At 40.7% G+C, this 141908-nt stretch overlaps 10 protein-coding genes and 1 long non-coding RNA gene across 28 annotated transcripts in view; 4 read left to right on the top strand and 7 right to left on the bottom strand.

Moving 5' to 3' along the window:
* The window catches only part of gpm6bb (glycoprotein M6Bb), a 51385-nt gene extending 24088 nt beyond the window's left edge, over positions 1-27297 (top strand). The window contains exons 2-9 of one of the 3 annotated variants that reach the window (XR_009791031.1): positions 1864-2050; positions 3124-3280; positions 6035-6203; positions 6423-6496; positions 7785-7850; positions 26436-26546; positions 26658-26990; positions 27070-27297. Coding sequence is in view for 2 of the 3 variants with exons in the window: in XM_061791604.1 (XP_061647588.1) it covers positions 1864-2050; positions 3124-3280; positions 6035-6203; positions 6423-6496; positions 7785-7850; positions 12737-12886 (803 nt within the window). In the remaining variant the exon portion in view is untranslated. Of the gene's footprint in view, positions 1-1863; positions 2051-3123; positions 3281-6034; positions 6204-6422; positions 6497-7784; positions 7851-9285; positions 11301-12736; positions 15239-26435; positions 26547-26657; positions 26991-27069 lie in introns of those variants that run through there. The other 2 variants (XM_061791604.1, XM_061791605.1) reach the window with 2 other exon arrangements.
* Positions 15305-25959, bottom strand: ofd1 (OFD1 centriole and centriolar satellite protein). 4 transcript variants are annotated; one of them, XM_061791600.1, is made up of 23 exons: positions 25803-25957; positions 25615-25727; positions 25347-25535; positions 25196-25264; positions 25091-25112; positions 24886-24993; positions 24647-24783; positions 24393-24566; positions 24211-24317; positions 24014-24133; positions 22981-23054; positions 22810-22901; positions 22534-22723; positions 21163-21293; positions 20970-21081; positions 19686-20336; positions 19356-19506; positions 19153-19244; positions 17672-17812; positions 17428-17588; positions 17171-17341; positions 15673-15740; positions 15305-15515 (listed from the first exon to the last, which is right to left on the bottom strand). In XM_061791600.1, the coding sequence occupies exons 2-23, from the start codon at positions 25705-25707 to the stop codon at positions 15464-15466; spliced, it is 3105 nt and encodes a 1034-aa protein (XP_061647584.1). In that variant the 5' UTR covers positions 25708-25727; positions 25803-25957; the 3' UTR covers positions 15305-15463. The 4 variants fall into 4 exon arrangements, with proteins under 4 accessions (XP_061647584.1, XP_061647583.1, XP_061647586.1 ...); XM_061791599.1 differs by having other exon boundaries at positions 19356-19509; positions 25803-25956; XM_061791602.1 differs by having other exon boundaries at positions 19356-19509; positions 24235-24317; positions 25803-25956.
* On the top strand, positions 26173-27297 carry trappc2 (trafficking protein particle complex subunit 2). Of its 2 annotated transcripts, none has more exons than XM_061791606.1 (5): positions 26173-26200; positions 26436-26546; positions 26658-26806; positions 26909-26990; positions 27070-27297. In XM_061791606.1, exons 2-5 carry the CDS (start codon positions 26454-26456, stop codon positions 27166-27168), a joined length of 423 nt encoding a protein of 140 aa, XP_061647590.1. In that variant the 5' UTR covers positions 26173-26200; positions 26436-26453; the 3' UTR covers positions 27169-27297. The 2 variants fall into 2 exon arrangements, with proteins under 2 accessions (XP_061647590.1, XP_061647591.1); XM_061791607.1 differs by lacking the exon at positions 26173-26200 and adding an exon at positions 26238-26266.
* A 1563-nt stretch (positions 27298-28860) lies between these two features.
* rab9a (RAB9A, member RAS oncogene family) lies at positions 28861-31910 on the bottom strand. 2 transcript variants are annotated; one of them, XM_061792524.1, is made up of 3 exons: positions 31780-31910; positions 31261-31382; positions 28861-30191 (listed from the first exon to the last, which is right to left on the bottom strand). In XM_061792524.1, the coding sequence occupies exon 3, from the start codon at positions 30152-30154 to the stop codon at positions 29546-29548; it is 609 nt and encodes a 202-aa protein (XP_061648508.1). In that variant the 5' UTR covers positions 30155-30191; positions 31261-31382; positions 31780-31910; the 3' UTR covers positions 28861-29545. The 2 variants fall into 2 exon arrangements, with proteins under 2 accessions (XP_061648508.1, XP_061648507.1); XM_061792523.1 differs by having other exon boundaries at positions 31261-31900.
* A 695-nt stretch (positions 31911-32605) lies between these two features.
* On the bottom strand, positions 32606-41208 carry egfl6 (EGF-like-domain, multiple 6). 3 transcript variants are annotated; one of them, XM_061792520.1, is made up of 13 exons: positions 40887-41208; positions 39055-39161; positions 38170-38262; positions 37957-38076; positions 37727-37846; positions 36385-36519; positions 36175-36297; positions 35723-35785; positions 35077-35334; positions 34190-34264; positions 33682-33777; positions 33275-33537; positions 32606-33146 (listed from the first exon to the last, which is right to left on the bottom strand). In XM_061792520.1, the coding sequence occupies exons 1-13, from the start codon at positions 41069-41071 to the stop codon at positions 33039-33041; spliced, it is 1746 nt and encodes a 581-aa protein (XP_061648504.1). In that variant the 5' UTR covers positions 41072-41208; the 3' UTR covers positions 32606-33038. The 3 variants fall into 3 exon arrangements, with proteins under 3 accessions (XP_061648504.1, XP_061648505.1, XP_061648506.1); XM_061792521.1 differs by lacking the exon at positions 35723-35785 and having other exon boundaries at positions 40887-41207; XM_061792522.1 differs by lacking the exons at positions 35723-35785; positions 36175-36297 and having other exon boundaries at positions 40887-41206.
* LOC133486820 (uncharacterized) lies at positions 33022-42735 on the top strand. 2 transcript variants are annotated; one of them, XR_009791135.1, is made up of 7 exons: positions 33022-33148; positions 33300-33361; positions 36730-36806; positions 37736-37836; positions 37935-38085; positions 39087-39188; positions 42257-42735. It is a non-coding gene; the product is annotated as an uncharacterized LOC133486820 (long non-coding RNA). The 2 variants fall into 2 exon arrangements; XR_009791134.1 differs by lacking the exons at positions 36730-36806; positions 37736-37836; positions 37935-38085.
* A 13350-nt stretch (positions 42736-56085) lies between these two features.
* Positions 56086-57143, bottom strand: tmsb4x (thymosin beta 4 X-linked). The gene is made up of 4 exons (XM_061792525.1): positions 57090-57143; positions 56938-56985; positions 56486-56596; positions 56086-56415 (listed from the first exon to the last, which is right to left on the bottom strand). Exons 3-4 carry the CDS (start codon positions 56583-56585, stop codon positions 56390-56392), a joined length of 126 nt encoding a protein of 41 aa, XP_061648509.1. The 5' UTR covers positions 56586-56596; positions 56938-56985; positions 57090-57143; the 3' UTR covers positions 56086-56389.
* A 572-nt stretch (positions 57144-57715) lies between these two features.
* LOC133486813 (toll-like receptor 8) lies at positions 57716-62541 on the bottom strand. Its single transcript, XM_061792502.1, has 2 exons — positions 62405-62541; positions 57716-61324 (listed from the first exon to the last, which is right to left on the bottom strand). Exons 1-2 carry the CDS (start codon positions 62405-62407, stop codon positions 58271-58273), a joined length of 3057 nt encoding a protein of 1018 aa, XP_061648486.1. The 5' UTR covers positions 62408-62541; the 3' UTR covers positions 57716-58270.
* On the top strand, positions 58675-137453 carry LOC133486815 (rho GTPase-activating protein 6-like). 4 transcript variants are annotated; one of them, XM_061792504.1, is made up of 17 exons: positions 58675-58738; positions 92626-92724; positions 92816-94587; positions 94656-94748; positions 118832-118925; positions 128790-128949; positions 129039-129110; positions 131471-131733; positions 132161-132359; positions 132741-132796; positions 132882-133032; positions 133117-133265; positions 133941-134120; positions 135090-135187; positions 135271-135467; positions 135775-135852; positions 136428-137453. In XM_061792504.1, the coding sequence occupies exons 4-17, from the start codon at positions 94687-94689 to the stop codon at positions 136907-136909; spliced, it is 2241 nt and encodes a 746-aa protein (XP_061648488.1). In that variant the 5' UTR covers positions 58675-58738; positions 92626-92724; positions 92816-94587; positions 94656-94686; the 3' UTR covers positions 136910-137453. The 4 variants fall into 4 exon arrangements, with proteins under 4 accessions (XP_061648488.1, XP_061648491.1, XP_061648489.1 ...); XM_061792507.1 differs by lacking the exons at positions 58675-58738; positions 92626-92724; positions 92816-94587; positions 94656-94748 and adding an exon at positions 113433-113497; XM_061792505.1 differs by lacking the exons at positions 58675-58738; positions 92626-92724; positions 92816-94587; positions 94656-94748 and having other exon boundaries at positions 118480-118925.
* tlr7 (toll-like receptor 7) lies at positions 63251-67695 on the bottom strand. The gene is made up of 2 exons (XM_061792501.1): positions 66942-67695; positions 63251-66391 (listed from the first exon to the last, which is right to left on the bottom strand). Exons 1-2 carry the CDS (start codon positions 66954-66956, stop codon positions 63254-63256), a joined length of 3153 nt encoding a protein of 1050 aa, XP_061648485.1. The 5' UTR covers positions 66957-67695; the 3' UTR covers positions 63251-63253.
* Positions 68616-107385, bottom strand: frmpd4 (FERM and PDZ domain containing 4). 5 transcript variants are annotated; one of them, XM_061792495.1, is made up of 17 exons: positions 107253-107385; positions 85952-86068; positions 81153-81313; positions 80837-80939; positions 79926-79971; positions 78968-79072; positions 77797-77904; positions 77464-77595; positions 76828-76947; positions 76546-76682; positions 75689-75815; positions 75383-75472; positions 75088-75270; positions 73973-74105; positions 72943-73896; positions 71121-72287; positions 68616-70467 (listed from the first exon to the last, which is right to left on the bottom strand). In XM_061792495.1, exons 1-17 carry the CDS (start codon positions 107294-107296, stop codon positions 69302-69304), a joined length of 4893 nt encoding a protein of 1630 aa, XP_061648479.1. In that variant the 5' UTR covers positions 107297-107385; the 3' UTR covers positions 68616-69301. The 5 variants fall into 5 exon arrangements, with proteins under 5 accessions (XP_061648479.1, XP_061648480.1, XP_061648481.1 ...); XM_061792496.1 differs by lacking the exon at positions 107253-107385 and adding an exon at positions 100189-100803 and having other exon boundaries at positions 68617-70467; XM_061792497.1 differs by lacking the exon at positions 107253-107385 and adding an exon at positions 90313-90645 and having other exon boundaries at positions 68618-70467.
* Positions 137454-141908: the final 4455 nt, after the last annotated feature.

The raw sequence follows: 141908 nt of genomic DNA, 5'->3' as shown, positions 1-141908 counted from the left end.
AAGTGGCTGCCGTGGCACAGCCCAGGAAGTTGCATCAGGATACAATTTGTATGCATTCATTCCTTCCAGCCTCAAACTGTCGAAAATGATTTAACATGTATTACCTCTACAGATGATATTTTAAACTTATTATAAACACAAAGAGTTGTTCAACACGGTAAAGTAAAAGGAAGTCCAACTAAAACAGAGTAAAACAACTTGCTCTTTGAAGACGGAAAGGAATGCATTTGCAGAGTGATACTGCCACCTTAATGGCATCTTATAAATCTTACATTAGCTTGGAAAATGAATTACTATATGTAAGTCATTGGGGGGCAGCGCGGTGAATTCGTTATCCTTTTCACCAAACTGAGGCCTCACAAATGATGATTTTTGAACTTTTTTTTGGTATTGTTGGTTAAAATCCAAATTTATGCCATTCTACTTTGGAGTTTGAATTGTATCTGATTTGTTACTCTGACTCCATATATGCCAGTACTTCCATTTCCTGATAAATAATCTTACTAGCTGGCAAATTTAATGAAAAATCCCCCCCCCCCCCCCCCCCCCCCCAAAAAAAAAAAAAATCCTCAACCAAAGAAAGCAAATATTTACCCCTGCTAGTATTTCCTGTCAGATAGTTTGCTCCAGCGAAACAGAAAAGCCCGGAACACTTTGTCCCACATCTTTTCAGACCTCCAAGACGCCTCCGATTCCCAGCCTGGGACAAATATTTTAGTATCACCCCGAACTACACAAACAGTCCGGATGAGCGGTCAAATTGAAGTACCAATGGTTGTATATGCGCTTAAACATACTCAGCCGACGAACTTCCAACCATCAAAGCCTCACGGAAAAAGCAGGAATAAAATTGGGGAATTAATAGCAGAAGGAAGCAGGAACGTGCACGCTCGAACTCTAAAAGTTGTTGTTGTTGCACTGCACATCAATGATGTCATCTTTAAGCATCTTTGTTGCACGCATGTTTTCAAACATAAGCAGGACGTCCTGGACGACAACATCCTGTCACACGCACACACACGTGCAAGAGATGGAAAACACACCGTGGTCGGTCGGTCGGGTTGCGTGCGATTGCGGCTTCACCTGAGAGGAGGGCGGCCCGTGTCGGCCGCTTCATCCTCTCCATTGACTTCCACGACACTCGTGTTTCTCAAATTGCAAGGCCATTCGTGCCCTTGTTCAAACACATAGCCAAAAGTACATTTGTACATGTTACTAGACCCAGAATCATTTTTACCAGACACATCTGATAGAAAAAGTATCCAGCTATCCTTTTGTTGTAAAAAATAATTAATGAATTGGTTTTAATTTGAAGGATTTAAAATCTTTGATTCACTTATTTTATTCATTTTATGTGAACTTTGCACACTAGGGTTTTGCTGCAATATTTCCATCATTATTTGGGGAAATGAATACTTCTCACGTTTTTTTTGTAATTTACTAAATTAAGCAAAAATTCGTCATTCCAATTAAACAATTCGAAATGATCAATCTGAACATTACACACTTTACATAACTTACATTTTAAGCAAGTGTGGTAATAAAAAAAAATACAAGACAGGAGCTCACAGGATATAATTGATCCAAGTTTAAATACTGTAATATAAATTAAAATAAACAGCAGAAATAGTCTAATAATTAGATTTTAATTGATGTATTATTTGTAACTATAATTATTGTTCATTATGTTTTATGTTCGCTCTTTATTATGAACGTTTTTTTTTTTTTTTTTTTTTTTTTTTTTAGCGCTCTAGAAATAAAGTTGAGTTGAGTTGAATTGAGTTTATGACCTATGATACAGTTTATGGTGTCATTGACACTTTTTACCGACAGCTATACTTTTGGTTTTTGCTTTGTGTTCAGGTTGCTTCGAGTGCTGCATTAAATGTTTAGGCGGCGTGCCGTACGCGTCGTTGGTGGCGACCATCTTGTGCTTCTCCGGCGTGGCCCTCTTCTGCGGCTGCGGTCACGTGGCGCTGACGGGCACCGTCAGTATCCTAGAAAGTCACTTCTCCAAGGTCGCCAGTGATCACGCCATGCTCACCGACGTGTAAGTGGAATAATGCATGCGCTTTGAGTCTGAGTACAGGTGCATCTTAATTCGAAGATTGCAGAAAATTTGATCGGCAAATTGGTGAAGTATGTAAATCCATCTTTTTTCACCTCAGGCAGATGACAAAGGTGAAACGTTCGAAACAGTCCAGATTACTGTCATGCACTTTATTTTGGAGTCAGCCAGCCTTACCTCAGATGTCTCCAGTTGTTTCAAAATGCTGCCGCTCACCTCTTAACTGGAACGTGCAAGAGGGAAGACATAACTGTACTTATCCGTATTGGTCATAATTCATCACAACAGTGGCCTAGTGATGAGCAAATCTGCCTCACAGTTCTGAGTTTCACGTTTGAATCTCGACTCGACTGTGACCTTCATGAGGACAAGCCCTGTAGAAAACAGATGCATGGAATTATAGCGCGACAGTATAGTCCGTTACATGAAATTAAGATGTAAGAAAAACAAATTAAGTCTACTGTCAGCCATCTTTTGTTGTTTATGTGCAACTTGGTCCCCCGACACGCTTAAATGTCAGGCCTTGGGTCGGATGTTTCAGATTTTCCAGTTTTCTTGAAAGCAGCATTTTCACACTGGACCAGGAAAGGGCCTTCCCCGAACTGTTTCCGCAAAGTTTGGAAGCGTACATTTCCCCAAAATGTCTCACTAACAGCAGGGCAGGAATTAAGATTCATGGGTCTTGCTCAACTCCTGATTGGTTAATTCATGGATTTAGAAGTGCGTGTCAATATTTGAATCCACAGTATGTGATGTAATCTTCCTCAGATGGGATGACAGGAGACCAAATGTACGAAAAGAAACTTCTCTAATGACTTCATGTTGGCTATTTTTAGTCGGCTGTGTTTTCCAAATGCTGGAGCATAGCAGCCCTAATATGGACCTTGTTACAAAGCGCCCATTAGCCTCGGTAATAAAAAAGCAATGACAGGGACTGTGCATGTTTGGTGTAAGCGTCAATTTAGAGGCCTCTGTTGTTTTGAAAAAGTCATCCGTCTCCTCCAGAGACATCATCATCAAGTGAGCAGCCGTTTTGTGTTATGGTCTCGTTTCAGAATACAGCTGATGCAGTACGTCATCTACGGCATCGCCTCCTTCTTCTTCCTGTACGGCATCATCCTGCTGGCGGAGGGCTTCTACACCACCAGCGCCGTCAAGGAGCTGCACAGCGAGTTCAAGACCACCATCTGCGGACGCTGCATCAGCGGAATGGTATTTTTGTAAACAGCCCGTCGGCATGTCGCAGCTGATTGTTGAGTGCGGGGGCAGAAGATGAACTGTGGGATTTAAAGGAAACGACGGCACGCAAAGTCTAACACACCTCATAGTTGGTTACGATCGAGGATTGTAATCATTTCTTTGCAGCTATAAAAAGAAATGATTACGATCTTCGGCACAAAATGTAGCAAAATCCCCTATTATACTGTAATTACAACCTGATCTGATGAAATATGATATGATGTCATATCCGGAGCAAAGCTTGTTTTAGAGCTTCTGAGCCTGCAGATATGTAAATATTTTGGCATTATTATGACATATTATCACCAATTTATGTATGTATGTATGTATGTATGCATGCATGTATGTATGTGTGAGTGTATGCATGTATGAATGTATGTACTGTATGCACAACCCCAATTCCAATGAAGTTGGGACGTTATGTTAAACATAAATAAAAACAGAATGCAATGTTTTGCAAATCATGTTGAACCTATATTTAATTGAATACACTACAAAGACAAGATATTTAATGTTCAAACTGATAAACTTGATTGTTTTTAGCAAAAAAAAACATTCACTTAGAATTTTATGGCTGCAACACGTTCCAAAAAAGCTGGGACAGGTGGCAAAAAAGACAAAGAAAGAAAGTTGAGGAATGCTCATCAAACACCTGTTTGGAACATCCCACAGGTGAACAGGCTAATTGGGAACAGGTGGGTGCCATGATTGGTTATAAAAGGAGCTTCCCTGAATTGCTCAGTCATTCACAAGCAAAGATGGGGCGAGGTTCACCTCTTTGTGAACAAGTGCGTGAGAAAATAGTCGAACAGTTTAAGGACAATGTACCTCAACGATGCAGCCCTATGGGGGGCACAAGCCAGTGCAAACTGTAGGCCGGTCCCAAGCCCGGATAAATGCAGAGGGTTGCGTCAGGAAGTGCATCCGGCTTAAAACTTTGCCAAACAAATATGAGCGTTCATCCAAAGAATTCCATACCGGATCGGTCGTGGCCCGGGTTAATAATGTCCGCCACCGGCGCCGTCAACCTGCAGGGCGCCGGTGGAAAGTCAGCTACTGTGGGTTGGAGTCGAAGAGGAAGAAGAGGTGGAAAGCGGGATCTTCGGCAGAAAGAGAAGAGGAAAGCACAGAGCCTAGAACTGAATGTGGAGACTTTGAATGTTGGGACTATGACAGGAAAATCACGGTAGTTGGTTGATATGATGATTAGGAGAAAGGTTGATATATTGTGTGTCCAGGAGACCAGGTGGAAAGGCAGTAAGGCTAGAAGTTTAGGGGCAGGGTTTAAAATATTTTACCATGGTGTAGATGGGAAGAGTAATGGAGTCGGGGTTATTTCAAAAGAAGAGTTGGCTAAGAATGTCTTGGAGGTGAACAGAGTATCAGATCGAGTGACGAGGCTGAAACTTGAAATTGAGGGTGTTATGTATCATGTGATTAGTGTCTATGCCCCACAGGTAGGATGTGACCTAGAGGTGAAAGAGAAATTCTGGAAGGAGCTAGACGAAGTAGTTCTGAGCATCCCAGACAGAGAGAGAGTTGTGATTGCTGCAGAATGTAATGGACATGTTGGTAAAGGAAATAGGAGTGATGAAGAAGTGATGGGTAAGTACGGCATCCAGGAAAGGAACTTGGAGGGACAGATGGTGGGAGACTTTGCAAAAAGGATGAAAATGGCTGTAGTGAATGCTTTTTTCCAGAAGAGGCAGGAACATAGAGTGACCTACAAGAGCGGAGGTAGAAGCACGCAGGTGGATTACATCTTGTGCAGACGATGTAATCTGAAGGAGGTTACCGACTGTAAAGTAGTGTTAGGGGAGATTGTGGCTAGGCAGCATAGGATGGTGGTGTGTAAGATGACTCTGGTGGTGGGGAGGAAGATTAAGAAGACAAAGGCAGAGCAGAGAACCATGTGGTGGAAGCTGAGACAGGACGAGTGTTGTGCGGCTTTTCAGGAAGAAGTGAGATAGGCTCTGGGTGGAAAGGAGGAGCTTCTAGAAGACTGGACCACTGCAGCTAAGGTGATCAGAGAGGCAGGCAGGAGAGTACTTGGTGTATCTTCTGGCAGGAAAGGAGAGAAGGAGACTTGGTGGTGGAACCTCACAGTACAGGAAATCATACAAGGAAAAAGGTTAGCTAAGAACAAGTGGGACACTGAGAGGACCAAGGAGAGGCGAAAGGAATACATTGAGATGCGATATAGGGCAAAGGTAGAGGTGGCAAAGGCCAAACAAGAGGCATATGATGACATGTATGCCAGGTTGGACACTAAAAAAGGCGAAAATGATCTATTCAGGTTGGCCAGACAGAGGGATGGAGATGGGAAGGATGTGCAGCAGGTTAGGGTGATTAAGGATAGAGATGGAAATATGTTGACTGGTGCCAGTAATGTGCTACATAGATGGAAAGAATACTTCGACGAGTTGATGAATGAGGAAAATAAGAGAGAAGGGAGAGTAGAAGAGGCAAGTGTGGTGGACCAGGAAGTGGCAATGATTAGTAAGGGGGAAGTTAGAAAGGCATTTAAGAGGGTGAAAGATGGAAAGGCAGTTGGTCCTGATGACATTCCTGTGGAGGTATGGAAGCATCTTGGAGAGGTGGCTGTGGAGTTTACACAATACAAATGCAAAATAAAACCCAAGACAATTAAACAACATAATTTCAAAACAAAAACATGAATAAATGGATGTGATTGATGGATTACTGATTGTATATGTGTGTCCTCAGTTTGTGTTCCTCACCTACATTCTGGGCGTGGCCTGGCTGGGCGTGTTTGGCTTCTCCGCCGTGCCCGTCTTCCTCTTCTACAACATGTGGTCCACCTGCGCCAGCATGAAGTCGTCCATCTCCAACCTCACCGACATCGACTCCATCTGCGTGGACGTGCGTCAGTACGGTAAGACGCGGCGGACATTTTGGTAACTTGGGAAGAAGAGTTGTAGCCGAAAGACCTCCGCGGTGAATCATGTTTGTCGGTCAGTTCGTTGGCAGGCTAGTTCTTTGTTCAGGAAAAATGGCGTAAGATGTTAGAAACAGTTGTACAGGACTACGCCATTTTATATTCTTGGGTGGGGGTGGGTGCAGTTTCCAAAAAACCTGTAACTTGTGGTTTCAGGAATCATCCCATGGAACGCAACACCGGGGAAGGCCTGTGGATCCACGCTAGGTGACATCTGCAACACAAGCGAGGTGAGACGCAGGCTACATCTTTCATGTATATTCATTCTAGGCTTCACATGATCTGGATTTTTGGGGCCGATCAGCGAGTTTAAAAAAACGATAACCGATCACCGATCCGATCACAAGATGGAGCAATGTGTCTATTTAAATGACTTCTTCTGTATATACTTGTGTACTGTATACTGAGTATCTTCAAAAGTATTTTCTAGTCAGGTCATGTATTCTAATCAGGTCAAACTAACATTAAAACAGATGACAGAAATAATGGGTGCTAACTTACTGTAATTAAATTACTTTATTGTAAATAAATTACTTCACGCATAACGAACTTTAGAGCATGATTCGACAGAACGCCCGCATATTTACGTACAACCGTTAGTGCTCGCACAAGCTTGCTAGGCTACATAAAGTTTTGTTGCTTGCTTGCGAGCCGTATCGTATTAAAAGTACACGAACATACCTTAAGCAATCCTTAAAATGAACGTCCTCACCCGGACACCGGTGACCACCACCACACGTTTTTCCCCATTTATATTCTTATAAATTCAATATTTATATATATTTGTATTCTTATAATACACGCGGCGCGATCCATTGTTGTTGTCGTCGCCATGGTAACAAGTGTATCCGGTCGCGTTTGACTTGACAAGATGGTGCCCGGTGATCGGAAAAGATGGCATGCGGTGGCATCGGAATACAAGATTTTGCAATCGTGAAGGACCAAATTTGTCTATTTGAGGATTTCAGGAACTAGTTTACACCAGTGAAATGGTGGGCGACTGGCTAGAGCGTCTGCCTCACAGTTCTGAGGACCGGGGTTCAATCCCCCGGCCCCGCCTGTGTGGCGTTTGCATGCTCTCCCCGCGCCTGCGTGGTTTTTCTCCGGGCACTCCTGTTTCCTCCCACATCCCAAAAACATGCGTGGTAGGTTAATTGAAGACTCCAAATTGCCCGTAGGTGTGAATGTGAGTGCGACTGGTTGTTTGTTTGTATGTGCCCTGCGATTGGCTGACAACCAGTTCAGGGTGTACCCCGCCTCCTGCCCCATGATAGCTGGGATAGGCTCCAGCAGTCCCGCGACCCTCGTGAGGAGAAGCGGCTCAGAAAATGGATGGATGGATAGTTTACACCAAGCATAAAACTCTTAGCGACTGGTCAAGTGCTTGCAGGTAGGCGCGTCGGTGTCTGTTAGAGTCAAGTTCACTATTTGAGGAAAAACTTGAATCATGTCCTGTTTTCATTCCATATAACATGTTTGATACTAAAACAATGTTTTCTACATTATTTTTTTTTTCAGTTCTACCTGTCATATCACTTGTACATTGTTGCCTGTGCTGGAGCCGGAGCCACTGTGATCGCTCTGGTGAGAAAACCTTTCCACACGACACGTTATTGTGTAAATGTTGTGGTTACTCCTCATTCCGTTTTAGCAACCCATCTCCAAGTATAGAAGCAATGTGTTCTCATGAGAATTCAGGAGCTAAAGTTGAGGAACGCGACTACAATTAGAGTTCGGATTTGGAACAAGATACGTTTCAAGGAAATAAAAACAGGAATCTAGAACCTGAGACAAGTTTTTGAATCAACAGATCTCTTTTAAATTTTTCTTGGCTTTTTGTGTACGCGTTTATCCATAAACAATACAATCAGGGATTTTAAGCCAAAAAGGAAAATGGCACCGATAGTTATAAAAGTAAAATGGGTTTACGGTAGAAATCGGTAGTACTTGCGAATGGTAAGGTTTTCTATGCATTGCATTGTATGATTAAGTTTTACCTTTAACAGTAACTAGTCTAACTTCTTATCGCACGTAGATGACTATATACTTACTGATTATGCTGAAATGTTACCAAATGGTTTAATGATAGCACAAAATTGTATTTTGTCACAAATATACCATTTGTTTTATCATAAAATCCCGGTAGCGTATTTTGTTTTATATAGCGTTGATGATCAAAATACGATGACTTTTTCAGGTATCAAAAAAAAAATAATACAAAAAATGTCACTGTTCCACTGCAGTGGAACCTCTAAAGTACAGATAATGTTTCAAATAATAATTTAACATTCTTAACTGTCCAGTATAAAAAAAGACATTTACTACTGTTCGTATTGAACAATGTATAATAATAAAGCAAAAATGCAAGTATAAAAAGGAAAACAACAACAAAATACTCTCCTTTAACATTAACCCAAGAATAGATTATTTCTCTTTTCCATTATTTTCCGGGGGGAAAAACATGATATGATAACAAATTCAGTTACAGTTTTTTTTATTGGGAGCCATTGTAACATCATTCACAGTTTGAATTATAGGAACATAAAAAAAAAAAAAAAAAAAACATCACTTAAATCATTTATCATTTAAAAAGTATTGTAAGCAAACGTTCAATAGAAATTGTGCCTAAATAAAAGTATAAAAACAGACCATTTTTAAAGATTAAATGAAAATGTATTAAAAAAGTTAAATACAACTGAACTTGGGCAATGATTCTTTCATGTACCAATAGAGGGAGCCCATGTACCGCTAGTCATACCAAACTTTGACAATCACTGCCTCAGAGGTTCCACTGTAATAACAACTTAATCAAATTTTTCAAAGTAATCCCACTAAATTCTCATGAGAACAGGCCAAACTAAATACAATGAAATGTGCTTCACATCCAAAAGGTCTTGTGCATATAGAATCCTGTGTAATCCATTTGTTCTTTGTATTGCGAGGTGACTTCATTTTTTACTAAGTGGTCCGAGTACGCCGGCATCTTCTCTCACCACCTTCTCTTGTTCTCTTCCACCAGCTGATCTACATGATGGCTACCACTTATAACTTTGCCGTTTTGAAGTTTAAGAGTCGAGAAGACTGCTGCACTAAGTTTTAACCTCGTTTTTTGTTGTTGTTGTTGTTGTTTTTAACAGCGCGGCGCAGCGCTCGCCGCAAAACCAACTAAAAACAATAGACAGGAACCCTCTCTTAGACCGAAGTGTAAATAGCTGACTGTGCGCTTTCTTTAGCGAGGACGCCTAATGACACCTGTCCTTATGAATGGAGTGTTTAGATGACTAGTTTGGACCACTCACTGATGATGTCACCTGATTTTCTTGCAATATGCACGCCGACGAGACCACACCAGTGTTATTTATATTTTTCAATTCACATGCTCAAAGACAAGACAGTATTTAGTCATCAGTATTCACTTTACGTCACTGGAGCTACTCAAATGCATCACAGTATACAAGTGCAAGTAGATTTGAATGGTTTACATATTAGACATGATTGATTACCAGGTCATGTGACCTTCTCATGGCTTGTCATGTCACCACTCGTGTCTTGTATAATATACATTGAGCACACTACGAAAAGGCTCATATCACGTTTCCAGTCGCGTTTTTCATGTTGTATTAGGGCCACACTGACAATGAAATAAAAGGTAAAAATAATACAAGAATTAAGTTGTGATATTACAAGAAAAATATATATATATTTTTTTTTTTTTCCGAAAAGTCATATTTTGTGGGAAGAAAAGTCATAGTATAAACTTTTTCATGAAACGTAACATTACACGAAAAAAGTCATATCGTCTCTCGAAGAAAAAAAAAAGTTTTAATATTCAAAAAATTAAGTCCTGATTTTGTGTTAAAATGCCTCATATTTATAAGATGTAATTTTAACAAGTGAATCTCAAAATATTGACCTATTACAACTTTAATTTTGTTAAAGGACATATTTGTTCCCATAAAATTACTTCTTTATTCTCAGACACAAACGGCGTAATATTCTGACTTTTTCCTCATAAAATTGCTACTTTTACTGATATTATAGGAATATATTTTTTCTTGGAATATTGCAACTTTATTCTCAAAAATGTGTTCTTTATTTTATAAAACTGACTTCTTTTACTCTCTTAGATTTCCAATGATTTTCTTGTGATATTCCAACTGTATTATTGTAAAATGCAGACTTTATTCTCATAAATATGACTTTATTTTCGTAAAATGACTACTTTACTCTTGTAAGATTGACTTTTTTCTTATCGGAAAAGGCCTAATATTATTATAAGCTTTTAAACATTACGTGTCAAAATGGGCCAAAAAATGGGACTTATTACAACTTTATTTTTTGTAAAATTACTTTTTTGTTTGCATGAAATAACTCTTTTAGAAATGTACAGTGTAGAATTACAATTTTCCTCACTAACTGATGCAATGTTACAATTTCATTTCATATCATGGAATAAATAGTACAACATTGTTCCCATAAATTAGTTCTTTATTTTCATGAAATTATTTTTTATTCTTTCAGATTTTGAATTATTTTATCGTAATAGTACAACCTCAATCTTATATATATATATATATATATATAAAAAAAAAAAAATCTACTTCTTTGTTCTCAAAAGATAATGACTTTTTTTCTCATAACATTTCCCAGAGAAGAATACCTTCTCTAAAGATTATGGCTTCTTTTCTAAAACGTTACAACTCTTTTCCCGTAGTATTTCTTTATTTGTTTCAGTGTGGCCCTAAAACCCAATATTATTTTTATTAAATAAATGTCTTTTTTTTTTTTTCTACATAAGAGCAGATGCTGGTTTTGGCTCCACTATACATTTTTGTCCTTCATTTCCTCTCCAAGTGCCATTAAAGAGCCATTTTTTTTTTTTTTTATCTTAACACTGAGCCTTGCATGCTTAAAAGTCTGTTTATAGTCACTTACATTTTTCATATATTTAATTACGTCCAATGTTTTTTTTTTTCCTTTGAAGACTGTAGCCTTTACATTCTATATAAAATAAACAGTCTTTGTTTAAAAACATGTTACCTTGTTTATTTCTTTTAAGTCCTGATGAAAAAGTGTTGAAACCACACAAATTTAGATAAATGTGCTCGCTCTTTGCACTAACCTTCAAAAGCTTGCAACCTCTGGCTTTCTTTTTCTACTCACCCACATGTTCTTAAGGTGTCATTTCTATAGTTTTAATAATTAATATGAAGCGCCACCTTACAATAATACAGTAGATCCTTTTGACGTCAGACCACTTCTGAACTTGTATTTGGTAAAGGTAAGGCGCAAACAAATGATGACAAATAAAGTGTAATTAATAAGTGGCGGTGATTGGCGACATTTTAAAGCTAAAAAAAAACAACTGGTTTTGGTCAATGTGTCAACCTATGAAAGTATATTGACAATATGATTACCGATCTGAAAAGGGCTCATCAAAAGCTTTTGTTTGACGTATGACTCAATGTGCTTTGTTGCAAACTGATTTTCAACCCTATTGTGTGAAAATACACTAACAAAAAAAAGTTACATTATGTAAAACCTCCCCTTCCAATAGTAAATTCGATTACCACGAATTTTGGTGGACATTTTCAACATTATAGGACGCATGAAAAAGTCTCAAGAACTCGTGCTGTAAAACATACCGGAAGTCGGCCATTTTGGTTTGAATTGGCAATTTTTCTGGTCACTTTGGCCATTTTTATGGGTCCTTCAGAACAAACTTGAACAGCGTACAACAGACATTTGCGTGACAGTAAATTTCAAAGCTTTTTTTTGACGACACTATCTAAATAAAACTTTGAGGATCATGTCGGGAAATTTCTAAAAAATTTACCCATGACACCAGATTCACTGATCGACATGAAATTTGGTGTACACTTCTATTATGACAGGACACACGAAAAAGTCTCATGGACCTATGTATTTGATTTTTTATTTTTGTTTACATTTTGTCATGTTACAGCCGTATTCCAAAATAAATTAAATGTATTTATTCTTTTGCTCCAAATGAAATTTGCCCCATAACGACAACATCAAAATGTTTTTTTGTCGTGGAAATTTTTGCAAATTTATCAAAAATACAAAACTAAGAAGCCCCCCCCACCCACCCAAATTATTTGCTAGTATGTGTTTATGGCGAAGTTTTTTTGTTTGTTTTAGCCCCCGTAAAAGCGATCTTCAGACCCCCTGGAAAAATATTGCTCTCCACAAAATAAATCTCACGTTACCTTTTTATATTTGTTCATGTCTCACCACATTGGCAAATACCGTACAAGTAGCAGAACGCTCTGAAGTGGTTTGACGTCACTGAGAAAAGGGGTCTATCGTCTTCCCTTTTTAAAGACCCGTGTGTGTGTGTGTGTGTTTGTGTAATGTACTGTAGTTTGGGACTCCTTTTTACTAGCTTTTTGCTTTGCCTCTTCTCTTTGACCTGCTCACCGGCCACCCACCTCACCCTTCTCTTCCAGATCCACTTCCTCATGATTCTCTCCGCAAACTGGGCCTACCTTAAGGACGCCAGTCAAATGCATGCCTACCAAGACATCAAAATGAAAGAGGAGCAGGAGCTGCAGGACATCACGTCACGCTCCAAGGAATGCCTTCATTCCTACACATAAGGGCATCGCACACGCACACGCGCGCACACGCATTCATGCAAAGGGCACGCAAGGGCAACCGTTCTGGCCCGTCGGGACAAGGCTGAGCTACAATAACCACCTGTGCCGCACTAACAGACTAACACACTGCATCCTCTGCGCTAACTCACCATCTAGTAATTTGCTTCTTATTTTTTCTTTCTTACGTGCCCATTTGGTTGTCTTGATTGTCTATGGCTGTCATTTGGTAACCACTCTTTGCAAGGTGAAGCTCGAGACATGATTGCATTATAATTATTGTTACACGTAACCACATGTGACAGTAGAAGCATTGAATTATTCCCCCGTGCCCACCCGGTTTATTTAGTCTGCATAATCCATCTACGACATGCACAAAAACATTGCTGTGAATACACTCAAACCGGATAAAAAAAGTAGATAATAGTATATCAAAAATGTGCATGGAGGCAGTTCTATGTGCTTTTGTGTGCAAATGTGTTAACTTCATGGCCTACATTAACTCTACCTCAGGGGTCTGCTGGAGCCGGATGAACATGGAAAATGTCAAGCATGTACTGTACAACTATAGTTTGGTATTTTCATTGTAATGCTCATTAAGCCACAACATTAGGTATACCTGCAAACTCAAATACTACAGACTATGTACGGGTGCATTTGAGTACATTAGATTATTGCAGAAACTTTCATTTATTTCAGTGGTTCAAATGAAAACACAGTAAAATATTTCAATATTTTAAAGATTGAAACCCCAAATTCCCTGTCTCGAGAAATTTGAATATTAGATAAGAAACAATCCAAAGTAATTTTTAGTAGGGAAATTAGGTAGGCGTTGGCCAGCTGAAAATTATTTTCCCGTGTTTAATTCATTTGTATATCATGAGTTTCACTACTGAAATAAATTGATTTTTCTATGATATTCTAATTTATTAAGTGTATGTAGAACAGTCCAAATGTAATAGTGTGGCTTTAGTTTTCTCCACTTTAGCATTAAAAAAACACTTCATATGCACACTTTTAGAGGCAGTGATGGGACTACAAAAAATATTGTGAAATGAGCTTACCTTTAGAAGTCGTTGTAAGATGTTTTTAAAGGTGATTTCATGAAAAAAAATACATCCTCAATTTTTCTTTACCATGTCTTTTCCCTCCAAAATGTAGCGTAAACTAGTATCTAAACAAGTTTTTCTTTATTTTTCTGATGTTGCTGCGCATCCCCTAAAGCCCTCAAAGTTTGAAAATTACAACTCTAATGTGATTCTCGTTCTAATATTTTAGTAACCAATATATATGAAACATCTATTTGTGACACTAGTCAGGGTATCCTTGTCAAGGGTTTGTTTAATGCTTTATAAAGATTGCAGAGTCCAAAACTTTGCTAGCCATGAATGGAAGTACAGTACCTAATTGTTTAATCGTCTTAAACTAGTTTAAATTCACAAAATTGTGAGTAGCCTATATTATATTTAATAAGGATTTATAACGCATAAGAACGGAAGTCTTAGCATGGCTATATGTAAAGACTGCAAATTACAAAAAATAAATCAAACATAAAATCATTCATTATTGACAGAGCATGATTATGTTAGGACAGGACTTTTCCCCACAGGTCTTTAGACAGTGCAGGTGTACCTAATATTGTGGAAAGTGAGTACAGTTTAAGTTAGCTTAGTCACACTCTGCATCACAGCATGCGGCTGTATGCCATAACAACAACATGCTTGCTAAATATATAATTACAAATAAGAATTTGATCGCTCATATTTGCCATTTCAGCTCATTATTGTGAATTGTAGTTACTCTACAGTGTTATCAAACATGACGTGTGTGTGCTTTGGTGCCAGTGGAAGCAAGTTTGGATTATCTAAAGAGCTTGAAGGTGTGACCTGTGTACAATTATTTTTTTAATCCTTTTTCTATAATTGCATCGGAATTTGAAGTGTTATAATTACTGTTGTGTAATCTTTTTATGATGTTAGTTGCTGCGCTAACGTTTTTGTTGCATGAAGATCAAATGCAGAGTTGATACACGATCACGTATATTGACTTTGTGGTAGTAGGCAGTGTTTGCCTGTTCCTGTTTTGTTTAATACAAATGATTAGCTCAGTAATTCTTTATGCTTATAGGTTACTTTATCCTACTGTATGTAAATCTTATTAGTACACATTTTCTACGTCTTTTCTATGAATGTTAAAGGGCTTCCCCCCACTGAACCCCAAGTCATTTTAAGACTTTTAAACAAGCAACGACATTTATGGAATGGGATTTAGCCAAAGTGTGGACGGCAAGTGTCTCCTTTTGAATCAACCAAAAACACGAAGAAGAAAAAAAAAAAAATGCTACCTATCAATCAATCAATCACCAGGAGGACAAACAAACCAACATCTTGTTTTGTCGGAGAAATAAAACACACACACAACTGGCTTGTTAATTTTTTTAATGAAAATAAAAAAAAGTGAAACAAAATCTCTCCTAATTTTTCATCTGATGTTCCAACAAATACAAAGCAATGTGTTCATTCATGTATTCATCCACACTATATAAAGGCGTAAAAAGAAATTCACCAGCAAACTAGTGGTTCACCAGAAATCATCGTCGGCATCTTCATCCTTGTGCGAATATGCCGCAATGCTGTGGAAACAGAGACGAGCTCATTAAGTGGGACTTTTCATGGGCAAAGGGGGGGGGGGAGCTAAAAACAAAAAAGGAAATGAGAAAGTACAAAATAAATTAAATGGATTGTGGGGGATTATATGCGTATTATTAAAATGGATAAATCAAGCCCTACCTATTATCTTTCTCCTCAGAAAAACTCTTGACCTCTGGGCTCACGTGTTCTTCTTCACCTCCAGAGCTCTGATGAAAAAAAAAATACAAATTATTTTCGGTTCAAAAGTAGAGGTGAGTACAGTGGAACCGCCATAATTGAACACACCTCTCGATTTTTCCTATTAAAAGCATTTTAAGTGAAAAAATAAGTCAACTTGCAGTATTATTATTATTTGGAATCATATGTTTTTTTTATATGTAATATTCACGTTTCTTGAGGTGGTGAATTTTGGGTATTCGCTGGCCGTAAACTGTAATCATCCAAATTATATAAAAATTACAAACAAATTGTGAAATATTTCACACCATATCTAGCAAACATATAAAATGGGATCGCTGTTTTAACTTTCTTAACTGTCATACAAGTATAAAAAGACGTTAACCACAGTACAACAAAATTACCATAAAGTGCACAGTACAGCATGAGTCGCCACTTTTTTTTTCTCTCTCCACAGTTGTGACATAAGTCCACTATCTTAATGCTAACATACAAAAACGGAAAACACCATATCCAAGCTAATAGAAATGAGCATTTCTATTGTGGTCATTTTAAACCATCAAACAATTGCTACTTTAACATAAACAGGACAGCAACACATGCAACAATACTCACATGCATATAATGTCTCTTTGCTCAGTGGAAACAACTACAAGTGCTGGAGTTTAGTTTGCTGACTATTACTTCTTTACACAATTTGTGAAGAGTCAAGATTAGGCACTGCACTTTTTTTTTTTTTTTAACATTCTTAGCTGTCATCCAAGAGAAAAGAGCAATTCATAATTTATTTTTAAATGATAAATCAACCAGTAAAGTGACGCATGTATCGCTTTTCTATGTCACACAATTTACATTTCCTGTTCTATGTTGGTTATCACACTTTTCAAAAAAATCTAAACAAATAAAGAAAGCCAATTTAAAAACTATATCACATTTGGAGTTAACCTGTTAGATTCTCTGAGAGGAGGATATATTGAGCTCGTCATCTGCTCCCAATGATTCCTATCGAACCTGCCGAGATGACCATCACTGGCAAAAATGAATGCAAGCTTCGCTATTTCATCCATCACTGTTACATCATAAATTATGAAAATACAGTAGTTAAGTACCGTTGTAAAACATAAAATATGTATTTTTTATGGCTCTCTCACGTAGAATCCAGAAATGCCGCGTTGCCCTCCAGCTGAGTTGAGTAGGTGGGTAACAAACACAAAGTGGGCAGGTATTTGAATATTAATTGACAAAAGTACGTCACAATGTCAGCGATTTGAAATTCACCAGTTTTGCAAGCCTAATGAGTTTATTGACTTTTGCATTCAATCGACAAACCGGATAGATTCAGAAATTAAACCATGTCACAGATTCATTTCGACTTATGTTATGCATAGAACAGTAGACAAAAAATAGATTCTAATGGGAGGGGACTTTTAAGAAAAAAACCCAAAAAACAAAGATTTACCTTGTCTTGTTTCTTCTCTCTGGCTTCCAAGACCATCTTCATGTATTTCTCTAAAGGGTTTTCACTCGGGACTTCTGCTTGCTGCCTCTCAAACTCATCTCTTCCCTCTTTTTTCTCCTCTTCCTCATCCTCCTCCTTCTCCTCCTCCTTTCGTTGTTGCTGTTGCAAGAGCTACGCAGGCATACATGCAGTCAGTCAATGACACAAGTGGCTTAGACAGGAATAAATAGAAATAGAGGGCTCGTCAGTTTAGTTACAGTTTCTTTCTCCAGTCTTTCCGCCTTCTGTTGTTCTCTTTCTCTGGCCTCCTCTTGCTCCCGTCGCCTCACTTCTTGCCTTTCTTTCCTCTCTCTTTCCCAACGCTGCTCCTCATCCAATTTATCCTCATCCTCCGAGGCTGTTGAAATTCGGGAGGGTTCTGCAAAAACAAACAAACAAACAAACAAAACAAATCCCATCGTTTGCACCTTACAGTACTTGTCAGCTGTTCCTGTCACTCACCCGCTCGACCCCGTGGGTCAGTGGCGGGTTCCGGGAGGTCCCGCGGGGCCTGTGGGCGGGGGACAGAGGGGCCGCCGGGGGCCTCGGAGGAGGAGAGAGGGACGGCAGTGTCCAGGACAAGCTCTGGAATGTGGCCGGGTTCTAGAGGGAGACACGCACAAAGGGATCTTTTATGCTTTGCCCACTGCCCCTCCTAAACAGGGCCAGAGAAGCAGCAAAGAATACATAATCAGCGGCCCTTCATCTTGGCCATTGTATGAGGACCTGGTCTCACACACACGCAAACAAACACACACACAATTAGAATGGCCAGTACATCCATACAGGATGTTTTGCAATCTTAAGGAAAATCACAAAATACAAGCTACACTTAATCATTCTCAATTCAACCCCAAAAGTTGTGATAATCTATAAGTAAAAAAAAAACATTGAAAAAACTCATGAATCCAATCCATAACGCAATTACTTCAATAGTGCATACAAAACATGAAAAGCATTTTTTTTAAATTTTTTTTTTAACAAAAATAAAAATGTGTTTTTTTCATTTTAGGGCTACAAAACAAAAATGTTTTAAATGTGTTTTTAGTTTTTAAAAATTCTTAACATATTGGTTTTAAAAATATGTATCTCCAAATTTTGAGGCTTTTTATTTATCTGGCAAACAAAACAAAATTTCAGTTTTCTCTCTATTTTGGATAAAATAAAACAAAAAGATGCCTATCTCCAAATTTTGTGAGCTTTCATTTGATTTGAAAAGTAGAAAAAAGTTTTTTTTGTATAAACCAATTATATAAATTACAACTTGAGGCTTAAAAAATTGTTGAAACAAAAAAAAAAAAAAATGTTTCTTCATTAAAATACTTAAAAAAAACAAAAAAAAACGGTGAAGTCATTTTGTTAATCATATATAATAGTCAAAAGTTTGTATCTTATTATATGGCAAAAATTAAAAATGTTCAATGATTTTACTAGATTGTGAAAAGTGAATTTCATTTCAAATTTGGTGGCTGCAACAAGTCTAAAACAAAGTCGGGTTGGGTGCAACAAAAGGCAAAATTAAAAAAAGAACATTTTGCAAGTAACCAAAGCAAAAAGTCAGTAACATGATTAAAAAAAAAAAAAAAAAAGCCTCTTACACAGTGTACCAACTTTTTGGTGTTGAACATTTTTCGTGCATATCAAATACAGTAGAAGACAACTGCATCCACTGCAGTCTTAAATGTCCTATGAGTAGTATGTTGAATCATCATCTGTGGCAAAGGTAAATAGCTTTGTGTGACTTTCCTGGTATTGATCACGAGTTTGGAAGTATAAAACAGGATACATTTACAAACTGTGTCAGCTCTACTCCAAACTACCGACAGGAGACGAGTCGAAGTGCTTTTTGACTTCAATACAAAACACTTTTGTGCTGTTTGTTGAAAGCAAAACGAACACAAATGCAGTAAGTGCTGAGAAGAAGAAGCACTAATTTAGGCTACCTGGTGAAATGCCAGTGAGATCCTCAACGTTAATCCTCTCAGGCTGCGGGGAGGAATGCGAGCTGGAGGAGACACGTTGTTGACTTGGAGAACTGAAAGGAAAATAATTCACTGCCAGGTTGCACAAAGTCACATACACATACGCATGGATTTCACTGTGCTGTCAAAAAAAAAAAAAAAAAGCAAGCAGTGCCAAATGGTACCTGTGTTGGTCTCGCACAGTGCTCTGGAGCCGGGGGCTGCGAGGGGGGCTCAGCTCGGGAGAGAATTCCCCTGAACTGGACGCCTCATTGCGGTGGGCTGAGGGCAGATGGCTGTCGTGTGACATGTCCCGGAACAACGGCGATGAAGTGACTTCTGGCAAAGGGCGAAGAATTAAATGCTGAAAGCATTACATTGCTCAAAAGGGTTGGAATTGAATCGGATGTTAAAATGCAATACTGAAATTCCTGCAATGTAGGAATTCCAAGCACATTTTGACTTGTGTTGAATCTGGTTAGATTGATTGGGTGAACCTAATGAAGTGGCACTACCTTCTGCTGCATCTCGACGGAGCGTCCTCCTGGTGGGGAAGGATCGATGTGTGAATGAGTGTTGCCCCTGAGAGAGGTCATCATTTCTTGCTGACTGACGTTCAGCCGACGAAAGGCTGCTCGTGCCATAAGACTTTTGAAGTTGCTCTTGATAGAAGGTCACTCTGTGTTGAACAGCTGGGAAGGCGTTTCCGGCGTCATGTGCGGTTGGGGAGGGGGTTCCAGCTTTTTCAGGAGACACTGGTCTGATGAAGGTGTTTGACAGGTGGGCGGTGTAAGGGTGGGAGAGGTCAGAAGTTAGGGTCAGCAGAGGAGAGTCCGCCCGACTTGAAGGCGTCGCGGGACGCCTCCGTGAGATGCTGGAGCGCGCTGCCCTCTGCTGGTACTTCAAACATTTTTCCTCCAAGCTTTCAGCCTCCCTCTCCAGCTGCCGCATGCGAGCGTTACATTCAGCCAGCATCTCCAAGTCGGAGTTGGAATCGCCCCGCACGAGCCGGCCTACGTCGGCGACGTGCTCGTAGGCCGCCAGGGGCATCAGCGCCTCTCGGTCCACGTAGATGTCGGGGGGGACCAGCTTGTCGCCGGTGAAGTCCAACACAGAGCGGTCGACCAGCGAGGGTTTGGGGTTGAACAGCACTTCGTTTTCAAGAGCTGTGGAAGAAGAATGAATTACAGAAGCCATCAGCATTAGGACATCACATATACACGTTAGGTAGGCTTACACAATCCACGGACCATCAGGCCAGGTTTGAGAATTTTCCTCCCTTACGATCAAAGTCAGCAAAGGCCCGATTCCCGGATGTCTCTAAAAAAATTATCCTGAGTGATTATCATGTGGTGTGAGGTGTGTTAATAGGGGGGTTTCCTCTCAATCAGCTCAGTAAAAAAATCGTAAATGTTAAAATCATTTAATATTTTCGATCAACATAATTGGGGGGTCACCAAGACCAAGTTCGGCCGAGCCACGGAGTGTGCGATTGTGACGTGAAACTGAGCCAATTTGCATACTCATTGATTTTACTTTTAACCTCTCCTCCATTATTTAATGAAAAGCTCAGCTATTTGCTGTTTTTGTGCTTTCGTTTGACTCATGAAACACGACAAGTGGTTGTCTTATGAAGAAGTACTGTTGAACAATGGGCCTTAGCCTGAAGTGTTGACAAGCAGTGTAGTAAATACACTTTAAAAAAAACCAAAAACATCCTTTTCAGAAGTTTTCATACTTTTATCCAGTTTTGTATCGTAAACTTGAAAGCCGAAGTTAGCTTCCTTTGTAGAAGATACCTTGTTGGGTTTGATGAAGCTGCATTTTGAGGTCCTCAACGTGAGTGGTCGTCCACTGCAGCTTCTCCTCAACCTCCATCAGCTGCACATTCAGCTGACCACATCGTTCCACCTACCACAATGCAGCACGGGCAGAAATGTTGAGCACTAAAACACAAAAGATATCAAAGCATGAGCCTAAAACTTGGGTTACCTCCAACTGCAGCTGTTTCTGCAGCATGTGCTTCTGGTTCGCAAACTCCTCCTTATCAATTTTGCAAGCGCTCTGAAGCTTGCGGAGCTCCACCTGCAAGGCCAGCTGCTCGTCGGAGGGTTTGCCCAAGTCTGAAAGAGGGATGACATTCAGTGCTCAACATAAATGAGAACACTCCAACAGGTTTGTTTAGAAAATCTAGACCTTCCTTTCAGAATCAAGATTTTCTATGGCATACTACAAAATACTCCCACAGATGTTGGCGATTGATTTCAAATGAGATTTGTCAGTATCCACAAAATGTCATTTAAGGTTGCAATTTTACTAAATGAAAGTCCAGCAAAGCTCAATTTTGGACTCTTCATGGCATGATTTATGTAATGAAACAGAGAAGTTGAGTGCTGAGCAAATACAGGTGCATCTCAATAAATTACTGTCAATGGAGGTAACCAAAATGTTAGACACAGCTCTCATTATGATGCAGTTCAGCTCTATACTACTCCAAATTACAACCACAGTAATAAACATACAGTAGTGGACCCCATAGGTCCGGTACCGACATCAAGACAATCGGCCTGGTTTTGTGCCGATTTTGCCCCTTCGCGACCAAGCACGTCAAACAATCTTAAGTCTTCTAAGAATATCCTATAAGACTGTCCTTAGGTCTGATGTGTGTTAAGAGTGGATTCATTTAATTTCATCATCATCCGATTTTAGGGTCCGACAATTTCAAACAATGAACGCGTTCAATATTTACGATCAAAGCTCTTCATATGTGTGGGGAATGCCGACTTCTCCCGAGTCATGATGTTGAGAACAGAATGTAGCCAATCAAAGAAGCACCTGACAAATACCGTTAATGTCTTAACCGATGTCGTTTTATGGATAAAAGTGGGTTCCCCAGACGGCATGAAGTTGCATTTTTGAGAACATCGCTATTTTACAAGGCTCTCCTTCAACCTACGGGAACACTAGTGTGACATCGGCGCGTATCAGGAAGTGTTGCTTCTTCTTCGGTTTTGTGAGATCACCTGTGACCGCGCGAGACTTCGAGAACAGCGGTAGAACAGAATCTTTATGTGTGTGGTGTGCTGTGTTGAGATTCTCAGAACACACCGCATACATGCTGACCAAAACTGCTGAATGCCCGTTTTGTTTTGTTTTTTATCTTCATGTTTAGGGTCTGTAGCTAAAGATAAACAATCTTTTAAGAGTGGAAAACTCTTTATGTGTGTACCAGGCCTTAGAGTGGCAATTACAAAATAACCTTATTATTTTTGTAAAGGACATTTCATATAGCTCTTGTACTGGAAGCCATTTTTTATGGAAGTGGTCATAATGTCGCTGTTGCTCGGTTTCTCCGCTGCTTACCTGCACTGAGACGCCGGTTCTCCTCCTGGGCCTCCTCTAGCTGTTTCTTTAGAAGCTTCACTTGCCCCTGCAAGCGTGCGTTGTCTTCTTTCAAATTGGGGAAGTCGCTCATATTCTCCAGTCTTTCCCGCAGCAGTTCATTCTGCTGACGGAGCAGACTGGTCTGCTGCTGTGCTGCATCCAGCTCCACCTGGCAGACATCAGATATCGTTGAGATTATTTTTGGGTGGGTATCATGCAAATCATGATGAAAATTGAACATCCCATTTCCTTTACCTGCAGCCGCTTCATCTCTGAACAGGCTTTATTGTACTTCTCTAATTTGGCTTTAACTGCAGCCGAATCTTGTTGAATGCGAATGCTTTCCTCTATGAAAGGAAAGAAACATAAACATGATCTTAATGCTGAAAAGGATAGCGAACAACAATGGATGCATTCAAGATTCACCTTTGTTTTGCTTCTCACTTGCTGTTAGTTGCTCTGCTCTCTTGTTGTAATCCTCCTTTAGTTCCAGCTGATAACTACGGTCAGAAGCACAATATATTGCAGTAATGGACCCAAGCCGGTTAGAACACGTCATGTCTTTTGGTGCAACAAAAACCTGTTTCTATCGTATGAACAAAGCAAAAATTCCAAAGGTGCCATACAAAACCACAGAAATCATTACACACTGGAACGTCTAAAGTTAAATGCCTTCCAAAAGTTGTCAAAGGTATGCCTCAAAAGTGTCTTAAAACCTTCAAACCATCATATGTGATTTCAGGGAATCTCACGAGATTTTACTTTTTTTTTGTGATACGATAACAAAGAGTGTGATAACCAATTTAATTTGATTAAATGTGACAAGGCTTTATTTCCAGAAATACCGAAACAAAACAAGGTGAAAGCAAACCCGTTCCCGTTCCCTCGTTATTATCTTCAAAGGGTGAGTAGTTTTAGTTTGCTTTTATTCTGCAGTGGTTAACTTCGCCATACACTTGTATGACAATGACGTTTAAGATGATTAAAATATTACTTAGAATTTTGCTGTGCAGTTAACAAACGTTGTATGATGGCAACTGTATGACGCTAAAACAGATGAGTTCACTTAACACAATTACCTACTGTGAACACTGTTTTGAAATTAGAACTTTTGAGGTTCCACTGTATACTACCAGACAAAAGTTTTAGAACACCCCAATTTTGTATTATTATTGTTTTTTTTAATTGAAAGTCAAGCAGTTCAAGTCCAATTAAAAGCTTGAAATGGCAAAAACTAAGACAACCTCGAGAGGTTAATATACATTTCAGAACGAAAAAACAAAGACAAAAGGGCACAGATGCCTGACTTAAAACACCATTGAGCTTGTTTGGGATGAATTGGACAGAAGACAAAACTGTAAAACATTGAGGCAACACATGGGACATAACCAGGAAGAAAAACAAAACAAAGCAACAATTAATAGACAACTGAGAGAATCATTGTTCAACAATAAAGTACCTTGAAAGTTCATTCTTCAGCCTTTGGTCATGCATCTCCTCCATGGTCTTCACTGCTAGTTCTCGCCTCCTCAGCAGCTCTTCGCCTGTCTTAACCTTCTCTTCGTGTATTTGACAAGTCCTACATTCAGAATTTTTGTCAATGTAATTTACTAGACAGTCATCAACAAGAAATTTATAAATTTAAATAATACAAACTCTTCAAAAGACTCCATTCGCAACCTCAGCTCATTTTCTCTGTTCCGCAGTGTGTCGATTTCCTTCAGCACCATTTGCCTCTGCATGTAGACATTTCTTTCCTCGATCTGAGGCGACGAAAATTTTCAATAATTGCATCAGCTATACTAATTCGCATAAAAATTGCTGTCATGGTTCTTCACCTCTTGTTGCTTTTGAAGCCGCTCAATGGCGTGTTTCTCCCTGGTGTTCAATGCCGTCGTCTTCATCTCATAGGTTCTCTCCAGTTCTTGTTTCAGCTTGTCAAACTCCTTCTGAAACTGCACTCTTTCCTCCATCTTAACCTTGGCGAGTTCAACCTCTTTAAAATGCTGCATCTTAAGGGAATAAGGACAACATTAAGGCCAAGGTTGGTGACCAAGATATTTGAGGTTGTTGTTTTTTTTCCCCCCAGTACCTTGGTGTTCATTTCAATCTGCATCTGGGATTCTAATTCTCTCTTATAGGAAGCCAGTTTAGACTGGAATGAAAACCACTTTTCCCCACTGTAGTTCACATTCTCATATTCCTTGTCGATCAATTTCATCTTCTCAACTGGGAACATAAAAAAAAGAAAGGGCACATTAAACATTATGCATGTGTATTGAATATTCTTTAAAAAAAAATAAATAAATAAAATTAAAAAAAAGATCATACCAAGAGATTCTTCATAACTTGCTGAGCTTGTTGTCTGAGTGTCGGCGTCCCGGTGCCGACACGCAGTCTGATGGTCAGCGACGTGTGACACGAGGTTGATTAAAAACCCTGATAGGAAAATATGAAAAATATCAAAAACATGACATTGAGCTATTTCTATTGAAGGCCACAATAGGAAATATGGTACATTACAAACATATAGCACCTGTATCATTGATGCTCAAATACTGTAAAAGAACAAAAACACATTAAAACTCATATTTAATGTACATACATCAACAAAAACATTTCAGCCGGTACTGTTTATTACCAAGGATTTGTAAAACGGTGACTGAGGGCTGATTTTAAGAAGCTGAAGGAGGTCTCCTTTCTTGAACACCTGCCATACGCAAACATTATTATACAAAAATAATATGACTCCCAGTCTGGGCTGCTAAGGGTTATAATAAATTAATTGTAACCTTCTCTTTGCACAGGCCACTCTCAGGGCAGAATACAGATAAGGAGTACTCATAGCCTGAGCTGTGAAGATAGTCAGCCACGATGTTGTTGCAGACTGACACCAAAAGGGAATCTGATCTCAGAGATGGTTCTGCTCCGCTTAATCGTCCAGGTTTTAACTCGTGGATGAGTTGGTTTCGCAGCTGAGTCTTAATCAGACCAACAACAACAAAAAAGAATTAAGACAAATGCAAGGCAGTCATTGGCTACACAACACTGAAGACTTACCTTTAGCGTGTCCAGCACGCCCCTGTCTCTCAGAGTTTTATAAAGTCGCTTCCTCAACTCGTCTGGGGATAACGCATCTTCCTTGGTTGACATTATTTCTGTTATTTAAGCTCCTGAAAGGCGAGGAATTAAAAAGTAAATCGACAGAATTGACATGACAACTTCCGGTAACTCTAGCGTATTCTTACCCGATGTCAACGGTCCCCAATCTTACTGTCCGATGTTATGACATTGTGAGGAATATCTTCAGGTTTGTTGTTGTTGTTTTTCAGTTGTTTATGTTGCGCTTGGAGACAGAATAGCGTCGTGACGACGCAGGAGGTGTGCCCTGAAATTTAAATCTTTCAACGGATATTTTTGTTCGAGCGTCGCCCGTCCAACAGTTATGACGTTTAAATATCTTTGTAATTTTTTTTCATTAAAAAGTTATTCATGGCACACACGGTGCATTTTTTTCCTTACAGTATTAGTATAAATATTATTATGGTTCCCCACGAAAATAATTAACATTTAAAAAAATAAAGAAACACTATGTCGTCATCTCCATGAGACAGCCGTCACCGCTTAGCGGAAGTAACAGCAGCAGGTAAACAAACGTTTGGTATATTCAATAATCGGCGAGTTTGTGAATTTTATGATATTGTCTTTCCATGTAAGTCTTACTATGTTGGTGCTGACTTTGATATCCCTATATTTACTAACCAGCAATGCAAAGCACATTTACGAAGTTGTGCCTATCGTTAATGTGCTCGAAATGATGCTAATACTGTATTTCGGGCTATCGTTTCATTGTTATTTCGCATGGTGTGATTCCACTGCAGAGACAAGCAGAGTAAATCATGTCTGGAAGTTTTTACTTTGTCATGGTTGGTCATCATGACAACCCGGTGTTTGAGATGGAGTTCTTACCATCGGGGAAGCCTGAATCCAAGGTAAGGTGTACCTAACAAAGTCAATTTGTCTCAACTGTGTAATTGGAAGCGAAAATGCTTGTAATTTCACTTGTTGATATGGTTTGTTTGTTGTTTTTTTTTTAATCACAGGACGACCACCGTCACTTAAACCAGTTTATTGCACACGCAGCCCTGGATTTGGTGGATGAAAACATGTGGCTGTCAAACAACATGTACTTAAAAACTGTGGACAAGTTCAACGAGTGGTTTGTTTCCGCCTTTGTCACTGCAGGACATATCCTTTTCTGTGTTATTGTGTTTCACTTCCCCCACTGCATGTCGATTGATTACTGATATTATCGAGTAGGGTCTTATTTTCTTTAATTTCTTTCCATACATATAAGATTCATCATGCTTCATGACGTGCGGCAAGAAGATGGAATCAAGAACTTTTTTAATGATGTGTATGATTTATACATTAAGGTAAGCCACCTGTCATATAAACTCAATATAGAGTTTGTTTATGAGTATTTAATGTTTTTTTTTTCTTCCTGTCTTCCAGTTTGCAATGAATCCATTCTATGAGACCAACGCACCAATCCGCTCCACAGCTTTTGAGAGGAAAGTGCAGTTCCTTGGAAAGAAACATCTGCTTAGTTAACATGTTTCTTAATGCAATTTTGCTGTCTTGGTCGTGTTTTTTTTTTTTTTATATAAATAGTGTTTTGTGAATTGTCAAATGCACTGTACACACAATTTGTCTATAAAGCATTTTTTTCTTCATAATCTACATTCTGTAATGTGTTTTTTTTTCTTTAAAAAGGTTTGTGTTATTTTAAGTTCTACATTAGCCTCTTTGGTACTGCCTGTAAAAGTAGTAATTTTTCCACAATGCTGTTCCATATAAGCAGAACTGACATGGAATAGGGAAGAAGTTGGCCTGGCTTTTATCCTTCATAGTATTGAAGGCAGGATGGAGCTTGTGTGTAAAGGAATGTCAGCAAAGGTGAGACGGAGGTGTGACACCTGTAATGCATTTCTTCCGCCCTATTTTGTTGAAAATAATTTGCTGTCTGAGAAGTAAGGATAGGAATCAAAAACCGGTTCTTATGAGAACCAGTTTCCCAGTAATTTAATTCCTAATTTCTTCAGTTGCTTTCCTGATGCTTCCGCCTATCGATTCCTCTTGTGTTGCAAATGAATGATCATGTCACACACAAGAAGCGTATTTTGGTTCTGAACTTTTTCAACATGTCAACAAGGCAGAAGCGCTCTAAGCTGTATTTCACATGAAAAGATGATACTCGGGCTATTTGCAACTTTTGCAAATTTGCTTTTAATTCTATCAAAGGGGTGGGAAATACTAATAATGTGCGGCAGAAACATCTTTTGCATTATATATTTTAATGACATCAACAATATATCTCATTTATATTATTTCATTCCCTCACCCAATGTGAATCGATAAAGAATCGGATCAATATTGTTAATATGAATGGTTAAAATGTTATTAATTCCCATCTATTATACATCACACCAGATGCTGAGTCACCACGCATTTAATTATCTGATTGTGGGACGCAATGTAAATATGGAGTAATATTCTGCTTTGTAAAAAGGAAACTGTTGCTAAAAGCGCGTGGGTCTTCGGTTACAGCTCTGATGTGACAATTTTACGGGATCTCTGCTTAAGAGGCTTTATATTGTCTACTATGGCAGTTTGAATCATGGCTAGTACCACTACCATTAGGCAAATTGTATTTTTGAGGATTACTGTTATTGAGCAACTACAATGTTTGCAGTCAATCTGAAAATGTTATTAAACCTTATATTACCTAAAATAACCTGTATTATTGGCTGCCCACGCTAAAATTGAGTACTTTGATGCATGCCGTGGAGCATTGTCTTACATAAAAATCAGTCTTTTTGCAGGCAGTACCACTGCTTGTAGAAAATAGATTAAATTCTGGCAGTAGTCTTGCGTCTAGATTTTGTCCGACACTCTTCTTTGATAGCTGCCCAAACCATCACCCCACACTTCCACCATGGTGGCGCCTCATTCAAAGTAGAGCTCCATGCCAGTTACTCATTGGTCCAGCAATAGTCACTCTTATCTCATGATTTGATAAAACCTTTTAAAAATCTGTCCAGATATTTCTTGGCCCTATCTCGACACTGCAACTCAAGTCTCTTCAGTGGTGGTCAGATTTCAAAACTTTATCTTGGTCATACCTACAAGCACTTAAAAACCTAGAACTGGAAAAAAATGCAGGAAAAAAGTATTGCGATTATATACACAGTATATAAGACATCAGTTCCTATTTAGGATGATGACCAAACACATAAAAGTAAACAGAGTCCTCGACACTTTATTGGTTGGTTGGCATATGAATATCAAACAGGAGATGCAAATGAGTATTTCATTTCATTTTGAAAAACAAAAGACCTTCAACTGTAAAGTAAAAAATGTTAACATCAGACTCGATGTTTAAGACAACCCCCCCAAAACCAACCAAACCAAACCCCTGGTGTTTTGTCAATCGCCAAAATGTCACCACTAATTCCCTCCTCTCTTCATTTCTGGTATGCGTGATTAAATAAAGTGAAACAAGTTTCCAGTTTTGTTTATCTCAATTAGGGAGCATCTGGGCTAAAACATGTGCAAACGGTGTCAAAAAGCAATTGATTTGTTAGTATGCCTAAACAATAGGAAAATGCAAATTGATAAATATTAACATGATCATCACATAATTGCACTCATCTACAGATTGGCATGTTTTTAGGTACCCACACAAAGCTCATATGAAATGCACTTAAATCATTCTTAAAATGTGACCTTTGAACTGAGTGAAGAATTCAGTGCTTTCATGTTTATTTATGGTAAGACACAATTAGTGCTTCCCCTATTAAACTGACCCCATCTGTAAGCAAACCCTGATAGCACAAATCAAATATTTTATAAGTTTCAATAAGGTGTTAATGCAGCCTCGTTGTTTAAACAGCGTTATTTATGAACATTGCGGACAACCACTTAGACGTTATGAGCAGCAGGTGGCGGCAGAACGAGGCTTTCTGTGGAGCTTGACCGTGTCCGTGGGGAGGAAGTGGTCCGTTCGCTCGTCCGTCGCCAAAACCCTGCGGACCGCCTCCTCGAAGGCCACCGCTACGTTTGTGGCGTCCTTGGCGCTGGTCTCGAAATACGGATGGTCGCCGTTCTCCTGGCACCATTGCCGGGCCTCCTCGGAGGACACCTGTCTCTCGCTCACATCCAGTTTGTTGCCCAGCACCACAAAAGGGAACTTCTCCGGCTCCTTGACATCCGCGTAGTAGATGAACTCCTTCTTCCAGTTCCCCAAGTTGAGGAAGCTCTGGTTGTCATCGACGCTGAAGGTGAGCAAACAGCAGTCGGAGCCTCGGTAGAAAGGAGTCCTCAGGCTGCGAAAGCGTTCCTGGCCGGCAGTGTCCCAGATTTGCAAGGTGACCTGGTGGCCGTCCACCTCCAGGTCCTTGTTGAGGAACTCCACACCGATGGTGTGGAAAAGGTGCGCGTCGAACTTGTTAGTGACGTAGCGGTTCATGATGGAGCTCTTTCCCACGCCGCCGTCGCCCAGGAGGATAACTTTCAGCAGGGACGTTTTGGTTGACATGGCTGCTCGCGGCTAATCACTGCGATGAAGGGATGTCCTGTTTGAAACATGTAACATGTTAGTTAAGCAAAAATAACACAGTATTTCTTCCAATACTAGCCTCTATTCTAATAGATGCTTCTTTAAAAAACCTAGTGTGTTGTCCACTTGAAACAAATAAGAGCTGAGACACCTTTTCTTCCTACAGATTTAAACAGTTTATTTAAATTTCAAACCCTCTGGAAAAAAAAATTATAATGTTAAACTCATTCAATATTTATGATTGCAAATCCTTGTGTGTGTGTGTGGTCAACACGATGTCGATTGAGTCAATCCGTGATTGGAACGTGAAATGGAACGATAGCCAATTAGGAATCAACCTTGCGCTGTTGCTGGAGATAAACAATAAAAATTAGGAGACAGTCAATGAAGTATAGTCACAAGATAAGCTAACAGTGAGGAAAGTCGACACAAACATGCTGATTTTTCCTCATCATGTGAGGAGTCTCTTACGTTTTAAAGATCGATACGCGTTTGTAGTGTAACCTGCTTCAGACGAGAGACAACACACAATATGTCAAAGGGGGAAAACCATGTTCACTTTGTTTGAATAAACCAAGTGACGACGTCAGATAATAAACAATCATGTGTTGACGATTACGTAATCAAGTTTTATCTCCAGTGGATTGTGTCTGATTGAAGTGCAGGTCAACATTATGCTGCGATAAATGACTAAGTCCGCTTCAAAACATGTACACGCTTTATCTATATACATCATCCATCAAGCTATCTATTTTCTATACTGCTTATCCTTGCTGAGGGTTGCTGATGAATTCGAAACTATCTTTGCTGACTTAAGGAAAAAGGCGGACTACACTCTGGCCTGCAGTTGCCAGTCAATCACATTGCACATAGTGAGACAGAAAACCATTCACACGGTCACTGAGTGGAAAATTAATACACGCTGCCTACAGCAAAGTCATGCGAGTACCAGTATGCCATCAGTGACTCACACATCCATTCCATTAACCCATATTAATAACTAATTTTGATAGAAGACTATCACAAGCATATGAAATTTCTACTAAAACACAATCACGAGATGTGATGGCTGGTTGGATACTCACCACTGATTGATTTAGGCTTCCTCCACTAGTCCAGATCATGTGGTGCAGACCCTGGTACTCAAGTCACATGCTCGTTTGTTCAGTGTTGGTATGGACGGCCATGTAAGGTCCACTTGCTCTGGCTGCAACACAGCGGTTTGCTTGTAAATGCTTGGCAGGAGACAGCTACTTCAGCTGGGCAGCTAGCAAAGGACCTGCAAAAACGTACTACATAGAAACGCTCCCAACAACATTACTTTGATATAAATATTCAGGTTGTAGAACAAATAGCGAAGGCATATACCGGTGCAGGGTAATGTTAAAACAGCTAGCTGGATATGACAAATAATAAACAAAATAGGATAGCAAGGCATCAGCACAGCTGGAATTAAGAAGCAGGCAACAGCATTATTAGCTGTGTAACGTTAGTTCACTTCAGAGCAAAAAACGCTTAATTCCGGTTCGCTCTACGAAGCGACCACGTCCACGCCGGCTAGCACGCGAAAGGAACGACAGATTTATTGTGTATGTGTTTGACACCTTCTTGCCTTTTGTCGCGGGCCGAGATCAACAATTGTCACGTCGTTTTCTGGACACTCCGAAGGCTCGATGCTAGCTAGCTAGCTGCGCACCGCTAGCCCGTTGGGATGCTAACGATAGCTAAGGACTGCCCAGGTCACGTGACGGAATAGACCAATCAGCGACTCGCTTTGGATCACCGCCAAGTGGCGACATTTTGGGGCGATTCAGGTTCAGAAAGGTTTTGGAGTGCTGACCTTCCAGGCAAGATAACTTTTTGTTGTTTGTTTTGTAACCGTTTTGTACATTTAACGCAATTTTTATGACGGAAATTGAAAAATTAAACCGAGTAGATGGAGTCTAAAGCAGTGTTTCCTAACCTTTATTGAGCCAAGGAACATATCTCACCAAATTAAAATGTCACAAAAAGTATGTTTACTGAAATAATGATGCTCTTGTCTCAATTTACTCACACAATTTACCTGGTCAATGTAAAATTTAGTTGAACTCAAAGCTATTACAGTATTCTATTGTTTGAATGGCAACAGGTTAATACATGGTTACTAGCTGTATCATTCTGCCATCTAGTGGAAGAAGGGCATTCAATTGTTCTGCAAATCATTATACGTCGTTGACATTGATAGATGCACAAAGATACATTATTTGTAGTAAATAAAAACTGAATTATTTTCGGACCAATTAGGTGAAATTGCTTTAGGCTATTAGCGGCGGCATGGGTGTAATAGTGGTTAAAATGGCTGCCCCACAGTTCTGAGGCTTGAGGTTCAAATCGCTGATAAACAACAAGGACAAAATGTAGAGGAGACAAACTAATGACAGACCGAGATAGAAAATAAGAGATTTACTGTATGAAAAAGCACAGAGTAAGGTGAAAGCAACATTTACAGCAGTAATGCACAGATTGTTTTGTTAAAATCATGTAAACTAGCCTGTCTTAAAAAAACAAACAAAAAAACATTCATGTCACATTGAGTTTCAAATTACACAACAACTTAAAAACTCCACTGTGACACAGTAAAACTGTTCCAACATAAAAGGGATACAGAGCTTCCATTCTGCTTGACCTAACAGCCGAACAGGACAGAAAAAATAATTACACAAGACTTTTCATTTCATGCTATCTATTATACATACGTACTGACTAAACATTTTTGTTATAAAAATCAGGCCATGACATTTCAGCTAATCTGCAATCACTGACTCCTCGAATTTCTTCACTTTTTGAAACATTGTTGATTTGACTTTGAAACAGTTGATTTTTAGAAGATCAGAGAGTCATCTTCTTGACACGGACCTGAGGTCAGCACAACATTGTCCAGCCCGATCTCCCCTCCGACTCCTCTCCCGCGCTGCGCTTCAAAGATGATCTGTAAGACATTCAATGGTATCATCTGCAGTGTTATGTTCCATGTTATTATTATTTTTTTGTTCCACTCTCCTGCTTGCCAATTGTTTTGATTATTGAAATGATTTACACCGACACCAAATGACTCACTGATTGCGGTGCTTCTTCTTTCCAGGCCACAGTGAGGAGCTCTGTCTGCCATTCCTGATTCCTGCTGTGGCTCTGTTCCCACACCGGGTAAGCGTTGTTATCCAGCAGCACCCTGAGCGAGCCCACGTCATGACCCACCACACGATAGTTGAATGTCAGGCAGAAGCTGCCCTGCTGGGTTCGGTCACTGAGTAGCAACTTGAGCTTGGAAACGTCCTCTGGCTCCCCTTGCAGACCACTCATGGACATGTAGTACTCAGCACCTGAAGAAAGAGCTCAGGATTAATAGTTCCGCAACCATTAGCCAATCAACAACATAAGTGTGGTGTCTTATTGTATGATGCAAATGAGTCTGGTGTATTCTCCAACCACTATTTGCGGAAATACGGTACTCATCATTTTGTTACCTTTGCCATGGTAAGCTACGCTCCAGTCCATGTCATCAGCCTTGTCTTGGACCCACTCGCATGCTCCCTGATCAAAGTTGCAATCCATGATAAACTCTTGTGTAAAGAAAGAAAAGTTGCAATATTATCCAAATTGTCGGATAGAGTCATTATGCCGTGACATAATTCAGTACAACCTCGAAGGATGGTTTGTTGAACAACACGGATTTGGACCCACATTTTTGAGAAAAGTCAAAAAATGGGAATATTTTAGTCTTTTATATATCTCTTATTGTTTTTACATTTTATCTTCAACAGTAGTTGTTTCCACATTTGTACAACAGTGAGGCGAAGGTTACTTAACATTCTGTTTAACTTAAAGTCAAGGTGGTCCTCGTGGCTAAAGTTCACACTATGGAACAAAATATTTATATTTCCATTATTTCCTATTGGAAAAATACATTTTTAAACGAAAAGTGCACTAATTTTGTTAAACTAAACTTGTGAAACAAAAATGTCATTTTGATACCTTCCTGAAGTGGCGCTGTTTCAAGCTGTTGGACCTCTCTGGCTGGACCAAAAACTGATGCAAAATCCTCTGATGCTATATTAAGAGATCAAATAAGTATTAGTGACAATGTATTGTGGTACCAATAGTAGGTAGTAGGAAAGATGTATACATGCAGAATGGGTCAATGACTTTATCACAACAAAAATGAATTTATGATGCAAAGGCCATACACGGTCTTTCAACCAGCAGGTTTTGACCTGCCCTGCTGTCACTCATTTCTTGAGGGGGGAGGAACTACAAGTTTAGGTTTCAGCGCTCAAGCGTTTAAGGGCTCTTGTAGCAAACCACCCCCAAGGCAGGCCGCTTTAGACATTCACACAAGTGACAGCTGGGCTTATTGAACCTGAACACCTTAAGTGGTCTAGTGCAGTGAAAAATCTCCATTGCTGATGACAGAGCTTCCTTATGAGAAGTCAGTCTGTTTGCACAACAGCTGTTTTGGGGAAAGCGTAATAAAAGGCTTCGTAACCTTCTCCCAGGTTATGGGAAGCTGATCCAGGATGAGTTATATCCCTCAGCTCTCACATGCCAAAAGTGAAAAATTCCTCTCCACTATGTGATGAATGTTTCGAGGCCTGTCTTCTCCTGCTGTGTAAAGTCTCTCACAGACTCTGGTGTTCCCCAAAAGATTGGGGGTGAAATCTGGTCTGACACAAACCTTCCGAAGAAGAATTAAGGTGTTACTGGAGGAGTTGAAGACTTTACGCATGGATTTTGTAATTGTATATGGATGATGTACATATATGAGAACCATCCATCCATCCATCCATCCATTTTCTACCGCTTATCCGGCACTATACAAGTGAAAGTCCAGTTAGAGTTTACGCAGAACAGAAGCCACTTACTGAAAACATCTCCTCTTGGATTGAGCTGGTTGTCTTCCTCCTCCTCTTCTTCTTCTTCTTCGTCTTCTTCCTCAAGAAACTCGTCCACTGGGGTCTCCACAGTTGGTTCGCCGATGTAGACCTCTCCGTCGTAGTCAAAAGGCTGCTGGTGGCTCCTCGGAGGTGGGGTCACAACTGATTCAGGGATAATGTTTTTGATGTCCTCATTCTCAAGTTTTCCTCCCAGAATTCCAGGCCTTACTTGGGAGTCTGGGATGGCTACAGGCAGGAACAGGAACCAAATTATACATGTCAGAGACCTACAGTATTTTACCAGGTGTTATGCATCAGTGCATCTTCGGAGTACCTTACACAGTACTATTAACAGCAAAAAGGCAACACCGCATATATCAACAACCTTTAACATGCAGGTGAAACATCACAACAATGTAATTTCCATTTGTTACCTAGTTACAAAAGCATTCAATCATACATGTACAGTATATGTATAAAGGGCATGCGGTAGTTTCCAGGCTTGATATCAAATGTCATGAGCAAAGTCAAGAAGATAACTTCTCGGAAGGAGTTGAGAAAACAAGCGATTAATGGAGTTGCCGGCCAGGGAGTTAGCAGTGAAAGCAGCGTCTCGGATTCCACACAGTCTCACCATTGAGAACATGATCAGCACTGCCTTTGTTTCCATCCCATAACCTCTGATAAAATGGCTTGACTATAAGAAATAAAAACACCTTCATTCACATTAAGATCCTCTGTCTGACGGTCAATGTCACTCATACATAAAGGCTGGTGAGTATTCCCATTTCTCTTCAGATGCCAAGCAGTAAAATATTTACTCGTGTGCTGACAATCTTTGGCTCTCTCCTTTCAACATCTGTGAAACTTTACTCGCTCTAAGTGCAGGAAATCAGTCTTCGAACGACTGGTGATGTATTCATACTCAAACTAAAAATATGCAGCTGTAAAACGTCTGTCGGTCCAGCAGAGTGACCGGGAAAGAAAGGCATCTGTCGTTGGACACCCTGCTTGAAGATTTAGGACATCAAATGGAACCCGTGAGACTAGTTGGTCTGTAATTCTGTAGCATATCTGGGATCTCACCGGAGCATTCAAAGCCATTGCCTCGGAAGCCTGACTTGCACCTGCACTTGTACGATCCTTGAGTGTTCAGACAGACAGCTTGATGGCTGCACTTGTCGGTGCTGGACGCACACTCATCCAGGTCTGGAAATTGGAAGAAGGCCTTTTTGTACCTTTAGGACCATACGTGACCACAGACGTTACCCCTGAATGACATCAGTTATTCCTTACCTACACAGTCGTATTTGCCGTTGACATATTTCAGATCATATCCGTCTTGACACTTGCAGAAGTAGCTGCCAAATGTGTTCACACATTGCCTGTTGTATGGACAAAGGTTGCTTCCAGTAACACATTCATCAATATCTGCGGGGAAGTCAAACACAAAATGCCACATTGATGACGTCAATAGAGCGATCATAACATTTACATCACCAGAGTATCAACTGTGGTTAAAACTTGTTTCCTCCTCTTGATGTTTATATGGATGCAGTGCAACCTATATATAGCATCAAATCAGCTAGCCGTACTATATAATAATGCTGTTGAACTCATATTTCTCACAATTTCTGCCAGATTTTATGATTGCTGCCTGCCAGAAAACTGGAAACTCAGAAATGTTTGACCTCCAACCGGGACTTCACTGAGATGCAGTAGGCCTTATCTGATGTCACACAACATTTGATCACAATAGAGACAGACTACTACTTTATCTGTATTTACTGGTTATACAACACTTTGGCATTAAACAAAATGTTCTGTAAATATATCGCTATTCTTTTCCCTGCATTAAGTTATTAGGTCAAATTCATTTTTCCAAATTGTCAAAGCTGCCCCAAAAAGCATCGTGTTAAAAAACACAGAAAATACTTTTGCTAGCTTATTGAAGTCATCATACATTTTTTAAATGTGTATGTTTCACTAGAACATTTTAGTGTTGCATGCTCCAAGTAATGATATTTCAGAAAACTGCATGTAGCATTAGGGTGCATGTTTTCATAAATAAAGCCAGCAAATGCATGTTTGTCAGACCAACTAAATTCAGTGAGACAGCTGTTTTGCCTTCAGATGAGGCTCAATTAGTCCAGATGCACACCCGTCATGAGTGCATATGTCTACAAGAGTTTATGCCTTGTAAATGCCTGCAATGATAACTAGGCTGAAATTCAAACATGGACAACATTTTTGTTAAAATTCGTGGGCTCGGCGAAGGTTCTGAAATGTCTCCAACTCCTTTGTCTTGATCGCCTTGTTTTATTAGTAACTATGCCAAATTGGCTCTGTTACAATCCAGGAAGCGTTGTGGAACTACAAACCTAATTGCTTCTCTCTGATTTACCAACCAAGCATGCAAAAGCCACATAATAGAATCTTTATAGAGTTTTCCACTATGCATAAACCCCCAAACCCCAATGCATTGGACTCAAGCCAAAGTCAATTTCTTCCCCTCTTTGTATCCTGAACTTCCTCTTCTTTTCTTACATCTTACTTTGGACTGTCTTTGATTATACCATATGTAAGACAAATGTTTTTTTGTACAACTGTTTCTTTGAAAGTGCCTTTTTTTCCTCACCTACGCAAGTCCTCTGATCTGGAGCCAGCTGCAGCCCCACAGAGGGGCAGAGGCAGCGAATCTCCCCCTGAACCTCCTCACAGCCGTACTGACAATGAGCGAGCGAGCAGGTCCTGGAATCTAACATGCACGTTCAGCAACACAAACACACACACAAAAAAAAAAAAAAGACCTCATGAAAATCTTACATTTTTATGTGCAAAGACAGTAGGTAGTTGGATGAGACTCACTGGCACAAGATCCATCAGGCATCAGCGTGTATCCGTTGAGGCAGTAACACTTGTAACTGCCATGGGTGTTCATGCAGCGATGTTCACACGGACGAGGGATCAAACCGCATTCGTTCAAATCTTGAAATAGTAAGATAATTTTTTTTTTTTCATATCTTCAACTGTAAGACCCAATTTTCCATCTAAAACTCATGACCGTGCACACATATTCACCCTGATTGCACGTTTTTCCGGTGTATCCCAGGAAGCACTTGCATTTGTTTGGGCCAACGCATTCGCCGTGCTTGCAGCCTGGCTCACACTGAGCTGGTAAAACATTTATTATGAAGAAGTAGACATATTAGTGGTTGGACGGTGAGGGATGGATGGATTATAGTCAAACCACATACAATATTTCCATGGTTTCAGGCAAGATTTCACAAACTAAACTGAACATTTTGTGTAATTGGACAACAATTACAGTCCAGGAAGACTCTCAGACTTTAGAGTCTATGGATTTAAAAAAATATATATATTTTTTTTTACTTGAGAAATTACCTGGCTATCACACAATATTTAACCTCTTTTATGCAGAGATGCTGAAAATTGCAGCATTAGAGTTGTAAAATAAAATAGTGCATTTATCCGACTTTACCTTTAATAGAGAAGACAGCGAAGCGAGGTATTGCCAGACTGTGTTTTTTTTTAAACAATGACAAGGCACTCAAAGAAAAAAAAATGTGATAAGGATGGCTTTTACAGGTTGTGGTTTGATGCAGTTGAGGTTAAGTTCTTTCACACCAAATACTTTATACACCTTGCTTGTACACTGAGGCACAGTCCAGCTGTTTTCAGAGGACGGTCTTTTCCAGATGGTCCGACAAAGTTGGAAGCATACAAGTGTCCAAAATGCCTCGATGAAATGAAGAATTTAGATTTAGAAAGAACAAAGCCTAAACCCTAATTGATTAAGATTAGATCAGTCTTCATAAATGTATCTCAAGTATCTCTTATAAAGAGAAGACATCATGAAAGTTTGGTACCATCGTAGTGACCCCCCTTTTGTTGTTTTTAAAAAAAAAATGAATGAATGGATTAATCAACCTTGACCTTTCTTACCCTCACACTGGCCTCTGCGATTTTTCTTCCAGCCAAAGCAACACTCCAGCCTCCTGCCATAGCGACACACACCTGGTTGGTTTCCAGTAGAAACTTGTCTGTGCTGCCTTTGTAGAGGAGCAGAGAGGTTCAAGGTAAGATGTGTAATTTTATTGTCAGACCAATATTTATAGCCCACATGGAGAGTGCGATAGCATTTGTTGCTTGGAGCAAAATGTTCTCTTCACTTTGAAACACGTGTAGCTTTGTGATCCATTTTGAGGTGAACAGAAAGGACGATGCCGAAATCCACTGGCTAACTAATTTGCAGTTTTTTTTCAGGCTAATTATAGCAGTTGTGTGAAAACACAGTTAAACCAAGGCATCTTACATGTTTCCTGTAGTGATAAAAGTAGGATAACCCATGGAGCAACAATCAGTTGAAAGGATGCTGGTTATAGAGGGTGAAAAGCACCCTAATCAGACTCTTTCCTGCTTCCTGCACCTTGACACCTCACATACCATCTCATTACTTCTGCCTAGCACAAAGCACATGGTTGTGTTTGTGTATTCGTACGTTACGAGCATAACTAGATTTTGGTGCGGAGCCAGGGATTTGCTTAAATATCATCATTGTTAAAACTGTTCTGCAGAAAATGGTGGCCATTACTGCCACCGGTTGGACATACAGGTTCAGCCTGGGTGAAGGTCTGCATGCACTCTACTGAGTGCCATTCTGGTATTGATGTTTCGTTGTTGTTCAGGTTTTGACTTCAGTTTGTTGGTTTCCTTGCTGGATTACACATAAACTAAAAAAATAAAACAAATTCCATGGAACTGTGCGCAAATGAAGAACCATAAAATATTGTTGAGGATCTGAGTAAAGGTGTATATATTTATTTTCACTTTGCCATATTGGTCCTCTACGTCCAGTCGCATTTTCCAGGGAACTGGTACATAGCACCAGTTAAGCAATGGCCCTGTACTATTACAAAACTTCACATAAGGCCAAGGCAAGCCAATGGGACTATTCATGGCACTCCGAATACAAAATATCCTGTCCATCCGTTTGTGGCATCTTACGTCATCCTCCGTGGACTAAAAAGTTGGCTGCTAATTTATGAACAGATGGACAAACAAACGCGAGTTAGGTGTTCCATGATTTTATGGCCTTGGTGGAGGTCTGCGTTCCACTGAGTGATATTCTAATATGTTCTGTTTTTGTCAGCCGGCATCTTCCTCCACTTTCACTTGCTAACATTGGCATGTCAGGCACTGCATTTAGAATAATGTACAGTGCACAGAGGTTATGTTACACGTGTATATTTATAACCTGTATAGAGTAAATAGAGTCTTTACACAGAGAATAAATATCTTGGGAATGCACAGCAGGATGAGCCGCTGTCACGTTTTGACACCCATTAGGCTCGATGCCAAACGTTTAACACCGCCCATGTTTCGGGGTATCGGCAGCAACCTTTTAAAAGTAGTTTCGGCTCCGGCGGGACTTGAGGAATCCGAGACAGGAGCTAAATCAACCAAAATAGCCCACGGGAGAGTGACAGGTGCTCCTCAGTTATTAACCTCCTTTACCCAGTTGGTACACTATAAACATGCCATTATAATAACAAAAAAATGTAAAGCCGCTGTAAAGATTTTAAACTCTGGGTAGGATGGATCCTACGGGCGGTGGGCCATATTCGGATCTGTCTCTGATCTGGCCCACGGTGGTGTTCTCAAACCAAATATATGGTTAGAGTTATACGTAATGCTGTGTCTTTAAAAACAAACAAACAAACAAACAAACAAAAAACATTTAATCCACAAACGCTCATAATTCTTTATCAACTCACCTATATGCTTCTGCACATTGAGAAGAGATATGGAGAAGAAGCAAAAGAGCACTGATGACAGTGATTGGCTTCATCGCTGAGATTTCTTTTCTTCCGGACTGACTTTTGTGCTGCTGTTTGGATTGCTCCTGTGCAAAAGCGAGTCTCACGCGTCGTCTTTTTGTACAATGTATGCTGTGTTGCATTTACTTCCACAACAAAGGCTCCTCCAAGGAAGAAAAGAAAATGTCTCTCTTGAAAGCTGCAGCTCTACTCAGTGTCCCATTATTTGCTCTTTCCTCTCTGGAAATATAGAAGTGAGGAGGACTAGGTTGGTTGTGAAGTAGGGGTGGGTTTGTAAGCGGGGAGGGGATTATGTCTCCTCACTGAAACCCAATACACAGACCACATGGAGTCCCTACTACAAGTCTGCAAACGGGGTGAAAAAAACATAAATTGATCCAGTTTTTGTCTTACCTTTGAGAATGTTTGCATGCATTTTCCTGACCTGTGTTTATGCTTGATATTGTGATGAGCTGTATCAGTTAATTGAAGAAGTACACGCGCACACACACACACACGCGTGCACTCACGCACGCATGCACGCACACAAACTCTCACAAGTCAACATCTGGTCCTCTCTGTACTCAAAGATGGATGGCTTTATGTTTTTATGGTAACCTGCTTCAGTGATCATAGTAGTTATAAACCGCACGATCATGTTAAGTAGGTTGCTGTAATTGTTTCAAAACCATCAACATCTGTTTAACTTGGTCCCCCCCCCCGGTGACTGTGCAACATCTTTTCATACAGTAATCTTTATTTAAACATTATTGTATGTATGTATGTTTAACCAGACCTGTCACCAAATATGAATTTGTACATCCTTGTAAGAACAAAAGAATGAATGTGAATTACACATAAACCAACAAATCCAGGCAAATGAAAACGTGATTTGTGGTGTTTTTGTTTTTCATTCCAAATGATGAGAACATGGACTAGAATACACCTCTGTGACTATAAATCGTGGGACGGTGGTGGATATTTGGTTGCAAGGAAGCAGTTCTTACCAGTTATTAATCTAGGGTCATGTGAAAAGTCTCCTGTGTTGCTTAAGCGGCCATGTGGGTTTTTATGGCTTGGCCCACAATACCTCAAGTTTGGCTCAAGTGTAATCTAAAGACTGCTAAAAGACATCTGGGCACCTAATTTCATGTTGGCAAAGTTCACTACAAGGGCAGCCCGGACTGGTAAAGCTGTCAAAACCATCAAAAAGTGAGCGACATTTCACTTAGTTTTAATTGGAAACATTGAAATCTGCCTTGACACTTTGACTATGTGCACCATAAAATGTCCATCCATCCATTTTTTGTACCTCTTATCCGCAACAGGGTCCCGGGCGTGCTGGAGCCTATCCCAGCTATCTTCAGGCGAGAGGCGGGTTACACCCTGAACTGGTCGCCAGCCAATCGCAGGGCACAGAAATAAACAGCCATCTGCACGCACATTCATTTTAATATGTACTGTACATACTGTCTTTCCTTATTCAAATATCAGAAGTGTGAGTAGAACCATTTTCAAACTTATCTGTTGAAGCAAAAAAAAAAAAAAGTTCCCATTTCTGGGTGTGTAACCTGTCACGTTTGCTGATTACAGTACTGTTGCTTTGAGCAAGGTTATTGCACAGCAAACTGTTAACCAGCAGGGGGAGACCTGTGCCAACATGCAACAAGACACCAGTCGTTAGCTAGATGAAATGTTGCAGTTAATGAGTGGCAAACATGATTTGACTGTGGCTTATTTAAACTGATCGCTGTTTTGCTTCTGTATTGATTTTGGATTACAATAAATTGTCTTTGTAAATACTTCATATGGCTGTGATAATCATATGATAAGATCGAGGACATAATACTTAATATGTTGTTGTAATTGTGTATCTTGAGAGGGAACCTGTGGTTTGTCTAGCTTCAATTTGTCTGGATATCATCGCTGTCCAATGAAACGCAAGTATCTCCATAACAAAAAGAAATGCTATGCTTTTCATTGGACAGCATCGATTTGGTTCATTCATTGATCGGCTGTTGTTTCCTGAACGTATTTAAAAGTGTTCGATACAAAGACCTCTAATGCATCTGCTATAGCTCACATTTATCTGTGTCTGGGAAAATGCAGATTGCAAATAATGTTGTAGGCGTTGCATAATGGGCACCCCCACCCGTACGCTAGACCTCACTCAGACAATTGCAGTGACTTAAATAGGCCCCAAGCTTTCAAACAATAAGTTATAATTTGATAACGTGAAAGGCATTATCGGACTCCCCCACCCCCAGTCAACATGGAGATGCACACTCATCCGCTCACAGTGATCAAGAGCAAGGCTTTTACTATAAAAGGAGACGCATGACAGTTGATGGGTGACTTTGTTATGTGCGTACGCAACCACATCCTGCCCTCAGCGGGAGATGACAGACTGCAATAAGAGTGTGCTAATAAAATATACGCAGAAGTTAGGTACTTTCAGCGTAATGGAGGCTGGAGGCTTATAATATGTGTTTATCTTTTAACTCTCTCCCAAGTGTCAAAAGATACATTTTGATCACAGTTATTTAGTTAGGTACTTAGCAGGATTACACAAAAAAACTACAAAACTCATTTCCATTTGCAATTTTTGCTGTCACAGGATTGGGGCTAGCCAGTGAGCTACCAGATCCAGCAGATGGTAAAAAAAAAAAGGCTTTCTGTGTGTTAATGTTTTTTTTAATCAAGCAAGTAAGAGGGGCAGGTTTAGGATTGTTCTGTCTGAGCAGAGCTCTTCTGAGTGGCTTCTTGTTTACTTGAATGACTCTGTTGTGCAATATTGACCTTGACTCATCGATCATGCTCACCTTACTAGAGGACTGTCAAGTGATGAGGGATTAAACCACAAAAATTCCGCGCTTGTGTGGGTTTTCTCCAGATACTGTACTCTGGCTACCTCCTACATTTCAAAACATGCATGTTAGGTTCATTGAAGGCTCAAAGTTGTCCACAGGTGTGAATGTAAAAGGTTGTTGGTCTGTACACTGTATGTGCCCTGCTTTTGGCTGTTGACTATTCCAGGGCGTACCCCACCTCTCAACCCAAAACCCAAATGAGGACAAGCGCATGGAGAAGATGGATAGATGCAAAAATTCTAAGAGCCCCTCTTACTTTGTTGTTTTAATGAGTCTTTCACAGAAGCCATTTTGACATAGTCAAACACTAAACATTAAGACAGATAGATACAGGTCTATGCCCGAAAATTACAAAACTGATTTCCATTAAACCTTGTAGAGGGGGTGGCGCGTGGGCCAAAGATGAACCCAGGACATTTTGGTGAGCATCTTGATAAAGGTGCAAAAACAGGAAATTATTTTCACTTGTTGAGTCAAACAGGAAGTAGTACCCAAATATACTGTGAGAAACAGACGGACAAACAAACACAAATATGACACTCCACATTCCTGTTCCTCACTTTTGTTAACAGTTTGGCATTGGTGGAGCTCTGCTATCTAATGAGTGGCATTCTAGTCTGTGGCCTACCGTGGGTTGCTAGTGCTCTGGATGAGTTGAACAAATTAAGTCAAACAATGACTTTTCGATTGGTGTTGTGTCCAATCTCTCTTTTGTCGTCATTTCTAACAGCCCTGTAACCTCGCTTCCTGTTAGTCAGGTAGTTCTTGTGTGAATCTCCCTCTGCTGCATACAATGACAGAGTACCTTTAATTGGCTTTCAACCCCCAGCCCACCTTTAGGCGATAGTGGTCGCACCCTCCTCTTAAATGACTCCTTTGGTGGTGTAAGTGCATTCTTACTTTTTGCCCTCAGCTGGATGCCTTCTGCATCTCCTCCTTGCATTAAGAATACAGCAGTAGGCAAAGTGCACTGCAGGGGGGAGGAAGGCTTGGTGATGAAGTCCTCCATTCCTCCTGGGGCTTGATGAGTGACTCACTGTTATTTTTTCATCAGCTTTCCTGGTCCGAAACATGATGCCGGAAAATGCCAAGCGGTAACACTTAAACTCGGATCGCTGCCTTTCGAGTTCCGAGTTTAAGTGTAATTCTGACCTTTACCGTCTCACCACAAAACAACAGCACATGTATTTTGGTGAAATGACTTTCACTTCCCCGTTTGTTGTTCCTGCAACATCATGACACGGAAAAACCTCAAAATCTGAACACCCCAATGTATCATCGTACGATATTGAAAATGAACAAAAATATGCCACAGAAGTCGCGCAGTACGTACGTCTCGTGAGATCTCACTAGAGCTCAGTTCGGCAATATCAAAGGAGTCACTGCGTGTGTTTTGCTTTTTCTTTGGTGACACTTGTTCAAGCCATGCATCATCATTAGCACTTGCCCTCTGATTATTCATTTCCTTTCATTTTTTTTCACACAAATGTATTTTGTTACCTAAATGCAAAGAAGTGCAAAGAACTTTAAAGCACATACTCTGTTCGCAGCACGACATACAGTAGATAAATAGACGTGTGGCACACCCTTCTTGCCTTTAGCTATAATATTAACCTTTTATCAGAATGCATGTGTATTATGCAAATTTGGGTTGCTCAAGGATGACTTTACTGTGAGGATCAGTGTGTCTGTGAAGCAACATTTAGCCTGTTAAAGTCAACCTAAAAAGTCAACTAGTCAAACTAGTCCTGGTTGGATAAATTACAAGACAATCTTCCCTGAAGCGACCCTGCTCATGGAACACACATGCCCTACACGATAAGACATGCTCCAGCATCAACTTAATGCCTCTATTATTGTCAGAATCATCCGCTCCTCGGTGTGGCTACAATGTTTGGATTTAAGTATCTGTTCATCAACAAAGCCTTGTGAAAATGAAAAAAAGTTTAATTTCCTGTTTCTAGCTAGGGCTGAGTTTGTTGTTATTGCTAAACTGAGCAGTATTATTTTTGTAAAGTCTGACTTTTTGATGAAGCTCTCCATTTCATTCCATTGTGCAAATGCAACTAGTATTGCAGTGTATTTATTGTTGTTATATTGATAACACATAGTTACTAGGAAGGCAGACATCACATACTCTTCTATTAAACAAGAACAGCCTTGTCCATTTTTATCCATCCATCCATTTTCTGTACTGCTTATCCTTATTACATGGGCGAGCTGGAGCCTATCCAGCCTATTTGGGGTGAGGTGGGGTATACCCTGGACTGGTCACCAGCCAATCACGGGACATGTAAACCAACAACCATTCACATTCTCATTCCCAACTATGGCCTATTTAGAGTCTTCAATGAATCTAACATGCATCTTTTTGGAATGTGAGATGAAGCCGGAGTACCTGGAGAAATCTCATGGGGAGAACATGCAAACTTCAAACAGGAAGGCCAGAGCTGAGCTTCGAATGCCGAACCGCTGCACTGTGAGGCAAACGTACATGTCCATCGTTAAATAAACTAAATTCAACAATAAAATAAATCAGTTCAAATAGTATTCCAAAGTATTAGTTAAACAATACACACATATTAAACCAAGTTAATAAAATATATAAATAAATAAATACATGCATAAAAAATGAAAAAATATTAATACATGACTCAAATTTTAAAATATGTTCAAATATAAATGCATGGATTAAATAAAAATCAAATAACGTAAATAATAATAATTTTTAATGCATTATGTTCACCCTTGTTGGAGATATGTACTTGAAATAGCCTGTAAAAAGAGGGACGCCATGAAGACGGAAGTTGGGAAACTTTGAACCCAACTACAATATACCGTGTCTTGATGCCTTACTCCAACCCCACATGTGCGCGCACACAGAAAAAGGGAAGCATTTCTTCAAGTATTTGCAAAGCATTGTAAAACGCTGTCAACACATGCCTGTACCAATTATCTGCTCGTCTAGTTCAGGCATGTTAAATGCAGACGGGCACATTTTTCAGGTGGTCGGCTTGTGCACACAAAAATATGGTAGCCTTAACTGACATTACTGAAACTTAGATGCACATTCTGACATAATTTGGAAAATATTTAACTGAAATCCAAGCTTTCACAGCAATGTCAATTGGAAACTCGTCGCATCAGTATAATATTTGCAAATTCACCCATGCTGTTTCATTCACCAGCTGTGCTTTACATTTTGTATACAGCTTTAAAAGCCACTTCCTGTTACGCAGCAAGGCTGTGTGCAACAGGCGGATGACTGAGTTGTATCTACTTCTAAAACAAGCTTGCACCTTGACAGGGCTGCCCCTATAAAAAGATGAAAGAAATATAAACTAAACGTGACATTTTGTTTCTAAACATGGTCCATTGCAGTTAACCGTGGAGTGTTACCGTTCATAAAATTGACATTCTGTAAAAAAAAGTCTTCTGCCTGGTTTTACAAAAACAATACACATGATTTTGAAATATATATGATTTTGCTATATAACGAAGCCCTGGAAAGTGCAGGTGATTTTGCTACTAGGATGATTCTGGAAAGTGTCACGGTTCCAAATGTGTCTGGTAAGTTCTTGCTAGTTGGGCTGGGCGCAAATGCCCGGCAAGGAGCGGATGGGCACTAGCATCTCGCCATGCTGCTGGGCCCTGCTGGCCGTCTGGACCAGGTGTCTGGGCCGGCTGCGCTTGAAGGAGATTTGGTTCTCAGGCTGCAAAGGATTCATTCCATTTAAATTAATTTTAACGGGGGAAAAATGCTTTGGTTCACAAACATTTCGGTTTGCAAACAGTCGAATTAAGTTTGTAAAATGATGTTCCACTGTATACTCTATGAGTCCATCACCTGCAGCCAAAAGTCAAAGCTCATGATTTAAGTGCTCACACAGTATGGACCAAAATGAAAGTCACGATTTGACTGTTCACACTGTACACTTGGGTCATGACTGTAGGTCGCTGAAAGCAAAGCAACCTGCACCTTTGCCAAAAACTGAAGCAAATACTGGAAGAACATTTACAAATTGGAGCAACTAGATTAGCTATAAAATCTCTTACATTTTCATAAATCTTCCCTTTATGTGATGTTAGGTCAAGGGTGCTCATTACAATACGCTTATATTACTCAGTGTTTTTCATATTGGTAATTGACCAGACGCAGTACTGATAAATCAGTTAAAGGCTGCTCAGGCACGATAAATCACTTGGCTGCAGAGGTCAAACATTTACCTCAAGCAGCCTGTCAAATACACCATTTTATACAAAGCCCTTTCTTCCCTAAGGAGGAATCACATGATTAAGACTGTCACGCAATCTCTGTCTTCCCCCTTTTTGCGCACAGGGGCGTGCCTCACTTCCTCCTGTATTTCTGTCATGCGCACTCAGCTCAAGTTTGAAATACTTGCTCCTGTCCTAACATGCACTGTGCAAACTATACGTGCATGGAGACATTCGGGAGGGTTTGGGTTAGGTTCACAGCTGGAGAGGTACTGTGCACACCAGACTGATGCCTCTCTCTCTCTCTCTCTCTCTCTCTCTCTCTCTCTTTCTCTTTCTCTCTCTCGCTCTCTCTCTTGCTCTGTCTCTCTCTCTCTCTCTCTCTCTCTGCTGAGAGCTTGCATGCACACGTCACTTTGCATCACACTACACCGCATCGCCGCCAGGACACATCTGCCTAATTTATACTTGGATTGCAAAAAACCTAGAGCAACAACAACAAAAAAACGGAGCTTTTTAGCTTCTTACTAACACAGCTATGTGTTTTAAAAAATAATATATTCTTACTATATATTGATATATTTACAGTTGACTGGATTTCTAACTATAAGAGTACAATTGTGGTCCATTTAACCGTAAGTTCATGTTTACTTGTGAAGAACCATGGAAAGGCAGCAGAGGTAGTGGTTAGCACTTCTGCCCCATAGTTCTGAGGTTCGGGGTTTGAATCTCGGCTTCGGCCTTGCTCTGTGGAGTTTGCATGCTCTTTCCGTGCTTGCGTAGGTTTTCTCCAGGTATATCAGCTTCCTCCCACATTCCAAAAACATTCATGTTCGGTTAATTGTTGACTCTAGTTTGAATGGTTGTTTTTCTCCACTATACGTGCCCTGTGATTGGCTGGCGACTAGTCCAGGGTTTAACCTCTCCACCCTCAGCCCCCACCCCCAAAACGTATAGCAGCTACTCTGTCACTGGCAAAATTACCAAAAAAGTCAGAGAAAAAGCAAAACAGATGTGCCAAATCGTTTGATGCCTGCTAAACTGAGCTCTACTTATGGGGTTTGCTGAGGTCCCATGTGATGCAGTTTCCACTTTAGAGAATGGGTTTCTTTTGTATTTCTTTGCTCAGTGAATCAGTTCTCCATTAACTAGACAATGTGTGGCCCTGCCGAAGCAGTTGAGTTCAGCTTCAGTTTGTTCCTCTTTTAACATATACGTTGTCTGTGTTTGCTACTTTCCACAAGCTTCCTTTTTTTCCCTACCACCACTGTAGCTGTTTTGTCAAAAAAAAATTCAATTGTGCTTTTGACTCTCAAAAAGCATCATTATTGTGCTTGAGATACAGTTAGGTCCAGATGTATTTGGACAGTGACAGAGTTATGATTATCCTTTAGATGTGAATGACATGTACACTTTCAACTTTAATTGAAGAGGTATGTCAGTTGTATCATTTTGTCCAAATACTTTGAAATGGAAGCATGCATAAATTGGTTGTAATTCCTAAAAGGTAAATGCCATATTTTGGGAAACCTCTTAAATGAAAGCTGAAAGTCTACACTTAAATTTAATCAAAATTGTTTTAGCTCAAAAACATGGTGGTGTAGTATAAAGTGTTACATTTTAAAAACCAACACTATATGTCAATTTACAGCACTTTGAAAAAGATAAAATACAACCCCAATTCCAATGAAGTTGGGACGTTGTGTTAAACATGAATAAAAACAGAATGCAATGATTTGCAAATCACATTCGACCTATATTTAATTGAGTACACTACAAAGTTACACAACGTTGTCGTATTTTAGCAGTTTGGACATTAAATATCTTGTCTTTGTAGCGTATTCAATTAAATATAGGTTGAACATGATTTTCAAATCATTGTATTCTTTTTTTTAATTTATGTTTAACACAACGTCCCAACTTCATTGGAATTGGAGTTGTATATATAAGTCATCTTGACTGTTTCCATGATAATGGGATTTTGCAGCCTGAAAACATTTGGTGAAAAGAATATTACAATGATTGCATGAAGGTTTATGGGAACAAGGATGCTTTTAATAATGCTGTCATCTGTTCAGACCCGTTTTGCTCAATGTTGTCCTCTATCCATACCCTTGGGGCTATGATTCCCAGCCAAAGTACTGTCGCACCCTAGTGTGCCGTGAGAGATTCATTATCCAGTTTCACTTAATTCATATGAAAATAATTATTTATTACAAATACATCTTGTTACTCTATCAATGCCAACAACGGATAGTCAAAGGCAGAATAGTTAAATGCTCTTCCATCAGATGGCAGAAAGTACAATAAACATGCATACAACAGTATGTGTCAAGACTTCCTATGAGTATATCATTTTTGTGTTCAATTAAATAAGCCCAGATTTCACACTGAGTAAGCCCATTTGTCAGTAAATTGAGACGAGATCATCATTTCAGTCTCAAGCTCTGTACACTTCCCCCCTTTTGGCACGCTTAGAAGAGGTGGGCCCTTGGCCCAACACGATCAGTCATGCACAAGTACGTGTGCGAGCGCAGCACAGATATTACAGAAAACTACTGTAATGCCAGCTATTCATAATAAGTGCCACGTGGCATAAAGCAAATAAATACAACAACTCTCAATAATCCACATAGTCAAAAAAGTCCACTGTGAGTTTTGTCACAACCAGGCACATATGCATGTGTCATATGATTAAAGGACCTACGGTATAGCATCCAGATGGCCTATATTTCACGAGCAAGTTCTCTTTATGTAATTTTTGCTCAGGTAAATGAAAATGGCGGTCATTTCCAATTTTATTAATCCATTTTGGAGCAATCTGTAAATAACTAATTGCCCGGTGAACGACACCTTTGACCGCCAAAATTGATACGCCGCCATGTCTCGGGGTAATGTCAGCGACTGAACTGGAAACCAAATTTGTTGTATATCCGGTGTGGACAAAGGAATGTACTATACTATAAAGTGGCAGTATTTACTCCTATTTTGCATGTCGTTGCTCTCGGACGCAATCCTCGTGCCTCCAAATTTAATAATAATTTCAGGAAATTAGAAAGAAAACAACTTCTTGCTTGAGTTTCCAAACACCGCTTTGTTCAAGTATATATATATATATATATATTGCTATCACATACTGTTGCACACTCACATCAACACAACAGCACCCCAAAATTGTGTTCAATTTCAAATTTAATATGCCACAAGAAAAATGCAATTCATTACACTGTCATGAATTAAAATGATACAATCATGGCACCGGGCACCAGCCGTGTCCATAAAGGTCTGCCACGGTCACATGACACCGCCGACCATACAAAAAGCCCTTAACTTCACAAAAGCAAAGGCCTGTGTTATGTCATCTTCCTAATCTTTTTCAAAGGCCTTTGACCCATGAGTGATGCAATCAGTACAACAAAGAGGTGACTAAACACATGTAGACAGAAATTTAATCTGCACTCACTTACCTCCACACGACTCATGCGGCTTTCTTCCCTCTGCCACGAAGCATTACAGCAATCAATTTGAACAAAACAAGCCTACTCAAATGATCTAATCTCATTGTTTTAACTCGTTATTGTCTAAAAAAAAAAAAAATCTTGACTTTCAATATGGGCAACAATTACACCGCAGGCATCTGCCCAACATGGAAATAAGCGGAGTTTTACAACACTTAAGACATTTTGAGGGTTCAAGAGCATTCATATACTCTGTCATGCGCACACAAAGTATGTGTCATATGAATATACCTTAATTGCGGCGCTCGCATATTATTCATTATAGCCACCATTTTGCACAAAAGATAATAATCAACAAAGTCAGGGAAGTAGCAGTAATGCAGCAAGTAAATGCCGGTATTTAACTTGACATACCAAATGGAGGGAGGCCTGTGGAAAAATGTCTTGGACCTCCATTTGTATACAAAGCCAGCTTTTTGCTGGACGCACAGTTTAGTTGGTTTCCATTTACTTCAAAGAAAAGCAGCTTCTAAGCTGTTTAGAGACATTTTATTTTTACAAGTTGATATGATTCAGGGTTTCGGAATGTCCCGTTTCTCCACTATCTCTTCCTCCCTTATTTAGTGAGTTCTTATGTTTCACATAACAAGCCAGAAAGCCCCTTGGCTGTTCGCCTTGCTATGCACTTCTGTACTACAAAAGCCACCAAGGCAAGATGTAGGAGTTTATCGTCCATAATGTTGAACAATCTGTAGATAGGAACAAACTGGTTAGGCAATGACAGTTGTTTTGACTTTTATTGAGGTAAAACCTTTAAGGTAGCCTATTTCTTATTAAACTCAGTACCAAGTTAATTATTCGACACGCTCTAGCTATATATCTTAATGGAGCTTATTTAAATGGAAACCTGAAATAAAGGAATGGGAATGTTTCGGTCACAAAAAGGCATTGTAGTGACTGGATTGGAGAGCTCACACCCTCAACTTTTGTGTCCACCTATCACACAATAGCAGCACAGATTTTTTTCCCACCGTGAGTATGATAATGAAGACAAAGAGGAATTGTTCTTTTCTTGGTGCACCGTTAAAGACCGGCAGAAGGTCTTAGTTTCTGATTTTAATCACACCTTCGCATTACGCTGCAAATGCGGTTCGTCTTTCACGTATAAATGAATTGCACAGCATTACTGCAATGCCGCAAAACACTTTGATTTAGCTGTAGTCTTGGTGTTCAGTTTAACTCTTACTGTTTGTAACCATTTGTTAAAAAGTATTCCTCTGGATGTGTCTATTTGTACAGCGTTGGAAGTTTTTCTTTCTTTCCAATATGTAATTTAATACAGAACAGTGACACCATTGTGAAATTAATGTGTATCAATACCATTGTCTTGTGTTCCTTATTGTGCTGTTTTTGGAGTCATTTCCTTAGTGTGTGTTTGTCTGACTTCCTGTTTCCTGTTCCTTTTCTGGCTGTCAGCCCCTTGTTTGCCATTCAAACAGTAAACAGGGATATGAAGTACTGCTCATTGGCCTATGGTGCAGCTACGTTTGAGCTTTACAAATTCAAATGCATAGTCAACGATGTAGAACATATATGTGCTATTTAGAACATTGCTGTTTACATCAGAAAGTAAGAGAGCAGACTGTTGTCTTAGCCTCAGTAGCTGGTTCCTTTCCATTTTTTTTTTTTTACCTTTAAAAACTAATAATATTAATATTATAAAACTGCTAGTGTGTTTGTGGTTTAAAGTTACCACACTGTCTAATTATCAATGTCAGGTCTATATCGGTGCCACTTATGCTGTGAGGCACATCCCCCAAAACATGCCTTCACAAGAAATACATTCTTTAGCTGTACTGCCCCTCCCCCCAAACCTGGAGGGAATGTTTCTTGCAATCAGCTGACCTGCAAACCACAAAACCATCCCGACTTGTTTGGTATTCTCAGAACTTTCATTCCTATTTATTTATTTAGATTTATTTATCTGTATGCACGGCAACATATAGACTATAGGGACAAGAAAGAAAAATTTCCATTAAATATTAACATGGAGTTCTGGGACATTTATGCTCTCTGATGAGTAGTGTAACCCTTCATAGTACAATATTGTATGGGGTGGGACAATATATCTATCACAATGCATCGTAGTTTTATGCGTCCAGACATCAATATTGCTTTGTATCAGCACTAAAAAAACAATCAACCAATAAAGACATACTTCATGACATCTACATCACACTTTTTTTCAAGTATCTCCACCGACTGTACTTTAAAAAATAAAAAACATCCTCTCCTCATAAACAGATATCTTTGTGTCACGTGTGTTTTCTTCCACTATATCGATTATCGCACAATTGCTTTATCGTAATTCTATCGGTATGGTTGCCAAAGTGTAATGACAATATCATACTATGGGTTTCTCTAGTTTTTTTGCAGCGTGAGTTAGGTGTGGACTAGGTAGTAGTATAAATGTGAGTGTAAGTGTTTTTTTTTGGGGGGGGGGGGGGGGGGGTGTTTTTTTGTCTTGTATGTGCCCTGCGATGGACTGATGATGGAATTTTGCCCGAAGTCACTTGGGATAGGCTGCAGCTCCCTGCGCATCTGAACAGAATAAGCATCATAGAAAATGGATGGATAAATGTCCACATTTTGAAAATGTCATTGCACTGTAACTGGAAGAGAGCGCTGTTGCTAATTGTAAAGTGTTGTACTGACTCCTTGGATGTCAATATGCTATAGTGAAATCATTTTGGTTTCAGAGCAGTTTCCCGAATCATCCACTGTGTGCTTCCATGGAAACAGAACAGGAAAGATGGAGCCAGTCTTCATGTGTTGTGGATGAAAACAGAGACACATTTGTTCTTTGTTTCCTTTAAGATGGCATGGGTTTGATGGGCATTTTCAGAAAACCTCTATTGCATGTGTTAATTGTTCAGTATTTGTAGATTGTGTTGGAAGTTGCAATCACAACAGTAGTCCAGTTAAAGCAATCTTCTGGCTGTCTCAAATCACATTACACATGCGACCGCATCTTCGTCATGAGCCGTCAGTCCACAGGGCTGACAGATGACCACTTGCTGTCCCTTCTGGCCAACTTTGCATCGTTTCTCATTCGTTTCAAGTCGAAACAATCAATGTCAGCACGCTTTATTAGATAACGGGAATTCAAGTTTGAACTGGTCGCAAATTGCAGAAGAACCTTTAAATATGAACGTGCTAAAGTTGTAGAGTTGGAAACCGATTAAAATGTAAAAACTTGGTCAAGCTGTCAGAAAATATCATGAAACTTCAGCTGTGTGAACAACTAAAGGTTCAACTCCACAAGTTGAAAAGAGAAAAATAATTGATAAGCATAGAACCAAAAACAAAATGTGACATAGGAAAGTAGTACACGTTCTGTCAGGTCGACAATAAATTGGTGCTTACAGTATCCTGTATATACCAAACTTGTCTTTTGTTTTATTATTTTTTAAATTGGCCTTCAGCTTTTTTATATATTTGCTCATACTTGCCTATTTAACTACCTAATACCTGTTTGTGATGTTTCGTAACAGTTATTGCTGCCACTCAGCCAGAATGTCCTTCAGGATCAATATACAGTGAATCACCGCAAATTTGCGATTCATCACAATTATCTTTTCTGTATAACCTAACAAACAACTATTCAACTTCTCAGGTTCCATGTTAGTAGAGAAGTACATGTAGCTAGTGTCAGCCACTAGCTGATACCCAGCCAGCTTGACAGCAAACAGCAGCGAGATGGAAGAATTCGGTAGAGGCCGACAGGAAGGCGAGGCTCATGGGGTTGACGCCGGCGATAGCAGGGCGTTAAATATGTCAAGATGGTGAAGAGAAAGGTCCGGATCGCTATTGGCAGTGGTAGAAGTTTACAGATGCTGTGTTGTCTTTATGCAGATATGGTTCTTCTTTTCACACTTTTATGCTAGTCAATATTAGCCAATCTGTAGTTAAAAGGTTTTATGATGGCAAGTCTGGCCATGCAATGGACTTTATATATAATGTTCCCAGTTTGCCCTGGGGTAAAAAGGTGGCTACCTACTAACAAATCTGAGGTTGACCAGTGTCCTTCAGAGGTTCCACAGAGTAAGATAGTGTTTTATATGAAATTTAGTTCACATCTAGTGCATTATGACAGGATATTTGTATCTGCAGCTGGGAGATCCCAGCTGTGTGTACAGTGTAGGAATTGTGGCCTTTAGCTAAAAATACCACAAATAAACACTTGCCCTCATACCCCCTTGACTGTTCTCAGACTAGGTTAAATGCAGCCCTTCACAGAATGACTGGAAATCTGTGTCAATCCCACAGCAGAGCCGATTGTTGTAAAAGCACAGCTGTTAACGGAGCAGCTGAAGTTGCATAATGATCTGATAAATGCACATGCAGCGGTCATCACTTAGCTTCTAACAAATTCCCACCCCAAACACAGTGTAGTTGTACCATAGCCTCAAAGCTTTTAGCAAATTTGATGAGCCCTTCTAGGTAAGAGTTGATTAAATCTGCAAATACCCTTCCCCCACATCACTCCCCAGTCACCATTGAAGCATACGCACCATTGTTTGAGCCACAATTTCAATCAAATCCAGACACAACTGACCCTTTATACTTTTATTTTGCATATTTAACAAAAGTGTATTCCAGATTTACAAAAAAAACATTCTGAGAGAGGATATCCAGGCGTTCCACATCTTGAAGTGTGGTTCCACTCTTCCATCCCCAAAAGATGCCTCCACAAAAAAAAAAAAAAAAAACAAGACCGTGGACCCATGTGAACAAGCTTCTCTTCACTGTGACAAAAACGTGATTGTAGCAAAGTGATGGGGTGGCATTTGGCCAGCCATTGCAGGTGGACTTCAGTTGAAGGGCTTGTGGAATGTACAGCACATTAGGTCAGACTTTACGACGCCTTCTCCTGCTCGATGGCTACAAAAGACACATTTTGCTTAACATGGATGTAAAAACTCACATTTTTGTGAGAAAAAGATGCACTTACTTTCTTTGGTTGGCAGTGGGTTCTTCTCTTGGGTCTCGGTCTTCTTCAGCTTGGTCTTGTCAAAGGTTGTGATTTCAGCGATGTCGGGTTTGTCAGACATGTTGGCGTAGACTTAAGAGCAAGAGAGAGAGGGTGGGGGGGGGGGGGGGGGGGTCGGGGAAAAAAAAAAAGTTTTGGTTACATTTCTCAACAACAACCAGAGCACGCAGCAAAAAGTAGAGTTCTTGAGAAACAAAGGAAACACACAAGAGCATGCGACTGGAGAAAGGGAGTTGAAATGTGCAGATGCGGAACCAACGCCCTTTATGCTAGCGACACAAAGCATGCTCCCGAAGCCCAGCAGACCACACGCAAATAAACAGGATAGTAATTATTTAAAAAAAATATAAAAAAAACCCCGGCTCTCTCGAGATTTATGCCTCCTTTTCTACATCACTAACATCGACTATTACCCTTTACTGCAAGATGGAGCTGAGATCAAAGTAGCCTTCCTTCGGTTTCTAATGAGAACGGATGTCGCAACAACGTTCAAAATGAGAGCTAAAGGAAACCAAATGCTATCTAAAATGGACACGTTTCAATAAAAAAAAATGAGTAAACTCACCAGTTGTAGCACGATACAGAAGTAAGCACGGCGAGTGGCAGTGGAAGAAGTGGCGTTCATTTCCGCAAGTACCATTTAAATATGATGCAGTATGCAAATGAGCCATGACGTCAATACGTAGCGCTTCCCTCCCCTTTTTTTTTTTTTTTTTTTTTAAAGAAATGGCATATGGTTCTATTTTAATTCTGGATTCAACACTCTCTCAAACCAACCGATTTTTAAATTTTATTTTATAGCAGTCGTCATTAATAAATAAAACAACCGTTATTTTAGGTCTCAGCTGTGTATCCGTAGGTATATCCCTCCTCCTTCCACCGGAAGTTAATTAAGTCTGTGTTAGTTCCCGTTGCAAGAAAGGAAATGTTTCACGTCCAACTATTCTCAAGTGAACCGCGTTTTAGGTTCCCAAAAACTCTGACAGTTGAAAATGCAACAGCAGTGACGCTTTGTGGTGGAATGGAGTAATGGCGGCGTAAATTCACAGCACCAGTCTGTCTGTCTGTCTGTCTGTCTGTGTCTATCTATCTATTTATCTTTCTATCTAATCTACCTACCTGCCTAATCAATTGTCTTTTGTTAGTTCTACTTATGTATGTAGACATATAGCAAAGGGCAAAGGCTTGAAATACAGGTATTTTCATTTATTTCGAGACTGCAATTCTGTTTTTTAAGTGTCATAGTAAAATAAAAAACATAATTAGCTTAACATTCTCAGGATAATTGCATGATATCAACACAGTATCTTTACAAAGATGCACACAAGTTTTAGACGCGTTATTAGGAATCCAACCGAGTTGTCGGCATGGGACACGCCCTGCTGCAATATGATTGGTTGCTGCATCCCAAGGTAGGACACGCCCTACGGCATCCAGGCGGGAAAGGCAGTATTCACTTATTACTTCAGTGTGGGGGTGTCATTATGAATCCCATTAACCCTAGCAAACATGATTGTTTTTATTTTGTACAAATGTGATACACATTTTGAATGGTCGCCTCGTTTCATCTGCAAAGCCTGCGCTTCCCACCTGGATGCGCTAGGGCATATCCCGCCTGGATGCAATAGTCAATTCTATTGCATCGGGGCATGTCGTATCGAGTGCTTGAGTGGGATTCATATTAACGCATCATAGACCATTCGCTCGCTGTCGTTGGAAACGAGTTGATGTCTGTGAAGGACTGCATCACCTGTTGGTAAAGTACATGGAGTAGGTCTTGTTGTACATGACCTGATTGTCCACTCTGATGACATTTCGCAGGTTTTGCCAAAACCAAGGCTCGGCGGCCGCTGTTTTGGGCCACTCCACCACGCTTTTCCCGCACAGTCTCCTACGGAGCCGCAGGAAGTACGAGTGCTGCAGCACGGGCTCCAGCATCAGCAGCACGATCACATCCACGTTCTCGTCCAGCAGCCGTTGATGGGCCAGGTACATGGCCAGCCGAAAGACCCCGGTCTTCACGTAGCCCTCCGTCAAGACGAACATAGTCTTGCGGCTCTGTCGGATGCTCTGAAGCAGGTTATCCATGAGTGGCACTCCAGGAAGCCAGTCCCTCTGCTCCAGACACAGAGGAAGATGCTTTTCCCCCTCCTCTTCCAGCTTCACCCTGAGGTTCCTCATCACCCACTCAGAGACGTGTGGATCTTTGGTGTCGTAAGTCACAAAGACGTCATAAACACTGTGTCCCGAGTTCAGGGATTGGTACCCCATCAGTTTAGCTTTCACATAGTGTAGAATGTAGGAAGCGTCCCAGTAAAATAAGTGAGCACTCGTCACCACAAACATGAAAACAATAATGAAGGAACTTGATAACAAGCAGAGCAAGAAAGCATAACTGCCATTCACACACTGATTGATGTCAAAGTAAATGAGTGCGCGACCCTTCTGGTTTTCTGGAGCTTCACATGTGACATCAGTGGTCAGTTGGGGGATGTGCACACCACTGGTTTCAATCCACAGAATAAAATCAAACATGTGACAGGTACACTGAAATGGGTTTTGCCCGAGGAACAACTTTTGTATTGGAGATTCAGGGCTCAACTGGAAGGTTGATTGATTAATGACAGTCAGTTTGTTGTGGCTAAGGGAAAGAGTCGTGAGGCTTTTGGCCCCTTTCAAAAAGCCATCATCCAAGTGGTAGATGTTGTTATGACTCAGGTCCAGGTGGATCAACTTGTTGGTGGCATTGAAGTTGATACCCGTTACATCAGATATGACATTGAAGCTCAGGTCCAGACTTTGAAGGTGAAGGAAATGGTTTAACTTGTCCCATCTGAAAACTGAGAGGGAATTGTGACTTAGACATAATGTCGTCAGGTTTTTGGGAAAAAACGTATAAACATTGTCGGGAAGTTTGGTGATACGATTATTGGATATATCTAATATGGTCAAATTTGTTAAATTGCTGAAAAGTGCTAAGTATGACGGATCCCTTTCTTTCCACAGATTCCCTAAATGGTTGTTTTGAAACTGTAGTTCTGACAATGATTTACTGTACATGTGTTTTGTTGTCAATGTGGAAATAGAGTTATGACTCATATTCAAAACTCTCAGGACAGGCAGATTTTGTAGAAAGTGTAGATTATGTGTTATGCCGTAGGCCTGAAAGTAGTGTGAATTGTAACTGATGTCCAGTACTTGTAATTTCTTTAGCTCACTGAAGGCATGGTCGTAGGCCAGATCGAGCTTGTTAAAGGACAAGTCTAGATACGTCAGTGTTGGGATCGAGGTGAACTCTGTGCCGTTGAGCGCTGACGAGAATCCATTCCCTGAGAGGTTGAGACATGTGATGTTGACGTAGCCTTCAAACTGCTGTGGCGAGATGAAGAACAGATTATTTGAGCTGAGGCTCAGCACCCGCCCAGAATCGTAACACTCCTGTTTGATAAGGCCGTACGATATCTCAAAGTCCTGCGGATGGTGGGCTGTGAATGTTGAAACCGAATTGTATCCCTCATTCGAATGCATCACACTTCTCACCTTAGTCGGATATAGACGGTTTTCTGCAAGGTATATCATTTTCAGGTTTGAAAATTTGCCCATTATGCTGGAATTGAAATGAATGATAAAGTTGGTCCCCAAGTTTAGTGCAGACAGGTTTTTAAGGTCGTAAAGAGGTTGAAGTGTGTCCGTTCCAATTTCCTGGAAGACTAAACCCGCCATATGCAAAATTCTGAGTGACACTAGATGTGAGAAATACTTGGAAAGTTTTAATGTTTGGGGATAGATCTTTAGTAAAAAGTTGAAGGAGACATCAATTTTTTCAAGTTTCGGAATATGTGTAAGAAATGTAGCGTCCCCGGTAATTACTGTTTCTAAGAAGTTAAATGAAATGAACAGCTCTTTAAGTTGGGATAGGTTCTTGAACCAGGATGGGTTTATGTTGGTCAGTGAGTTTCCTGCCAAACTCAGACTTTGTAGCTGTATTAGATCATTAAAGGCGTTCACATGAATGGCAAGAGACTCGTTTTTACAGGAAACACAAGGATAGGGAGCGTTTTGACATCTCGGACAGTTCCCTTGTAGCTTGAGGACTTTCAGTTGTTCCATGCCACGAAAATCACATTCAGATATGTCCTGGATTTGATTGGACGCCAGCTCCAGCGTGTTCAATGATGAGGGGAGTCCTTTGGGAACTTTGGTTAGGTTGTTAAAGGACAAGTCCAAATTCAGTAGTTTGGTCATTGGCGCAAAACTGCCTTCCGCGATGTTCATATTTGTCCCGCAGGGATTCCAGTAGTAGCAATTCTTGGATAGCCATAGTTTTGTCACATTTGGGAGTCCAATGAGGCTGCTGTTATCCAAAGACAAAATGTTGTTGCTGTTTAGCTCGAGGTCAATCAAACCAAGAGGGAGGGGGACAGGCAGTGCAGTCAGGCAGTTGCCATTCAGCTCCAGCACACGCAGCTTGGTCAAGTTTCTGAACGTATTGTCATCAATCTTCACTGATTGCTTTTGATTTGCCCAGCTCAGGTTGATTTTAGTGAGATTCAGTAGGCCTGAAAATATATTAGATTTAATATGCTTGATTTGATTTTCTGATAAGTTCAGCACTGTTGCGTTACTTGTTATCCCATGTGGTATTTTTTGCAGTCTACGCCTTTGGCAGTCAAATATGACTGCTGAGATATTCTGGGCCCTGACATCACAAGGGAACTGAGGTAACATCCATTCAGGTTTGCTCGCAACTGGACAAAAACAAGCAAAGAGCAGGAGCAAGTGCACCCAACATTTGGCAGCCTGTAGATGAACAACAAAATTAAGTCAGTCAAATATTTTGAACTCATTCCTCACCTTATATATATCCTCACCAGGGCAACTGTTTGTGTAGTACCAAATGTATCCAGAAGATAGCAGTAGTGTTTGCCGTTGTGTTTCGTCTTTGTTATTAACTTCTCAGTAATAATAATTCATGATGGCTCATCACATAGTTAAATGAGGAAACAAGAAAAGTAATGTTCAAATTCAAAAAATTCATTTAACTTGCATTTTAAAATTCTAAGCCTTAAACAAACATTTTAAAATAAAAGTACAGTGTATCCCCTTGAACCGGAGTGGCAGTGCTAGCACACATATAGCAAGTGCAGCATAAATGGACACTACTATCATAATGCACAGTGGAAGCTTCAAAGTTGTACACGATCCATTGAGTAAATGTCTTATTTTGCCCCATAACTTTAAAATGTTTTTAAAAGTACACTTAATATTATCCCTTTCCTTTCTTTCCCCTCTGCAATCCCTTCAATCCCTATGGGACACCTTTTTGAGTTTGTGTAAATCAGGGGTGTCAAACTTATTTTTCCCCACATCATGGGAAATAGTGACAACAAAATATTTAAGTATACAACTGCTGTTAAGCTTATGTTAAGAAGGGGATTTGGTAAAAACAAAAAAATGCTTGAAATGTCTGTTAAAATTGAAGAAGATTTAAAAATTTGGCAGAGATTTTCAGCAAATAATAAAGAAACAAATCCAATCAGCAAGAAACAAAGTTGACTTTATTTGCTTTGCTGGGCGACATAAAAAGATGTGGTGGGTCGAACCTCGCCCCCTCGCCTTCATTTTGACAATTATGGTGTAAGCGGTATCACGCGTGGTAGGGAATGACTAACTACAACTTCTGACTCGTTTTAGCCGGAGCTCCTCAGTTCTGAGCACAGTAACAGATGCATGTGGCCCTTATGCCAAGATTTATTACACAAAGGTCTACAATAGTTAATATAAACAAAGGCATTCACAAAGGTTTCTGCCTGCGTAGTTTTAAGGAAACGTTTAAAGCTTGAAAATGTATCGAGAGAAGTTTGCAACGGTGACACTCACCATTGCGGCTGCGTCACTGATTCCTTTGGATTCCCAAATGCTTTGTTAGATTATTAAGCCGGGAATCACAAGTAAACAATTCTCAACTCTTCTTTTGTATTTATTGTATTCTGTCGATAACCCCCCCCTAATCAAACAGGTGCAAAGCTCAGATGGTCTCCTGCATTAAGTTCTGGGACAGAAGTAGAAAAAGAATTGCAGAAGTGCATTAGAGCATAACTTCCTTGTTTCATAAAATGTTGAACAAATGAGATGTGCATTATGCCTGCTTTTTACACAGAAAAAGAAGCTTTCATGTTACATCAATGTTGTTTTATTTGTATTTTAATCTTAGAACATTCACACAGTAAACTAAAAACCCTTGTATATGTGTAGAGAACTCTACTGGTCTATTTTACAGCATCTCTTCAAAGAAGTAGTTATATTGCTTGTGGCATTCGGTGGCTAAAATAAAACTAGAAGTAGGACTAAGCTGTACGGGCTGTTTGCTACTCGAGAATGGTGGGTTCAGACTGGCTTTTCGAAGCTTCCATTAAAATGCATATACAGTACAGTGGAACATCTTAAGTCCAGCACAGTCAATTCCATGAAGCTGATTGACTTCCAAGTTTCTTAAAAGAAGTAATGAAAAGCGACATAAATATAACCTTGATCAAATGTACTGGAAATGTCTTAAGTAACATTTTAACATTCGGAACTTAAGAGAAGTTAACCACTGTGTAAATTAAAAAAAAAAAAAGAAGTAAAAGAACATTGAACTTATCACACATTGAAGACACATACAAATGAATGTAATGGAGAGGTAGCAGGAAGGTGTTTGCAGAGTGATACTGGTCATACTAGTTTATTTTACAGTGTCTCCTTAAAGAGGTTGTTGTATTGCTTGTGGCTTTCAGTGGCTAAAACGCTTTTCACGCTGAACCAGAAGTATGGCTGAGCTTGAGGGTTTGTTGGCCACTCGAGAATGGAGCGTTTATACAGCCTTTTCCGCAGTCTGAGGTACTTGGAATTGCAAGGCACTTTCTCCAAGAGGATCAGCACGATAACGTCATTTTTTTCATCCATTAACCTTTGGTGGGCCATGTAGAAAGCAGTCTTGAAGTTTCCGCTTTTAATGTATTTATTGGTGAGAATGAACACCGTCCTCTTGCTCTTGTGGATGCTCTGGGAGAGGTTGTCGATCAGCGGATAGCCAGGAATCCAGTCTCGCTCCTCCAGACACAAAGTTAGCCGGCGATCTCCTCGTTCCTCCAGATGGACACACATTTCCTTTGTAAGCCACTCCAACACGGCAGGATCTTCTTTGTCATACAATACAAAGGCGTCATAGAGAGCAGTCTGGGAGTATAAGCGACCATAGCCCTTGAGCTTGGCCTGGCAGAAGTGGTAGATGTACCAGACATCCCACAGGAAGAGATGACTGGAGATGCACAGGATGAGGAAGCTCAGGACCAGAGAAGCGTTGACCATGTAGAGAATGATTGACAAGTCATTGTGTTGACAACCCAGGAGGTCAACCGAGATCACGGCATGACCTCGTTGTGTCTCTGGGGAGGCACAGGTCACATCCGTGGCCAGTTTGGGGATGGGCACCTTGGTGCTGTTGAGCCACGTGACAAAAGAAGTAACGTTGCACGAGCACACAAAATCGTTTTTGTGCAAAAGTAGTTTTTCCATTTGATTGACAACATCATCTGGAAAGCTAGATTTCTCAATGGTTCGTATGTGATTAAAACTAACATCCAAATATGTGAAGTTATGCGCATCCTGGAGGAAATGTGGGGTGAGGGTCAGGATTTGGTTTTGCTGCAAGATGAGCTTCTTGAGAGATTTGGTACACTTTGAGAGGATGCTTGGAACAGTGGATAAACTGTTGCCACTAAGATCCAAGACTTGCAGTGATGGTAAAAGTTTTAGTTTTGACCATGGAAACAATTTCAATCTGTTGTTTTTTATGTAGAGCTCAGACAACTTGTCTGGCAGACCGCTGAACACTTGATGTGGGATAAAATTGAGGTTGTTCTGAGAGATGTCAAGTACCTTCAGGTTAAACAGTTTCTTAAAGTAATTGACAAATCTGGTGTCCCCGTCTCTCCACAACATATCCAGTCGGTTATTTCTGAATTCAAGTCTCTCCAAAGAGTCACTCTCCATCTCAGTGTTTGTCGAAGTAGAAATCTTGTTGTGGTTCATGCGAAGTGTCTTGAGTTTCTTCAGGTTCTTTGTGAAGTTCAGCATGTGAGTGAGGCCCTCGGATTCAAAATAATGGTCGTTGTAGCTGATATCAAGGATTACGAGATTTTTCAGCTCTTGAAAGGCAGTTGCGTAGTGCAAGTCTAGACGATTAAATGAGAAGTCTAAATATTGTAAATGAGTCAGGTAGCTAAATTCTGAACCATTCAGACTTTGGCTCATTGCATTTCCTGACAGATTAAGGCACCGCAGCTCGGATAGATTTAAAAATGATGCATGCAAAAAGAAAATGTTATTCCTGCTTATATCCAGGGTTTTTCCAAACTTAGTGCATTCCCTTTGGGCAAATGATTTAGCAACTCCAAATTCTTTATCTTTATATCTGCAGCTGCGCGCTTCTTCATCATATCGGAAGTACTGCATTTCTCGCAGTTCCTTATTTTGGTAGTCAAAAAGCATGTGAGACCAGAGCAATGGCCTCCCCTCTCCTTCAATATCATTTTGCCCTTCAGGTGAGGCCGATATTTTGTTGTCAGAGAGACTGACCATTTTATAACTTGGCAAACCCATTAAAATACTAAGGTTTGCCATTTTAATAAAGTTTGTACCCAAGTCTATGACTTCTAAATTTAGCAGAGGCTTTAATGGAGCAATGCTCTCGAGTTTCAGATGCTGAAAGACAAAGCCTTTTATATGAAGGGCCTTAAGGGACTTGAGCTTGGAAAAATGTTTGCTCAAAGTTAGAGTTTGGGGATATCGCTGTAGTTCATAGTTAAAGGAAAGGTCCAGTATTTCCAGTTTGCTCAGAAAATGTGGGAACTCTGTAATTCCTATATCCCCGGCTAAAATGTTTGACGAAAGATCAAGGACTCTCAGCTCTCTTGTACCCTGGAACCATTCAGCCATCACAGTTCTCAAAGAGTTACTGTGCAGACGGAGAACCCTTAGTTTAGTCAACATTCTAAAAGCTGACCTGCTAATTCGAAGCGGGGACTCATTCGGGCAAGGGGTGCATGGGAAAGGAACATTGTAACACCGTGGACAGTTTCCACTTAACTCAAGAATCTCCAAGTTCGTTAGGTTTTTTAAATCATTGTCCGTGACCTCCTCAATGTTATTGTTGTATAGATACAACTCCTTCAGACTTGTAGGCAGTTCATGTGGAATAAAAGATAAATTGTTTGACTTCAGAGACAACAGAGTTAAATTGTGAAGCTGTGAAAAGGCGCCATCTTCGATTTGATAGGAAACGTTGCATGGATTTCGATAGTAGCAGTTTTGACCAAGGTAGAGCTTTTCGACACTTTTGATTGTAGACAAATTTTTGTGAGAAATTTGATAGATGTGATTGACTTCTAAGCTCAACAGGATAAGATTGGAAGGCAGTCCTTTAGGTATGCTGCTAAGTTGGTTTCCATCTAAATAGAGTGCTCGTAGTTTCTTAAGGCTACCAAACGTATTTTCCTCTATCATCAAACTCTTGGTGCAGATGTGGTCTTTGGATCCGATTTTAATGGGCACGCAGTTGCACTTCATGTTAAGTTCAGTCAGGTTCTCTAAGTTGCCAAAGGAGGTGGCGTTCAATTTGGGAATATGGTTGATGGTGAGCGTCAGGTTGGTTGTGTCTCTTGGAATGCCATACGGAACGTCTTTGAGGTCTCTTGCGCTGCAGTCCACGAGCACCACGCTCCCATTGTCGACCTCACTCACATCGCATGGCAGAGTTTTGGGGTACGAAGTGATAGCCGCACTTTTATAAGGACAGTAGAAAAGTCCTTGCAGTGCAACACACATCTGTACGGAAACACACGAAGTTATCAGAAAAAAATTTGTACCAATGGGAGGGTTAGGGGCCACTTTATTTGGTACCGCATTATCTAATGACGTCTATCTAATATTTGAGTTTTATCTGATGATTCTTGTGTATATATGGTGACATATTATGCACATACTACACTATAACTACACTTTTACATACATTTTTGAATGCAGTCAATAAAGGTTTTGCGTTGGTAACTTTCTCATTGTGAAGCATGAGAAAAGTTAGTAATATTTCGTCTCTCACATTTTAGATGAATAGATATTCAAAATATTAGAAAACGCTCTTGTTATGATGCAGTGCAGTTCTACACGCCTATGAACTACAGTAACAACAAGAAACATTGCTAAATTAGTATCTCTCGCACAGTGTCAATCAAAACTCAGCAATTTTAGTTTTATAAAGGAGGAACCTTTGTGAGGTGAGTATACAGTAAATATGTCGGTCCAACTGATCCACCTGACTTGCCACTACTTATAATTCCAAACGTTGTACAGAGCAAAAGGAAGAATAAACGCTACTCACCAGATACAAAAACATGATGCCTGCAAGAGATTTCTTTGAGTTGCAAAAATCAATGAGAGATGAAAGTTCCAGGTGCCTGACCTTAGACTGTTTCCCCAGTGTCACTTCCCTATTATCACACGCATATGCAATTGTCCCTTTTCATATTGAACTGTTTGACATGATTTGCTCAATTGACATTTTTTATGTCATGGTTGCCTCAACTATGGGTACGCTTAGATGATGAGAAGTTTTTTTAAAACTTCATGAGCAGACAGTGCTGACAAAGAAATCTTCAATCATAGACACACTTGCATGGTCTTATTCAAAAGAAGAATAAGTTTGTCTGACGTTGGCATGTTCAGTCTCTGTATATAATGAGTGGCCAAAACGATACTGTAAAGAAGGATATCAGAAGAGCAGTTTTTTGCATGCGTTAAGATGAACAATGTGGAGTATCTTGTCAATTTATACTGGGATGTTTAAAAAAATAATGAAATTGTCTTTTGGCACCAACACCTGATATAATTAGTTTGTCTCACTGTTTGTCTATGTTCTGAAGAAAGAAGCCCACAGATATGGAGTGCTAAGCATGCTGGGTCATCATCCAGTAATGCTCATTTATTCATCAGTTATGTTACCTGTTGATTGTACAGAAAGGACTATCAGTTTGGAATTGTATGCCAAGTCTGAGAGAGATGAGGGACTGCTTGACTCAGATGTGTTTGGGGGAATTTTTAAATTCACTTTTGAAATAATTTATTTGCTTGTAAAATTTCAAGGAGTTGTAGTATTATTATCCCTTTTTCTAAAGACTAATGTAATTATCTAAAAAAAAAATGCAACATTAAGAAATAATAAAATAAATACAACACCATAAGACATTACAACTTTTTTTCTCAATTAGATAACTATTTTTGTTAAAAAATATACTTTTCTTATACTCGTTTGTACATTTCTGATCCACCCGCATGGGAAAATGAAATAGACAAAAGTAAACCAACTGATCGCCTGATGAACGAAACAATGATATTAAGTAACAAAACAGTTTTCAATGGCTGACTCTCTTTTTACTATGACAATAATTAATAAGCCATTCGCTTAAAAAGCAATAGGCTAACCTTGTTAGCTTCACAGGCTAAGCTTTCTAGCGCCTATGAAAGTAACTTGGCCTTATGTTACTATCATAATGTTAGCGTTTTGTTACAAATTCATAGTTTATCTTAAAACAGACAAAGGGGTGCCTGTTGATTTTCCGTGGGATTAACACAGTTAATGCTATGTGGATGACTGCGTAGTTTTAACCACTGCCCAAATCTGTCTGGGTTGATTACAATATTTGGAAATGGAACAACAACAACAAAAAATCCCTCCAACTTCTTCCCTTCCCAAGATTATTTAATGATATTTACACGCAAAAATACACAGAATACAAACACGTGTAATTGAATTCAATGAAGCACCATCGTTAAAGTGTACTGGCTTTTAATCTTTTCCATTTCTGATTGCACAAAAGTAAAATATTCAAAATGCTCCCCCAGGTCCTCCGCTTATCATAGCCCTTCCCCCTTTCCCTTTCCCTCATCCAGGCGCATTAACATTATGCAATGTGCTTCTCTGCTCTTACACTTAACTCTGCACACTCATGCTGAAGTAGCCCATCACCATCACTAATTCAAAAGGCATCACCAGTACTCAAGCCAGAGTAAATGGTAAAAGCATGAATTATTTTACATAGTTATGAAATTACCCATGCAACTTTGTGTGAGAGTAATGCAAATTGATCAACAAACTCATCATGCACTCACATTGTGTTATTCAGATGCGACGCCGCAGACAAAACTAATATATTATAAATGTGCATGTGCAAATGCATATTAAATGGAACAATGTGATGGGGTTGTACACAAAAGTAAACATTGGAGTCTTGTTTTGAGGTATTTTAAAGTTTTAATAATGCTGACCAAAAATGACAGGAAAGTGTATACAGTGTCCATGTAATCAAATGAAAAAAGTGCATTATTTTAATTTAATTACATCCTGTGCAATGATTTGTCTATAGCAGGTACAGAGTATTTCTCCAACATATTAGGTATTTTTAGTTTTTACAAAACAACATAACTATGAGAAGTCTTTAATACAACCAATATATCATTTCAATATTTCTTATTATATACTATTAAATACTTGGGTGGAGGTCTGTATGCATCATCTTAGAAGGCTTAAATGTTTTTAAAATTCTGTGATTCCAATATTTTTACATTGTTTAATAAAATATAGTGTATACAAGGCAATATATTTCTTTTTCTCACAGCAGTTCACATTGGTAGTTACACCCATGTCTCTTATGTTATGGCTTTAAAATCAATAATTTGGATACATTATTTGTTGCACAGTGTTGTCATTACGTGGATTAGTGTGTCTATGATGGCAGACATGTTGGCAGAGTGATGCATCAGTGCCTTCACACTTGGGTCTTCTGGGGAGCTGACCAAAGACGCCTCGGCGGCTTTCAGCAGACACACGTAGTTGATGATTACGTCATCCACTTTGGCTACCACCTCGCGCCGCTGTGTGTCGCTGCGCAGGCCTTCCGCGAGGGACATGCAGGCCTGCGTGAGGCAGCAGAGTGTGTGAAAACTGTGCGTCAGCGTGAGAAGCAACTCCTCCGGGCTGCCGTACTCTGCGTCCATCTGACCGCAGGCGCTGCTTAGCACTTTAGCCTGCGTGACGAGCAGCTGAGAGAAGGTCTCCGTGTCGGCATCGCCAGCCACCATGCTCTTACCTTGAGACGTGTTGCTGGAACGCAGCAAGCTAACCATCTCTAAGGCATCCGTCCGTGCGAGTGCAAACCCCGTACGAAGGCTGTAGGTTTTTCCCTTCATTGAATTTACATGAGCCAACCTCTCCTCCAGGCTCATTTCAGCCATGTTACTCTGCACCGCTTTATTGTCGGCTTTCTTATCGCCAGTTGAACTGACAGAGAACATGAGCTGGGAGGCATCCCTTCTATCATGCTCAGTGTTCTTCTGTCTCCAAATGAAGCAGCAAATGACCGGCCTACGCCGTCTCCATGCACCTGTATCCAGCCGTGCTGTTGACTCTGGCGGCCGTCCGCACGCTGTATTGAAGGTGTCCAAACCATGTGACAAACCTTTGGGGACAGTTTTGGCATACAGTATGCGCTGAGCTTTTGAGCGATGTTGTGATTCCAATTTCTGACCGGCGCTCTTCCCTGTGAACGTGGCTTTGGTCCTCTCTAACAATGCCTCAAAGTTCCTGGAGCCTGGCATTATGGCGCTCCAGCTTCTCCTGCGTATCGGAACCCTGCGTGGGTTCCTGAGGCTGCCTTTGAGAAGGTCACATGAGGGTCCGCTAGAGGGGGAAGGCAGGGCATGTGGGTTGGACTCAGGTCTGGCCCGTATTAGCCCACTGGGCTCTGTGCAGCTTGCTAATAACGATGGTGACATGACTGTGTTGGTGTTACTGGTCTCATGACAGAGCACTAAAGATGTCTCTTCTCCAAGCGTCCTCTGCTGTGCGCAGGCTACACTAGGGGGAGGAGGAAAACAGAGAACTGTTAAGCATCCACTTGACAGCATTTGACAAATTCCTATATACTGTTTTTATTTTTAATATATGTTTTACAATGTGTTTTACATTACTTGGGCCAACTAGTAGGGATGCGTCACGTGCTAGGAGCCGCCTGGACCCTTAAAGTAGCACCAAATGCCAAGTAGTTTTTGCCTCACAAGTAACATGCAGTTGTACTATTAGTGTGCAAAAATGTCATACAGTAGTGAGAAAAAAAACTAATCGAGTAGTTGTTCTACTAGTGTGCTGAATTGTCTTGAGGAAAAAGAGCATATTAGCACATGGACCTTTAGTCCTTATCAAGGACATGGAATAAATGCTGAAATGGCTTTCCATATACGCAGCTACGGAAACTAGTTCATTGTGGAGCGTTCGTAAACGATAAACGTCATATATCGGGACTGCTGCAAACCGAGACCCCTTGTAATTTTCAAAAACCTTTTTGAAAGTGTTTGTTCGTGTTTTCAGGTTCCAAAAAATGTTGCTGTCATGTAAAAACGTGCGTCTTGTGTAGAGAGAATGAAATTTATTTGAGCTTGTTTAATACATCTATCTGTATTTTAATTGTTGGAAGTCAGCGAGCGGCATGGCATTACTTAGTTTTACCTGTGGTTTCTTTGATCTTCGATAATCTGTGACCGCTGTCTCGGCTATTTCCAAATCCAGAATCCGCACTGGTCGTTCCCTGGGTCTTCCTCAGTTGCGTGGGTTCCTTATTTTGGCCCGGGGGAACATAGGCCTTTTCCTCAGCACAAGTTACGTAACTCAGCCCCTTCAAAGAGGACTCGGACAGTACATGCGTGTTGTCTGTGACACAAAGGGGAGAGTCCATTGGCGTGACACAGCTGCTGCTACCTGTGCTACATCCGGCATCTATAGAGGAACACTGAGAACTTTGGAGAGAATGAGCCCCCTCACTCTGCAAGGATGACATGCGCTTGCTCAAGTGGTATTCGTATACCCTTGTGACATCTTGCTCCGATGACGTCGTCTTAATTTGCTGCTCACCATCCCGTGAAGTATCAACGCCCTCCGGTCCTTTGGAGGGAGAGCAGAGTTGGGCATTTAACGGTTGGCTTCTTTCATCTGAGTCCTGTTTCCCTCCCTTCACTGTCAACCTGTCTGTGTGGGAGGCCTGTGACTCATTCACATATTCTGGAGAAAGAGTCTCGTCCATTTTGTTTTCTGGAGTTCTGTGCAGCCATTTTTTATCCCGGTCTTTGAGGGAAGTTCGCCCCAGATCAAGCTGATTGACATAAAAGGAATCTCTCACTGTGAAGGTATTATACTTCCCAACAAGATGCAGAGGCTTCTCTTTGGCTAGCTCTTGGGAAGTCACATGCGATCTTTCTGAAGGGTCATAGGTGTCTCGTTGAATTTGGTTCTCTATGTCCCCCTGTTTTGCTCCGTGTCTGCTCATAAGTGAGCCAATATGCATCTTAGTGAAGTATTCACTAACTGATTTTATTTCCATTGTCTCTGGCTCCATCTCACCACCGTCAGAGTGGAAAAGCTGAGAGGAGGCAGTGGCCGCGGATTTCAGCTCCTCACCCTGATGCTCCTGCACAGTCCTGGCTCCACTTTCACCGAGTCCCTCTGTCTTTTCATCATTCGTGGCTTGGTAACCATCCATCACAGCTACATGCATTCTCAAGTGGTGGTCCGAGTGTCTTTGGGCGGTGGCCAGCTCTGAACTTTCCGTCATCTCGGATGAGTTTGTCTCATTGCCAGAATCTGATGACTCCGGACTAAACGCTCGTGATATTTCTACACCTACGTGCCACAGAAAGACACAAAATATAAATTAATAAGCACAGTCATTGTAGGCAACTATAAAACAATCATATCATGAAACAAGTGAAAGGGAAAGATGGTAGTTGACTGATGACTAACTTATTTTAGATAATACTTAATACAAAATGATAGCTTTCTTTATAGCAAGACGTACATTCTTTTTCATGAGTAAAACAATTATTGAAATAAGAATCAAAATAGTAAGTAATAGTAAGGCACCAGATGGGTACAAAGGCTTTTTTTCAGATCCTACTTTGAGATAGCGCTGAAAAATTACTTGGAATAAACATTTTCCAAATGTGAAGACCTTAATCAAGGAAGCTAGCTGCAAAGCTTGAAAGATGTTAATTTACGATTATTTTGGTACAGTAGTAACAAACACCTTATCTTGAGGTGCAAAGGAACAAAAACAACAACCACAAAACTGTCATAAAATAACAACAAATATTCACAAATGAACAGTATGGTAATGAACGTGAATGTGTATGCACAAATGAATGAAGAAACTCACACAAATGGAAATATAGAACGAAATGGACTTTATTGGAAAAAAATGAACAGCAAGAAACAAAAAGTGGATGGCTGGAGTATTTGTGATGTTAATGAATGAATGTTACAATAGTAAATGGGGAACCTGTGCTGTTCTCAGACTGTGCGGGTTCCTCAGATGCAGCAAGGGCCTCGAGTGCTTGCAAAGTGGACACAACAGCTTCATCGAGGGGCTCCCCCTGGTTCTGAGCTCTGTGGACCGGCACTGAATCTATGAGGGACACTGGGATATCATTGCAGCCCCCCTGGGCTTGACTTTCAGCTTCCTGCTGCTCCTCCTCATCAGAGCTGTCCCTGAAGCCGGGCGGAGGAGCGGCAATGGCCAGGTTTAGAGAGTGCAGCACTACGTCACTATCCTCCTCATCGTTACCCTCCGGTGGCGGGGGGAGGGAGGTCAAGTCAATGATGTCATCACTGGACCCAGAGAGGGAGAGCAATGTAGGCTTGTCAATGTCACTCATCACCATGTCCTCTTCGCAGCTGACGTCATCCTCGTCTTCTGCGTCATCCGTTGTCTCTGCATAGCAGATATCATGCAGCAGCGGCTCCTCAAACATTTTGGTGGAATATTGATACCCATCGCCGTCTTCTAAGGCATCCATCATCTTGTAGTCCTCCTCAAGACGCCTGTACATTGGGCTGTTATTGTCTAAAATCTCTGAACTGTCATCCATCAGTCTCTGGTAGCCCAGATTTTGGGGGTTTACGGTGTCTAAGGGAGGATCTCCAAATATGAAAGACACCTTTGCACTCCTACAGGGTTCTTGGCCTTTGGTTCTTGGGACATTAAGGTATGTTTGGGTGGGTGGTACCCTGAAGAACTCCGCCCTTTCAACCATATGTATTGAGTGCTGAGCCTGGTGGATCTCAGCCATGTAGGATGGTTGGCCTTCGCATCTGCTGCGGTCAAGGTATTCACACTCCTGGTCTGAGAAATCCTGGCTGTACCTCTGGTTGTTTCTGTCTTCATATCCCTTTTGAGGTGTGCTATATGTACACTCGATGGCCTGGTAGTTCTGCTTGATCCTTGTTGCATGGCCTGCAAAGAGGAGCACAAATGGAAATAAAGCTATGGAATGCACCAAGATATTCTCTTATAAACATTGTTGACATACTTGTATCCATACTGTCTGTATTCTTGGCCACATTAAAGATGGAACGCCGAGAGTCCACCAGTAATCTGTAGTATCCAGCAGTCAGACACGCCAGATTCATTGCATCAACGGATTCCATTAAAAGAGTGATGGGCTGTGAAAGGGGCAGATAAGTAAACTAATTACAGTTGGAGGAAAAAGGTATGCGAACCCTTTGAAATGTCTTTAATGTCTTCATAAATTGGTCATAAAATGTGGTCTGATCTTCATCTAAATCACACGAATAAACAAACAGTCTGCCTAACTAATACCACACAAACAATAATGTATTCATATTTTTATTGAACATAACGTAAACATTCACAGGACAGGGAGGAAAAAGTCAATGAACCTTTAGGCTAAGGATTCTCCTGATTCTCTTCAGGTGTGAGCCAATCTGGAGTCCAATTAATGAGTCAAGACTGGAGGTGACTTAAAGCTGCTCTGGCCACAAGAAAACACACCAGTTTAGAATTGTCTTTTGTCAAGAAGCATTGCCTGGTGTGTACCATGCCTTGCTCAAAGAGCTCTCAGAAGAGCGACAATTATGAAAGGTTGAAAAATGTCTTAAAAGTATCTCTAAAAGTCTCAATATTCATCAGTCCACAGTTAGACATGTTGTCCATAAATGGAGCAACTTCAGCACTGTTCTCCCCCCAAAAAAACCATTGCTGCACTTTGAAAGTTTGCTAAAGAGCACTTGGATGTTCCACAGCACTACTAGAAAAGTATTCCGTGAACAGATGAAACAGAGTTGAATTGTTTGGGAGGAACACAAAACTCCAAGTGTGGAGTAAAAATGGCAAAGCACATTAACATCACAACCTGATCCCAACTGTGAAGCATGGTGGAGGGAGTATCATGGTGTGGGAATGCGTTCATGCCACAGGGCCTGCTTTTAGTTTAAGCAGACTATGTTTATTCTTGTGATTTGATGAAGATCAGACTTTATTTTATTACCAATTTATGCAGAAATGTAAGAAATTCCAAAGGGTTCACATACGTTTTCCTCCCACTGTAAATAGGTCATTCATAATAATTTATAGTGACAATAAAATTGACTTGTGTTGGTGTAAAGCTGTAGAAAAGATTCCAACCTTAACATCCAGAACATGGAGCTCCACTCGAACTTTGTTTTCATCTTCTGCATACATCTCGATGCGATTGACATGGCTGAAATCAGCCAGAAGTGCCACTAGGTTGGTTTTGGTGTTGATCACATGGCTGATGCCATATTTGGGACCAACCAGCAAGGTCACTTCAGTGTGCTTCTCACCTTGCTGTAAAAAGAATAAGCACTACTATCACTTCCCCATGCATACTGAACAGTAGAATTAATGTTTTCATGGCACATGTTAAAGGTAGTCTGATATACAAGATGGTTTCACTTACAATAAGTGTAGACTTAAACACCCGACCTCCATAAAGCCTCAAGTCGCTCAGATACTTCAGATAATGGACCTTAGCCTGCAAGGCGGTCAGCTGCAATGTGCAACATTAGATACAGTCAGAAATGATTCATATAAGGATTTCTCAGCAATTCCTTTTTCTTAGTCAGAGTAAAACATTTTGTTCCACAACCATATCAGAGGTGTTATGAAACTCCAGGTGGAGAGAAATAATTTTTTCAGGGGCAGAGGGTAAAGGGATAGATGCGGATGACAGAAATACTATGAATGTAATGTCTTTTCGTTTCACCTTTTTACCAGGTGGAACCAGATTCTGGTTGGTTTTGAGGATGTGAGTGAGGGCTTTTTTGATGTTCTTCTCTTTCATACTGGACAGCACTGCAGGAGGCAGGAACAAGGCGAGCCCCCACTCCTTCCTGTGGATGTGCAATTCATAAACATTACAGAAGGTCAATCAATTGTGAGGGAAGAACAGTAGCCGTCATTTATGCTAATCAGCGTATATGGCCCTGGAATGTCAATATTTGGGTTATCAACTCATCAGCAGCTCATGCTGCTTTTGCACTGCACAGCACTGGCTCGGCTCAGGTGGTCGGATTTACACTTCAAATAGTACCTACAATTGGAAACTGAAAACCACGACACAATGAATGCATCAGATGGAATGAGACATGCTAACAAACAACAACAATGAAGGAGAACATTTGTCCACAGCCAAATAAGAGCAACAGGATATGCTGGTGTTAGAATTGCATGTGTTTTGTTTTGTTTTTCCAATTAATTCCCCGCTGTGTATCCTGAAATGTTGTGATGATGACAAATCTGCTTGACCAATCAGGGAGTAGTGGCCAGCAGTGGTTTACCCACATGGTAGTGGCTTGACACATTTGGCTGACCACATACTAGAAATTGTACCATGTAGTATCAATTAAAAAGTAGCAGCAGCGAATCGAGCCAAGAAGATACCGAGCAATGGAAAATGGAGGTATCCACCGAGCACTATATCATTACAGTGCTATTAAAATATATTGGTATGGACATGGACAAGAATAAGTAAATGTAAACAACAAAATGGCTGTATATTTTTCAGACTCTCCCTTTCAATTTCAGCCCCATGTCTCGTGATGTGAAATCCTTTCTACTTACTCAATATACTTGAGGGACACTTTCTGAGACTGCTTGGTATTGATGGTTAGAATATACATTTGCAGGGCCGCCAGACGGAGGGCAGTGTCATATTTCAGCTCTGACCCGAATCGCTCTAGTACCACATCGTTACAGCTCTGTAGATGTCACAGAGGGAGAGGACAAGATGGCACATTACTGACTGAATGATTACAAGGGCACAACTCTTACAATAAACATGCATCTAATTAAACTTGGCAGTACGTACTACCATATCTATAATATTGATCTATTGTTACTCACCTGGACAAAGAGGTACTCAAATGCTATAGCATCTCTCCTCAGCAGCTCTAATGGGTCCTTCGGGACAAAAGTGATGCGAAAAAAACACTTCATCTTGTGTGACCCTGGCCTCTTTGTCACCTAGAGCATTAGTCATAGATAAACAGTGTCACATTAAGTTGAACATTCGTATTTGCATATGCTATGAGAGCGTGTGTAGCATGCATCATCCATTTATTATTGACCTACTACAGGATCAATTGGTATCACAAGATAATGTTTGATGTTGCATGATGGTTTTCTTCCTTGTGGATAATAAATATCACGATGGAGGCATCTTGAAAATAAGTTGTTTCATTGGGTCAGATCATAATAGAACCTTTAAAGTTGAATTTAACAGTCGTGAAATTCAGAATTAGATCAAAATATTTGGAATAAATATGCCTCTGAAGTTATGTTTTGGTGTGATTTCCAATCACAAGATTGGATCGCGACAACTCTGCTCAAGTATAAAATCAAACCGTTTTCTTGGATATTTTTAAAGTACATTCTCTAGAGCAGTAATTTCCCAAGTGCTGTCATTGCTTGTAGGCATCCGATGTAAAAAGAACCCTTAATCTTTTAACTTTAGGATACTACTGAAGTCTGCTGTCTCACCTGAGTTAGCATCTCTTGCTCATGCAGAAGCATCAGTTTGCTGGCCGATCCTTCAGCTCTATGCTCCAGAATCAGAGAGAAATGTTCGATGCTCTTAATGGATAGCTTCTCTTGCAGCGTCAAGATGACATCCTTTCCAAACAGAAATGTGAAGTCATTACAACTTCAAAGTAATGCAGGAAACTGTCGTCTACAGGTGTGTAACACTTAGTCAAATTCAAACGGATAATCTGACTTCAGATACAACCCATAAGGCCACAGTGAACAGTTTTGTTGTTGTTGCATTAAGTTGGTTCAGATCATACAACTATATTTGATAGAGTTGCCACCTACCTTTATAGATGTGTTGCTGTCAAATTTAAACGATTTAGTCTGACCATTCTCCAGGTAGACCTTGAGAACATTTGGCATGAAAAGAAGTGAGTTGTCCTTCACAATTTCCTGAGAGAGGAATGAAAACAAAAGACCATTCAGAGGAAAACATGGAAGAACACAAAAACTCTTTTCAATTTGTGGCTGTTTTTTTTTTTACTGCGGTGTGGAGACATGGGTCAAAAGAGGACTGGAAACAGCTGGCCTGGCTATTTATCATTTTTCACCTAGCCAAGGGATAACAAACAACATAACCCCCTATCAAGATGCCCTCTTACAAACTGAACACACTATTCCATTCTAGTTCTAGGCAGGTAATTAGGAGCTACGAGTCTCCTATTTTTTTTTATATCTCAATTTGTAACAATAGATAGCAAAGTAAAGCAATTTTTCAATAAACCTTCTAATGTAATCAATGCATTTTGCTTTGAATCATAATTCACAGTTGAAAGCCTAATGTAGGCTTTCGAATTTGACCTGTATGCATGCATCAATCAAACTCGGTTTAGCAAAACTGGATCTTTGGTCTTTTTTCTCAATTCAAAACATTACACCAATGCAGCACTGGTTTTACTGAAACAAAGGAACGACTGCATTCTTGATGCTTTTGTTACTCTCACAATCAGTGTTGAAATACATGGAGAAAAAGCAACAGTGTAGATACAGTGTCTCATGCTGGTACATCAATGCTATGTGAGCGATAATACGGTATAATTAATGGGGTTTTTTTGTTTTTTTGTTTTTAGTGGACCTTAGATTTACTTTATGAGCTTGTCTGTTTTGGGGTTTTAATGGTTAAGTTTGGCCCACTATCTCCTGTTTGTAGGTTCCTAGTAATACTCTTTCTGACTCATCACTATAGTACTTTATAACAGTTATTTTTAGTTCTCTTAATGCAAAGTAGAGCGATGTATCGTTCCTTTCCAAATCAGTTCCCTCAGTTAACACACTTTGCAGTTGCTCTCTCTTTGTGACACATTGGATAAACCAGTAAAGTGCTTTGTGAGAGCAAGTGCCTCCATCTGTCAGTCACGCCTACACACTTTCTCTTCCAGATTGACGAAAAGAAATATTTGCTTATCTGCTCTGTGGCAGCTTTGAGAACACAAAAACATTGCGTTGTGCAACTTACAGGAACCTGGCCGTTGATGATGACTTCTTCGGCAAAACGGACTTTCACAGGATTTGTCTTTAACTTGGCCTTTTTGGCTGCACTGATGAACGCTGACTTGGGTGACTTTGAGAGTGAAAGGAGAAAACATGAGATTTTTAAAGGGCAATCAGGTCCTTTTAAAATGAGTTTTATACACTCGTTCCCATCTTTACCCGCATTCAAAATGTATCATTCTTTGAAACATAATAACCCCGCTCAACATCAAGTGTGTCATTGAGACTGCAAAGAAATGTCTGGTAAATGGAAGTAATTACAGACTCAGATAGAAGAGCTGCTTGGTCCTCTTGAGTATTATGAAACTACACAAATCCTTTCCTTTCTGCAATTGAAATCCTTCTATAAATTGAATTGCTTATTGAAGTCAAGAAATTGTTTAATGATAGAAAGCACTATTGATTCATGTCTGATTATTGTAGACAATTAAAATATTCCAGTCTCTCTAACATATAAACTTGTGATTCAAGCTTATTCATTCATTCATTCATTCATCTTCCGTTCCGCTTATCCTCACTAGGGTCGCGGGCGTGCTGGAGCCTATCCCGGCTATCTCCGGGCGAGAGGCGGGGTACACCCTGAACTGGTCGCCAGCCAATCGCCGGGCACATATAGACAAACAACCATTCACACTCACATTCACACCTACGGGCAATTTAGAGTCTTCAATTAACCTACCCTGCATTTGGGATGTGGGAGGAAACCGGAGTATGATTCAAAAAACTACAATTCAACTGACTGACATTTGGCTCAGTTTTGGTCACCATCTGCTGTTTGGTGGCTGGGAAGTGTTGGCTTGTCACTGAGTTCATCTGAGGTCTTACAAAGATACGATGCTACATTTACAGTGGCAGCACATTTGGCCTAGTGACATATTTTTGTGTCAGCACCCAACAAATGAGCATCTAACTGAAACACTTACCGGGTATGGCTGAACAACAGTTAACAATATGGACTCCTTGCAGCTCCTGTAAAAAAAATAACGCATAGATAGATTACATCCTTATGCTTTGGGTCTTAAAGGACTGCTCGTCCAACCAAATATTGTGCTGTTTTGGATTTTTTTTATTGGACTGCAGTACTGCTCTTGGCAGCTCTGTGTTCCTCGCAGAAGACAACAGAAGCTGCGAAGGAGCAGCCACACAGGGCGCTTTTCCCTAGATGAATCTCATCTATGTCACGTGTTGTACTGTGGACACATGCTCACATTCAAGATTTGGATTTCTTTGCCAATCTTTCTGCCCATCATCCCAAACCCATGATAACAGAGTTATTGTTTTGAATCATCATCATCCTCATTCTAATGTGCCACCAGCTGTCATCAGTCAGTCAACTATTACAAGGGCAAATGCAATTCCTTCCGGGACGCTGGTCGAGCTTTGTATTTTGGAACCATTTCCCTGTAAGGACATATAAATAATGTCTTCCAAAAAAAACGTAACATTTTTTTTTTAAATTTTGGATTTGAATATTTTTAACTGCGTTTTTAACTGCTGACATCTCGCGAAATCTGCTGAGGACTTTTGTAAAATGAAGAATTCCACGTTTTGCGCACCTTTGGAGGTGACCTTATTTATCAAATTCCGGTGTACAACGAGGTTCCACTGTACTGTATGTCAAAGTATAAAGAAATATACAAATCATCACACAAAACATCTAATTTGTTAAAGGTGGCTTTTACAGACTGCTTACTCTCTAGGCACGGTGGCCGCCAACTGAATCATTACGCATAGTAGGCTGATTTGAACATTTTGATAATTTGCATGAAAATGTATGAGAACTGCTACATCGTGTTATACAGAGAAGTAAAAGTGTCTCCTTGTGTTCTCCTACCTGACAAGGTCAATAACCCTCTCCCTGGGTGCGGAACTGACTGGCTCATCATTGATCATGATGAGCTCGTCCCCTGGGATGAGCTTGCCTTCTGAGGGACCCCCTGTTCGCACACACCAAACACGTTTAAAAATATAAATCAGGCATCACTTTTTTTCATCATTTCCTGTGTCACAACCTATGAGCGCTTGCTCATCGAGTCTTGTTAAAATCGATTTTTGTTCTTTTTGCTTTTTGGGAGTATTTGCCCTCCTCCAGGGCTAAACTGTTGATAATGGGATGAGTCACTGTTGTAGTACAAGCTGAGTCACTTTACCTGGTGTGACTGAGCGGACCAACACGGGTTTCTCACTGCCTGCCACAAAGCCAAAGCCAAGCACTGGGTCTCTTCTCATCTCCACCTTCCGGGGTGCTGGTGGCACAAACCTGTCTCCATCTAGGCGAACCTCTTCCAGGGAGTTGCTCTGGCTGAATTGGCTGTGAAAATGACATCAAGATTTGGGTCGTTATATTCAATAAATAACTTTTGTTTTACTGCAAAGTAGTCTTTTTGCTCTCTGAGGTGCTTTTGCATGCAGAACAAATACTGATAATATGCCAGCCTGCATCAAAATGTTCCTCAATGTTACTGTCGGAATTACATACTCGGTAATAGGTTGGTGAATTTTTTGTTTTTGTTTGTCTGATTTACTAAAGGTTTGCATGTGCAACAACAAGTGCAAATGTGATTGTGCCCGAAAACAGATGAGCAAGCTGATGTATGAACCTGGCGCAACCAAGGATTGCGTCTGCCAAATGCGCTAAATTGCCGCGCAGTTCATTTGGCTGTGCAAATGTGCTGGTGAATTTCACATCTTAAGTAGTAGGTCTGTGCAGGCATGTGCGCTACAAACCAGGTGTAAAGTAGTGCTAGCGTAGCGCAGGCACGATGAGAGACGGCGGAGAATAACTTTTCGAATTGTTTAAAAGCCAATCAAAATGATAGCATTACAATTTTGGAGCTTCTGAATGATCTAAGGGCTGACTTGAATCGATGACAAAACTAATTTCTCTGCATTTCCTTACATCTGGGTTATTTCAGCGCACGGTTCCAAATGGTGCTGCACTCCCTCAAAGCAGTTTTCCAGGTGTACTGACTCAAGTTTAGAATGCGTACAATTATCTAATCAGAGATTGTTGTGCTTATGTTGTTTCCCTAGAAGATTTCAATTAGTATCTATTGTCTCTCATATCCATTGTTTAGTTTGTAGCCCTTTTTACTGCAACTTTTGCCAACAGAAATCTGTTAGTGAGTGAACAAGCAATTTAGCATCCGATGTTTGCGATATTAGTAAATCAGGCCCTAAGAGTGGATGCTTTTCAAAATGACACCATTATTGCTATGTAAACTCTGAAAATGTTTGTCTGATCTGGTGGACAGTGACAGCTAAACAGAGAAATAGTGACGCTGTTTCTCAGGGTCCATGACTGATGACATGATGAAATAGTAATTTCAATTGGCATTAAAAGGACCCAAAGTGAGCTGTTGTTCCAATGTTCCAACTACTGGCCTGGCATGTACTATATATTGCACCATTCCAGTCATTTGTGGCGGTTCGGGCAACGTTACGAAAACACCTGGTTTTCTTGTAATATAATCTCTACAAGAGGCTATGATAATGGCAGGAACTGTCCTCGCTCATTCTATGGCAATCACAACATTCATAACTGCAAAGCATTTTGTATTTTCCATCCTTAGTTTTTCAGCACAGAAGCACAAGGAGAATCTATATGGTGCCAGCAATGTTGGTTAATTAAAGCCTTTTGCCTTGTCAGACAGTGTGTAATTCACATTTATTCTTGACACACGTGCTAGTCGACAATAATTACTAACAATTAACCGGTCACGACTCAAAGAAAACAGCAAAGTCTGTCGGTCGCCCAAAACAAGAAATGGGGCAAAGGTGCAGGACAATGCTCAACAGCCCTTGGGGCCTTTGTGATTTATGCAATGCCTGGTGTTAAAGTGTAGCATTATTGTATTACGCTTGTTGGAAATGTTTACACTGATTTTAATTAGTATCTTACTATCTTCCGGTAGCACGCTCTGGCTATGAAACAAACAGAGTCAGCTTTTATTGGGCCCCGAGCATGTGTTACGGAGGGCCTCTTGAAATGTGTTTCTTTGTTGTTATTATTATTCATAGGCTAAATAAACCACAAATTTTAGGACTGTTTTCATACTCGAAAATTGACAACATTTGGCAGGTGTGTTCACCATGGTGAAAATGTACATTTAGTAGGAGTCACTGAAGAAATCGCTTCGATACTGTCCCCCTGGGATTTCATTCAGGACAATTTAATTTGTTAGACATGTCTTATCAAGAAAAAAAAAGTATCAAAAAGACACATGAAGTCTGCCATTCGGTATGAAGGGATCATTTTAGGGTAATTTTGGTTATATCCTAAAGTCCTTCAAACACAAATTTATCCTTGAGATTTTGTGTGATTGTGACCACATTTGAACCAACCTTGACCAGGTGGGTTGGTGCTAAGTTGCAAGACTCACGACAAAATACAAAACTCAAATTCACAAGGTCAGAGCCAGATCAAACACCTCATATAAGTGACAAAGGTTCCCGTCCTGAAATGATTCATAGCCCCTGACTTAGTGGCAGAAATGTATAGCTGCAATAATTCAAATCTTGATGCGCTGGTTACCTTCCAACTCTTTATAAGTGCATCGAGTCTAACTGGCGTACCACTTCATTTTCAATTGTCCCTGACGGGCATGGGGCCATTCTGCCCTATAATTGTTCAGTCTCTAAAAGTATTTGACATATTTTGACAACAATAAGCACTTATCATTCATTGTTTTTTTTTTTAATCCTCCAAGTGAGGAACTAAACAGATTGTTAAAACCATATGGACCTGTACCGCCTCTTCCCCAGAATCGGCCACCTGCTAAACATGGCTTCTTTCCCATTGTGTAGACAGCCATGCATGTGACGGCCCCTAATTATACCCATTAGCAGCTAGCATAGCTCCACACTGAAAGGTGTGCGGACAACATTTGCGATTTGTGTGGATTTGCATTTCATTTTGTTTACTGGAGCAGTGCCCCAAAAAAAACAGACAACTGTGGCATCACGCCGACAACATTTGTTCCAGAAGAACAATGTACATTTTGGAAAGGACAGAGCAATGTTTATCCCCGTTCTCTGCTCACACCTGCTTCTCACATTTTCTAGCCACATTCACAAATAATGACTCATGTTCCTTTGCATTTTTGTTTGACGTTTCATCCTTTAATTGTCCACATTTAAGAACAGTATGCTTCAGCCAGAATCATCGATGTACTGAGGGTACAGTAGTGTGGGTAGAGCTCCTTGGGTCTCTCCCACCACCAGGCCAGTCTCCTCTTTGATCCTTTAGGTCCGAAAGTTCAGGGCCACCATAATTGCTGCTCATCTGTGGCAGTGCAAAAGTGTGCTAAACAAGTCTGTGGCATTGCGCATCACTCTCTGTTTCTACACATAATGCAAACGCAGCTAACCTGTGGATCTGCAGTGATCTGTAATGTAAAGACTATACACTCCGTTGGTGAGTTTGTATCTTCTCATTTGTCTGTAACGGTCAGATGAAGTATGGTAGATGGCGCACATTGCATCTCTGAAACCGCTGACTTCCCATACTACAGTACTATTAATTGTTTTTGCGTCCTCCTTCAACATTGAATCCTTGCCATCACCCAGATGGTGGAAAACTACTGTACTGTGATGTGTTTGCAACAGTGCTATTTTGTGTAAGACACCCACTTCGTCTGTAATATAAAGAGTTATCCGCAACTTACAAAAAAGCCTTTGCCATTAGATACACCTCAACCAGGCTACTGGACATTTCAAGCGTATTTTGGAGAATGTGGATTATGCTTTTCTCTGTACCTCATTACTGTTGCAAAACCTGTTTTGACACGACTGACTAGTAAGAGCTGAGGATAGTGTAGATTTTTAATGTCATCAATGCACTAATTTACAACCTAATTGTCAATCCTTTTAAAGACCACTCTATTGACTTTTTATTCAATTACTTATTGAGATGTGACATCCTTGCATTCATTGCATTCAGCAGTACTTAACCAAGACCATCTGATAAGAAGTCTTTGTCAAATCGTATTTGTGATGATTTTCAGCACTCTTCCAGAATCACTCCCTCGACTGCATCACATCCTTTTAATTCTGTGTCATACTGTTAATAATAAATGGCCACTGGTTTATTTACTGTATGCGCCGCTGTCACGCAGACACGTTCCTTCAAGGAATGTTACCAACTTTCATTGCGCCCGGCGGCCTGGACACGCTCAGATGGCCAGTGACAGACATACAAGCGGACATTTGATTATTCATGTGTCTCGCACAAATTTTGATGACCGAGGTCTGACGCCAGAACAGCCTCGGTGAATCTGCCTCATGCAGATGCACTCTCGGGCTGCATCCAGCGCTCTCACTTCTTATATAACACCTCTCCACATCACGCATGCCGGGCTACAACCCTTGTGTGACTAGGCTTCACCTCCTCTTTGGTGCATCACGTAAATACACAAGACAGAGAGGCGAACTGAAAATAAATGCATAGACTATCCGGTACGGGTCCTACAGTACAAGCACTTTCTCTGTAAACAAAATCTCAAGAAGTAGGCAGCACAGTATGTCATAATAAGTCCAGTCTGTAGAAGAACACTTTCACATTATTTGAGGACATGCACAACAAAGGCTCTTTACCTTTACCTGACAATTAATTAAGCCAGAATCCTCTGATGAATGAATCAAGCGGCAGTGCAAAAGCAAATTCCCGCCGAGGTGAATTTGGTTTAAAAAAAAAACAAAAAAAAGTCCTCTTCTGCATTCGGGAGACTGCGTGCAGAGTGTTGTGGGTGTGTGAGAAGGAGTGTGTGGTGTGCAGGGCATAGAAAAAGAGAAAGAAAGAGAGAGAGCGCACAGCAGGGTAGGGAAAGGCGAATCAGTATTCCGAATACACAGATGGAGACGCCGTGGAGGCAGTGACGCTGCTGGAATAATCATAGCTTTGCCAAGTGGCCTGAAACATCTGTGGGTTGAAGCTCCTTTATACACTCACTTGATGTAGAAGTCACGCCCCTCTCTATTGGTGCCCATGTCCCATCCATTGGGGGGTCCCTGCGAGGTACCCCACGTCCCTGAAGGGGGCGGCCAGCCTGACGACTTGGTCCTGTGGCTGCGGAGGATAGAAGAAGAGAGGGATCAAATAGGGATGGTGAAAAACGAGTCGTGGCCTTTAGACAGAATTTTAACTCAGACCCAGAGGAAAAATCTGCATACAAATATTTTTAATAAAAACTTCTCTGTTAAAAACTTCTATCCACCTGGGTAAGTGTGTGTTGTGTAAGCGCTGCGGGACTGCAATGTTGCTCTGTCAGTCACTCTAACTATGCAATGGCATTTTTGCAAAGCGTAACCGCAGTCATGTGTAGGACTATTTCAGCCCACAAACAGCCAAAGACTTGGTTTGAGATGTTTGTGGAAAAACTTTTGAAACACCTCAGAATAAAGCTGCAATATGTAACTTCTGCCACCCCCTAGGCTTGAATTCTGCCTTACAACAGAGCCGTCGCTTCGATACAGTATGACGTAGGCTATGCCTCGGCCCCCGGCTCCCTACCCCTCTGCCACCGTCCGATTCTACAACAGTTTTATTCTGATTTGAAGCACAGCCGACGAAGAAAAAAGATTCTTCAGAAGAGGTCATTGTTGTAAAGTCCCTATTATTGCTGTGTTTTGTGCATGCATTGTTGGGTACTAAACTTTGTGGCTTTTACAACAGGCACCTTGTCAGGCAGCTAAGGGGTCCTTGGGAAGATGTGTGGAGTTGGTTTGCGGCAGTTATTGTTTTCTTTTGAGCCTGTCTCTGTTTGTGATGAACATATCAGCCAGAAATATCCCAGGCAGTACAATGCAGACAGAGTGAGTCACTCATTCCCTATTATTGCTGCTTTTGTGCATGCATCGTTCAGTGCTGAACTTTGTTCATTTCACGTCGGGCACCTTGTCGGGCAGCTAAGGGGTCCTCGGAAAGACATGTTGAGTTTGTTCGCGGCAATTATTGTCTTTGTACTTTCCACAGTAATAAGTGTATGATTATTTTCTGCTACAGAAATTCAGAATAATATGTTTTCTTAGCTTTTTACGAAGATCAAATTTTAAACCCATACATAGTTTCTACCTATTGTGTATCTTAAGAAAGTAACATCACAACATAGGAATGCAAAAAAATATGTATTCTGTATCGAGATATCTGAATTATAATGGGAACGAATGAGCCGTGGACTCAAGCGATAAGAAATTGCAACGTGATGAACTAGACACTGTACAAAATACAGATCAAATTAATTACGTAAGCATGATTCACTCTTGTTCTTATGACAGGCATGAAATTGGCTTTGATTTCTTGAAAGTCAGCACATTCTGACTAAAAGAGGCCTGGACAACTAGTTCTCCACTCAAGAACTTTTAAACTGATGCACACAAAAGCAAAAGCCAAACTCAACAGGATTCAGAAATGTTGATCAGAGAATAAAGGCAACAATTATCCACAAAACAATCAGCCCTAGCTGAGTCTCTGAAGGACAGTGGCTGTCCCAACAGGCCACAGACTGGCACATGGTCCTGTCTTGACACTTCGTGTGTCCTGGGCCCTTACTGTCCTCAGTGACTAGTTGCAGATGAAAAAGGAAGCCCTTTCAAGAGTACTTTTTATGTTTCTTAATGAAAACAAATATTCAAGATCTTGGATGAATAAATGCAATCTGCCATCTGGTTTCCAACTCCTTAACATTTATTTATACTTTTTTTCCCACTTACATTTTGTGATTTTTACAAATGCAAGCCTTAACCTTGTCTTGATCTTGATTTGGTCCAGACCAACGTTGGGCTAGTTCTTGACTGTTTTAGCTCCTCAAAGCCCTGGTTTTATCTTGGTCTCATCTCCTTGAAGTCATGTTCTTTACTTGGTCTAACATTTTCCCAGCCTTGATCATGAATTGGTGTCATCTTCTCAAGGTCTTGGTCTTGAATTTCTCTGCTCTCCTCAAAAACTTGGTCTGTTATTACCTCAGCCTTGGTCATGATTTGATCTCATCTCTTTGAAGTGTTGTTCTTGACTTAGTCTCACATTGTCTCTGTCTTGGTCTTGAATTGGAGTTATCTCCTCAAAATATTGTCAGATCGCCTCCAAGATTTGGTCTCACATTGCCTCAGTCTTGATCTCGATTTGGTCTCGACCAACCTTGGTCTAGTTCTTGACTGAAAGCCTTGATTTGGACTTGTCTTTTTACGTACTCACATTGTCTCATCCTCTCATGCCTTCATCTTGACTTGGTCTCACGTTGCCTTGGTCTTGATTTGGTTTCATGCCCTCAAACTTTATTGTTCTTGATTTGGTCTCAACTCTTAAAATCCTTCGTTTTGACTTCCCTCAGCCTTGGACTCATCTCTTCTTAAACCTGATGTTGACTTAGTCTCACATGGCCTCGACTTTCATCTTGACTTGACATGATTTCTTCAATGTCTTGGTCTTGACTTTGTCTGATCTCCTCATAATCTTGGTCTTAAATCGGTTTTGTCTCCTCGAAATCTTGCTCTTTTGACTTTGTCGACTCACCTCAAAATCTTGTAGTCAGTAACAAGATTTGATTTGATCCTGTCAAAGCCACGGTCTCGACTTAGTCTGATCTTGTCAAATTCTTGGTTTTAACTGGGTTTTGGTTTATGTGATCTTCGCACTACTACTACTACAACTATATATTTCTTCTTTTGAAATTGTACGGCGCCCTAAATTTTGCCTTTCTTTGTGACCACTACCTACCCCCTGATATAAGTTGGCAAAAGAATTCGCACTGGTACCTGTACTTGGATATGTTTTTTCTTGGTTTCTTCCCTGTCTTTGTATCTGCACCCTGACTTCCATATGAAAGCAGTGGCAGTAAGTAATGTCACTTCAAAGGCTTGTCTTCTGTGGAACAGGGCTCTTCACATCCATTATTCAAAGCCTCCCTGTCTCTCCCTCTAAATGCTTCCCTAGTTATTGTAGCGGCCATAATAAGTTGTGTGCAGTGCGCTCGCGTCTGCATGGGTGCGTATGTTAATGCGGGTTGTGTCCGCTGGCATTCACCGCTCGCATGTGTGCACATGCCCGCGACATGAGATGTGAACACTATCACGCCCTCTCATCAGCACCACAGCAGTGTTTTGCAACAAAATGTATGTAGGTGATGAGGTATCAGAAATAATGTTTTTGCCTAGTAGTTCATCTGAGGCAACGTGTTTCCTTTCCCAAAGCAAAAATGTGCTCGCGGTGTATATGAGTTTACAGATGCATGTTTGACACACAGCACATTTGTTGGGAGAAGGCAGCAGTGGTGTATATTTAGAACACATTTCCTGCAGCTCAAATGATGTGTGTGGACACGAGAGCAAGCTGTTGAGGTACAAAAAGTGAGATGGATTTGTATCTTTCATATTTGCACATTTTATTATAAGACAAAAAACAGAAATGTATCAAAAATAATTTCACTTTTATACAGTTGTCCAAGAATGTTGCTAAAATTTTAAAGGTTTTCACGACGACTTCAAAATTTCCATTAGAATGAATGAATACATTTGATTAGCTTAATTATTGTACTTTGGTTTATTTTTGAACGGTCCTAAATCAGTACTTTACTTTAAGTTTGTGACAACAAAAACATACTTATACAAATAGATTCAAAAAGCATTATATTTGGCCCCTTTAAATGACGTCCAAATGTTGCAATTTTGGACATTAAACACATGAATTAAATAGTTAACTGCGGAACTCTTTTGCCAACTTTGTTGCTAAGCAAAACAGCAACATGTAAACAGTCTCTGAGATGAATTTAAGAGTGGAGTCTTACCACATGTTGATAACCAGTTCCCTTTACACTATGATTAGATAATTTTATGTTACGTAGATGAAGCTTTAAAAAACACTTTGGTTCCAGCACTCTGACATATGATCAGCCTGCAATGTTGTGAGGATCCCTGTTTATGTTCCCGGGCATCTACATGCCTTATTCGCCCTGACCGTTCCTCTATTTTAGTTCTTGCATTTCTCTGAATCTCTCCACAATTGTCCCTTTTTTAATTTGGTTTTTAACTTCTCCTTCACTTTCTTTCTGCATCAGTAACATGCTTTGTTATTCCAAAAATGTGTATATCCAAATAAAGGCTTCCCCCTAATTGACACCTCCCCAATCTGAAGTTGAGTAAATAAACGCGTCTGGCCACTATTTGCAGAAATATGTTAGTCCTATTATTGGCCATTAATTTCCCTTATGTATTGAGAGTTTACAACTATGAAAAAAAAAAACAATCCTGGAATTTTGAAACCCTCATTGAACCATTAAAGCAAACAACAAACAAACAACCACTTGATACAGTACTTACAGTTTCAGATGATTTGCCCTCAAAATCTTTCTCCCAATTGACAAAGTGTCTCTTTAAATCCATTTTCCGTTCACATTAGCTGAAGCACAATAGATCCCGTGATCTTTGATTTCTTGTTACTTTTCCTGAGCACGATGCCGTTGAGTTGCAGGACCCAGGTTTGTGTCGACGCTAAATAGGGTTCACCGTGAAAATGATCTTCCCCGCGCTCGCATAAATAAATGATGGCTGCACAGTCGCACCGGACTAAGTAGTCGAGAGCCAAGTGGGTAAACCATGCTGCACAATTCATGAACAGGTTACCCAAGAGTCACAGTGTGGACAATTAAGAAATGTGCGTCCCTCGAGGATGTTTTGATGTCAAATTAACACTGAGTACTTTCAAATGCTTGTTTTTGTTTGCATGTCACTTTTTACAAACTTCTTTTCAAAAGAAGGCAAAAAAGAATAATTAGAAAAGCTGACTCACAATGAATAAAAAGGATTTCTTTCTAAATATGACGGTTCAAGGGGAGCAGTTGATTTAAAATTTGAATGGCAGATCACAATCAAAATGCAGCCAATTAAAGACTTAACTTCCTGCATCTTAATTAGAATGTCTTCCAAAGTTATCAGTAAGTACTTTGAGTTATGCTTTGTAGGAGATGGGAACGGATCACTTTTCAGCCCTTCATCAAATGTGCATGACCAACGTGATCCTTGCTTTTTCACTGTAGTTCACTTTCGCTTTCATCTCTTTTGAATAGCATGAAGGCTTCTAGTGTGTTATGAAACGCTGTAATCCTGTTCATGCGCATGGTGTCTATGCATTATGGAAAAGAAAAGCCATATCCCAAGAGGAGCACATCCCAACACGCACACACATACTCAAACTACTTTGCATAAATCACATTGATTATGCCCAATATGTGTAGCTATATGCAATCAAACCACACAAACACCTGCAAGCATTTGTTCAACTTTTTTGGTAAAATCATTAGGGAAGTGTTACTTTATGGCTCCCTTTTGCGCACATTTTTTTTTCTTCCTGATAGTTATGTGCTGTGTCAGAAGGCTCAACTCTTTTCTTTTGGCTCACGTGGCTTTCCCAGCATGCATCGCGTCAAGCCGGAGCCACATTAATCTCTCTAGTCTTTGTTTTAGAGGTGCCGCCGTCAATCAAAGACCACATTAACTCTTGTCAGTTGTAGCGCAGGTTTGGTGTGGTACATTCTAATATTAGAAGCTACAGTAGATGCAAGTCGAAGGCCCCAAAATTTCGATGGCACAAAGACTCGGAATTCCAACCGATGTCCTTTTTCATGGGGGTGGGACTCATTGAAAAAATAATATAATTAATTGAAAGCTTTGTAATTAACACATATTCTACACATATACACATGCTATAACTTAAGTCACTGTAAAGTGAAAAGTCTTCTAAATTTGACACACCACAGAGAAGAGTTGCTCGGAGCCCTGCCAAATTTGAATGATTAAGAAAATTGCCAAGTGTCTAAAATGAGGCTTCAAAATGATGAAAAATCAAGCCATTCTCTCCACTCTCGAATGCTGTGGGGCGTGTCTGTTGAATGCGCTGAAACCAGGCTCCGCTATTAACTATCAATCAAACTCTACTATTACAACCTGGAAAAATGGATGCTCGTTTGTATAGCATATTTCCTATGCCTACACATAACTTCATGTTTGAGCTGCGAAAGTATACTGCATCCGCTTAAAGGTATGTATTCGGTGGCTGGAATACCGTATATCTCACAGGAGTGTCAAAGGGCTTTTCCACGCTGCGAGAACGAGGTGCCCTAAAAAGGGAAGATGCATTTTTGGGATATAAGCACAGCTAGCTAGCTAATTGTGTAACTAGGAAGAAGGCAAGTTCTTATATAGTGGTGCAGGGGTGACTCATGCAAGGGTTTAAGGGCTTCACTGAGCCACGCCCCCACAAAAATCAGGAAAACTGAACAGTTTGGCGCTATAGCTCCACAGAAGAGTACTACACAGTTCTCAGTCTTTGTACATGCTTTGAGCTATTATCGTCAAACATATATAGTTATTAATAAATCTGCATTCAGGTTATGATGGTTTGATTTCAATCTACAAGATTTGAAAGGATGTTTTATCAATTCGACCACTATCGAGGATTTAGCCGTTGTTTTTTTCTTTTACTTTTTGTAGATTTTTTTTTGCAACATTTAGACCCTGATTTTTTTTCCCCGGGTACTCCAGTGTCCTCCCACCTTCCGAAACCATGCATTTTACGTTGACTAAAGACTCTAAATTGCCCATGAGTGTGACTGTTTTTTTGTTTTTTTTGTCTAGACTGTATGTGCCCTTTGAGTGACAGGCAAACAGTGCAAGGTGTGCCCCACCTCTCGCCCCAAGTCGGCTGGGATGGACTTCAACTTCCTCCCGTGATGAGTATATAGTGTAGCAAATACATGCTTTTTCTCCAAATCGACTGCCTACTGAACACATAGTCTTCATGCTGCTCTTATCTTTGCATGTGCAGTATGAGCGACATGGATAGATGCAGAGCCAGACGTCTAATGCGATTCTGTTTGCGTGTGAAAGCTGCGGAAAGACGGCAGATGAGAGGAGCGCCTCCCGCAAAGCGGCCCGTGGAGAAGTGGCTCAGACCGAGAGGAACCTCGCCGATTAAAGGCTTTATTCCTCTATGACTCGTTTTTAGTTTTGAAGAGCAAAAACAAATTTTTGTTTTGTTTCACAAAATGCCCCCTACCCCCAACCTTTCTGTTCCTCCCACTACTTTGTAGCTAATACCCCCCCCCCCCCCCGGTCAAAATGAGAGCTTGTTAGGACCGGCTTCATTGTGCTCTTGCAGTGCAACCATCGGATTCAGTGATATTGTCTGAATTAAATGAGAGGCTTGTGCTGAAAAGGAGGCCTTAAACCTGCATTCTTTGTTATTTACAGTAGGGGGCGACCACACTGGATTCATTATTCACTTCAACGCTTCCTAGCAGTTAACCTGTCAATCAGTGATCCTCTCCTTCTCCGCCCCTTTCTAATCTGATGATCACTTCAGTTGAAGATGGCAACTACCAGAATGAGACTCATGGCTTCAAAACATTACTAAATTTGACCAAGGAGTTTCCACAAATGACCACCTCTTTGATCCAGTCTGGAGCGTTCGATCACAATAACGGCTCAATTAGACATCAGAAGAAGACCGCTGTGTCATAGCAACGACCTATGGTCACACACACACACTCGATCACACTCATGTTGAAAAGTGTTTCTGCTGAATAACGTTCACTTGATGAGAGCGAGGCCAGTGTATCTCGACTTTACCACATGAAATACTGTGTTTGCCTTTCTTTTATAAGCTCTGCTTTTGTTGCCATGGGCAACCAGGGTATTCTCAGCAGCTCTATGTATAGAAAGAGGTAGTTTTTTTATTTTTGTTTGTTTTTTTGTTTTGGTTAGCTAATCTCATCTGGGTGGGAATAAAACTGCATCAGGGAAGCATCCCACCCACGATGAGCCTCGGATATTGAACTGTGAGTAAGCGAGCCTCCCAAATCCCGCTGCCTCTCTAGGTAGCGAAGAAATGCACAGCGAAGAAATGAAAATTAGGATCAAATTAATCAAATGCATGTCAAACTGATTAATAAAACATTGAATACGAAAAAGGCTAAGTTATTGCAGCACTGTAATAGTATATTGATGTGATAGTTTTACAGGTTTCTAATAAACTGAATTCTCATTGGAACAAATGGTACGTTAATTTTACTTTGTAGTTTTCATTTTCAAGTCTTTAAAAAGATTAAATTAAAGCCATGTTGCATAGCATAGCACAAGAAAGTGGAATGCAAAATGATGAATGAATGAAACAAATAGTGGCTGTCCCTCCAATTAATCACCAGATGCCTCATCCATTTAACCCTCAAATTGACTTCTCCCTTTTCCTATTAGGGGAAAAAAAATGAGTAGTAATAATTTCAGTTCACTGACGCTATTGTTCACACACGAACATTACAGAGCCCAGTTAAACCTCATTGCTAACCAATACAGCAGCACCTACTGCGGCACATGAACAGTCTTTCAGCTGACGGATCTGTTTTTCTGAATTTCACCATTATCAGCATGACATCAATGACAATGTACTAGTAATATTGTTTAGTATTATGCCAAAAATGCATGCAAATAAATACTTTTTTCTCAACATGAATTCCAATAATTGTAAAATATTTCTAGGGGACTGTATGGCTCTACCTTCCTGTTCCCAGTCCATTATGTGTCATCAGGATTCTTTAAAAGGTGAGTAGTTCTACATTATCTTTGTGTTCATTAGACTGTTGTTAACATATTGCACTTATTAATTCCAGCAATACTTATAAAACACCACTAAGTGACAGTATGGCTTTTGCAAACAGCTTCCTGTTCCCACTTCATTTTGTGTTGTCAGCTATCTTCAAAGGGTGAGTAGTATTTTTTTTCATTTTATGCCAAAGAGTTTTGCTTCTCTTTACACCTGACAGTTAAGAACGTGAAAATGTTACTTAAAACATTGCTTGTAAAGTTAACAAAGGTTTTATAAAGGTGAGTGTAGACTGTGTTGTGTGTGTCCATGTTTATGTCTCATTTCTTACTGTTTCTCTGCATTTTCCCCTGTCTTCCACTTGACATGAATTGTAATATACTGGTAATATTGTTTAGTATTATGCCATAAATGTGTACAAATAAATGCATTTTTCTAAACATACAGCACTTATTAATTCATAACTACTGATAATACGCATCGAGTTGACAGTATGGCTTTATTTGTTATATTGTCTTGTAGTTGTATTAGTCAGTGGCAATCTTCTCTTAACACGTATGACAATAAGGAATGTAAAATGTTACTTCAAACTTTGCCAATACTGTTGGTAAAGGTTTTATGAAGGTGACCATTTGAGTCAGTAGTTACGTAATTAGAGACCGTGTACTGATTTTGGAGGTTTGTTTCTAATTGCATTATACTTGTTTGAAGATAATTGCTGAAAACATATGCAAAGACTGAGAACTATGTAGTACTCAATTGTGGAGTTTTTCAGCTTTTCACTTTTCCAGATTTCTTTTGTGGTGTGGCTAAAACGGCTGGCGTGGCTGCTGTAGAGCGCCTCTTTGTCAGTCATGATTGTGTGCACATCAGAGAGAGAAGGTGAAAGAGTGAGCTTAGTGCTGGCGTGGCCACTTTAGAGTGCCTCGTTGTCTCGGTGTGGCGAAGCCCTGTGACAACCCTGCGGGATATATCCCAGTAGTATCCATTTTTCTATGTCATAGAAGTGGTGTTTGATTGGCAATTGACAATTGAGCGGAGCGTGGTTTTAACGTATTCAGTGAACACGCCCACAATGTTCGAGCGCAGAGAGAACGAATTGATTTTTCATAATTGTGAAGCCTTATTTCACATACTTTGTGTCGTGTCAAATTTAGAAGACTTATCTTAACTTTAGAGGGACTTTAATTTAGTTTATTATTGTTGTTCGAAATCTTTCTTCTTATCAAATTTTGCACCTACAGGAATTGTAATCACTCAGTGACCGTCCTAGCCCGAAGCTAGGTCACTGCGTTTATCTATTGTTTCTCCTCGAGATGTCACGGATGCAGCGCAGTGCACCTCATTGTGCTCTTCACTGGCTTTGACACTGAGCGCTAAAGGACAGAACAAACTATAAACAGTTGCCTAAAACCTCAACCATCAGCCAGCTGGCTCCCATTTCTGATCTCCTCCTGCTCCTCCTCCTCTGAGATTCTGCTTTGACTGACAGAGCGTTTAGCCCTTGTGTACGCTCACGAACATTTAGGCTAATCAATTTGAGGCCACACCAGCCAATTATGGATCACACGCACACATGTTGCAGAAAACGGACACGTGAACATGTTTTTAATGATGTGGCAAAACCGACTTGATTTATATCAGGTGACGTAGACTATGAAACGCGAGCAAGCTCACTCACATAATCCCAGTGATTTAGTAGCATGTGACAGTACAGAAATGATTTGCTGATCAGTACAAACCATGGAGACGTCGTGATTAACTGAGCATTTTTTTTTTTTTTGTTCATAGGCCAAACAAAAAAATGGAATCATCCCCATGTATCATGAAATGATCATTCAACAGGAAAACCTAACAGTTTTAGAAGTAGATGTCTAGAATAAATGCAGACATTGCCCATTAAACGCTTCATCAACCTGAGCTAAATAGCTTTCTGCTGACTGAAATTCTAGTTGGCAGCTCAAGGGGGGTTGGGGGTAAGAAAAACAAAACTAAAAATAATGCCGACGTTAAAGGGATCGGTGCTGTGTGGCCCTTATTAACGCTGGCGGTCTGCAGTGACGTCGGGGGTCCACCGAGAGACGCCTTGTAAACGCCACCCACGCTGGCGCACGACATAGAAAGACACCGGCAAAACAAAACAAATGAGAAGTATTGGGACAACTAGGCATGATGCCTATCAGCAAAATTTTGAAGCGTGTGTTTGGGAAGCAGGGGTTTCTCAGGTTCTTCCACATGCCTGAAAAAAAAGGGCTTTTCCCGAACTGTTCTCACAAAGTTGGAAGCATGGAATTGTCCAAAAATGTCTTGTTAAGTGGAAAGAAACAATACAGCGAGTCACTCCAGTTCCACCACTGATTGATTAGCGGTGTTCCTCAATACTGTTGTCCATATGTTGTTCCTACTATGTCCCATCTTTCCACATTCAAATAATAAGCACTTCAGTGATGCACACTAAGATTGTATTGTTTTTTTTTTTTAAGTACTTTTGAACATTATTTCTCTGATAATTCAAGTAAGATCACGTGCCACCAACAGTCTGAGCGAGATGAGTAGAACATTTTTAATAATATTAAAACAGTGGTGTTTCTAATGGAGACAAATCCCATAGGCGGTTTTGATGTACAGTCCGTGGGGGAAGATCAGAAACATTCAAGCCCACCCATGGGAGCGTGTACTCTTTGATAAAGTGTATTGCTTGACAATTCGTTAATTCATCAGAGTTGCTTGTTTCTCATTGCCAATGACATTCAAAGCGTTTTGAATAGTGGTTTTCTCTTGTTGGAAGGTGGTTTAGAGTGCGGTTACCCTGCGTTTTCTGATTGTGTTATTTTTTTTTTACTATATGTGATTATCTTAAAGGGATATGAATGTCACACATAAAATGTTTAAAAATCACATACAATTGTGGTGTGATGCATCCAGTACTTGGTGCAATCATATAGTTCCATCCTTTGCCTCTACAGTAAGTTATTTCAATTTCGTGGTGCATGGCGAATCACAAAAGGCAGCGCCCACATCCTACGGTGTGAACTCAAAACCCTCACAGTTTATACATGGGTCATCCGTCTAGTATCCCTGATTTCCAATAGGGCTCATTGGACTGACTTATTTATTGAGTTTATTTAACCTTTATTTATCCAGGTAAGCAAATTGAGAACAGATTCTCATTAGAAATGCCAACCTGGCAGCTGGCAGCAGAGTGAAACAAAGCCAAATAAAAGCAAACACAAATAAATAGACAACAAACACAGTGTGATTCCCTTGGAGGAGTTGGTTTAAGTACAACCCTGTGGAATTGGCCAACAAGCTGTGCTTTTTGACCAAAAGCTTTTAACCTTCCTGTTCATTTTCGGGCACCTTGGATGCGGGGAAGCGGATTGTGACCAGGATCACTAAAAACATAGCAGAATAAATACTTTTTGAGTATGAGATAGCCTCGCAACATCAAATTGATTCTACAACCCCAATTCCAATGAAGATGGGACGTTGTGTTAAACATAAATAAAAACAGAATACAATGATGTGCAAATCATGTTCAACCTATATTGAATTGAATACACTACAAAGAGAAGATATTTAATGTTCAAACTGATAAATGACGGATTGTTTTTAGCCAATAATCATTCACTTAGAATTTTATGGCTGCAACACGTTCCAAAAAAGCTGGGACAGGTGGCAAAAAAGACAAAGAAAGAAAGTTGAGGAATGCTCATCAAACACCTGTTTGGAACATCCCACAGGTGAACAGGCTAATTGGGAACAGGTGGGTGCCATGATTTGGTATTAAAGGAGCTTCCCTGAATTGCTCAGTCATTCACAAGCAAAGATGGGGCGAGGTTCACCTCTTTGTGAACAAGTGCATGAGAAAAAAGTCGAACAGTTTAATGACAATGTTCCTCAACGTAAAATTGCAAGAAATTTCGGGATTTCATCATCTACGGTCCATAATATCATCAAAAGGTTCAGAGAATCTGGAGAAATCACAGCATATTAGTGGCAAGGCCAAAAACCAACATTGAATGCCCGTGACCTTCGATCCCTCAGGCGGCACTTCATCAAAAACCGACATCAATGTGTAAAGGATATCACCACATTTCACCACACTTCAGAAAACCAATGTCAGTAAATACAGTTCGGCGCTACATCTGTAGTGTAACTTGAAACTCTACTATGCATTTTTTACTATGCATGAATTTAATTCTTATTCCATGAACTCAATATTAATCAGAACACCGTGTTTAGACTAGTGGGGGCGCACACAACGTAAAGCAAAAGCCATTTATCAACAACAAAGTGGAAAAGTGTTCTGTGTTCAGACGAGTCCAGATTTCAAATTGTTTTTGGAAATTGTGGACGTCGTGTGCTCCAGGCCAAAGAGGAAAAGAACCATTCGGACTGTTATGGACATAAAGTTCAAAAGACAGCATCTGTGATGGTATGGGGCTGTGTTAGTGCCAATGGCATGGGTAACTTACACATTTGTGAAGGCACCATTAATGCACAAAGGTACATGCAGGTTTTGGAGAAACATATGGTGCCATCCAAGCAACGTCTTTTTCATGGATGCCCCTGCTTATTTCAGCAAGACAATGCCAAACCACATTCTGCACGTGTTACGACAGCGTGGCTTCATGGTAAAAGAGTGTGGGTACTACACTGGCCTGCCTGCAGTCCAGACCTGTCTCCCATGGAAAATCTGTGGCGCATTATGAAGCGTAAAATACGATGACGGAGGCTCCAGACTGTTGAACAGCTGAAGCTGTGCTCAAGCAAGAATGGGAAAGAATTCCACCTACAAGGCTTCAACAATTAGTGTCCTCAGTTCCCAAACGTTTATTGAATGTTGTTAAAAGAAAAGGTGATGTAACACAGTGGTAAACATGACCCTGTCCCAGCTTTTTTGGAACGTGTTGCAGCCATAAAATTCTAAGTTAATGATTATTTGCTAAAAACAATAAAGTTTATCAGTTTGAACATTAAATATCTTGTCTTTGTCGCGTATTCAATTAAATGTAGGTTGAACATGATTTGCAAATCATTGTATTCTGTTTTTATTTATGTTTAACACAACGTCCCAACGTCATTGGAATTGGGGTTGTAATAAGGTGAGCAAATGTTTAGTATTATATAGATTGCTGAGTTAAATGATTGGCTTTTTTATACCATTCAGGTTTTATTTTGTTTTAGAATTACATTCCAGGCCAAATGGCCACAGGCCGTACGTAGGTTCCCCACCCCTGCTGTCTCACGATATCTTTTTTTGCCACTTTCTTGTGTCATTTTCAACTGAAAGATACTCATTCACAGTTCGAAAATACACTTGAACTCAATAATGGGTCAGGACATGAATAATAATGTTGAGTGTAACTGTATACCACATGTTTTAACTTGCGCTACCATCTCCTGCATCTGCCCCCACGCTTATCTACTAGCTCACCACATCAGTTCCTCATCACTTTCCAGTTTGAGCAACCATGACAAATTACAATTCTTTTTTTTCTAATTCTCTAAAATGATGCCGGTGTTCACGCATAGCACCTAGTGACAAGCGCAGGCACACACAGCATCGTGAGCATCAGCAGTAGCAGCAGACTCACCCTGACAGCTTTGGCATCTTCACAAAGCTGAACACATCCATGTGTGCTGCAGGTCGCAGTCGAGGCGACAAATGTACCAACTGCTTCACTCGTGCTCCATTGTCCGAACACCGTCTTTGACAGCAAAGGGATGAATAATTCAAGAACAACACACACTGAAAAAAAGTGGCGCTTCCACAAGTCAGGTGGAGAGATTATTCGTGTTGTCTGGGCTTCTGCATGGCTGAGTGATTGCTGTGTCCTCGCCTCGCAAATCCACTACAGCGCATGGAAAAGGATCTGGCAGTGTGTGTGGAGCTTCCCCCCGCTGGTTACATCCTTCAAAGCATGCCTGCGTTAAGCCACCTTCATTTAATTTCCATCGCGGCGGAATTATGTGCGGGAGCCGCGCATGAACAACAGCTTTGGAGAGAAGCAGGGAGAGAGAGAGAGAGAGAGATGGATGGATGAGAGGGAGGTACACGGATGTGGGAATGTGAAAGGGTGTGCATAGGAGCCACAGGAATTCCATCTAAAGGATGCAGCCGGCTACGTAGAAGTCCCCGAAGGCTGGTGTCATCAATCAGTTGCGCAGCCACGACGCAGCGTGCCGTGCAATATATTGTTGCTGGAAAAAGCAACAGCTGGAGAGCGAGCATGCACCTAATGTAGACGCCCCCCCCCCCCCCCCCGCCCAACCCCGCCCACCACCCTCCACCCCTCCATCAAACAAACCACCCCCTACTTCTCCAACTGTGCTCACAGCTGCACAGGACAACTCTAGTCTGCATTTATGATTTTGACCTTTCAAAACTGTTAAAGCTTCCTCTCCATTATGCCACATCACGATGGTCGTCCAAACACATTTTTGGGGCCACAGAGATGATAACATCGAGGACTGTTATCTATAGCGTTATAAAGGGCATCAAGCATTTCTAGTGGAACCCTCAAAGTCGAACACAATCCGTTCCCTCTATTCATTTTTTATAGTGCTTGTCCTCATTAGTCAGAATCAGAATCATGTGTCAAAAACACAAGGAATTTGTAGTGTAGTGGATTAGTAGTTGGAGTTGCTCTAGTACAACAAGAGACAGCCATTTCAGATGGTCATGGTCTGTGTTTTAGTTGAGACTAGATTTAGTTTTGTTTCATGTTTTCCTGTGTCCCATGTTGTTCATGTCTTGTGTGTCTGTTGGGTTACGTGTCCACCTGTTCTTGTCAACCCTCTCCCACGTGTCAACCAATCAGCTCCCTCCAGCCACTTGTGTCTTGTCCTGGTATTTCTTGTCGTTTGTATTTAATTCCCTGCTTTCTTTCAGTCTGTGTTGCTGCATTGTCATAGGTCGATCATTATGTGTCGTCATGTCTCCTTTTTCCCGTCATGTTTCTGCTGTGGTCAGTTCTTTGTTCCCTGGTGTTTCTTTGTTATTTTGTGTTTAGATTTTGGACTTTGTTCATTTAGCTTTTTGCCTCAGTGATCCTTGGTTGCCTTTTTTGGTTTTATAAATAAATAATTCCTCCTGCCAATTGGGTCCTCCACTTTCTCGCCTCCAACACCTCGAAAACCCGAACCTGAAAATTTGGATCGCAAGTGAGCTGGGGCCAATCTGACTTTGGATGAGAGACCGGGTACGCCCTAGACTGGTTGCCAGTCAATCATAGGGCAGATATATACAAACAACTATTCACACTCACATCTTCAATAAACTGAACCGATTGCGACATTGACTGATACACTGGAATGGAAAAACTGCTATCACTGATTTTCTTATCGGGGAAAAAAAACTGTTTTGGCGCTCCACATATGGCGCTCGACTGTGTTGATTTTTATTGAACCCCAAACAAGGTAGAAGCAGATTACTCTGTTCGCTGTGGGTGTATTGTGATAATACAAAGAGAGGAAATGAGTGAAAGAGAAAAGAAAAGCATACCATGCTGCTCCCAATCCGTTCTGTGAAGCTAATTTAGTCAATTCAAAACAATATTTCCCACGGAGATCAGTTATATATTTGGAACAATTGCTTGCAAATCCAAAATTGTCACTATACTAAAACATTTGTTTAAAATTCCTGACTATCATACAAGTGTAAACAAAAACAACAACACACAAAGCATGAAATACAGCACAGACTGACTTTGACAAATGAGGAGGCGGAATATGTAAGGCGGAAGTCGTGTTCCAGATGCACCTTACATATCTTTTTTTTTAACTTTAACATAATTTAAAAGGGCGGCACGGTGGACGACTGGTTAGAGCGTCAGCCTCACAGTTCTGAGGACCCGGGTTCAATCCCCGGCCCCGCCTGTGTGGAGTTTGCATGTTCTCCCCGTGCCTGCGTGGGTTTTCTCCGGGCACTCCGGTTTCCTCCCACATCCCAAAAACATGCATTAATTGGAGACTCTAAATTGCCCGTAGGCATGACTGTGAGTGCGAATGGTTGTTTGTTTGTATGTGCCCTGCGATTGGCTGGCAACCAGTTCAGGGTGTACCCCGCCTCCTGCCCGATGACAGCTGGGATAGGCTCCAGCACGCCCGCGACCCTAGTGAGGAGAAGCGGCTCAGAAAATGGATGGATGGATAATTTAAAAGCAAATGCAGCCTGCGGTATATCATCCAAATTGTATGGACTGTAAAACTGGGCATACTGTGCGTAATGTACTGTGTGAATATAACCAGTGTCAACCCTGATTCCCAATGGACGACAATTACAGTCGGCACTCTTGACGTGCACACGAGGAAACAAGAATCATTTGGCTGCTCCCGACCAGTCGTACGGCGATCAGATGAATTTCAGACGTCGCTCCCGACAGTGTTGATATTTCTTTGGGTTTTCGGCACAGATGAAGGCACAACTGATAATGAAACTTGAACCGAACCGGGGACCTTCTTGCTTTGAGGCAGCTGCTACCATTTAACAGTTGCCAACAGTTCGAAACACACGCTGTGAACAGTGTGAAGAGTCAAGTCGTGGCTCTCAGTCAGTCCGTGCTGCGTGAGCACTTCACTCGTTAGCGTTTTGCTTTCGGTCGTGGGCTATTTGCACCGACTTTTAAGCTGCCACTTCTGAAGTTTCCGTCTATGCACAGCTTTAGGCGTTTAAGAGTTGACGAGCGACTGCACTTTCATTTAACATTTCTTCATTTCTCACTGATCTCCATAATTTGGTTGACTTGACTTTCTCATTTGCTTTGGGTGTAGGAGCTAATGCTGGTCATGCACTGTGTATTTTTGCTGTTCCACATTGGCCTCGTAGTTGTTGGTTTTGTGCAATGCAAACTGTTGCGGAGAGTCGGACAAATCAAGAAGAAGAAAGAATGCTAATGCTAAACACAAACAGCAAAGCCAGGGTTTCTCCTATTATTTGTGCATGGATCTGGGCCATAACCTCTGTCGACGCTCTTTACAATGTAGTTTGAGCAGTTAGGAATTTGTCCATTTCGTGCAGTGTGGAAAAGCCCAAGTGTTCAGAGCACAGATTAATACCTTAAGGACATTTCCTGAAAAGGCTTATTAACCACCATGGTAAATCAAGGAAAGGAGAATGATTGTGAAATTAAATTACTGCTGAATAGCACACTTAATTGCTTAGACACGAACTAAATTTCCTAGGTGTAAGGAAATAACTGTACACCTTGAAGTCATGCAATGACACAAGTGGAAAAACAAATGTCAGTTTTAGCCTACGTTTTAGTAGAACTAGCATCCAAAAAACACTCATTAAATCTTGACACCAGATGAAGAATCGCCGTGTGTCTTTTTTCTCAAAGACAAAAAACTAGCCCTCATAAATCAAACCCAATGGATGGGAGTCAATTAGCCTCATCGGTGATCCAAGTAGGGCTGATATTTCCTCATGTACCTCTGACGATTTGTGGGGGGATGAAAGCAGCATCTCTGCTGAAAAGGAAGCCCTCTGCTAGAAATCGCTAATTTCCAATGTCTATCTACTGAGAGCATCTGCCCCGCTGTGGACAGCTAATTAATGTTGGCAATACATTTGCTTCTGTAAAAAAGACATTAGCAGTAGCTCAGTCTGTAAGGACTTTGGGTTGTCCAGTCGGAGGACATGGGTTTGAGTCCCACTATTGGCAAAAATGTAAAAATTGGCAACTAGGTGTTTTATCATCCCCACCACCCCGCTCAAGTGTTTCTTTCACTCTGAAGCTCTCCTTGCATGTCTACATCTGTGTGATTCGTAGCATGCAACACAAAAGTATACATCGGAGTGGGAGTTGGATGAATAAACACCACTAAAAACAAAAAGCGGCAGATGCTAGCAGGCGATTTTCGAACCCCAATTCGTAGCTGCCTTCTTCAAGTCAAGAGGCAACTCTCCTCCTATTAAAATGCCACCACTTGTAAGCTCCTGCAGGCTGACTTGATATGCCTTTGCTGCGACTGATACGCTCAATAAGGAATGTTGTCTCTCTGACTTAGGGTCAGTCTCCCGTTGTTTTGTTTTTTTTCGGGCCAGCATCGCAAAGGCAAGGTTAATGGAAAAATAAGAAGCACACTTGGGTTTTCCCACGTGATGTCTCAGATTGTTGAGGGACAAAAAAAGCAATGTCTTTCCTAGAGCATAGGGTATAGGGAATGGACCCAGTGAATGAAGAGATGAGGTCTGATTTGCTTTAAATATAGCAACAGTGTCCTTTGGCTGTAGCTTTTGAGAGTCTCAGCATATTCTGGACAGTTGTGTTTGCCCATTCGGGCTTGCGGGCCCGAAGCCAACGTGAGCGGCAGCGGATATTAAGGTCAGACGGCAGCGTGATCTAAGGAGAATATGGCTGACGCTTTACACATCCAATCCCGCTGCCCCGCTGATGACGTACTCTAACCTCGGAGTCACTTTCGAATCAGCTGAATTCTGTCGTTTGGGAACACTTGTCCACTTAAAAACCCAACAGTACTTACATTTTGCAAGACCCTGCCTTCGGATCACCGCACGACTCTAAAAGCTGAAAATGCGCAGAGTGCAGCTGTTATGCATGAATTGCTAACCGCGCTAAACAACAGGGGCATGAATGTTTACTTAGATGCAGAGATTTGGCATCATTTGGGAATCGGCACAGCCTTGCATTACGAATTATGTGTTTTATTAAGGTTTTACGGTGTATTGCATTGCTGATTGCTGTTGCTGTCGCATCAGTTTCAACAAAATACGTATTACTAAGCACTGCAAAAAAGGCTTTTAATAGTAGTGACTAGCACCCTTGCAGTACTTATTTGACGATGCTACGATCAAATTTGCTAGTCGAGCCTCTTAAAATGAGGTAAAGCCACAAATAATTGGGAATTAATTGGTCCGAAATGTATTAAATATTTATTACAAAAAATGTATCTTTGTTTATCTATGTATGCCATTGTATAGTGACAGGCAGAACAAGTCAGACTTTTTTTTCCCACCCTATTAGCTCTTCTGCCTTTCTCTGCGTGAGTTACGCGCACTCACGGTGGACAACGAGGCACTCTAAAGCGGCCATGCCAGTGGACTTTCCGAAGGGAAGAGGCAGTTTCGAGTGTAGACATTGCTAGCTGCTAACTGCATGTGGCAATTGTCCCATATGACCGCTGATTCGAACGACGGCGCCTAATGTAAAGATGGGGAGCATGTGGGGCCCGTTTTAGCCACACCCCAAAAATGAGGAAAACTGTAATGATGAAAAACAGTTTAACGCTTTATCTCCACATTTGAGCACTGCGTAGTTTTCAGTCTTTGTAGCTCTTTTCAGCAATTGTCAGCAATTTAGCAATTTAGAAGCAAATCTCTGAATTCACTTTGCGGGGTCTTTAAGGGATCGAAAATCTCTCAGTTCACAACTTCTGTTCCGGTGTACTTTTCATATGTTTCCTACTGAATTGACATGGGAACAGGATAGTTTTGCATTTTTGCCATCGGTCTGCCACCACAGCACCAAAAGCATTGCAATTGACTCACTCATGCGATGATAATTTTTGCTGATGTATTCAGTGTATTAAATGGCTTTTAGGAGTGAAATTAAAGATGGCACGGATAAAATGTTACTCAGTTGAGTAGTAATATTCTCTTCACCTGCTGTTAAATTCATAGTAATACTACTTTGAACGTAATCCTCTGGGTCACTGCCAGGGCAAGTGTGGTCCTTTTTATCGAATGTTTCCAGGAAACTAGCCTCTCCCAGCATGACGTTTAGTGTTTTAGTCCAAACAATACAGTTTAATTCACTCAATACGAGACACATTTGGCAAGTTATGTATTCGAGGCACGGGCGGTGTAGCCTCGAGCTCCAAGCGGTGGCTTGACTAAAGAAGTCTGCTTCTTCTCTTTATCTCCACAGCCCCAAATTTGAACCCTCCACTGCCTCTACTGTCACAGATCTGAAGCCAAACAGGCTCCATACGCAATACTAATCACCAAGTGATGATGACGATAACCCTAACATCACGATACAGCGATTATGCGATAATCCGTACGTTGGAGGAAAGACATCCACAATCAGGACATCTGTGTAATTGAAGAATGCTAGAAACACCCTGCTTGCACTTTAAGCATACATCAAAATGTAATAATGTAAATGGGTGAATACAGTGTAGTTTTTGAGGGAGAAAAAGAATGCTTTATGCACTACAAATATGCAGCACTACATAAGAAGAACACTACATAATAGGATGGGTTTTCATTGGTCTGGTTTACACATGCAGTATTGCCGGTACAACGAAGAAAACAGCAAGATTTATTTAGTGCGAAATTGCATATAGCTGAACATCAGCTAGAAAAAGCTCCGCTGCCGGTTTATCGATTTTGGACTGTGAGCGATAAGAGCAACATCGACGTGCCTGAACTACTGGTAGTCCTGCGATGTTTGTTTCAAACAAAAACCTCTTCTTCGAAGCTGTTGAAAGCAATGCAGTTCTAAAATGATCTCAAGGACAACGCTATCGCAAATTCTACAAGAACTCAACAGGAGTAACACAACACTGATGGTACTTTGGAGAATTTCCAACAAGATTGTGCAACGACAGGCATCTAGTGTGAGCGAGTGATGATCACCTCTGACTGAGTTATATCACAAGACAACACGAGGGCCACCGGGGGACTACTCACTGAATGACAGTGAAGATGCCGAGTTCGTTGTCGTCCGGGTTCATCGTTGCTGACAGGTTCTCGGCACGGGTGCTCCTTCCCGGCGTTTCCCGTCAAGGCATTTAGAGCCCCCCCCCACCCCACCCCCCCCTGCCCCCGCCTCGCACTGAAACGCTCCCGGCCTGCGCTCCCCCGACTCGGCAAAGTTTGCCACCCTCTTGCTTTTTTGTTTGGACTTTTCCTTTCTTGTCTGACTGAGCCCCGTTCACTTCTGATTGCCTACAGTGGCCCCGTCCAAGCGACTGGCACCGTGCCCCCCGGGGAATAGAGCGAGCTTGTCGCTTCTGCCTCGGTAATGAAATAACATCACATTCCAGGCCAGTGCATCAGAAAACAGAGGGATCAATGGCGAACAGCTGGACTCCAATGGGGCGCCGCGCTGGCCCAGGCTGCCTCGATGAGCACGTTGTTGTTTGGGCAAAATTCACCTCCGCTCCACTAGGCCGCTGACAGGGAGGCAACGCAGTTTAGTAGAGGAATAACCGCCGAGGAGCTATTTACCATTTTTCTGCACACCGATTTGCAATAGCTGACATCAAAATCTGATCCCGGTATGGGGCTTTTAAAGATGGCATGCGTTACAGGCAGGAGAGTTTTAAAATTAAGCTGAAAACATAATCCAACTCTATCATTATCTGCCTGCCAACTGTCAACCATAAACGAGCCAAGCCTAAATCCTATATAAACCAGCGAACTGGATCTTAACCTAAATGTGGCATCATTATTTGATCCATAGTTGATCATTTTAATTCTCCGTTTAAAGGCATTCTCCTCATTGGTGTTTTAACATGATGACTGTTCACGCTCAGTCAGCCATGCAAGAATGGCGTACACAGTCTTCCATTAGTTATGAGGGAAGGCACGTGTCTTTGCCTCTGCAAGCAAATGTACGCGCTTGCGTAACACGGCGCGTGCATGTATACACGCAGAAGCCTTTCAGCGCTGAAAGTTTAGCTCGCAACTTGGACTCCAAGAGGCTGGGATTTTTTTTTACATTTTTTTTTTTACTTGTATCCTTTAGGCTGAATATTAGGAGCTCCTTAAAGAGAAATATGAATAATATTAAGAATGGAGTGGTAATTTGTGAGGAAAAAGTCATATTATCACAATAATAATTGTATTAGGAGGGAAAAAAATGAATTGTCATTTTACAACAATAAAGTTGTAATTTACCAGAAATATTTTTCTTATTTTTATGTTTTTTTTAATTTATTTTCAAATAATAAATTTGGAATACTGTATTGCAATAATTAATTAATAATTTGACAAAGATCATTTCAACATTGCTAATGTTAAGTTGGAATATTATTATAATAAAGTTGTATTTTTAGGGGACTGACATCCGTATCTTGTACGGGGAAAAAAAATCTAACATTTTCCAAATCTCACATCATAATGTTACAAGAATCAAGTCAGTACATTATGAGAAAAAAAAGCGACTTATTTTCCAAGACTAAGACAAAAGACATGATATTATAAAAGTTAAGTCAAAATATTATGAGAATAAAGTACGAGAACTTTTAATATTGCAAGAAAAATGTGTAATTATCCAGAAATAGTTCGGAATCAATTCATAATTTTGGAGGAAAAAAACTTTAATGTCACAATAATTAAGTCTTAATATAAGAGAATGAATTTGTAAATCCCTGAGTATGGTTGTATCATTAAGTTAAAATATTGCTATAAAATAATAAAGAATAAAGTCATACTTTTAGGAGAACGAAGTACTGATTTTGTGAGAAAACTATCTTAATTTTCAAAAATGTAAGTCATAATCTACAAACATTAAGTCAGAAGATTGCAAGAATTATTTTTTATAATTTAAAATTTCCACAACGGAAGTCACATTATTATGATAATATATGTAAATATGAATATTAACCTACAAGAATAAAATTGCAACTTAACAAGAATACATTTTAACTTGGTGAGAAAAAGAATACAATATTAGGAGAAAGTCATGAAGCAATTAATTGATAAAATGGCTGTAATTTTTGTTAAAATGTCATAACAATCTGATGAAAAAAACATTTTACAAGAATAAAGTGATATTATCACAAGAATTAAGTTATACATTAAATTACACTGTTACCTTTTCTTTTATGTGCGAATTTTCTTACCATAATCATTTTCATCAATTCAGCAATACAATTTTTTTTTTTTTTTAAAGTCTTTATTATTGCAGCATCACAAACCTATTGTCATAATATTGTGTTTTTTGGGGGGGGGGGGGGGGTTTTCATGTAATTTCACAATTTATTCCTTGCTGGTATCATACAATATACGATTACAGTTCCATTAATTGTAACACAGCTTTCACTGCTCACATATAATTCATGCAGTAGCCGTGCGTGAGCATATGGTCAAAGTGCAAAGCAGACAAAAGCAGACCTTTTTGTGCGAGCAAGATCCAGCACACGAATCCATCCAATCACGGGGCCCGGCACTTACCCCGAGGCCACACTCCATCAGTGGCCTGCTTTTCTATGACACACAGGTCACGGCATTTGGAGTAAGAACAGAGGCTGTGCACTAGCCCTTGTGCCAAACGCACATGAGTAAGACCCGCATTTAGCGTGTTGTCTCGCGGTCATAACGGCAGCAATTGAAGACGAGGTTAATAAGGCTGGAGCGCGTTATGAGATGCGTCGGCTTTCACGGGCTGCTCCTTTATTTTTCGTTACAATGTCATGCTGCAAGCCTCTTGGCAAATTTCTCTAATGGCTTGAAAGAGGCGCCACGGTGGTCGACTGGTTAGCTCATCTGCCTCAGTTCTGAGGACCGGGGTTCAATCCCCGGCCCCGCCTGTGTGGAGTTTGCATGTTCTCCCCGTGCCTGTGTGGGTTTTCTCCGGGTAATCCGCTTTCCTCCCACATCACAAAAACATGCATGCTAGGTTAATTGAAGACTCTAAATTGCCCATAGGTGTGAATGTGAGTGCGAATGGTTGTTTGTTTATGTGCGCTGCGATTGGCTGGCGACCAGTTTAGGGTGTACCCTGCCGCTTGCTTGAAGATAGCTGGGATAGGCTCCAGCACGCCCGCGACCCTAGTGAGGAGAAGCGGTACAGAGAATGGATGGATGGATGGCTTGGATGACAGCATTGCCTTGTTGTGATTAATCTGTAGGATACAATGGAAATACAACCATGATGTCATACTTCTTTGACATTTATAACCTCTCACCTCAAGTCTAGTTTTATTGTACATCAGTTAACTTACTTTAGCAAGAAAATAAAAATGTTTCTCAAAACATTCCCTGTACAGTTGATTAAGGTGTTATGGTTGCAATATTTTGTTTCACTGTAAAAATATAAGCAAATCACATCCAGGCACAAATTGTGAAGGTTCTTCTGTTAAAGCCATCCAACTAGACCAGTGCTGTAAACTAGTTTAAAAATGCATCACAGCTAAAGCAAGCAAACAAACAAAATGTGAAATTAATTCCAATTGTATGTTGTTGTGGGGTGAAGTGCTACACAAATTGATTTTCAGTCTATCGGGAAAGATTTGAGCAGCGGAAAGACTTTTTTTTCTCTCGCTCATTATTTTATGATGCATAGCAAGCAGCAGATGCACTCATTTGCATAAAATGATGAGAGTGGCTCTATGCATAGAGCATAGCAGCAAAATCTCATATTAATACAGTGAGTTATTTTTTTTTCTGTTTGGCTGTTGCTAAAAGGTTGCAGTCGTGTTTAGAAAAGCTGGGATGTAATTTGCATTCTTTGGCAACAACTCCTGCATATATATATAACTCTGCTTTTTTTTCACAAAACAAAGAACAATGCCAAACAGGTCATTAATCAACTCTAATTAGTCAGTAATTAACAGCGCTGGACAAAGAAAGGCAAGCACTAATTTAAGGATGCGCCTTCAACAACTCATCCATGATGATGATTTTTTTTTTTGTAAGCTGACCAATTCTGAAAGGCATCAAAACAACCCCGGGATACGCTGAAAAATATGCAACGTCCATAGACAGGAAGTGCAGAGAAGTCGGTCAGTTTCAGTCAATGAGATGACAGGATATCACATTCCTCAAATCAGTGTCAACACGGCTGCACAAGCCCCTCCCCTTCCTGCAGCCCCCCTGGGAAGATCCGATTCACAGCATCCAGCCATTAGCCGTAATGTGGGAGAAAAAATCAATGTGCCCGTGGAAAGCTTGCAAAGGTCATCGGGCCAATGCTCAAATTCAGTCGCCGCGCGACATTTTGGGTCAGGCTCCGAGCCTGCCGGTCAAGCTTTGTCTCTACTGTCATGCATGAATTAGGGTCGTTATGAACCATATGACCATATGGAGGACAACCGGTTTTAGTTGGTCAAAGGGAAATTAAATATGAACAAAATAGGTCAAAATGGACACATTAGCCTCTTTTTCTTTAAACACTAAATTTTACACAGAACCCAATGAAACTGGATATTGCTGCACCTTTCACGCAGTGACAAATAGGTCTGGTGTGGCATATAAAATACTTGTGACAGTTGCTCACCACATCAGGGAAGTGAGTGTCCGGTGTTAAAATTCGCACCGCTACCTCCTCTGGTGAAAAATTACCACGTTGACTTTGTCGCCCTCATTCTATGCTGTTGTTGTTAATACAGAACAGCCACAAAGAAGGAAGCCAGAGAGTTCTCGATGTACAACAGAGTTCAGTTCCTAAGGCGACGACATAACCTGAATTCAAATGAGCCTTAGTCTATCACTAACCTACAATAACAGAGTGGTAAAGTCATCATTCTAGTAAATATTTGGATGAAAAACACTTTTAGGCCGTAAACCGAGGCGCCGCGACAGAGCAGGCAAACAAGGCAAAGGGGACCCCTGGCGATGGCTGGGTGTTAAGGATGTGTTAAGGCTCAGATGCTAAATACCCAATACTGTACTAAATACCGGATTGACTTCATCACCTGGTAAGGTCTATTCAGGGGTTCTGGAGGTGGGGGGGGGGGGGTCGTCAGGAAGTCAAATTTCAGATTCAGGAGGAGCAGTGTGGTTTTCGTCCTGGCCTTGGAACAGTGGACCAGCTCTACACCCTCGGCAGGGTCCTCGAGGGTGCATGGGAGTTCGCCCAACCATTCTATATGTGTTTTGTGGACTTGGAGAAGGCGTTCGACAGTGTCCCTCAAGAGTTCTGTGTGGAGAGCTTCAGGAGTATGGGGTACCGGACCCCCCGGTACGGGCTGTTCGGTCCCTGTACGACTGGTGTCAGAGTTTGGTCCACATTGCCGGCAGTAAGTCGGATTCGTTACCAGTGAGACTTGGACTCCGCCCTTTGTCACTGATTCTGTTCATTACCTTTATGGACAGAATTTTTTGAAGGCGCAGCCAGGATGTTGAGTGGGTCCAGTTTGGTGATATCAGTATCACGTCTCTGCTTTTTGCAGATGATGTGGGTGATCTCCAACTCTTGCTGGAACACTTCGTATGAGACTGTGAAGCAGCTGGTATGAAAATTAGCACCTCCAAATCTGAGACCATGGTCGGAAAAGGTTGGAGTGGGAGGAGAACCTGCCCCAAGTGGAGGACTTCAAGTATCTAAGGGTCTTGTTCATGAGTGAGGGAAGAATGGAGTGGGAGATCGACAGGTGGATCGGTGCAGCATCTGCACTGGATGCCTCCGTGATGAGGTGTTCCGGGCACATCCACCCAGGAGCACCAGGGACGACCCAGGACACGCTGGAGAGACATCTCTCGCCTGGCCTGGGAACGCCTCGGGATCCCCCCAGAAGAGCTGGACGAAGTGGCTGGGGAGAAACAAGTCTGGACTTCCCTTCTTAAGCTTCTGCCCCTGTGACCCGATCTCGGATAAGCAGAGGAAAATGGATGGATGGATTTTATCACCAAATTCCATGTTTCTGTCGTTCGGACTGTCGTTAAGTTAACCCAAGGGGAAAAAAGTTGGAAAATGTTCACTTCATTAAACCTTTATTAATTGTACAGGGCGTGGTAGAGAAGTGACTGGTATTGCAGAATACCCTTACAACACAGGCACCATTCCACCTCTGTTAAGACTCTGATACTACCACCAAAGGTGGAAATAGCAAGCAAACGCAACATGTAAATATTTAGAATAATGCAGTCTTTTCCAGGCTGTGTGAAAGGAGCTAATGTTTTTGTTTGTTTGTTTTTTTACAGTTGGGCTTCTTATGTATGAAACGTCTTATACTCTACCTCTGGAGGCTAGAAAAATAGCGTGGCAGGTACGTAGCCCTCGTTGCATGTGAATGCTGGAAAAAAGCCTTGACTCGTGTTTTTCACATTTCGGCTTCTTAAGTGTTAAGGTTCCTATACTCCCTCTTGAAAAATGACAGTCTTGACTTCAACTCCACATTCCTTGTCGGTGTCATTAAGACAGGAGAGCGAGGAGAGTATCAAAAAAAGTGGTAACTATTCTTTTATTCAGTTATCTTCATAAAACCTTTATTAAGTGTACAGGGCATTGCAGAAAATGCCGGCTCAAACAGGCAGCGTTGACTCATGCTTTTACAGTTGAGCTTCTAATGTGTTAAGGCAATGATACTTAATACTTAATACTAAATTACTGGGTCGATTCCATTACCCGATTCCATGTTGATGTCTTTAAGACAAAACAACGATACAATATTGATTTATTTATTTATTTTTATTTACCATTGAGTTTTTTATGGGTTAAGGTTCTGAAACTACCTCTGAAGGCAGAAAATTGCCAGGTCGACTTCGTCCACCCCCATTCCGTATCATTGCCATTGATACAGAAAAGCAAACCGGTCTTCTTATTGGGTGTTTGCAAACTTTGAATAGTGGAAAAGTGCACAAGCTACAATCTCTCTAATCTACTTTGATTTGGCATAGGTTCTCACAAGACAATATTTTGAGCCCCCCCAAATATGAATCATCCAACATACCTCACCGTCTCCTGCTTGTTGTCCGGCATGCCACTTTTGTCATTGGCGTCTCCATTATCATCCATGTCTTCTCGGTCATTCATGCAGATACTAAGAACTGCAGCTATTGCACAAGAAGGCAACCGTTCTCTATGTGTTCTTGATCGGAAAGGGAGAGGTAGAGGCCTCCTTGAAACATTTCTAGCCTGGAGTAATTCTATCAACTGCAAGGTGATATGGAGAAAAATGAGAAATCGATACTTTGCGGACGGTCTTGTTTGAGGCGGCGAGCTGAGTGGAAACGCAAGATGGCGTGGCGCTGCGCTGATGCGTACACTGCTGCTGCAAAACTGGTTTAATCAAGTGTTTGTCGGGCAACCATATTGCATTTTCCTCCCTCCATTACTCACCCACATTACTGGACATATGATGTGATAGCAAATACAAGAGACGGCAGGAAAAGAAATGATGTGAAATCGCTGAACTCAACTGGCCAGGACAATGCATTGCATTCAATTGGATCTGCTCAAAGACACCACGCTTCCTTCTGAATCCCAAATGTTACCATCTGCTGGAAATGTGGTGTCAATGCCAGTGATGACTCACTGAGTTGTGCAGATATTCTTGAAAAGGTCAAAAATAGATCCCAAAAGAGGCGAATGCAACATTCCACCAGTCATTTGCTTACATTCTCTCTCTGGTGCTTTGTGAGGTTATTTTGCATCCGTAATGCTTGTTAGTGATGGTTCACAGCACTATGATGACATGGTTGGCTGCTTGCATCATGTATGTGCTTAGTTTAGCTCCTGAGCACACACATGTGGTCTGTAGATAACACTGCATGCGTTCTGCTACCCAAAAGGCAACTTTTCCTTTTTTTCTTTTTCTTTTTTTTTCTTTTTTTTTATGGTTACTCCAGGTTCCTCCCACATTCCAGAGCAAATATCCATAGCTGTAATTGTGAGCAGAAATGGTTGTTGGGATATATACCCTTTGATGGGTTGGCAACCAGTCCAACTCTTGCCATCATACAACCTTGATTAATTGTTCTTACAATGTTTGAAATAACATTTCACCATTCTAAACTGACATAGAAGTGTAATAAGTAGTTAACTTTTTAATTTAGGATGACACTATGAAAAGGTGAGTCATGTTGAACATGCACCTAATACATCTCCTTTAAAAATATATAATAATAAATAAAAAGTATATATATATAAAAGAAAAATAAAGAATTGAAAAATATTGTTACTTCTAATGCAAGTGCTTGAAGAAGTAAATTACTCTAGAATTGCCCTTTGTTTCTAGTGTGTTTTAAATATGTGTGGCAGTGGCTCAAATTTTCTGGTGGGAAATTATTTGTCTTCAAATGAATTCAAATTTAGAGTTTGCAGTAATTGCTGAAACTCTAAATCACCTATTTACACAGTAATGCTTTATTTCCATCAACGATTCGAATGCATGTATCCACAAAATATAAGACGGGATACATTGAGGTCATCTACGGCCATGCATTTCTAATTTTTATATTCTTTTATTTTAGATTATATATTATATTTTTTATATTTGTAAAGCACAAAAAGAACATGAAAATGTGTGAAGGGTTGTATTCACAGAATGGAGCCGGAGGAAATGAGTCATTCGGCTTCATTATTTGACAGAAATGCCTGTTGCTTATTCATTTCCTGTTTAAAGGGGCCATAATTGACAAATGAAGGTCGTGTTGTAATGTAGAGGGACTGTAAACAAAATCTCAAAAGAAAAAAAAAAAAATATATATATATATATATATATATATACGTGTAGGTGGTAGTAATAGTAATAGTGGTCAAGGCTTTCCCACTAAGGCTATATTCACATTTTTATTGAATTATGCCTAGAACTTGAAGCATAAACAGTTGAGTTTTTCCACACCAACTCAGGGTAGTGAATCCTAACTAAACCTTGTTGCATGAACTGATGAAGCCTGCTTGAATGAGAGGGGAAACGTTTTCTAAGACAACCACAACACGTACAGTTACAATGGATTCAATGCCCTGAGAATGTACAATGGTGTATTGACTTTCAGGATAGTGTATTAGCGCCATCTACTGGTCATACCCCTTTTAAATCATTTTTAAAAGAAACTTCTCATGGTGCGATGACTAACATAAAAGGAACACAAAGTCAACAGCATGTCACACACAATCAGACAAAACAACCTTAATATGGCCAGCTATAAAAACATAGTCACTACCTTTACTTCCACTACATAATCTTTGGCATTTGTTGTTGTCATGTAAAAAAAAAAAAAAAAAAAAAAAAAAAAGGAAATGTAACCTCCTACACAGATAAAAATAAGCTCATGTGGAACAATTCAAAGCAGGCTGCCAAAGATAATGCTCCATTATCCTATCATACTGTTGTCAAATTGTTGTTAAAAGCAGAAAATCTCATTGCATTATTGTGGTCATACAATAGAATCTTTGTTTTAAAAATGTCCTTTTTTTCTTTCTTTCTTTGCGTTCCTAATAGTAGCAGTCAAAGCTGCACTTATCCGACTTGATAAGTGACACAGTGGGAAGTGCGGTGAGGATCTGCTGCGAGTCCTCAACATGGCCAGCGCCAAATAAGTGGATCAAACACAAAGCCGACCTCTTATCACCACTTCCCCTGTCTGTTTGGTGGACCCGCATATCTGATGGACCCTTATCGTGGCCGTACAGCGCCGGTTCACATGTCACGTTATCGCACGGGTCCTTTCCCCGGGGCTCCCACAGGAAGACTGCGTTCCCTGGGCACCGCATGCCAGGGATCTGGAGTGCCCTGCAAACCGGCGGGAGTGTTGGGGAGAGAAAAAAAAAATCCAGTGCAGCCAAAGAGGAGTGGGAATGTATACCAGTGGAAGTCTGTCTAACATTCCTGTCATGCTGAGTGGCTAATAGCAAGTCGAGGCCTAATTAGGAGAAAGTCCAACAGAGAAATCCACATACTGCCGATGAAGTACAGCACTTACAGTACCACTTGGTTAATTTCATGAAAAATCTACTTCCAAATGAAATCAGCAGAAATATTACAATCTGAACCTGAATTGTTAAACTCTTGACTCAAAGTGATTGTACTGGTTAAATAGAAATACTTTAAGTAATGTAATGGTGGTTTTAATGTCCATCCATCCATCCATCCATCCATCCATCCGTGTTCCACTTATCCGGGCAGCAGCTTGAGCACAGAAGCCCAGACTTCCCTTTCCCCAGCCACTTCATCCAGCGCCTCCAGGGGGATCCCCAGGCCTTCCCAGGCCAGCCAAGAGACGTAGTCAGTCCAGAATGTCCTGGGTTGTCCGGGGTCACCTCCTGGTAGGACGTGCCCGGAACACCTCACCAGGGAGGCGTCTAAGGGGGATCCACCTCACCTGGCACCACTCGATGCGGAGGAGCAGCAGCTCGACTCTGGGTCCCCTCCCAGATGACCAAGTTGCTCACCCTCTCAAAGAGAGAGAGCCCAGACACAACTTCGAAGGAAACTCATTTCAGCCGCTTGTACTCGCGATCTTGTTCTTTTGGTCACGACCCGCAGCTTGCGACCATAGGTGAGGGTAGGAACGTAGATCGACCGGTAAATCCAGAGCTTTGCCTTTCGGCCCAGGTCCTTGTTAACCACGGCAGACCACAGTGCAGGTGCTGCACCGATCCACCTGTCGGTCTTTCCTCACTCGTGAACAAAACCCTGAGATACTGTACTTGTACTCCTCCACTTGGGGCAGGATGTCATTTCCTGACCCACACAGGGCACTCCACCCTTGTCCAACTGAGTACCAAGGTCTCAGATTTGGAACTTCTGATTCTCATCCTTAACTTTTTATAACAAGTGACGAGGCGTACTGTATTTTGACGTCCATGTATTTTCTCACATTCTTTGCAAAAAAGAAGAAAGAAGGACTTCTCACTGCTGAAGTCCAGTTCAGCTTTATTTCTCTTTTAAGTTCAATACGTTTGCATTTAATCATTTAAAACGGTTTGTTTTTAAATATTTATGGAGGTAATATTTGTAATTAAATTTGATGTGCAATACATTTTCATTGAATCATTATTGAATAATTGTTTCTCCCTATATTTAAGCACAGTGTTAATATACCAACTGTACGTAATGTTACAATGGCTTACAATAATATTCAGTGAAGTATACTTTTTAAGACTAAAACCTCAGACGTGTGTTTAATGAAGGCTTAAGCCTACTATGCTACTGTATTTTAAAATCGGTCATGATGGTGGTACTTGGATTGCATTACACTTCTGTATATGGACAACTAGTCTACACACATACACAAAGGGAACATTGGGAATGCTTGTGTAGTTGCTGGTGCCAGCTATTGCAATATTGTCATGGCACTTTGTCAGGGGAAATAACTGGGATGAAATGATGGATGAGCTTTGTTTATCTGCAGATCTTTGGGGGTTGGGGAGGGAAAGTTCCGCCTCAGGTCCTGAGTCAGACTCAAGGGGTGTGTGTCTGTGTGTGTGAGCGTGGCGAGAGGGGTGATGAGTAGTAGAGCGTCCCTCCAGGCTCTGTTTGGACTTGTGGCAGCAAGATGAAGCCCTGTTCTTGTGCGCTGCTGCTGGTTTGATGATCGTTTAAGACCAACATGTCCGCTCAGGGACTCCTGAGCAGCGTCTTCTCCTGTTCCCTCAGCCCCAGGACCATCTCCAAACGTGGACTGAGGCAGACCAAGAGCCTGGACCCGGCACTGATGAGGCACTATGGAGCGGAGAGCACGTCCTACCAGGTCAGGCGCCTCACTCGAGCTGTAACTTTAACTTAGCTGTTATAAATCGGATTTAACAGTGTTTCTTTTCATGTTGCATTAATGAAGAACAGGTTGAAAAAGAATGGCTACATGTGTCAAAATACCACAAGTGATGGGAAGTCCCTCAGAGAGCACAAATCGGGCTTCTTTTAATCTTTACAGGGAAAGGAATAGAAAACAATTAGGTCTTATTTGGAAAATAAGAACATATTAATGAAGTTAGAATATTGCAATAGTACACCGTAGCAGCACGCCATAATAGTAAATAAAGAAACAAAAATCCAATAGTATTCATGTATATATTTACACCAGCAGCTGTGTGTGGCAACAGAACATGAATAATAAATATTATATCTGCAGATGTGAATGGTGAACTGTACTTGAATGAACAGATACTATGCATTAATATATACGTGGACAGCAGCAACAATATTTGGCAGCATTGTATGTAGCAAAGAAACTACACGTGTATCAATAAGTCGTCTGTTCAAGCAGTTGAGAACAAAATAAACATCAGCAGTACTACCAATAAGCATTGGAGTCAGAACTAAATAAATACTATATATACAGAAGTGTATGTGAACAGAAGCAACAATGGTCAGGAACATTGTATGTCATAAGAAATATCAATAAATAGTTCAGATATAAGCAACAATAAAATAAACACCATAACTCAGCAGTGCGGTGGCAACGCTACATAAATTAGATAATTGATATGCAGGAGTGAATGTGAACAGCAGCAAGAATAGTCAGCAGCAGTGTACATAACAAAAAAAAACAACCTGTGAATTAATAAATGCATGAGTCGTCATATCTAGATAGAATACTAAACACATGCAGATATGTGAATGTGAGCAAAAAAGCAGCAAGAATAGGCAGCAGCATTGTATGTGACAACAATGCTACTACAGTATTTGGAGCTGGTAATCCAACTAGCAATATTAACTATCAACAGTGTTGAATGAATACAATAAAAACCGTTTAAAAAGTAATGCAAGCAACATTCCATGAAATAAGAGGGGATCGTTCCCGGTTAGGTTATTGCAACATTGCCGCATTTTCACAATAGAGCAGACCGAGTTTACGTCAGCAGACACGGATTCAAACCATGTGTGCGAGTGTTTGTCAAAAACGGGCGGGACAGCACGGAAACACACTGACACATTTAGTAACTATTTAGCTGGATGCAACTCAAAATGACCTTCCCATATCACAATCATTTCTGACATAAAAAGTTAACCCTTTGTATGGCTTTTTGTTTATTTACACGCGCACAAAAGGGGCAAGAAGTACTTCAATTGACAGTTCCTTAAACAACTTAAGTTCAACGTTAAGCCCTATTATAATGTAGTATCAGAAAAATACATTACTTTTTTTTCTTATCCTGTAATGTTTTTTGTTGTTGTTTTTTTTACCACAACGAAAATGAAAAAGAAACATACTTTGATTTATGATCCAGCCTGATGGCCACAAGCGCCTCTTTTCATTAGGGCTAAATCTGCTGTGGCAGTAACGCGTGTATAATTTAAGACTGTTTGTTCTGCACAGCCAGTCCTCATGGTTACACTGTTTATTTTGCGCAATGGAACCTTGACATTATAAATAGGCTTGTAATGAAAACCAGATATCTGGACCATCTTATAATCGTCAGCCGGAGAGACATAGCACTTATGTAATACTAATGAAATGAATTAATACAGACGAAAACAACTTATAGACGTGCCTGTTAGGGACCAATTGCTACCGATTAGTTTGAATTACAAAAATAGTTTCACATTGAAAATATCCATCCATCCATTTTCTGTATTGCTTGTCCTTATTAGGGTGGAGTTGGAGCTTGAGAGGTGGTGTGCACCCCAGACTGGTCGCCAACCAATCACACGGCACAGATAGACAGACATCGATTTGAACCCCGAACCTCGGAAGTAGCAGGCAGACCTTTGAGCCACTCTTCCACCGTGCTACACGCATTTAAACAATCGCAACCAGCATAAAAATATTTTAAAAAGGAGTTTAAAAAAAGAAAAAACCTAGCGCAGCCGACCGAGCATGGTAAAGGATTATGTATTTTGCTTTTTCTTTAGCTTTCCTTGTCTTTCTCATGGCACTTATTCCAAAAGCGAGACGACCGTGACGGATGATGTTGTGATCCCTCAGCATATATCTCACGAGAGCCTAGCAAAGAGCAAAGGATCAATTCTGCATTTTTCTTTTGCTTTGGCATTTTGCCACACTTTTTTTTTTTTTTTTCCAAAAAGAAGTACCAGCCTCAGTGTGAGAACAGAACAATATACATCTCCAAGAGGGTTAAGGAAGAGAAAAAAGTGTGCTCAGGAAGGTGCATGTGACATGATAGTCTTTCATCTTTTGATTTAGACAGGTAAGCAGTCCAGTATGCTCGTGTTTAACACGTCTGCGTCACAGTTCTGAGGTTCTGGGGTGCATTCTGGGTTTTCTCCGGGTACTGCGGCTTGCCAAAAACATGCATTTAAGGTTCATTAAAGCCTCCAAAATTGCTGTGAATGTCAATTTGAACGGTCACGCTGAAGTCAGGTGAGATAGGCTCCAGCTCACCCGTGACCCGAATGAGGACGAGGGCTAAAGAAAATAGATGGAAAATTAGGTTATGTTGCTTAAAAGACTGCCACTACCATTACTGAAGATGATGATTGTGATAACTGACTCTGGAACAGATTCATTTAACATCTATGGGAACATTGTTTGAACAATTTGGACCTCTTTCTCGAGCTCGAAAAAAGAATAAGTCACGGATGACTTTAGGCCATACCACGTGATATGTCATGTTGCTGTATGACTAAAAGGAGGATTTCATAATAGGCGGAGTGTCAAAGCATGTAATGGATGGTCTTGTGCATGTAACGGATGGTCTTGTGCTCACTAGCTGGGGGGTTCAGTAGCCTGAGCTGCCGCTAGAACAAAGAGGAGTCATCTGGTTTACATGAGCAGAACCTCAGCTTCCCATAGTGGGCCAGCACATCTTGATCCGCGGCTTCACTTTCCTGCAGGCCCATATTTCTTCCCACAGTAGCTTGCCCTTTTTTTTGCACGGCTTTTCAATTAAGGCCGCTGACTTACCAATGCATCGCTATGGCAACTATTCCTGAGTCGGAGGAGCTGCCGGGTGGAGGGATGCAAGTAAGCATATAGAGGTCATCGGTTCATTGAAATCTCACGTTTGCTTTCAAGAGCTTATTATCTGCGGTGTGTCAAGTGACAGGCCATTAAAGTGACAGCCGGGACCCACATCCAGATCACACTGCGTCTGCTTTGAAAGTGGGAGCATAACTGGGTTAACTTGACAGTGGGTACGTGTATTACCTGTCTTGGATTTATTACGATTTCACTGTACTCTTACCATTTACTCTCTGAGTGTGATCAAACTGTTCCCTTTCTGACGGATATATAGGTACTGCATATATATGTATGAGGCCCATACAGCACATAGTGGTAAACAAAACATGATTTAAAAAACAACAAGAAAACTTGCTATATACACTCAGCTGCCCAATCGAATAATGTACTTTTGACTGACAACCATAGTAGAAAACATATTGTTAAATGTCAAAACTAAGCAACACAATTGATTTTGTTTCATAATATTACTATAAAATTCTGAGATTCATTATTTAATGAATTAACTCATGTTCAGAATTTTAAAAACTCGAAAATGCCCAAGCCATTTAGTTTCTAAATTTGCTTCCCGGTGTTCTTGACTCGAGCTGGGGTTCCTCTCCATAGCAACAGCAGCGGAGGCTGATGGGAATTGGTGCGTTTGCCGCCCAGTCGAACCGCCGTACATTTGAAAATAAAAAGTGAAAATTTCACCAGAACGATGATAACGCGTCAATACGTAGGAGGAATAAGACTTAAAAGTAATTATTACTTGACCTATATCACTATTAACTGTATTTATCCCGCCTTAATCGCAGTATAAACTGTTATTATCGCTGTTTTAATGACGTCCTGCCGCGATGGAGCGCTCAAATCAGTCCGTGAACGCACCGCACCTTACCCTGTTGTCAAGAGACTTCGGACGGTGGCTGCGAACATGTTGACTCTTCTGCTCATTGTGCTGGCCAATTTAGTTCTTAGTCAAATGGCTTTAGGACGCTTCGAGAATATGTTTCAACTTTGAGTCTTCGACATGAGCGAACCTCGTTTGAAGCGAAGCGTCACTTTTCATGTAAGTTAGTTACTATCTTCGTCTCAGCAATTGGCGCTTTGAAACTGTATTGTACTGTTTTACTGTCTGTGGAACTTGGTACACAGGTGGACGTTAACGTTACACATGGATTAATTTAAATGGGTATCATTAATTGTTTTTGTTGTTTTTCGTTACAATAGCAGGGTGAGACACACTAATACATTGTATTGTGGAGCTCGGTTAATAATATTATTTTAGATGCTTTTTTTTTTTTTTTTTAAACACATGTAAAATAATTCTATTTTGGTGAAAGAGTTCAAACCAACCCAAATGAGATCCTCAATGCAGGGAAAAGGAAATAAAAGTCAAGCTGATTTCAATGGCTTCCTGAACACTGGGGACCACTCACCACCCTTCTGCACGCAGTTCAAGTGTGTTTCTTCAGAGTTATCGCATGTTTGGATCTGTCCATATTGTATGAACTACCTCCAAGCTTTCCTGTCTTTGTGTTCCAGGGGAGGGCCAACAAAAGCTTTGCATCTCAACAAAGCCTTTTAATTGGAGTTAAGTGCTCTCTTCTATGCAAGGAGAGGTGCAGCAGTTAGTGTTCAGTGGATTACAAATAGAGGACAGTATGCTTGGCTGCTGTTGTGACACTATGTCGATGAGTAACACAGATAAATGTGTTTGGACTAAATCATAGATGGAAGTTGAAAAGAGTCAAGCACTGATGATTTTTTTTTTATTTTTTTTTTAGTTTGCAAGCCCACGATCAAAACAGAAAAATATAACCAACCGTCAGAAGGCACTCAAGCAAGTGCTGTGACAGTGAATGTTTTATGGTCGAGAAACACATCATGTTTCATAAATCAATCTTTTTTTTTTTTTTTTTTTGCTCCCATAGGAAATAATGGAAGTTGAAATAGTTTGTTCCAGGTACAAATTTATACAGCACTTCTCACAGACAGGACTCATAAACTGCATTGCATGGTTAAAATACAATCTTCACGAACATACAGCTAATACTCGAAAAAAGCAATCAGGTCATAATAGAATGCCTGCCTAAACATGTTTTTTTTTTACCTGCTTTTCAAATCTAATGATAGGACAAGAAAATGTAATTGCAATATCCATTTTTACCCTGCCCCAAAATGAAAATAGGTCGACTGTTATCTGTCTATTCCTAACATCTTAACATGTTTGTCCAGGAACAGTTTACAACAAAGTTCTGCACCCCTGGGGGCGACAAAACTGAATTTGTACGTATTAATTCAGGACGCGCCATAGTCTATCACTAATCTACGCTAACGCATTAATCAGCCAGAATTTCAGCAAATATTTGTACAAGAACGATGCTGCAACGATTATTCGAATAACTTGAACAGTTCTATTACAAATAAAAAGCTCAAAGCAAATTCTCTGCATCAAAGTTTCGCAGGGATTATTTTTCCACATGGACTAACGTTACTGCAGTTCCAAACACCATTCAGTGTAGAAATAAGTTGCCACGGTGCTGGCAAGACAGAAGGAGAGTCCATAAAAGACAGAAAATGTCCAAAGTTTGGGATCATTGCACACTTCAAAATGAAGATAAAGAGCAATGTGTTCAACACAGATGTGATAAACGATACAGTCCAGTCATCTGACATCTTCCTCTGTACTGTATTTTTGAGTTTGGCTTGTCGACTTATTAGAGTATGTTGTGTTTTAAAACGCATTCACTGCCATTGACGGACTTAGAATCCAAATATCCATGTTGGGAGGGCTGACAGTGAATGTTTTAATGACAAGATGTTATTGATGCACCAGGAGTTGACTGACTGATAGCAGGACAGAGATAGCGTTTCGTCCTTTGTTTTTGTATGTGCGTCACTGACGGTGTAGTGGTGCACTCACCTGAATTTGTGCCTGACTCAAGGCAGGGTGGGTGACGGTATGAATGGTGTTTTGTCGATATGCAGCCCGACCCTGAACAACATAAGCGGTATAGAAAATGAATGGTTGGATCAATGTTTGTGTGCACCATCTACTGCCTTTTTCTTGCCAAAGTGCATGCTGTGGATAGCAGAATGTCGCTAAGCCAAACGAGCGCTTTCCCTTGCTTACCTTTCTTTTTTTATCAACAGTTCAATCCTAGTAGAGGTCTGCGATCGGTCGAGAGCTAGTCTAATTGTTTTGGCGATTTTGTTTGATTAATGGCAGAAAAAGAGGCTTCCCTACTGAATGAATCTCGAGAGCGTAGATATGGTTGTTTGTTGAATATCGATTTAGTGGCTTAAAGTCACAATAACAATATGTTAATTAACTGCTACTATACCTACCCCTAATTGAATAATTACATTTGGGTCCAGTAAAGGTAAGATGAGGATGTCTAGTCCAAAATTAAAAAGTAAGAGTTTGTCGAAAAGTCTCATCTGTAACTAACACTTCAGATAGACATTGTCATTGAACAATAACGGTAGGAATGCTAGTGACAACACCTGTGAGAAACTTCCTTGCTCTTGCGTCACAAGTGCTTCCATGCGGGGAATATGATGTCAAATTGAGTCACTCACATAAAGGACTTGTGCAACACTCCCCAGCCAAACCATTAGACACACTTGCACAAGCTCATGAAATCCAATACAAGATTTTGACTCATACTGCAAGAGAGGTTATTAATTCAACAGTAGAGTTTTCCCTCACTATATCACATCTTTTTTAAGCAATTGTGTTTTTACAGTAAACTTAACGTAACCCCCTCGCATGTGGTAAAGGAGCGCCAAAGTCAAAGGCACATATCTAACACACACACCGTAAATTATTTTCTTTACATTAAACGCTTGTAATTATTTGTGTGTGCAGATAGGTTTACAATGTGTTTTAATAGCATGTTTTATTCATTTCACATCTGTTTAAAGTGTGTGTTTGGGGTGAAACTATTAAGTGTGGTAAGTTGTATTGGTTTAAATCTGTGTAAAAATGTGTCTATATCGCGGCTCTTCAACTGTTGTGGGTGGGTCTCAAGCGTATCCCCTGCGATAAATTGGGACTCACTGTATGTGTATTATTGTGGCTATCGGAGAACCTTCGGCAACAGTCTCATAATAGTTCTAGATCCCTGCTACCGTAGCAGGAACCTAATTCTCATTTAATGGAAGCGAGCCACTTTAATTTAAGCCTTATCCTGATAATGAGTAGCAAAGCCTCTTTAGAACACGGCTCATATGATTATCTTGACTCGCGCTGGATGGATCAAGGCGGCCGTAATCTGCAGCACGGTGATGCTCGACAAATTTGAGGATCGCGCACCAGATTATCGGAGTAGTCACTAGCGCAGAAATGCCGCGTTTGCCTTTTTAAGTGTGGGCATTTTTCACTAAAACGTTGACGTTTGAAGTCACATCTTTGAACGTGTGTTTTGAGATGTACGCTTCTGTGAACACTTCTGTTTGAGTAAGATGTCAGTCTTCATCTGTGACGCAGGAAAATGATTAATCCTGTCGTCATATTCACGGACCGTCACATCCTTTTCAAGCTCTTCATAGCGTGTGATAGGTAATTATAACTCAGAGGGTAAATAATTGAAGGTTAGGCAATTGGTGGTTACGGGAAAATATTTTAACAAGATTTTTTTTTTCTTTTTACGCCACTGTAGTTTTCAAATGCGTGCACTTCCAGCTTTGAAGAAGAAATGAATGTATGATTAAAATACACACAGAATAAAGATTGTAGTACAGTTAATGTCCACTTTTCACACTCTGATATAAATTATTCAGTTTTGTGGGGCGGTTTTGTAACATGCAAATGACAACTGATGGCAGAACCGGGCCATGCGACAAATCAAGCACCGACTATCCAGCCATCCATTTTCTGAGCCGCTTCTCCTCATTAGGGTCGCGGGCGTGCTGGAGCCTATCCCAGCTGTCATCGGGCAAGAGGCGGGGTACACCTTGAACTGGTTGCCAGCCAATCGCAGGGCACATACAAACGAACAACCAGTCGCACTCTCATTCACACCTACGGGCAATTTAGAGTCGTCAATTAATCTAGCATGCATGTTTTTGGGATGTGGGAGGAAACCGGAGTCCCCGGAGAAAACCCACGCAGGCACGGAGAGAACATGCAAACTCCACACTGGCGGGGCCGGGCATTGAACCCCGAGGCAGTCGTCCACCGTGCCGCCAAGCACCGACCCAGTATTACCAATTTAGCAGGTTTGTTGCTGTAGTTGCTTGAAAAGTCGCTCGATTTTTCTAGCAACTATTTTTCACAGTCCAAAGAACAAGGACAACAAATGTAGCAACTTGTGGCATTGTTGAAGACTTCTGGAGACTCTGAGGTTCCAATTGAGTGCAGCATGTATGAAACCACCACTGGCTAGTCTTTATATGCTCAATCATGGGCAGAGAAACTGTGCAGGTGGCAGTTCCTTTGTGAATTTGCCCTGCTGTTGTGTAACAGTGGGGCGCGCGTGCAGAATGTGTCACTTACAGACACATTTTCAGATATAGGCAGCTAAAACACTTGGTTCTGGTTGTGTAGTTATACTCTTGATGGGTGGGCAGGTACTCCTATGACACAACTATTTGTATACAAGGAATTCAAAAGGGGCGGCACGACTGGTTGGAGCGTCTGCCTCACAGTTCTGAAGACCGGGGGTTCAATCCCCAGCCCCGCCTGTGTGGGGTTTGCATGTTCTCCCCGTGCCTGCGTGGGTTTTCTCCGGGCACTCTGGTTTCCTCCCACATCCCAAAAACATGCATGCTAGGTTAATTGAAGAGTCTAAACTGGCCGTAGGTGTGAATGTGAATGCGAATGGTTGTTTGATTATATGTGCCCTGCGATTGGCCGGCAACCAGTCCAGGGTGTATCCCGCCTCCTGCCCGATAATAGCTGGGAGAGGCTCCAGCGCGCCCGCGCCCCTTGTGAGGAGAAGCGGCTCAGAAAATGGATGGATGGAATTAAAAAGTAGATTTTCATCATGCTTCCTTCATGTTACACAAAACTTTGGCATTTACCATTTAGGAATCACTGCACTTTTGTGTTTGTAAGTACTATGGCCTCCATTTCAAATGCCTCAAAAGTGTTTAGTCGTAGTGCTTTTTGATAGTAATTGCAGTCAAGCACTTCCTGAAGTCTGGAGTACATGGACATCAAATTCTGAGTTTCCTCCCTGGAGATTCTTTGCCACAGGCCTTTCTTGACTGTATTTTTCTCATTTTCTTACTGAGGAGATGAAAATACTAACCTGCAATTGGCTGGCAAACGGCCCAAAGTCAGCTGGGATAGGCTCCAGCTCACCTGCAGCCCAAATGAAGAAAAACAGAGAAAATGGGTGGATGGATGAAATACTTAGCAAGTCAATGACCAACATCCTCTGTCCTCACAAATTTCCTTCGGCTTGAATGACAATGTTATATCTTCCTGTAAGTGTAATGGCTAGGAGTCCAAATACTTTGGTCCATATTTAATATTTCATGTTGCTCCAGTGGATTCATTAACACCATTAGTAAAGGCTCAGCCCCCTGCTACACATCGCCTCTTGAAGAACAAAGTGCTGTCACGCCACTGTACTGTGCCTCTATCCAGTTAAGCTAAAATTATCTCCGTACAAATTGTATAATTGAGTCTTCGGGAAATTAATTTCAGTTCCTTTTAATGTCCTCTAATTTGTGTGTGTGTGTGTGTGTCCTCAGGGAGGCTTCACATGGAACAGCGTGTCAGGACGCTCCGTGGGTCTGAAGCCCGTCCCACTGCAAAGCCTCTCCGAGCTGGAGAGGGTTCGTCTGCAGGACGTTGCCTTCAGGCGACTCCTTCGCAATTGCAACCTGGGCTGCCACATCACCATCCCCAAATGTACACACACACATATTATATATATATACATACACCTTTTTTTTGTTGTAATTTTTTTATAATTATTATCTGCATCTCCTTCTTTTTAGATGGTCACAAATACAAGAAGTCGCTCAGGCGTAAGCTGGATTCCCTTTCTAAGGAGAAGAGTAAAGACAAAGGTAATACATGTGAAGTACTTTTCTGGGTCCGCTATTGAAGGTACTGCTTTTGCTTCAGGCATTCATGACTTGCTGCCAGTTGGCTAAAGCAGTGGTGTCCAAACTATGGCACCCGGTCCATTTGCATTTGACCGCTGTCCATTTATCTGCGGCTCAAGGCATGTACTAAAAATAACATTTAACATGGCATGCATTCCTAATTTGTTTAAAGCAAAATGAACAGTGTGAACCATCTTGTCAGTCCTCCAGTCTCTTTGTCTCTGTGGAGCTGGAGGCAAGACCAATAACATACAGATGGAGTCTCAGCAGTCTTGGCAACATCATTCCCAGTGAGATAGATAGAGATAGATCTTGCTCCAAATTGCTCTTGTTTTGGTTCTGAATGTGGAGATCTGCAGGGGTGGATATATTCTGGTGGAATACAGGGCAGCCTCACAGCCCCCACATAATTCTGATAAATCCCAATCTATTTGCCTCATCACCTTCAACATAAAGCTTTGATGTAGCAGCTTTTCAAAAATAACTGTGCAGTAATATACAGTATGTAAAGATATTATTATTACTTCATGGAATAGTTTCAGCGTGCTTAATAAATAAAAGTTGAAGAATTTCAAAGTGGCCCTTGCATCCTTAGATTTTTCTTGGGGAAAATGTTTGAAGACCCCAGGGCTCTTGTCGCAGGGTTGCACAATATCCTACCACTGTTCTGCTAAAAGATTGTTCACTTCTGTCACTCCATGCTCCTTTTGCAGCCTTCTTTTTTGTAGCATCCCAGTGTCACACTTTTAATGTAACTGGCGGTAGCATTGAACGCACCTGATTTGGCTCTAATGGACTCCTCTCTCCATGTTTGGGTCACCACCAGTTGACAGCATTTAAAAGCCTGAAAAAGAAGCACACAGTGAGCTGCCAGTCTCTTGATTTTAACACCATGTAGCTTGAACAGGGAAAGGTACCTACAATTACATTGTAAAGCAATAATTAGCCCAAGTTGTACTCCTGCTGTCAGTGGCAGCATAGTGAACTAGCACAATAAGCAAGCACTATAGAAAATGGATTGGTGGATATACTCCTACTGCCCTGTTGTATGCATACTGGTATGTCTCACAGTGTATGTTAAATGTGCACATTGCAGTTATATCCCAACTACAGTACCTGTTTTGAGTTTATTTTTGGTTTCTGATTGCATCATGATGTTGAAGCATGTTTCCCCCCCCCAGAGAGGAATGCCATTTACTTCAAGCTCCTCCTCCTCCTCCACCCTCCACTTAAGAGCCCACCCGGCCTCTGACACTTGAAAAGAAGGTCTATAAATGTACTCAAGTTCATGAAAGATAAACAAAAACAGTCTTAAATGATCGCTCCTTGGTTGCAGCACATCCTCTGACAAAGCCACACCCCCTCCTCCCCTTTTTTATTTATTTATTTTTTTTAATTTTTATTTTTTTTACCCATTCTGTTTACCCATGCACTAAGTGCTCTCAAACTCTGAATATTGAATGTCTTCCGCCCGTAGTCCACACTTGTTTAATACACTTTGCAATGTAAAGTATGACAATTAATACATTCTGAAGAACAAGTACCACTTACTCAGAAATGAAAGAAAATGTCGCATTGAACAACGTTAAATACATTTTTTACATTCCTGGATTCAGAAATTCATTTTTTTGGAGTCACACTAAAATATGTGTTCTTACTAGTGCCAAAAAATATTTTAAGAAATTATGAGTTTTTACATAATTCTTACCATTTACCATAATTTGGTGGAGTAACAACAAATTGCAATGAAAACATGATCCGTTTGGCTGTGTTAGAAATCTGCTCTATTTGAAAATAATATTCAACTTAATGATAATTTATAATCAAATTATCAATACTAGAGTGATACATATGTATTAAAGATATAACAAAATGTGAATTAAAAAAAAAAATGTTTCGTGCAATATTAGCATTTGGATTGTTACCCCGCCTTAAAGTTTCAGAGAAATCTGGTAAATAGTGTTTGCCTAATCCTGATGACTAACAAACAATCTAAATTGTTCTCTAATGGAAAATATGGTGAAATACAATTTATAATTAAAAAAATATACAAATTATTCAATTATTAAAATAGTCTGTGATTGGGTGGCCTCCCTGTGTCCCCTATGTATGAGTAGACGGAATTAACATTACATAATTAAATGATTGTATTATTACCTCAATATTAATTTTTGTAAATATATATAAATTCATATATGTATACATTATTATTATATATTTTTATTTGTATTTACAATCTAAATTATTTTGTTGATTATACGTACATAACAGAGGTATCGGCATCCACTTCCATGAACTTGTGGGCTCTGTCTGTCCCACAGAGGCGACGCCCCAGGCCTTTAGCATCCCGCTGGCGCAGGTCATCTGCAACGACCGCACGCACAAGCAGCGTCACGACGCGCCGCACGAGCAGCACTGCGACCCCACCGAGCTGGTGCTGTCCTTCCTCCACTTCACCTCCACGTTCAAGAGGGCCAACAAGGAGCTGTCGAGCAGCAACTCGTCACTCAGCTCCAACTCGGAGAGTCCCAATAAGTCGCCGTTTGCTCGAGCGGCCGACGCAGCTCCACGGACGCGTAGAAGGGTACGGTTAAACCGTAGTAACCGCACAATCATCCTGTACTGTATGCCCTCAAATAGGATCCTCTGCTCTCATAGAATGCATCCACTTGAATGTTTAAAAAATAATAATAATGCAGTCGCCATATACAGAATGTCACGTGACCGAACACAGTAAAACGGGATAGCAGTTGTGTACGTTCAGTAATGTACCATATAGACACCTACCCCATCTGCAGTTGAGTAAATAAATGTCGGAAATTGCAGAAATACATTATATTTTATTATATATTGTTTAAAAAAAACTGCAAATACAAATCTCGAATAAATGTCTTTTATTAAATGGTTGAGTAAATAAATGCCCCAGATTTATTACAAGAAATATTATTATTATTATTGTTATTTTTAATGCTAACTAAAACATTATGGTTGTCACCCATCCCCTTTTAAAGGGCGGCGTGTCGGTGGACTGCATCACCGACCTGGACGATAACCAGTCGCAGCTCTTGGAGGCCCTCCAGCTGTCTCTACCAGTGGAGGCGGCGGGCAAAAACAGGAAGAAGAGGCACGACAAAAAGCTGAGCCTCAACCCCATGTACCCTCAAGTGCCCAAGGTGGTGGAGCTCTGCTGCCAGCACCTGGAAAACCACGGTACTCATGAACCAAATGTAAAGCGCTGTGGAAGATGGAGGGGTCATTTCTGCATATTCACAGTTCACTATTCAAAAATTCACTTATTCACATTTTATCTTGTGGAACTAATCCCCAGCTATTTGCTGAAAATCTCATCTATTCGTGTTTTTTGTGTGCTCTTGCTGAAACTGAAACACCCTGAAATGACACAAGATGTCGCCAAAGGCCTCTCTAAAGAGGAATGTAAGACAATAATTGGTGTCAAGGAAGTATGTCACAGGGTGCTTAATGAAGTCTTCATTTTTTTTTTTTAAATATCCATTTTCACATTCCATGTTTCCTAAAACCTGCTCACTTTGGCCACGAATCATGTCTAAGATTACTATCATCTCTTTGTAGGTTTACAGACTGTGGGCATTTTCCGTGTGGGGAGTTCCAAAAAGAGGGTGAGGCAGGTAAGAAGTCAGTAATAAATGGATCACACACCACTCCAGCAGCAGCAGGACCAATACACATACTTATTGTTTTCCCTTTATCCAGATGCGTGAAGAGCTAGATCAGGGATGGGAGCTACATTTGGACGAGCAGTACAGCGTTCACGATGTGGCGGCGTTGCTGAAAGAATTCCTCCGCGACATGCCAGACCCTCTGTTGACAAGAGAGCTCTACACGGCGTTCATCAACACAACGTGTGAGGCACACGCACACGCATGAACAAATGGGCCGAAAACACAGGTGGCAGTCATTGAAGCCATTTCCTGTAATGATGATGCAGTGTTGGAGCGGGCTGAGCAACAGAAGGCCATCCAGCTCTTGATGTTCTTGCTTCCTCCCTGCAACTGTGACACGCTGCAGCGCCTCCTCTGCTTGCTCTCCGCCGTGGCCGCGCATGCCGAAGACATGCTGGACGTGGACGGACGCAAGGTAAAAGAGGCGCTCCTGGTTTCGGATTCGTAGTCCTGGTGAAGCTGCAGGTATTACAAAAAAAGAGTGATCAGCTCTTTCTAGATTTACAAACCAACGATTATTTCTCTTGATGTAGGCCTTGAGTTTGAAACCAGAAACTTGCTGGAAATCTTGCTTGAAACCCTAACAAAGGCTTCAAACCCTAAACCTGTCTTAAAACCATTATTTTGAAATTTTTTCCAAGGTTTTGGTTAGCTTATTTATCAAAATGACAAGAAAGTGTGCATTTTGTGTATTGATTGTACTGGTGTACCTTGTGGAAGGTGAGTATACATTTAATCATGACTTTACTTCAAATCTGTGCTTCCTCTTGTTTGCCTCAACGAAGGTCAATGTCACAGCTCCTGATTAGAAGTAAATGAACGGTGGCAGAGCAGTGCAGAGTTGTTACATTGTCTGTAATTAACCTCTTATGAAGATGTCACAATGATGTGTGCGTGTGAATAGAATATCATGGTTAATTAATCGCTCCGGATGGAGGAAATGTTCCCTCTTAAGTGGGAAGGTCCAAGTTGCCTTGTCATTGATAATAACCAGTCATTACACACTATTATTCGGGTCTCCTGTTAATGTTTAAAAGTGCAGTAATCAAACTTAATAGTGGTGTATAAACCCTGTTGTTAATGTGTTCAGAAAGCAGGCAACAAGATGACCTCATTAAATTTAGCCACCATCCTGGGACCCAATCTCTTGCGGAAGCAAAAAAACCCCGACAAGGAGTTTGCAGTCCAGAGTTTAGCCCGCGCCGAGGAGAGCAGCGCCATCATCAGCGTACTCCAAAGCATGATCAATGCGTGTGACTCTCTGTTTCTGGTAAGTCACAGACTCACTGTAAACTGTTTACCATCAAGCTAGTGGATTTTTTTTTTTTTTTTTTTTACTGGAGCAGAAATGCCTAATGAAATGTAAACATTAACATTATAAATTTTCATTAGTACACTTTTATAGTCACTGATAAACAAAGTAGAACCTTGGTGAAGACTCAGAGTCTCTTCAATGGTGTAAAGTTGAATTCTGTTGCAGTAAAAATGAGAAGCCTGGAAGGTTAATACAGTACTTGTTATTGTATAATAATGTTCAATTATCAATCAAATCATTGCAAACCTTTGACGTTTGATTGGATAGCTGGAACCTGATTGCTTTGTTGAGCAACTTGTTATGGTACCTACCCGACAGATATTGCTGCTGTCCAATACAAAGCATGTATAGTAGTATCAGTAGCATAATATTTTTTTACAGTCTGTTTGTTGATGCATGCTTTTTAATGGGATGGTGCCCAGAGAAATATGTTGCACAGTTTGTGCCATTCAATTTTTTTTTTTTTTTTTTTTTTTCCCCCAAGCCATTTGGACTGTGTTGAACGTATATACATTGAATTTACCAGAGAATACAAAATAAAATTTAAGTCAATGTTGCCAGTCACAATTGATCCATTGCAGGGAATATTTACAATAATCAAATACTAGAGAGATCTTTTTTTTTTTTTTCCCAATAATCTGTGGTGTTATGTAAACATGCTGGCATTTAAAAAACATTAAAAAAAAACATTTGATATGTATAATAAGGCTGAAGTAGTTCTTTTTAAAGTGAAAATCAATCTTAAAATGCAATATTTGTGCAGTGGTTTTTAGGAAGTTGAGAACTTTTAAAACGTCCAACATGCTATCTCAGTTGCACAACCGTTTGGCCAATAACTAATGGAAAGCCTGCCCACTCAAATAAACAATTTAGTATAACATGATAACGTTGATACTGTATGATAAACAACCCGTCCACCTTCAGGTTCCTGCCGAGCTACAGAATGAGGTGTTGCTCAGTCTCCTAGAAACCGATCCTGATGTTGTGGACTACTTACTGAGGCGGAAGGATACACAATACATGTGAGTTTTGACCATGCTCCGGTCTTATCTCATGGTGACCTAATCAATGACATATTATATAGCTTTCACTGGTGTTTTTTTAGCAATTCAGGCCTAGTCAGACCGCATGATTCCTCCCTGATGGAGAGGTGCTCCTCCAATGACTCCATGTCCAGCGGCGAGGCGTCTCCATACGACAACAGCTCTCCCGTCCTGTCCGAGCGACTCCTGGTCCTGGAGGACGACGAGGCGCTCTCGCACAGCGGCACCGAGCACGCGTCTGAAAGCTCGCCAACTACTGGTAAAGTTGAACTAAAGTGTGCCGCTGTGAGCACTTCTCCATTGTGAGCTGTGAATTCGTTTTGTTTTGTTTTTTCTTCTACTACATATTTGTAAAAGCAAGTTCCCATTAGGCTCTGACAGAATTTTTATAACTGAGATTAATGGCATTGTGTCATGCGTCATCAAGAATGACTCTGCTCCTAACATGCTGTGAAGTAAGCCATAATTATGCCCTCGTGTAGAATAATTAGTGGCACACTAGAAGTATTTATTTTTCACTTAGCCAAAGTCATTAGTCTTGTTCCCTCTTTTGTCTATGTGCTTAGAAGAGGCCTTGGAGGATCACTTCTGGGACACCTGGCATCCACTTTTCAGCAAGAATGTTATTGACCTTAACATCAATGGTAATACAGTCATGGCCTAAACATTTCCATTGGCTCATTGCACCAAGGCTAATTGAACAAATACAGTGGAACTTTCAAACGTGCGTACAATTCAGAAAAACGTGACGTTGCACAAAGCATCAGATTTCTGCCATCACATTACATTTTTGCGACACTTGAAACGAAGGATAGTTACAGGAAGTTGTGTGAAGTAAGCTGACTCACGTTCGAAGCAGTAAGCCCTTGTCCTTATGGTGTCCCAGTGACACATTTTAGCAAAGGGCATTTTCTTTTTTTTTACGATGTTTAACTGTCCTTCACATTGCACCTTTCTTCTTACAGTTAAGACTGGCTGTTTTATTGTTTTTGTTATGACTTAATATTGGCAGTGGTTAACTTTTGCACTTGTATGACAGTTAAAAATGTTAACAAATACTACTTAAAACATTGCCTGTGAAGTTATTTTTAAGAGTTTCTTTATAGTGTGTTTATTTTTCTGTCACTTCCAAGAGGGAAATGAGGTTCCACTGTGTTTGTAGTCATCAAAGTACAAGAAAGATGCAACCTTCAAATGTCCACTGCCTGTTTTCACTCAGGCTCCCTCGGAGACATGTCTGAATGGAAGTCGTTTGGATCGTCGGAGGGGCTGAGCTGTCACCAAGGTAACAGCCCGACACAAACCTCATTGGATGCTTCAGAACGCACGCCACACCTCCCCGTGGCTCGCGGCAGCAGCAGCGACGGCCCTCGCGACCAGACGGAACCCCGGCAACCATTACCTTCATTACATCGGGTACCCATCAGCCAATCCGGAGCCATCAGCTCGGACGACCTGGCGGACAGGATGATACGCCCTGTTGATCCAATCCCTACAGATAGAAGAGATTGTTTGTTTCGACCTCTCAGTGAGATGCATGTTTCTCATTCCGCACCTTCCATCAGTCTGACACGCCAAGCCCAGACTCACAGCGGAAACACCAGAACTGCACCAGAACGGGCCTCTGGTAAAGCAAACGGCCATATATGGCAGATCCTGTCGACAAACAATGGAGATGCACTGCCTGAAACCCTGGTGTGACGAATACATCAAAACTTGCTGAGATGCTGCCATTAGCTAACTCTCAGTGGTAGTTCAAAGTGTTTCCCTTATTGTACTATATACTATGTGTGTGTGTGTATATATATATATATATATATACACACAGTGCATAAATGTAAGATTATTATATGTTCATGCATTTATCGTCAATTTATATATGACACGTTTTTTCTCTTTTCTAAATCATAATAAAATGCATAAATTTATTTTATATTTAATAACTTAATTCTCAGCTATGAAGGTTCTCATTAAACATTTTAAAAACTCATGTCCCTTGTTATAGTTAATAATTTGGCATGGGAAACAATACAAAAAGTCTTGTCTTGCATAAAATATTGCATTATAATTTTGTAGAAATCCAACTAAAAGACTCACTGGGGTTACAAATTCTACTACAATGTGTTTTTAAACTAATATATTGAATGTCGATGTGCTAAACTTTGTTGTTAACCACATTTCTATTCTTTTTAAGTGTTTTTCCAGCTATTTTTATGCATTAAACAAACACAATATCCTCAATCCACCACATATCCCAAGTGTGTATTTCGTGCATCTGTTAATTTGTTCACATAATAAGATACATCTAATCTCTCCTCTGAGTAGCAGTGCCAGGTAATCTTTTTTTATTTTATTTAATATGCTATGTAATGTGCTTTGTTTTACATCATTATTGTAGTGTCACAGTGTAAATTACTAAATACAAAAGATTAGTGCACTACTGCATTTGCAATAAGAGGATGGATTTTTTTTTGTAGACATAACCACGTGTTTTTATTCTAGTAGGAAGGCAGCATGAATGGAAATGATGCAACAAATTAACCGCTGTGCTTATTTAATTGTAGGCAAGGAGGCATCACAGTCACACGGGGTTTAACAGTTCCTGATTTTGACCACACGGAGGCAGCATAAGACCAGAGGTAAAAACACCATGAAATTGTTCCTTCAACTTCAAAGCATTTCAACTATAGTATTCATTGTTATTGCTAAAGGCCAATAAGTATTTTTGCAGCCTGGTAATATTTGACATCCCCCCCCCACTCCCAAAAAAATAAAAAATCCCCACAGTGAGTGAAAAGGTGACAAATGTTATGAGTGAAAGTCATGAAAACGTGTCACATGGGTGTTTTACTGATGTATGTTTGTCTATTGTTCCTGCAAAAGAGACATGGAAGGATGTTTCTTTGGGTTGTTACTGTGTCTCTAGCCTCCTGCGGTGTCCTTTCAGTGATCTAATAGGCTGCGGTACCTCTGTCATCTTAATGTGAGCGACCTCTTCACAAGACGTGAATGTTTCATTTCTAAAATCTTATCTCGTCGCAGCGCCTTGATAGACAATCAAGGAGATGATCCTTTTGGCCCGAGAGTTGCCACTGTTCCCAGCAGGCGTGCCATGCACTGGCTGGCAGGCTGGCATCAGGAGCAGCTGGATGCGAGGAGATGTCCAAGGTCACCCCCTGCATTAAAAAAAAAAAGAAAAGAAAAAAAGAATGGAGGGGGTGGCTGAGAGTCCAATAAGGAAGTGAGTCACCATGCCATGTTGTCTCAAGGTCAAGTGTGACAGGAGCTCCAATTGAGCCGTGGTATGTATGCAAAATCTTTGAACCTTCAAATCCCTTGAACATCTCAATTGTTTATCTAATCATTGTAAGTGCCAATTCATCCTCACTTTGATTTCGTTGCTGTCATTGTGAGATCAGTTTATCCAAACGGTGGTCTCTCTCACAAATGATATGCTGGTATAATATACATATTTTCTAGGGCTCCCACTCGTCCTCTAAATCTCAATTCATTATTCGCGTTGACAGTAACGAATTACTTATGAATCAGAATCTAATCGTTACTTTCTTGTGCTGTTCTGGAAAAAAAAAAGTTTTTTTAATGGCTTGCTCGAACCAGGATCCCTCGCTGTGCCGTGGCCGTCACCAGTTGCCTACTCTCTAGCTAGCTAGCCGGTTCTCGTCGTCTGCCACGCTGTGTTGGATCAACTTTCTCACATTCATTCTGCCGCGGTCGCCATCCACCTTGGCGCTGCCATGAATATCCGTGCAGCTCCTCGGGCTAAGCTATTGGACACCTTCTGCAAAAATCTATTCATCGTTTACGCTGACCACATTGAGTACGATCATTGTCCTGGATTGTGTGCGAGGAGCACACATGGTTTTTGTTGTTCCAAACATACAACAGCTTTGTGCTAGGAGGTTTTTGTTTTGTTTTTTTCCTCCCCCCGATGCTCATATAAACACGTGCAGATGTGCAGTGTGGATTCAGGGGATGTGTCGAGGGGCAGGCAGCAGATCAATGTCGCTCGATTGGAAAGTGTCACAGGCTGCATAGTGAATGATTCACTGCATTCGATTGTATTAGCAGCACAACCCTGCACAGTCAAAAACAGGACACGTTACTTTGCGTTATTTGTCCAATATATCATAACATCCAGATGTTACTTTATAAGACAGCTACAGATTATGCTCCATGTTTTTATTTGCTATGTAGTCAATTAGCATATAGCTCAAATATATTCACTCACATTAAACATGGTTTAATTTTTCAGGACACACATTTTTTTCTGTGGCAGAACTTTCACTTTAAAACAAGAGTATCACAAAAAAAAATTCATAACGACTCTTAATTATTTTGAGCATGATACTATTATTAACTTAAACAATTTTAAGATGTGTACACTCACTGGACTATTATTTGGTTATACATCTATCTACAACAAGATCTAGCTAAGATTTTCTGTTCACTATTATAATAATGTAATGTAATGTTTTTATATTAATGTTGAGTTCAGTCTTAAACAAGTCAGACAACATGTTTAACATGTTTAGGTACAGATTTGCAGTAAATCATCCAACTTTGCCACCATGCTCTGCCCACCACTTGCAGAGAATGAAAATGCAAAAATAGGGCAAAGATGCTGAGATTCAAACCCAGAACCTCAGAATTGTGATGCGGGAGTGCTAACCACTCCACTACAACATGATAAACGTGTACTCAGTTTTGCCTTGATCGGAGATACTGAGAGACCAATAAATACTACAAAAATACAAAAGCCTTTTAATTTTGGTGAAAAAAAAATATTACGGAAAATATAATAATAATAATAATAATAGCCTTATTACAAAGGGGGGGTGCGGGGTGAGCCTTTTCCTGTCCTGGGGCTTGGGCCCGAAAAAGATGAAAGTTCTAAACAAAAAAGCCTGCAGTTAATAATGAGGCCTCCTTTGGCAATGATTACAGCTGAGCGCATTCCTGTGGAAAAAAAAAAAAAGAAGCAAACGTTGCTCCAGTTGTTGTTTAGGACAGATGACGGATGAACTTAAATTACACTCCCGCCTCTTCTATTCCTCTCGGCATTAAGGAATTTGGTGAATCAGCAAAAATTCCCGGCAAAGCCACCTGCACATTTTAAAGTGAGCACAAGTTCAGGCAGATTGAGTGAACATGTGCTGTGTGTGTATGCATCAAAACCCAAGCGGCCCGAGTAGGAACATCATCAGCGTCCCATCTAAACAAACTAACATTAAAACGTGTTGATTTCATGATGGAATCCTGCAGTGGGAGCAAACAAACTGCTCATTCATCTTCTTCCACAAAGGCAGGACTGTGAAAAAGTCCCTCCAATTTCCAAAACTGCTTTCCTCTCTTGGATTGTTCGCAAAAACAAAAAAGAACAACCCATTGTTCCCACAGAACTGGAATGGGATCGTACTGATGGTTCCAAATAGGCGTACAGTATTGATTGTTATGACTGGAACGCTCAGTTGTTGTTACTGGAGATGCTGACAAATTGCGTTTGCCAGTCTTCAAGCACATTAGTTCACTTCGACTTCACTAGCACCTCGCCAAGCCTCAGACCTCCACGAACATTCTCATTGGCTTCGAAAGAACTCTTCTGACCGCAAAGCTGAATAATGCACGTCGTACCGATTTGCAAGAGCTTTTCTAACTAACTTTGCTCACCCTCAGTGGGCCATAGAATGTGGACGTGAGTGTGAATGGTTGGTTGTCTACATGTGCTTGGTGATTGGCTGGCAACCAGACAGGTTATATAGAGAATGGCTAGACACAAGTACAAAATCAAAATTGAGCACTTCCATAACACATCAATGCATTTGTACTACTTACTGTAGTAACGTCTTCTCAAACTCCTCTCCAGTTCTCCATTCATTTCATTCACTTCTCCATACCGGGTCATGTCAAAAAAATGTTCTCCATGAGTCATAATGGTCCGCCTTCCGCCGTGACCTGCGGCAGGTCATCTCCGGTTACGCCGCCCACCGTCTCTCTCCGCTCGCCCACGCCGTGTCAAAAGCCCCGAGTCAGCACAGCTAGCTAGCCTGAGCCGCCGCGTGCGCTGCAATCGCGGTTCAGGGAAAAAGTGCTCATCAAGCCCGCCGACTCTCCAGGCGGCCATTATGTTACCTGATGGATGTCTGAGAGTGAAGGGAGATCTGCCTCAGTACTCTCTTTAGAGCAATGTGTCTGCACAACAATAGCGGTATTGAGATTAAAGAAGATGGACGGACTTAATTACGACGCATAGGTGCTTCAAAAGAATACTTCCAAATGTCAGCCTGCTTGACTACAACAAGGCTTCCTCGCACTTGGCTTCCTTTCCGAGGACATTCAGTCAAACGTTCCCTTTAATTAAACGCCCATGTGTTCCTGTGCAGGCAGCACGGTAGACTAGCGGTTAGCACGTCTGCTTCACAGTTTCTTGGCTCCGAGGGCCGGAGTATGCCTGTTATTCCCGCGCTGGTACCCAGGATTCCTCCCACGTTTGTCAAGGTTAGCGCGGTTAAGTGGTGTTTAAAATGTCTCCCATGCAGTCAGAAGAATCTGGTTCGAATCTCCGTAGGAACATCTCTGTGTGAAGTTTTTACGTTCCCTTGCTTGAGTGCATTTTCTCCAGGTACTCCCGACTTCCTTCCACTTTGAAAAAAACATGCATCTTAGGTTCATTCAAGACTCT

The sequence above is a fragment of the Phyllopteryx taeniolatus genome, chromosome 12, assembly GCF_024500385.1.
Source record: "Phyllopteryx taeniolatus isolate TA_2022b chromosome 12, UOR_Ptae_1.2, whole genome shotgun sequence".
In the NCBI taxonomy this organism is placed as follows: Eukaryota; Metazoa; Chordata; class Actinopteri; order Syngnathiformes; family Syngnathidae; genus Phyllopteryx; species Phyllopteryx taeniolatus.
The sequence above is the reverse complement of the archived record's forward strand: the minus strand, read 5'-3'. Positions and strand labels throughout refer to the sequence as shown.

Coding starts and splice junctions, on each gene's coding strand:
- ofd1 (XM_061791599.1), bottom strand. CDS start 25,707: ATGTCAACCAAGGAAGATGCGTTATCCCCAGACGAGTTGAGGAAGCGA. Junction 24,318..24,392: donor GGCTTCAAAAGCAACAAGAG/GTGAAGAACCAT, acceptor TCGTCGCCTCAG/ATCGAGGAAAGAAATGTCTA. Junction 17,342..17,427: donor AAAGACTGGAGAAAGAAACT/GTAACTAAACTG, acceptor ATGCCTGCGTAG/CTCTTGCAACAGCAACAACG.
- trappc2 (XM_061791606.1), top strand. CDS start 26,454: ATGTCTGGAAGTTTTTACTTTGTCATGGTTGGTCATCATGACAACCCG. Junction 26,807..26,908: donor TTTGTCACTGCAGGACATAT/CCTTTTCTGTGT, acceptor TTCCATACATAT/AAGATTCATCATGCTTCATG. Junction 26,991..27,069: donor TGTATGATTTATACATTAAG/GTAAGCCACCTG, acceptor CCTGTCTTCCAG/TTTGCAATGAATCCATTCTA.
- rab9a (XM_061792524.1), bottom strand. CDS start 30,154: ATGTCAACCAAAACGTCCCTGCTGAAAGTTATCCTCCTGGGCGACGGC.
- egfl6 (XM_061792520.1), bottom strand. CDS start 41,071: ATGCAACACAGCATACATTGTACAAAAAGACGACGCGTGAGACTCGCT. Junction 36,520..37,726: donor AGATCAGAGGACTTGCGTAG/GTGAGGAAAAAA, acceptor ACTTCCCCGCAG/ATATTGATGAATGTGTTACT. Junction 35,786..36,174: donor CAATGGCTTTGAATGCTCCG/GTGAGATCCCAG, acceptor TATTTCTTATAG/TCAAGCCATTTTATCAGAGG.
- tmsb4x (XM_061792525.1), bottom strand. CDS start 56,585: ATGTCTGACAAACCCGACATCGCTGAAATCACAACCTTTGACAAGACC. Junction 56,416..56,485: donor CCCACTGCCAACCAAAGAAA/GTAAGTGCATCT, acceptor TGTCTTTTGTAG/CCATCGAGCAGGAGAAGGCG.
- LOC133486815 (XM_061792504.1), top strand. CDS start 94,687: ATGGCTTTTGCAAACAGCTTCCTGTTCCCACTTCATTTTGTGTTGTCA. Junction 131,734..132,160: donor CTCCACGGACGCGTAGAAGG/GTACGGTTAAAC, acceptor CCCCTTTTAAAG/GGCGGCGTGTCGGTGGACTG. Junction 135,188..135,270: donor CGGAAGGATACACAATACAT/GTGAGTTTTGAC, acceptor GTGTTTTTTTAG/CAATTCAGGCCTAGTCAGAC.
- frmpd4 (XM_061792495.1), bottom strand. CDS start 107,296: ATGAACCCGGACGACAACGAACTCGGCATCTTCACTGTCATTCA. Junction 79,972..80,836: donor AGGGTTATTGACCTTGTCAG/GTAGGAGAACAC, acceptor TTTTTTTTACAG/GAGCTGCAAGGAGTCCATAT. Junction 74,106..75,087: donor TCCATGTTCTGGATGTTAAG/GTTGGAATCTTT, acceptor CCCCTTTCACAG/CCCATCACTCTTTTAATGGA.